The 121,896-nt window shown below is 44.4% G+C and overlaps 1 protein-coding gene and 1 pseudogene across 2 annotated transcripts; both read right to left on the bottom strand.

The window, feature by feature from the left end:
• Positions 1-9,645: 9,645 nt before the first annotated feature.
• Positions 9,646-81,871, bottom strand: ACSL1 (acyl-CoA synthetase long chain family member 1). Of its 2 annotated transcripts, none has more exons than XM_004281733.4 (21): positions 81,711-81,871; positions 61,071-61,297; positions 41,286-41,400; positions 40,508-40,572; positions 37,858-37,959; positions 35,206-35,305; positions 34,817-34,995; positions 31,629-31,661; positions 31,420-31,471; positions 30,825-30,898; positions 29,358-29,435; positions 27,478-27,612; positions 25,644-25,778; positions 24,712-24,807; positions 23,760-23,832; positions 21,832-21,920; positions 20,770-20,886; positions 13,191-13,334; positions 12,011-12,112; positions 11,831-11,902; positions 9,646-11,454 (listed from the first exon to the last, which is right to left on the bottom strand). In XM_004281733.4, exons 2-21 carry the CDS (start codon positions 61,263-61,265, stop codon positions 11,314-11,316), a joined length of 2,097 nt encoding a protein of 698 aa, XP_004281781.2. In that variant the 5' UTR covers positions 61,266-61,297; positions 81,711-81,871; the 3' UTR covers positions 9,646-11,313. The 2 variants fall into 2 exon arrangements, with proteins under 2 accessions (XP_004281781.2, XP_049560242.1); XM_049704285.1 differs by lacking the exon at positions 81,711-81,871 and adding an exon at positions 75,414-75,437.
• A 33,822-nt stretch (positions 81,872-115,693) lies between these two features.
• LOC117197424 (voltage-dependent anion-selective channel protein 3-like) lies at positions 115,694-117,128 on the bottom strand (annotated as a pseudogene).
• Positions 117,129-121,896: the final 4,768 nt, after the last annotated feature.

Raw genomic sequence — 121,896 nt, 5'->3', positions numbered from 1 at the left:
TCCCTGATGGCGCAGTGGTTGAGAGTCTGCCTGCCGATGCAGGGGACACGGGTTCGTGCCCTGGTCCGGGAAGATCCCACATGCCACGGAGCGGCTGGGCCCGTGAGCCATGTCTACTGGGCCTGCGCGTCTGGAGCCTGTGCTCCGCAACGGGAGAGGCCACAACAGTGAGAGGCCCGCGTACCGCAAAAAAAAAAAAAAAAAGAGATAAAGAATCTGGAGGTTCCTAGACAGATAGAAGGGCTTATCATTTCTTTCTGTGCCTCTTTGCTTTTTTTTCTAGCAAGCTCCTTCTGTTACATGTTCTGTTCAGCGCTGTGTCCACTAGGGGGCAGAGGAAGAATGGGCTGGAGATTGGAAAACGTAACCAGAGACCAGAGCTATTACCCATGTTCAGACATTGTCAATAATGTTTACCGTCAGTTCAAAGTGGGTTCAAGATTAATAGGACTAGACATCTTAACTGCCTTTGCTCAACTCATTTTCCCCTTCATGTGCAGAATCCTCTTCCATAATTTATCAAATCCATTCCTGTAAGTTTCCCTTAAGGCAAAGAGTGTAATTTTCTATCGTGGGAAAGAAAATCATTTATTTCTTCAATTTTCCGACTTTCTTTTGTAACTTCTTACAGCACCTGCGAATTACTGGGTACACAGTTATAACCCACTAAACTTGGCAGTTCTCATTGGGAAGAAACTAAAGTCGTTATCTGTTTCAAACAGACCAACGGCTTGACATCTACAACTACAACACTGCAAAACAAACTTGAAACATCCCAGGAGGGCGAGCCGGGGCGGGGGGGGGGCGGCCAGGAGGAAAGAAACCTTCCCTTGGATGCCCCCCTTTAAGAAAAAGGGGAAATAAAAAATCAGGAAGGAAGTACTATTCGGTGTCCTTTAAGTTGGAGGGCAGAAAGATTTTTCCATCGGAGCAAACTGCAATGACATTAGCTCCCTCCCCAGGTCATGTACTTTCCAACACTGCCCTGGCTCTGATACCCGGCTACTAAACTTGTTTGCTCTGTAACTAATGTTCTACTTTTTCCAGACCTAATTGGCACTTCTCCTACCCAAGTTGAGATCACATGGCTAAGTAGGTCGGATCACTACATCCTGACGATGCTGTGTCTCATGTTTCAGATTCCGTTCCCAGCTCCCTGCAGGACTCAGAGGGTCTGGTGCAGGAACCCTGGCAGGAACATTCTAGCAAAATCCAGGATTTCACTAGCCAAAAAAACCCAACTTCCAATCTGTGAAGGGAATAACTTTATAACTTGTACAAGGATCAAAGGAGCACATAAGCGGAGAAAGAGAAAAGAAAATGGAAGAACACCTCAAAGAAAAAGATTTTCTTAAGGAAAAAAGGGACATAAAATTTCTACAGTAGAAACTTGTCTCCATGATTCACTTTCAAGCTCTGGTCAAAAAAGAACTTTCTGGAAAAAGTTTTCATCCTTGTGATGACCTTGCTCACTCGGACATGACTTTCGGGTGGCCTGAGGACACACACAGTTGTGAGGCTGACCTTGTTCAGAACGTTCCCAGCAAGCAGGGTCCTTTCCTCAGGGATCCTTTCTGCTCAGCGAGCAGGTAGGAGGGGGCAGTGGAAGAGCCAGGGACACTTCAGACAAGCTCAGGTCAGACAGGCTTCCCTCTAACCCCAGGTGACACAAAAATCTTCTTCCTAGAGCCTTCTGTAGAAGGAAACGGCTCCCCCCGCCCTCTGGCTGCCACCCTGTACCTCATGATCTAGCTCACTCACCCCGTTGACCTTGTGCCCTGGCATGAAAAGATCGTTATCACCCTACCCCTCCACCTCACACCACTGCCAGCCACAAACATGCTCGACAACTTGTTTCCTGGGCTTGGAGAATCAGAGAAGTCTTCCTAGAGGAAGTGACACCTATAATCTCACTGAAATAAAGGACAGGAGCCAGCCACGGAGGGGAGTAAGAGAGTGCTCGAGGCAGGGTACATGTGCAAAGGCCCAGGGGCGAGTGAGAGCATCATGCATTCTGGGAGCTAGAATGAGCCCCATATGGTTGAACGAGTCGGGGAGGTGGCCAGAGATGAGGCAGGGGCCCTCCAGTTCCTTGCCCCTCAAAGTGCAATGCACAGGCCAGCAGCGCTGGCTTCAGCTGGGAGCTTATTAGAAATGCAGAAGTTCAGGCCTGATTCCAGATTTACTCTCCCCCAGGGGATCTGATGCGCAATCACATTTGCCAAGCCTTCTTCTAAGTATATTCAGCAGTTCAGGCTTGAGAGCAATAGGCAACATCGACATGATTAAGCAGGTGAATCACATGATTAAGGCACATGACTTAGAGAAATCATTCTTGCTGCAAAGTGGAGGGAAAGTGGGTGAGTTAGTAGAGACCAAAATCGAAGGCAAGGAGGCGGAGTAAGAGGCCGGCGCGGTTGTCCTGGCAGGAGAGGCGGCCGCCCTGCTTGGGTGGGAGGACTAAGGGATGCAGGGAACTGGGTGGATCTGATGCACAGCTGGGGACGCAGCAGCAGGGGCAGTGGCCAAGCTGCCTGGGGCTGCCCTGGAGTTTCTCCCAAACGCAGGGCCTGGTGACAGCTCCGCCCAGGCAGGGCCGGGCAGCCGGCAGGAGCCCATGGGGTAGGGGCAGCAGTGTCGTGGGTGCGGGGAAGCAATAGACTCGAAAACAAGAGTCCCTCTGTGTCCGAGCACGTGGCCCGATGCAGCACGTGAGCCAACTGGTTCCGCACCCGTGCCAGGAGTGTCGCAGCCGAGCAGGGACTCCAGCGCCCCTGGGCAGCACTGCTGTCGCGCCCGTGATTCACCGTCCAGCTCAGCAAGCCCCGTGGAAAGCAGGAAGCCTGCTTAGGGTTCTTGGGGGAAAATCCAGCAGCCTTCGTATTTAGCAAGGACGATTTGTGTTAGAGAAATGTGACAGCCCAAACGGTCCCCTCCCTAAAAATCTCAGCAAAAGAAAGTGGCTAAGAACTTACATGCAAAATACATTTGTGGAAAAAAACCCTGCTTCCAGGCAAGAGCAGAATCTCTCTGTACCTGAAGAATGGTGCCAAGAAGCAGAATTCACCCAGCAAGACTGCCACCATTTGAGCAAATCAACAGCAAAGGAGTTAAAAGTCAAAAGGAAAATTCTAGATTTCTTTTTATGCCAAATGTATGGATAATAAGGAAGGTGGGTCAGTCTTCCAATTCCTCTTGCTGGGTGAAGGGGTGAGATCAAGATGAACACAGGTCTGAGCACCCACTGTGGGATACAGGAGTGAAAGGCGGCTGGGCAAGGGGGTGGGTGGAGGCGGGCTCGCTCTGCTCAGAGAGGACACAGAGCTCATCCTCAGTGCTGTGAGCCACAGGAGAGTCCCCTTCAGTCACACGCACAGCCGTGGCCACCGTCCAAAATAACCGCGGAGGGGGTGGAGGCTGGAGGACGGGAGGGATGCTCGGGGCCTGACTGACTAACAGATCCATCCCTCACCTGTCACGGTGCTGCCAGAGCCTTCTGCCCTCTGTCCACCTGCTCTGCCCAGCAGTTGGGGACAGACAGGCAGCTTCTCTTCTGCTGCCATGAAAAGCAACAATCACTGGGAATATGGATGAAACACAAAAAGGAAGGTCCGGAGTCCCTGGCATTCACCCTGCCCCTCCTCATAGCCGGACTCAAAGTGCACTGGAGACTGTAACTGCACCCGAGGCGCTAATTAAGAAAACTCATCCAACATGACGACTGGGCCCCTGAGACGCTCAGGGCAGTGGGCATCATGCCATGCAGGGGGAGGGTCAGGAGGGAGGTGGCCCAGACACAGAGGCCCTGGAGTCAGAAAATCCAGTTCAGCCACTTGCTAGGACAAGTCAGCCGATCTCTCCAAGCCTCAGTTTTCTCACGCATAACAAGGAGATGATACTTCAATGAAAAAAGAAGAAGAGGAAATATTCAGATAGGAGCTCCCTAATTGTTCTGCGTCAATCACCTTGGATCTACCTGTATCTACCCCCGCATTCCCTAGCCCCCTTCCTGTTGCAAGGCAAGAATCATCCTATTGAAATATCCCACCGATCTCTGCACTTGACTGTGGCCTCTAACCCCTCCCGCTCTCCGGACAGCCTTGTTCTCCCCTAGTTTCTGCATCATCATTTTCTGTGATGATAGGTCATCATCATCACATCACATCATAATGCTCTGTATCTCTCATCTTCAAAACCACCACCACCAGCAAAGAAGAGCCAACCTCTCCACCTCCCCTTCTTCTCCAGTTACCATCCATCCACTCATCTGACTTCCTTCACGGCAAAACTTCAAGACAGAGCTGTCCATCCTTCTTCCTGGCTCCTAGGAGTTCAGGCCTCAGCCCACTCCAGCAGGCTGCTGGCTTCCCCACTCCGCTGGACACTCATTGCCAAGGTGGACGCCATTCCCTGCTACAGCAGCACACCACATAACTGGCCCGCCCCTCCCTCCCTTTCTGAAACACTTCTCCCTCTGGGCTTCAGGGATGCCACGTGCTTGGTTCCTACCTTCCTCATGGCAGGTGACTCTCAACCCCCGTTGCTGGCTCCTTCATCAACGCCCCACTGTGGAGGTCCCCAGGGCTCCGTGTGGGGCCGCCTCGATTTCCTATCCAGGTTTCCCGGTCCCCAGGTTGCCTGATTAAAGCCCCTCAGCCTGAAATACCTTTCCTGTGCTGCGGACTTTGCAATCTGTTGTCTCCTGACTCGTCTTCTGAGGCAGTGGCCCCCAACCTTTTTGGCACCAGGGACCGGTGTCCTGGAAGCCGATTTTTCCGTGGACGGGGGAGGGGAGGGGGATGGTTCAGGCTGTAACACGAGCGATGGGGCGTGGCAGATGGAGCTCCGCCCTCCCCCCCACCCGCCGCTCACCTCCTGCTGTGCGGCCCCGCCCCTAACAGGCTGCGGACTGGTGCCGGGGCTTGGGGACCCCTATTCCGAGGTGCAGACTCGTATCTATCTTTATGAGGTTGTCCAGCAGGAACCTCAGATGGAAATTGCCCAAACCCAACCTCTTGATTCCCTTCCCAAAACCAACGCCCCGGGGTCTTCCCGTCTCGGTAGGTAGGGCTCCACCATCCATCCAACGGTGCTCACCCCCGAACCCTCCCTTTTCCTGATTCCCCACGTGACGGGTACCACCTCCAGCTGCTTTCGACTGTCTTCTATCTCCACTGCCACCAACCTGGTTCAGGCTGCCTTACACTAAGCCTGTCCTGACTGGGTTTCCGTGCTTCTCCTCTGATCCCTCTGCAGCCACCAGGAGGGGTTCATTCAGGGAGCGAACTCCTTGTCTCAAAACCCTTCACTGGTTTCCTCCCGAGAAAAATCCAGGTTCCATTCTGGGCTGCAAGGCCTGGTAACCCGCCCTCCTTCTTCTCTAACTGCTTTCGGTTCCACTCTTCCCTGTGCTTACGATGCCGCAGCCGCACTGGCTTCCTTTCAGGGCCTGGACTAGAGTGAGCTTTTTCTCACCTCAGGGCCTTTGCACTCACTGCTTCTGCTATTTGAAACCTCTTTCTCCAAAGCTTTGCAAGGCTGGTTCCTCCTCATTCTTCAGGTTATCACCTCAAGTGTCACCTCCTCAAAGAGACCTTCTCTGACCCCAACACTTAAAATAGGCCCTTGTGGCCCCTCGCCAAGACTCTACGCGTTGTTTTCAAGGCACCCATTTCAATCTGAAGTTGTTCATTTGCTTTCCTGTTTACTGTCCATCTCTCTCGGCTAGAGTCAGCTGCCCCAGGGCAAGGATCTTGTCTGCTGTGCTCATTGCTGCGTCCCCATAGCACAGAACTGTGTCTGCACTTAGCTGATGTTAGACACAGAACTCTGGGTGGATCACCCGCCTCACAGGGGTTTTGTGAGCATTAAATGAGAACGTAAGTCAGAGTCCAGAATGCTAACTATCACACCATGTAACCCCTCTGAGAATTTAAGAGCGCAGCATAGCTCACCACCCACAGCGAGCCCACAGCCCCTTAGAGCTGTTACTACCTCCGTAGCTGGTGATTCCTAGGATGTCCAAGGAACCTCATGAACATGCCACAGGTCTGTGACCCAGCTCTACACTTACTTTCCTCCTGAAATAGAGCGGCAGGTTCTACCTAACTTTTGGTCCTTGATGGATTTGGGGTTTCCAACATCACAGAGAGCAACCATATTTAATTTTTGATGACCCATGAACCAGTATAAAACTGGGAAGTGGTACTAGCCTCTGCTATGACAAAGAACAACCATTAGGTAGGAATCAAAACCGTTTGGACCAAAGCTTAGAGGCATAACTGCTGGCACCAAGAAACAATCCAATGACACGTTTTGTCAGGAGGTTACTGGCACAGGCAGACAAGAAACCTCCACGGTGTGAAGTTGAAAGCTCAGTGTCCAGAGGCAGACTGCCCAGCTCCAACTCTGTTCAGTGAAGGACCCTGACCCAAGTCGTGTGCTTCAGTTTCCTCACTGTATGATGGGGACACCAGGGGCATTTGGCTCAGAGGGTTGCAAACATGAAAAGGTCACCTGTGTAAGATGCTCAGAAGAGTGCCTGGTACGTGGCAACACTCAACACATTTTAGTTCTTCTTCGTTTTCTTCTTACTCCAAGTAATCTAAAAAGCAGAAGTGAGGCAAAAATACTTTAACTACCAAATGCCAAATATACTTAAAAACAAACTGTTTTTCTGAGTCTAGACACAGAGTGAGGGTGTGTCAGAGCTGGACCTGCGGGGAGGGCAAGGTGAACTCTCAGGGCAGCAGGGTCACTGCTGCCGGATTGAGACAGAGACCCCTGGGCTTGAGGTGTGGTTTTGATTTGGGGGATGGAGTGCCACTGTATACAGTGCACCATGAAAGTTAAGAATTGGAAACAGTGTTTAGGGGTTAATATCCAGAATATATAAAGAACTACTACTGCTCGATAGCAAAAACCAATTTTTAAAATGGGCAAAGGACACATCTCCAAGGAAGATACACAAGTGACCAATAAGCACACGAAAGGATGCTCGATCTCATCAGCATTAGGGAAATGCAGATCTAAACCACATGGGATACCACTTCACACCCATTAGGATGGGCGTTATCAAAAAAAAAAAGAAAACAGAAAGTAAAGTGAGGATGTGGGGCAACAAAGATCCAATGCAGCCAAAAATAATTAATTAATTAAAAAAAAATGACTTCATCTTCCAATGCAGGGGGTGCGGGTTCGATCCCTGGTTGGGGAGCTAAGATCCCACATGCCTTGTGGCCAAAACCAAAACATAAAAACAGAAGCACTATTGTAACAAATTCAATAAAGACTTTAAAAATGGTCCACATCAAAAAAAAAATCTAAAAAAAACAAAACAGGGTCTTCCCTGGTGACGCAGTGGTTAAGAATCCACCTGCCAATGCAGGGGACACAGGTTCAAGCCCTGGTCTGGGAAGATCCCACATGCCGTGGAGCAACTAAGCCCATGCGCCACAACTACTGAGCCTGCGCTCTAGAGCCCGCGAACCACAACTACTGAAGCCCACACGCCTAGAGCCCGTGCACTGCAACAAGAGAAGCCACCGCAATGAGAAGCCCGCGCACTGCAACAAAGAGTAGCACCTGCTCGCCGCAACTAGAGAAAGACCACGCGCACCAACAAAGACCCAACGCAGCCAAAAATAAAAAGATAAACCAATTTATTTAAAAAACCCAAAAAACAAAACAAATGAATAAACAAAATGTGGTGTAATTTTTTTTTTTTCGGTACGCGGGCCTCTCACTGTTGTGGCCTCTCCCGTTGAAGAGCACAGGCTCCGGACATACGGGCCCAGCCGCTCCGCGGCATGTGGGATCTTCCCGTACCAGGGCACGAACCCGTGTCCCCTGCATCGGCAGGCGGACTCTCAACCACTGCGCCACCAGGGAAGCCCAATGTGGTGTAATTGTACAAATATTATTCAGCTATAAAAAGTGAGAGACAACTCGATGGACCTCGAGGGCATTATGCTAAGTGAAATAAGCCAGACACAGAAGGACAAACACTATATGATTCACACATATGCGGCACCTAAAGTAGTCAAATTCAGAGACAGCAGAATGGCGGTGGCCAGGGGCTGGGGCGAGGAGGGAATGGGAGTTATTACTTAAATGGGCAGAGTTTCAGTTTTGCAACATGAAAAGTTCTGGAGATGGATGGCGGTGACGGTTGCACAACAGTGTGAATGCACTTAATGCCGCTGAACTGTATGCTTAATAATGATGAAGATGATAAATCTTATGTGTATTTTACCAGAATTATTTTTAAAAAGAAAACAATACAGTGTTTCTATCAACCTCATTACAGAAGCTTGGTTCAAAATTTCAAATATTTGTTCAAATGAGAGTAATTTAACAAACACCCACCAGTTGCTAAGTCCTGTGCTGGGAGCCCAGGGAGGAGACAGAAAGGTCACAGTTCCCGTGAGGGAATGAGAGCAAGAGGGCGCAGGGCAGAAAAAGACACGAGGAACTTGATAACCTAACTAAAGAGGCAGACTGGATGAGGAGGCATTTTTTTTTTTTAAGTTTTTTTGATGTGGACCATTTTTTTTTTGAAGTCTTTATTGAATTTGTTACAATATTGCTTCCGTTTTTTTTTAAAATTTATTTATTTTTGGCTGTGTTGGGTCTTCGTTGCTGCACGCAGGCTTTCTCTAGTTGCGGCGAGTGGGGGCTACTCTTTGTTGCGGTGTGCGGGCTTCTCACTGAGGTGGCTTCTCTTGTTGTGGAGCACGGGCTCTAGAGTGCAGGCTCAGTAGTTGTGGCAAGCGGGCTTCAGTAGTTATGGCTCAGGGGCTCTAGAGCACAGGCTCAGTAGTTGTGGCACACAGGCTTAGTTGCTCCGCGGCATGTGGGATCTTCCCGGACCAGGGCTCGAACCCCTGTCCCCTGCGTTGGCAGGCAGATTCTTAACCACTGCGCCACCAGAGAAGCCCTGCTTCTGTTTTATGTTTTGGTTTTTTGGCCCTGAGGCATGTAGGATCTCAGCTCCCTGACCGGGGCTTGAACCCAAACCCCCTGCACTGGAAGGTGGACCACCAGGGAAGTCCCGTGTATGAGGAATCTTACCAGAGAGGGGTGCACAGGGCTTGAGCTTTAGAGGAAGAAAGCAGACATCAGCACCCCAAACCCAAGACTGCAGGGAAAGAGGACTGAAAACAGGCTACAGAAAAACTTAGGGGGTGATTAACCAAGACCTCTGGAAAAGAAAATCTTTAAAATGACAGCGTAGGGTAGTGATAGAAGAAAAGAAACAGTTGGCTGCTGTCAATGGGGCACCTTCTCCGACAGTTCCACAGGGAGAGAATGACTCCAGCGAGGCCGAATGAAATCCACCCCAGGACCACCAACTGCAGCGATGCCTCCTGCACTGTCGCTTTCCCCCTGAGAATTTGCACTTTCAAGAATATCCATGTTATTCACACCAAGACTTTCTTCTCTGCAACATAGCAGGGCCGTTGCTGGGAGCTGGCCAGGGCCCTGGCGTCAGCAACTGGAAGTGTCGGGATGACTGCGTCCTAGGAAGCAGACCTGGGAGGGAGGAAAGAACTGGGAGGCTGAGGTCATTCTTGCTCTTCGCTTGTGCACATCAGAGGCCACGCCGAACACGACACCTGATGCAAAAAGGGAGGCTTCACTCACTTGAAATGCAGAAATATTTATTTTGGTTTCCTTCATTGTTTTTGGAAATTCTGTTTTGGTTTATAAAACATAGAAATAGCCAACACTTAAAGCAAACATTCAAAACCCCATTGTGACAAATTATTGACTTCTTGTGCAATTAAGAATGCACATATGAAGCTAGGCTACCAAATAGCGTTATTACAACAACTCTTTAGGGCAAACCCTGTTGTGCTTGTATAATACAGGTAGTCACATATCCACAAACAACTGCTTTCAACATATAAATGACAGCTAAATTCAGTCACATGTGGCAAAGACTTGCAGTAAAGTGAAATGCTGTTAATTACCCAAATTAACTTAAAAAAAAAAATCCCTTGAGAAGTTAATCCCAGGAAATGAGTTTTCCAGATTCCTATGTCTTAGAATTTTGGCTTGTCAAATACATTTCATAGAAATCAGGTAGCATTATGATAGAAGAGCATTTATTAATTACCATCCATTTCAATAAGTACCCAAGTGTATCTACTCCCTTAATTTTTTTTTTTTTTGCGGTACGCGGGCCTCTCACTGCTGTGGCTTCTCCCGTTGCAGAGCACAGGTTCTGGACGCACAGGCTCAGGGGCCATGGCTCACGGGCCCAGCCGCTCCGCGGCATGTGGGATCCTCCCGGACCGGGATACGAACCCGTGTCCCCTGCATCGGCAGGCGGACTCTCAACCACTGCGCCACCAGGGAAGCCCCCTTAATATTTTTAAAGACATGCCTTGCCTGAGAGTTTATTCTGGGGAAAAAAAGCCACTTAATCACAACATACTCTTCTGATATGAAAACCACATTAAAAACCATCACAGACAGAGCGACGGGTTCAGTGAAGATAAAGTGGACAGTTCTTCAGGCGTCACAGTTGAACATGGCTGATCCAGGTCATTGTTTCCTTGTTGAAATGCTTGTCTTCACTGCAGAGTCTAAGGCAGATTTTTTTAATAACCCCTGGGAAGGGATGGAGGGAGGGAATCGGGTCTCGAGAAGAGGGTCGGCGAATATTCTGCTCTGTGGACGCCAGAATCCACCCGCTCTGGTGAGCGGCCATCCATCCATACCTGCGTTGTTCTGAGTTAGGTCCATCCTCTGCTCCAACAGGAGTGACAGGGGTTAATCAGAAGGGTCACATGAGATGGGGAGGGGACGGTGGCAGGGATTTAAAAAAACCCTCTGGTCCACTTGCAACCTCCTGCAGCTGGGACAGTTCTTGTTTATAAGGGACGGTTCCCTCCAGTGCACGGTACTCTTCAGAGCAGCAGACACCTGCAGAATTTGCAGCAAGTAGCAGACATCTCAGAAATAGCAAAGTCCTAACCACTTGGTTAGCAAAAAAGGGAGACAAGTTTTCACCCTCTTTTTAAACTGAGGAAGTCGTAAATAACTTAGCACATTTATAGTTTCCCCTTTACAATTTTTTTAAGGCTCATTTTGGAAATTATGTATCACCGTGAACATGGTCTGCAATGCGACGTGACCATAAGGCAGTGTTCCATTCCCTCTAAGCTTCCTGTGATGAGAATCTGAACGCACGAGGCAGACAAAGACGCTCCTTCCCTACTTGCTGTTGTCAAAACTACCCACTGAGGCCACGGGCGGGAGAAGACCGCGGAGGCATGCGGCCTCTTCCCAACTTCCTTCCTCGCATTAGATTTTGATGGTGGAATAAAGTTCATCGATCTGTGACCTGAAATACTTCCGAAGCTCTGGCCTTTTAGCCTTCATCGTTGGGGTCAGAAGGCCGTTGTCGACAGAGAATAATTCAGGGTGGAGACTAATACCTTTGACCTGCAAAGAAACCAGGCAGTCAAAGGAGGAAAGGGGCACGGAGGCCACCTGAGTCTAAAAAGCACTTAAGCTTCCCAAGGGATAAAGACCCTTCTGGGCGACTCAAGCCAGCCTCTCAGGCCAGGTCCCGCTGCACTGTCTCTACAAAGGGCAGTGGCCTGTTGTCAGTACAGAATCAGGACTGTAGCCTGACCTCCAGGAAGAGAATTCATACCCTTGGTTACAAAAATCCCCTCCCCTACCAAACCACTCCACTATCCCTTCCGCACAGATGTCTTTAAGTCACCTCATCCTCTTCTATAATATATTCACAAAAAGCATCCTCCAGTCAAAACCCCGTTTTGCAGGAATTCATACACTTGGATGCAAGTCTTACCTGTTCAAATGGTTTTAGGCCAGCATCCTTCCCAAGTCTCACCATGTCTTCCAGAACAGCTTTTTGGACACCCTAATAAGGCAAGAAAAGTAAGATCCTTACTCCCGTGGCGGGAGTCCCTGAACTTTGCACTTAATGCAAAGGGCGGGTCAGAAGTAGGCTGCACACTTCAGAACCTACCTTGCTTCTGCACAGCTCTTCAAAGGAGCCTTCAAAGCCTCGCTTCCGGGCCCAGGGACCTAGCATCTCAATGTCTGGTACCACAATTGCTATGAGAAATGCCTTTAACAGAGACAAGTAAGTTATTAACGGGCTTGATCCAGATGCTCTAAAATTGTGGTTCTTTATTATCTGCAGCCTGAGCCCCTGGGAGAATCTGATGGGAGTTACAGATCCTCTTTTCAGAGCATGTTACCAGCCCCAGAGTCTGTGGGGCCCAGGTTAACTCCTGCCTCTGAAATATAGACAGCGTTGGGGATTTTGCAATAAATGTTTTAAAACAACCATTGGAAATCAAAACCTAATAAAACCCTAATTTTTACTTACTCATATATATTTTAAAAAATAAAACAGGGTCAAATAAGCAAACAAGGGGATAGATATCAGATAACTGCTTTATAAAAAGAGAAAATGTATGCAGATTCATTTAGAAAAAACTCTAATACTTCATTCTTTACAATTTAGAGACAACGAAACTGAATAAAAATTAGAGGCATGGGTATGATTCCAGGTCGAAGAAAAATAGGTTCACTTTCTTGTAAGAAAATATTCTTCTAAAATTATTTGAAAATTTCAAGATTTGTAGAAATATTAACCCTCAGGAAACCAGACACCCTTCTCTTCCTTCCCACCATCTGTCCAAAATTTTAGCAAATGATGTCTCATTGCAATACTGATGTTGGTTTTCGACTTTAAGATATGTTGGCTCACAACCACCATTTGCTCAAAAATGACGTAGGAGACATATTATAACAAGTTGGGTTTAATATGTTTGAAAATTCTAAACTTTCCTATAACCTGTGTATCAATATTTCCCCTCATAATTAAACTAGAAGCTTATTTTACCCACTCCCTTGGTATCCTCATCCAACTTCCCTTGGTAATATGAAATTAAAGAGAAAAAAACTTTTCTGGATAAGAATTGCCAAGAATAAGAGGTACAAATTTCCAGTTACAAAATAGATGAGAAAAGAAAGAAACGCCAAGCAGTAAAAACCAGTAACGTGTTGATAACATTCCAGCACATCAGACATGAAAGTCAACTCACACCCATCGCAAACTTCCCATCACACTGAAAGGCCCTGGACTTCTAGGCCCGGGCCACGCCGGCCACAGAATTCACGGCTGGGGCAGTGCGTACCTGCAAGCTCTCTCCGTGGACAAACACCTGAGCGACAGGTTCACTTCGCTGGTAGATGTTTTCAATCTTCTCCGGAGCTATGTACTCTCCTTGTGCCAGTTTAAAGATGTGCTTTTTCCTGTCGATGATCTTCAAGGTGCCATTCTGTTTGGAGGGCGGGGAGCGGCCTGTGAGCAGGTCTGGCAGCTGCATTCCTCCCAGCAGCAGGCATTTCCTATACACTATCATTTAATCCTAATAACCTCTGGCAGGGGTCAGCTGTTAACCCATTTTGCAGAGAGGCAAACTGAGGCTTAGAGAGATTATGTAACCTCCCCCAGGCCACTGAGCAGAGTAGAGAGACAGAGAAGGGACTTGGGAGCCCCCCTCACTCCCAGCCAACCAGAGCACCCCACTTGCTCCCTTCAGCTCAGCAAGTTTCACTTTGTCTCATATCTGAATCGGCCGCTCGATGGGGTAAAGGTCCTCGAGAGCTGAGACGCGCTCATCCTCCCACAGGGCTCTGCGCAGAGCAGGGGCTGCAGAGGCAGCAGCTCACTTCCCTCTGTCCCTGTTCCAGGGCGGGGGCAGGAGGGGGCTGTCAGCTGCCCCCATGATGACTGTGGGGATGCGAGAATCTCCAGACCATACTCGCCAAATGCCAGTAGCTCCCACCTCCCCATCTCCCGTAAACAAAACCCCATCCCCACCCGAGGCCACTCTCTCGCTTCGGAGGGTCATCCACTGGAAAGTTCTCTCAGCCCACATCAGTTTTCCTCCGTTTCCAAAGGGAGCCGACTGAGGTCCAGGGAGATTATGAGATGTGCTCCTTAGAGCCACAGTCAGAATTAGAACGGATACTTCATCCCTCCTGAGTCTGGAAAGAGGGACTTAATTTATTTCTAAATAGCCTGGGTGGACTTGCCTGCTGGTCCAGTGGGTAAGATTCCAAGCTCCCAATGTAGGGGGTCTGGGTTCAATCCCTGGTGGGGGAACTAAATCCTGTATGCATGCCACAACTGAGAGTCCACATGCTGCAACTAAAGATCCCACATGCTGCAACTAAGACCCAGCGTAGCCAAAATAAATCAATAATAAATAAGTAAATAAATATTAAGAAAAAGAAAAAAAAGAACCACGGTGAAGTACCATAATGTCTATGAAAAAAATAAATAGCTTGGGTACTCTGAAATTAATTGGGGGGGTATTCTTCAAAACAATAAAAATTTCAGAGTATAAAGCACCATAAAAGAGGGCAGACAGCAGAAGCAAGAAGAACTACAATCCTGCAACTGGTGGAACAAAAACCACATTCACAAAAAGATAGACAAGATGAAAAGGCAGAGGGCTATGTATCAGATGAAGGAACAAGATAAAACCCCAGAAAAACAACTAAATGAAGTGGAGACAGGCAACCTTCCAGAAAATGAATTCAGAATAATGATAGTGAAGATGATCCAGGACCTTGGAAAAAGAACGGAGGCAAAGATTGAGAAGATGCAAGAAATGTTTAACAAAGACCTAGAAGAATTAAAGAACAAACACCTAGAAGTATTAAAGAACAAACAAAGATGAACAATACAATAACTGAAATGAAAAATACACTAGAAGGAATCAACAGCAGAATAACTGAGGCAGAAGATAAGTGACCTGGAAGACAGAATGGTGGAATTCACTGCTGCGGAACAGAATAAAGAAAAGAGAATGAAAAGAAATGAAGACAGCCTAAGAGACCTCTGGGACAACATTAAATGCAACAACATTTGCATTACAGGGGTCCCAGAAGGAGAAGAGAGAGAGAAAGGACCAGAGAAAATATTTGCAGAGATTATAGTCGAAAACTTCCCTAACATGGGAAAGGAAATAGCCACCCAAGTCCAGGAAGGGCAGCGAGTCCCATACGGGATAAACCCAAGGAGAAACACGCCGAGACACATAGTAATCAAATTGGCAAAAATTAAAGACAAAGAAAAATTTTTGAAAGCAGCAAGGGAAAAACAACAAATAACATACAAGGGAACTCCCATAAAGTTAACAGATGTTTTCTCAGCAGAAATTCTATAACCCAGAAGGGAGTGGCATGATATACTTAAAGTGATGAAAGGGAAGAACCTAAAACCAAGATTACTCTACCTGGCAAGGATCTCATTGTGATTTGATGGAGAAATCAAAAGCTTTACAGACAAGCAAAAGGTAAGAGAATTCAGCACCACCAAACCAGCTCTACAACAAAGGCTAAAGAAACTTCTCTAAGTGGGAAACACAAGAGAAGAAAAGGACCAACAAAAACAAACCCAAAACAATTAAGAAAATGGTCATAGGAACATACATATCGATAATTACCTTAAACGTGAATGGATTAAATGCTCCAACCAAAAGACTCAGGCTCGCTGAATGGATACAAAAACAAGACCAGTATATATGTTGTGTACAAGAGACCCACTTCAGACCTCGGGACACATACAGACTGAAAGTGAGGGGATGGAAAAAGATATTCCATGCAAATGGAAATCAAAAGAAAGCTGGAGGGCTTCCCTGGTGGCGAATTGGTTGAGAGTCGGCCTGCTGATGCAGGGGACACGGGTTCGTGCCCCGGTCTGGGAAGATCCCAAATGCCGCGGAGCGGCTAGGCCCGTGAGTCATGGCCACTGAGCCTGCGCGTCCGGAGCCTGTGCTCTGCAATGGCAGAGGCCACAACAGTGAGAGGCCCGCGTACAACAACAACAACAAAAAAGAAAGCTGGAATAGCAATACTCATATCGGATAAAATAGACTTTAAAATAAAGAATGTTACAAGAGACAAGGAAGGACACTACATAATGATCAAGGGATCAATCCAAGAAGAAGATATAACAATTATAAATATATATGCACCCAACATAGGTGTACCTCAATACATAAGGCAACTGCTAACAGCTGAAAAAGAGGAAATCGACAGTAACACAATAATAGTGGGGGACTTTAACACCTTACTTACACCAATGGACAGATCATTCAAAATGAAAATTAATAAGGAAACAAAAGCTTTAAATGACACAGTAGACCAGATAGATTTAATTGATATTTATAGGACATTCCATCCAAAAACAGCAGATTACACTTTCTTCTCAAGTGCGTACGGAACATTCTCCAGGATAGATCACATCTTGGGTCACAAATCAAGCCTCAGTAAATTTAAGAAAACTGAAATCATATTAAGCACCTTTTCAGACCACAATGCTATGAGATTAGAAATGAATTACAGGGAAAAAAACGTAAAATACACAAACATATGGAGGCTAAACACTCTGTTACTAAATAACAAAGAGATCACTGAAGAAATCAAAGAGGAAATCAAAAAATACCTAGACACAAATGACAATGAAAACACGACCATCCAAAACCTGTGGGATGCAGCAAAAGCAGTTCTAAGAGGGAAGTTTACAGCTATACTAGCCTACCTCAAGAAACAAGAAAAATCTCAAATAAACAATCTAACCTTACACCTAAAGGAACCAGAGAAAGAAGAACAAACAAAACCCAAAGTTAGCAGAAGGAAAGAAATCATAAAGATCAGAGCAGAAATAAATGAAATAGAAACAAAGAAATCAATAGCAAAGATCAATAAAACTAAAAACTGGTTCTTTGAGAAGATAAACAGAATTGATAAACCATTAGCCAGACTCATCAGGAAAAAGAGGGAGAGGACTCAAATAAATAAAATTAGAAATGAAAAAGGAGAAGTTACAACAGACACCACAGAAATACAAAGCATCCTAAGAGACTACTACAAGCAACGCTATGCCAATAAAATAGACAACCTGGAAGAAAATGGACAAATTCTTAGAAAGGTATAAGCTTCTAAGACTGAACCAGGAAGAAAAAGAAAATATGAACAGACCAATCACAAGTAATGAAATTGAAACTGTGATTAAAAGTTTTCCAAACAAATGTCCAGGACGAGATGGCTTCACAGGTGAATTCTACCAAACATTTAGAGAAGAGCTAACATCCATCCTTCTCAAACTCTTCCAAAAAATTGCAGAGGAAGGAACACTCCCAAACTCATTCTATGGGGCCACCATCACCCTGATACCAAAACCAGACAAAGATACTACAAAAAAAGAAAATTACAGACCAATATCACTGATGAATATAGATGCAAAAATCGTCAACAAAATACTAGCAAACAGAATCCAACAACACATTAAAAGGATCATACACCATGATCAAGTGGGATTTATCCCAGGGATGTAAGGATTCTTCAATATACGCAAATCAATCAATGTGATAAACCATATGAACAAGATGAAGAAGAAAAACCATATGATCATCTCAATCAACACAGAAAAAGCTTTTGACAAAATTCAACACCCATTTATGATAAAAACTCTCCAGGAAGTGGGCATAGAGGGAACCTACCTCAACATAATAAAGGCCATATATGACAAACCCACAGCAACATCATTCTCAATGGTGAAAAACTGAAATAATTTCCTCTAAGATCAGGAACAAGGCAAGGATGTCCACTCTCACCACTACTATTCAACATGGTTTTGGAAGTCCCAGCCACGGCAATCAGAGAAGAAAAAGAAATAAAAGGAATACAAATTGGAAAAGGAGAAGTAAAACTGTGACTGTTTGCAGATGACATGATACTATACATAGAGAATCCTAAAGATGCCACCAGAAAACTACTAGAGCTAATCAATGAGTTTGGTAAAGCTGCAGGATACAAAATTAATGCACAGAAATCTCTTGCATTCCTATACACTAATGATGAAAAATCTGAAAGAGAAATTAAGGAAACACTCCCATTTACCACTGCAACAAAGAGAATAAAATACCTAGGAATAAACCTACTTAGGGAGATAAAAGACCTGTATGCAGAAAACTATAAGACACTGATGAAAGAAATTAAAAATGGTACCAACAGATGGAGAGATATACCATGTTCTGGGACTGGAAGAATCAATACTGTGAAAATGACTATACTACCCAAAGCAATCTACAGATTCAATGCAATCCCTGTCAAATTACCAATGGCATTTTTTACGGAACTAAAACAAAAATCTTAAAATTTGTATGGAAACACAAAAGACCCTGAATAGCCAAAGCAGTCTTGAGGGAAAAAAACGGAGCTGGAGGAATCAGACTCCCTGACTTCAGACTACACTACAAAGCTACAGTAATCACGACAATATGGTACTGGCACAAAAACAGAAACACAGATCAATGGAACAAGATAGAAAGCCCAGAGGTAAACCCATGCACCTATGGTCAACTAATCTATGACAAAGGAGGCATGGATATACAATGGAGAAAAGACAGTCTCTTCAATAAGTGGTGCCAGGAAAACTGGACAGCTACCTGTAAAAGAATGAAATTAGAACACTCCCTAACACCATACACAAAAATAAACTCAAAATGGATTAGAGACCTAAATGTAAGATTGGACACTATAAAACTCTTAGAGGAAAACATAGGAAGAACACTCTTTGACATAAATCACAGCAAGATCTTTTTTGATCCACCTCCTAGAGTAATGGAAATAAAAACAAAAATAAACAAATGGGACCTAATTAAACTTAAAAGCTTTTGCACAGCAAAGGAAACCATAAACAAGACGAAAAGACAACCCTCAGAATGGGAGAAAATATTTGCAAATGAATCAACGGACAAAGGATTAATCTCCAAAATATATAAATAGCTCATGCAGCTCAATGTTAAAAAAACAAACAACCCAATCCAAAAATGGGCAGAAGACCTAAATAGACATTTCTCCAAAGAAGACATACAGATGGCCAAGAAGCACATGAAAAGCTGCTCAACATCACTAATTATTAGAGAAATGCAAATCAAAACTACAATGAGGTATCACCTCACACCAGTTAGAATGGGCATCATCAGAAAATCTACAAACAACAAATGCTGGAGAGGGTGTGGAGAAAAGGGAACCTTCCTGCACTGTTGGTGGGAATGTAAACTGACACAGCCACTATGGAGAACAGTATGGAGCTTCCTTAAAAAAGTAAAAATAGAATTACCATATGATCCAGCAATCCCACTACTGGGCATATACCCTGAGAAAACCATAATTCAAAAAGGCACATGCACCCCAATGTTCATTGCAGCACTATTTACAATAGCCAGGTCATGGAATCAACCTAAATGCCCATCGACAGATGAATGGATAAAGATGTGGCACATATATACAATGGAATATTACTCAGCCATAGAAAGGAACGAAATTGGGTCATTTGTTGAGATGTGGATGGACCTAGAGACTGTCATACAGAGTGAAGTAAGTCAGAAAGAGAAAAACAAATATCGTATATTAATGCATATTATGTGGAACCTAGAAAAATGGTACAGATGAACCGGTTTGCAGGGCAGAAATTGAGACACAGATGTAGAGAATAAACATAGGGACACCAAGGGGGGAAAGTGATGGTGGGGGGATGGTGGTGTGATGCACTGGGAGATTGGGATTGACATGTATACACTGATGTGTATAAAATTGATGACTAATAAGAACCTGCTCTATAAAAAAATAAAATTAAAAATTAAAAAAAAAAAAGTTCTAAAACTAATGTTCCCTAAACCAATGGTCATCATGTTTTTCTCCTTTTTTCAAACTGTCCAAGAACAGCAGAAATAAAGGGGAATTTCTATGTAATCATTCCTCATAGGTGATAAATAAGTAAATAAATAAATAAAGCACCTGTAAGACTAGAACAATACACAATAATAAAAATTACACTAGCCATTTGAGTGCTTGCAATTAAGCACAGTAACAACTTTAAAAAGCAGTGGTGTCACTAACAAACGCAGTAAGGTAGATAGCTAGTGGGAAGCAGCCGCATGGCACAGGGATATTGGCTCGGTGCTTTGTGACCGCCTGGAGGGGTGGGATAGGGAGGGTGGGAGGGAGGGAGACGCAAGAGGGAAGACATATGGGAATATATGTTTATGTATGACTGATTCACTTTGTTATAAAGCAGAAACTAACACACCACTGTAAAGCAATTATACCCCAATAAAGACGTTAAAAAAAAGCAGTGGTGTCACCACCACAAGCAAAAGTGGTGGAACCTACAGGCCAGCTTTTGCACAAGCATCTCATTCCCAAGACGGACTCTGTATTTCTCTATAGTAAACGGTTCTGAGGCTAAGTTCAAAGGGATGGCCTGGTCCTCTAAGTACTTATCCTGTTTTTACTGAGATGACAATGCTAAGAAACATGTGTGTTCACAAATTTTCGCCTGTCGTACATGCCTGGCAGCCTATGCAGTGCCCCCAGACCTTAACTAAGGCCTCAACATCAAGGCACAGCAGTGAAATGTGAAAAGCCAGACACAGTGTCTCTGGATTTCAAGCCGGAAGCAGCAACCGGAAAGGATGTCAAGCATCAAAACAAAACATATTTGCTGCCGTTAAAGTGAAAATGCTACACGAGGATGCCAAGTATAAGCGTTTCCTGCAGAAGACGGAAGGGTCTACGCTCCACCACTCGGTAAGGAGAAAGGGGAGGGAAAGTTAGGGTGTCACTGAGACGTGGGGTTTTTTCTTCCCTACGGTGGAACAAAAGTGTCTGTGAACAGGGGAGGGGACCACTTACTGGTAACCACTTTCCAATGTCCCCTGTGTGCAACCAGCCGTCTTTATCCAGAGCTTCTGCTGTGTTTGTTGGGTCCTTTAAGTAGCCTTGAAATACATTAGCCCCTTTCACACACACCTGAGGGGAAAAGATCGGGAGGGAAGCGTGGGAGTTGGAAGAAGGTACAAACATCCAGTTATAAGATAAATAAGGACCAGGGGTGTCATGTACAGCATGGCGACTACAGTTAGCACAGCCATATGGAAGATTTTAAAGTTGTTAAGACAGCAGATCTTAAAGAGTTCTCATCACAAGGGAAAAAAACACATTTCTTCTTTTTTTTGTATCTATATGAGAGGATGGATGTTTACTAAACTTGCTGCGGTGATCATCTCACAATATATGCGAGTCAAATCATGATGCTGTACACCTTAAACTCACACGATGCTAGATGTCAATTATATCTCAACAAAACTGGAGGGGGAAAAAGATAATCTGTTAAGAGCACTGACTGGGGCTTCTCCAGAGAAAACTCGTGTGTGTGTGTGCGTGTGTGTGTGTGTGTGTGTGTGTGTGTGTGTGTGTGTCTCCCAGAGCTACCAGAGCCCCGCTGGCATCGTGGCAGCACCTCCAATCCCCCACTTCCCTTCCACTTCCTTGGCTGTAGTCAAGTTCCAGGGTTCACGCTCACCCTAGGCTCTGGATCAGAGCTTCTGGAAAATCCCAAAGGGGGTGAAATCCCAAAGCAATTTGGCCTTCCTTCCTCTAGCCAGTAGCTCACTAACAGGCATGGAGGGCAATTAGCAGACAGGAAGCTGTGGCCCAGGACTTCAGGCCCTGGAGCCTCTGTACCCTCCTGGGCCCTCGGCCCCATCGTGGCTGGCGGCAGAAGGCAGGCATTAGAGCCCCCCACCTCCCTACCCGCCCTGCGAGTTAGGCATAAATGTACCGTCAAAAAGAAGCCTGTGTGACTCAGGGTCACCAGCAACACCAAGCTCAGTGGCTTTACGTGCTGTGGTGCTGAGAGGTGGCTGGTTACTGGAGGAGCCCGCAGTGAGGGGGTGACTGCGGGATTTCACTCACCTCGCCCTCGCCCTTGGCAGCCATGTAATTCATTTCTTCCACATCGACAAGCTTTATAATGTTGCAAGGCATTGGGGCACCAACATGGCCTGTATATCAAATAAAAGATGATCACTCCTACCGTGACTACCGATATCCTTAGGACAGATCACTTTTATCACAAACAAGCCCACTCACGATGAGAACAGAGGGTATAAACCTCTGGTTTCGGCAATCACAGCCTGTCTCCCCCTGGTAAATTACAGAGTTTATTCCTAGAAAAGAGACAAAAACAGTCCAATGTCTCCTAGGGAGCTTTCCCAAGTCTGATGCTCCAAATTATTTTTCAAAGTATAAATGACCTGGCTGCTCATTTTCAGGGTTTCTTTGAACACCTGGAAGCAGGTTTCCTGAAACTTTCACCTGGTTCCCATGATCTGAGGGCCCTGCTCTCCCTCATACAGAGGTCACATCTCCGTTCTCTATAAGAACAGACCTTGACGGGTCAGATGGTTCTGACTAATACGGCCTTATTCCCTTGATTATAAACGAACACGTTTTACATGTAAGTTTATGAAGACAGGACAGGGATTCTTTTCACAGCTCACTTAACTCTCTTGCCAGACAGTGCTAGGACTGGGTTCTTTTCCCAAAACAAAAGTAACAGATATTAGATTAAGTTTTAAGAGTATCACAAGTCATTCTTCCTATGTTTTGATAATTTTAGCTTAAAGAAATCACTATTCAAATTCTCTAGCCGGTAAGGCACCAGGAGTTAAAAATTAAACAAACAGGGACTTCCCCTGGTGGCGCAGTGGTTAAGAATCCACCTGCCAATGCAGAGGACACGGGTTCGATCCCTGGTCCGGGAAGATTCCACATGCCACGGAGCAACTAAGCCCGTGTGCCACAACTACTGAGCCTGCGCTCTAGAGCATGTGAGCCACAACTACTGAGCCCATGTGCCACCACTACTGAAGCTCATGTGCCTAGAGCCCGTGCTCCACAACAAGAGAAGCCACCGCAACGAGAAGCCCACGCACAGCAACGAAGAGTAGTCCCTGCTCGCCACAACTAGAGAAAGCCCACACGCAGCAACGAAGACCCAACACAGCCAAAAATAAATAAATAAATAAATTTATTAAAAAAAAATATTAAACAAACACCATGAAAAAGGTTCACAGACTGTTAGTGCCAATCGCAGCGGAATTATGCTACTAGAAAGTGCTTGATACTAGGATCTATGTCATTAGATGCTCATCTGTGTAAAACAGCAAACAAATCACAGAGTTTATTTATCACAGCGTAGAATACACTGCCGGTGTGGGACAGGGGAAAGCACAGGAGTTTTGTGGTCAGACCTGGGTTGGAATCCTGGCTCCAAAACATAAAGCTGTGTAAATTCTTATACATTACTGACATGCTTTTTAGCCAACAATCAATCATGTCCTCGCAGAGGTAACAGGGCTTCTCTCACAGGGGCGCTGGGATGAAGCGCATATAATATGCATCATAAACTCCTGAGGCAGAACCTCAGGCAGGACAGTTTGTCCTCCCCTGTTTTTTCCTTTTGGGACAAAGGACTTGTGTTTATTTCTGTCTGGAGTCTCTGGAAATTTAATTAAAATTTACCAGCAAATAATTAGGCCCCAATCAATTCCTGGAAAGCTCGGTTGGGCCAAACATTCTGAACCTGGTATAAAGAACACCATCTCTAGATGTGACCTTCAGGATCTACGTAAGTCTCTGCTGCCACCCACCCAGGTTGACAGTCAGAGCCTCAAAGTCACATCCCACTCTGCCACAGGGCCCCCTGGTTTCCAAGATTGTTGACCCCAAGGCCTAATCATCAGAGACACAGCACTTGTTTAAGTTGGTTTTATTAACCCAATTCCAGTCATTCCAATGCCAAAAGTAAGATCCCGATAAGGAAAGTCCTGCCATCATACCTGCGGTCCAGTCCCCAGGCACAGTCAGGCAGCACCCGGCAGTGCACTCGGTCTGTCCATAGCCTTCGTAGAACTGGGTCACCAAGAGGTGGGACAGGAAGAGAGGGGGACAGTCACACCTCTGCTGGAAGTGCTCAGTAACTAAGTTCCTCTAGCTCGTTTGGTAACCTCAGCCCATACACTACAACACGCTTTATTACAGCACCCAACGTATTCACCCATGTAGGAGACAATGCCGTTCACAGGTCACGCCGTGCACCACCTGCCCAGGGACTCACTCGCTCCGTCGGCTCGGCTACTTACCACCCAGTCTCTGCTGGCTCCCCCTCCCCCTTCGAAAGGGTCTCTGCATGCTTTGCAGGTCGCCTTATCACTTACTGCCAATGCCCATGCCCTCACACCTGATCTAAAGGCATCTTCTGTGCCTCACCCTAGAGAAAATCACCCAGTGGTAGACACACATGCATATTCTGCCTGGGGTAAAAGATATATACAGGCACACTTCATTTTATTCGCTTTGCAGATACTGCATTTCTTACAAATTGAAGGTTTGTGGCAACGCTGCTTTGTCAGATGACGGTTAGCAATAAAGTATTTTTAAATTAAGATATACACATTGCTTTTTAGACATAATACTACTGCACACTTAACAGACTACAGACTAGTGTAAACATTACTTTTATCTGCACCAGGAACCCAAAAAGTTCACGTGACTGGCTTTACTACGATATTGGCTTTGTTGCAACATTGGCTTTACTGCAGTGGTCTGGAACTGAACCTGCTGTATCTCCGAGGTGTGCCTATACCCCTTTCTCCAAGCAACCTAGGAATAACATGATCTTCCAAACAACAATACGGCACACGGAGGAGAAGAAGAGTGCCTTTTGGAAAGCAGACTCCTGGGCAGGACTCGGTCCGAGACCAGGGGTGGGTGCGGAGGGAGGCGCCTCACCTGGCAGCCCAGCGCGGCTCTCAGGAAGGTCAGCACGGTGGCGGACACGGGCGCTGCTCCTGTGATCATCAGCCGTACTTTTCCTCCCAGGCTCGACTTGCAAGGCAGGGAGAGGGGAGAGGGTGAGGGGCAAGTGACTGGAAGGTGGCGGGCTTCTCAAAGATTCCTTCTTGGAACCCCGATACTCTAACCCACCAGCTCCTTGTCTGCAGGCTGCACAGAACTCACTGCGCCCGACGACGCACAGGCACCCCAAGGGGGACACCTGACTGGAGTTTGGTTCCACCCGAAACCACTCCATTCACTCTCAACAGGTGTGGAAAATAAAGCAACACCTCTATACCTGCAGGTGTTTTAAGGAATTAGAACAAGAGTGTCATGGGTTTATAGCAACCACCACCTTCTGGGGGACATAATATTATTCCGTATTCTTTATCACTCATGCCTAAAAAAATACCTCAAGAGTTCCAGAACAGTAAAACAAAATGGAGAATCAGAAAGGCTATGCTACCTGATTCCTTTTCTGCCCTGGATAGCTAAACACTGTTCAGATTTATCTTGGACACTGAGGTTTTGCTAATGGCTTTGTCCTTAGTTTTTAGAAATGTGCCAGAAATTCTCCCTCTCACCTTCTCTTTTAAAAACAGTCCTCACACAATATAGGGGTAGGGGATTAAGAGGTACAAACTATTAGGTATAAAATAAGCTACAAGGATATATTGCACAACATGGGGAATATCGCCAATATTTTATAATAACTATAAATGGAGTATAATCTTTAGAAATTGTGAATTACTATATTGTACACCTGTAACTTATATAATATTGTACATCAACTATACTTCAATTGAAAAAAAAAAAGAGCCCTCACAGAAAGTTTGAAAGGCAAAGGCGTTTACATGACAAATAACCGTTGTGAGTCAATGTGCTACCTGTATTTTGTGGAAGATCAACTTATCCCACAGGCTGTTGTTTCTGATGATGCCACTGCGAAGCTCAGCTTCTTTCCTCCTGGAGGCAAAGTCCAACAGCCATCGCTTCAGCGTGGTGTTTGCCTGAGCAAAAATCTAATAAGTCAAGAAGCAAGAAGGTTTCACAATAAGTAGGATGGCGAGATACTAAGAAGTCAGATAATAACAAGTGTCGGTGAAAATGTAGAGAAATTGGAACCCTCATACACTGCCTGTGGGAATGTAAAATGGTGCAGCTGCTTTAGAAAACAGACCGGCAGTTCCTCAGTTAAACACAGAGTTACTGTACGACTAGCAATTCCGCTCCTAGGCACACACCTGAGAGAATGAAAACACATGTCCACACAGCCTCTTGCCCGTGAATGGTCACAGCAGCATTATTCATAATAGCCAAAAAGCAGAAACAACCCAAATGCCCATCAATGGATGGATGGATAAATAAAACGTGTTGTATCCATGCAGTGGAATATTATTTGGCCATTAAAAGGAATGAGGTATGGATGCATGCTATGACATGGATGGACCTTGAAAGCATACTAAGCAAAAGAAGCCAGCAACAAAAGAATATTGCATGATTCCATTCGCATGAAAATCCAGAATAGGGGAATCTATAGATTCAGAAAGTAGATGAGTTTTTTGGGTGGTGGAGGGAGGTAGCAGGGTGGAGGATGATACCACATCCTTTTTGAGGTGATAAAAATGTTCTAAAATGGACTGTAATGATGGTTGCAGAACTCTGTGAATGTACTAAAAACCTTTGAATTGTACACTTAATGGGTGAATTGCATGTAATGTGAATTATATCTCAATAAAGCTGTTTTACAGTTTTTTAAAAAAGAACTGTTAAGAAAATGAGAAGGTTGGCACTTCCCTGGTGGCACAGTGGTTAAGAATCTGCCTGACAATGCAGGGGACACAGGTTCGATCCCTGGTCCAGAAGATTCCACATGCCGCAGAGCAACTAAGCCCATGCGCCACAACTACTGAGTCTGCGCTCTAGAGCTCGCGTGCCACAACTACTGAACCCATGTGCCACAACTACTGAGCCTGCACGCCACAGCTACTGAAGCCTGCGTGCCTAGAGCCCATGCTCCACAACAAGAGAAGCCACTGCAATGAGAAGCCCGCGCACCACAGCAAAGAGTAGCCCCCGCTCATCGCAACTACAGAAAGCCCGTGGGCAGCAACGAAGATCCAACGCAGCCAAAAATAAATAAATTTAAAAAAAAAATGAGAAGGTTCTCATAGATGATGAAAGCCATGTCTCAAAATAAAGAGTATTAGAATTGCCCAGTCCAAATTCATTCTGGAGACTGCTCACACCACACGGGTCCTGCCCCAGCTGTGGGGTCCGTGCTCTAAAGGCTCACCATCTCCTCTCGGTCCCTGGCTTGGTTTAGCACGTCTCTCAGGGTGGCTAAGTAAGTAATATTTCTCATGCAGTGGGGCTTTACAATTTATAAAGCCTTTTCATATGATGTAATTAGCATCTTTATGAGATGGAGGAGGTAACAGTCCACTGTAAAGATGAGAAAACAGAGGCTCAAAGAGTTTATCATGAAAATAAAACAAGCTCCACCTCACACCTGTATTGTGCCTTCCAGTTGACAAGGTGTGTCCACAGGCACTTTCTCTTATAACCGTCACTCACAGCTCTGGGAGGTAAAAGCATTCAGCTTTATTAGCAGAGGGGTAAACTGCAGTCCCTCGAGAGAGTAAGGGCAGCGGCCATGGTCACACATGGTCTTGGACTCAAGGTCTGGAGCTCTGCCCCTTCTCTTCGCTTGGCACTTACTCGGTCAAACATCCGGTTCAGCAGTCTGGGGACCACAGGGAAGACGGTGGGTTGAAGGGTCTTGAGATCATCCATAAGCAGCCTGATGTCTCCTTGGAAAAATCCTATTTTAGCTCCGTGACTCAGCATCAAAAACTAGAGAGGTAAATGGAAACATCCAACATGTCATCATTGCAGCAGGCATCACACAACACACACAGACACACAAGGTTCCAGTGTTAGCATTTCAGACCAGCTTCCAGAAATCATAAAGTTCCTAAATGTAGGGAGCTTTTAAAACAACGTGCTTGCGTCCTTGTACAACACGGGCATGTGGCATCGCTCTCGATTATCCTGAAGATAAAAGGACTAGTAAGAAACCAGGGAACGTGGTTTTCAGTGATTATCAGAGAGCTTCTGCTATTTTAGCTTCAATAATAAATATCTGCTGAATGAATGACATTGTATGCGATAATCCAAGTATTTTTAGCCTTCTAGAAACTTTAGGTCTAACTTATTCTCATCAGAAAAACTTAGCTACTTGCCTTAGCTTTTTAAAGTCTCATCTCTTCTATCTGAATCTAACTAAAAAATTCTGAGTAGTCAGAATACGCTGCGGCTGAGGCACTAGGCCATCTGTACCGCAGCAGTTTGCATTCAGCTGTAACCTAGTGCCTGAATTTTTTCCTGTCTGATGCAAGCTGCACTGGCAAGCCACAGGCACTTGACAAAGAGTCTGCCTGTTTTAAATTTTAAAAAGAAAGAGAGATTCAAGAGATGATGCAACGGAAGTACAAACGGTCTCAGGCTTGAAAGCAGAAACAACTAGAAAGGTTCATTGTTTAAAAATTAAAGCTCGGAGGTTTCTGTTCAGTGTGGCCTGCCTCCTGGGCACACTTTGAAAACTAGTTCCACTGTCAACAGGTCTGCAATCACTCTGTAAACTCACAAGGTCTCCTGAGGCGTGCAGGAGACACAAGTATCTGATGGAAGATCCTTGATCCTTTGGGGGAAGTGAATCCTACAGGGCAGCAGCTAGTCAAAGGGCCGGGATTTTATCAGCTGCCCCGCTCTCTCTAACACCTGCCCAGTACCTGCAACACAGCTGGTGCCCCGTGAACATTCATTAAATGAGTGAGCAGTGCTCACTGCTTCTCCTATAAGCATACAATCCAAAACTGTCCAAGAAGGAAAAAAGATGGTTCTTGGTCAGTTTTTAAATTAGTCACACACTCGTGTATGAGGAGCTCAGGCAGAGGTCAGCTAAAGGTCATCCCGCTTTGCCAAAGGCACTTGGAATATTGCTGAAAAAATGAATCTGGAATCAACTTGTGCCTTATGAACAAGCACGGTCAAAAATAGAGACTTCCCTGGCGGTCCAGTGGTTAGGACTCCGTACCTTCCACTGCAGATAGCACGGGTTCGATCGCTGGTCGGGGTACTAAGATCCCAGAAGCTGTATGGCGTGGCCAAAAAAAAAAAAAAAATAGAGACTTCTTACAGAACTGAAGCCTCACCAGCCTTTGTGGGATGGTATTCATAAAAATTCTACATTCACAGCTCATCTTTCTGAATTCACGTCCATATTCGTGTCCTTCAAAAGTCTGAGCTTCCAATTTTAAAATGAGTATTAAAGTTCAAGTATCTGGACCCAGAAAAAAAATTATACTCTTAAATAATTAGCTCAATTTCTAAAATGGGCCTGAGCAAAGAACTCTCTACGTAGAGGACAGTCTGCACACTCAAACTTATCTGCGTGAACCACTCATGCATGTGTGCAATGGTAAAAACGAAATGTCTGTGTCACTAGCATTCAAGACAAGTGCTTTCTGTAAAACACAACAACTTAGCAGAACACAACCAAACACATATGCACAAACAAAATAAAACTCAGTGCCTACCTCTACAACTTTCTCAAACATGTGGGCGAGAGGCAAGAAAGAGATCAAAGTATCATCTGAGGAAGCAACGAATGCACCCTGGAAAGCAAAGACACCAGACAGGCAGAAAAGCATTAGCATTTCCAGGAATTTTCCATTTTGTTATTATAAATTACAAATTATTAATCTTAATATTAACATTAACTGTAAACATTTACTTCAATGATTCATGAATTTTAAGTTTTCTTTGAAGGTCAATAAGGAAATTAAAATTTCACTTGGTAAGGTACTAAATGTTGAACTCTGTTTAGAAAGTATATACGGAAAGGATTAAGAAAGTGTAAGTATAAGTGAAAGTGAGATTGAGCTTCTGCAGTCGCCAAAGGTGCCCATTCCCCGAAACCATTAAGCACAGGCTCCTACCACAAAAAGCAGACCGTATGGAGCCCTCCCAGAGACATGTAATTTGCAAAAGCAAATTATGTAAAAGTGTGCAAAGGATATGAGGGAAAGGCATTCATTATATTATTCAATAAGTACTTTTTTAAACGGCAAGTTTGAAATAGACCTTTGGCGTTACAGACTGAATTGTGACCATCCCCCTCAAAGTCATATGTTAAAGCCCTAGCCCCCAAAGTGACTGTATTTGGAGACAGGGAAGGTCATTAAGGTTAAATGAGGTCATGAGGGTGGGGCCCTGATCCAATAAGGCTGGTGTCCTTGTAAGAACAGGAAGAAACACCAGAAACCTCTCTCTTGTTCTCCGTATGCAAACAGAGGAGAGGTCGGGGGAGGGGTGGTGAGGGGCCTGCGGTCTACAAGCCAAGAAGGGAGCCTTCACCAGAACCAAACCTGCTGGCACCTCGATCATGGACTTCTACCCTCCAAAACTGTGAGAAAATACATGTCTGTTGTTTAAGCCATCCAGTCTGCGTTATTTTGTTGCGGCAGCCCAGGCAGACTAAGATACTTACAAAGCAAACTTTAAGATTATAGGAAGTAACTAAAGTTTGAGGCTTTAATCCTTCTTATAAAGTGGAAGCCAAATCCAATCAAGCATAATAAATAATAAAAACGATAATAATCCAAAAAGCCTTCAGCAGCATTTAACATTTCTTTGTCAACTTAAAGAAATTAATTCTTTTCCATACTAAAATAGGAGATAAAAACAAGAGAGTCAGTTCTTCTCTGTCCTTTCCTGGAAACATTTATAGAGCAGTATCCAAATAAAGTTTTACCATATAAAAGATGGAATAAATTCTGTCAATTCATCCTAACGGTCACAGCAGGAGTTGGGGATTAGGTCCACAGTGAAAACTATTTGGGAGAAGGTGAATGTACGAAAGCTCAGACCTTATCTGTATTTCAGACAGTGTTTCAAATACAGCCCATGCCTAACATGATAGTAGGGCTTTTACCACCTTCATTCTTGAGGCCTGATGCCAACCAATGGATATGAAGAAAGATGACAATATCCCCAAAGTTTACCTCTGTCATTTTAATAAATGCTGAACAATCGCTCACTACATTTCGATGGGTGATCAGTGCTCCTTTGGGGTTGCCTGTGAACACATATGAACAGAACAAAGTTAGAGGACAGAAACTCCATCCAAGAATGATGGACATGACAGAAGCCCAGAAACCCCCTATCATTAGAGCCTCTGATGCCTGTAGTGTGAGGTACATCCATGAAAGCCAAAAGTTAGTCACATTAAATTCCTGAGCCATCTGCAATCCTTTAAAATGAAACTTATTATCTTAAACCATCTTTACTAATATGGGCAAGTTTTAGAGGGTGTGTGTAGCAGTAAGAGAAGAAAATCCAGCAATTTTATTTCTGGAAACCATGGATACACTTTGTCCCAGGAAGATGGGTGATCCTACCTACTGTGACCTTTCATAAATGTTTGAGGACGTGCTCAGATTCTGGGAATGTCTTATAGAGCTACCGTAAGACAGGCTTGAACACTTCTGTCTCTTCTAGTTCTAGTCCATCTATAGCTCGAATAACTCATCCACAAGAAGAGGCAGGGAATATACACTTCCAGATACCACTCAGAAACAGTTCCTTTTCAAAACTGACCTGTAGTGCCACTTGTGAAGCAAATTATTGCAACATCTTCAGGTGCTGGAGGCTGCAGCATATTAAAAAAAAAAAAGCCAGTATAAATCAGAATAGAATAGAAAACTTTAAGTCATAAGATAATCACTCAAGATTTCTACTAGACTCTGAGCTGATTAGACACGGAAGCTACACAGAGGCTGGGGCAGGGTCGCACATGGTGCACTCACCTTGGGCTTCCGTCTGTTGGCTCTTCCCAGGTCCTTAAAGAGAAGAGAAAAAAAAAACTTAAATGGAAACATTTTCTAAATGTAAAGAACAAAAGTCATATCAAGTCAGTTCAAGCTGACTTTTCTGTGGGATTCGCTCCCAGCTGACTCAAAGACAGCACAGATTTCAAATTAAATAAACTACAGCAATTTTCATTAACCTGAACCCAAATACTTACCCATCGTTCTAAGAAGCCATTTTCTGGTTGTTTTCTCTCTTATATAAAACTATATCGATGGTATTAGGACTGGCCTTTGAAACAGGATTTATTCAGAAGACAGGAATCCAAGTCTTTTACACGTTCTTCTGGTTTCCACTCCCCTATCATAACCTTTAACAAAGCCCGGCTCTGCACCGTAATCAGAGAACCACAGCTGCTCTGTATCTTTCCAAATCCAGAGCTCAGCACAGATATGTGATCACCCCATTCTGCAGAACTGACATCTTCAATCTGGAGAGAGAAAATCAGTCTCTGCCAGACTTAACTGGTGGCCATTCTGGAGAGGCTCAACTATCTGTACTCCCCACATGGATCAGAGGAAGGATTGGGGCATCTCCGATTATAAAACAGGCCACGACAGAAGCTCTAAGACCACTCGTGAATGGCTATGAAGGTTAAGAACGACAGATTCATTTCTGAGGTACAGCATTTCCCAAAGGCGGACTCCCAGTTACTACCAAGGGCTAATTCTGATGGTGTTACTTCATGAAGGTGTCTCCATGACTACTTTAATATCTATTAATTTTTTTTTAATGAACTATTAATATTCTTTTCCTATGAAAATCGAACAGCTTGAGTGAGCATGTGGAATGAGCATGCCTAGAAATAAATGGAAATTAGATGGGTGGGCTCAGGGCTCAGTGAGTTTCTACCCAGCATACAGTTTTAAACAGTTTTTAATCCTAATCACACTTTAAATTATATATATAACAGACCACTAATTAAAAATAGGAACATTGACATCCAAATAGAAGTCAACTAAGAGTTAAAGTAACGATAATTCCACCAATCTTTTTTCTAAAATAATCTTTATCAGATCCAAATTTCCACTCATCTTTTTAAAATTCTTACATTAACTTCTTAAGATCTCTAATTCTTCAAAAATTGATGTTAAGTAAAATAAAGCAAGTTATATGCAATTAGACTTTTAATTTATTAGAAAAAAATTATCCAAATTGGTCCATTATTTGCCAAGAGAGTTTCATAGCCTGAAGCCTGACTTATGTCATTATTTAGGAAAAAATACAGCTATTATAAAAATTAAAGTTGTCATCTTTAGGTTCCAAATGCCGAAATAAAAAAGAACCATAAACAGAAGGAAAACTGAATTCTACTTAATGAAGTATTTGGGGGTGATAAAGTTTATACCCTACTGAAAATGAATAAAAAAAGACAAATCAGTGAAGTGAATAAAGAGATAGAATGATTAATCTGTGATAAAGCAGATATATTAAAATACATGTCTGTTGTTTAAGCCATCCAGTCTGCGTTATTTTGTTGCAGCAGCCCAGGCAGACTAAGATACTTACAAAGCAAACTTTAAGATTATAGGAAGTAACTAAAGTTTGAGGCTTTAATCCTTCTTATAAAGTGGAAGCCAAATCAAATCAAGCATAATAAATAATAAAAATATCCCACTCTTGGTGGGATATAGTGGTCTACTGCTCAATTCTTTCAACTTATTTGCATATTTGAAAATTTTCGTAACAAAATATTGGAAAAAATGCAAAAATACCAATGTTTCTATTTTTGATGCTATAAAAATAGACATTAATAAAAATTAGATCACATGATCAACCAAAAAGTTTTAAATTCATTGCTTAAAAATTTAATATTTTGCTTATAAAAATTTTAAAAACCCAATATGAATCATATTATACAGGTAAGTGTAAAACAATGTCTTTTATAAATATTTTAATATAAACTTTACATTATAATCTTTGGTCACTTACTTATCTAAATTTTAATCTTAAGATTACTTCTTTATCATACAGAGCAGTCAAAAAAGACAAAAAAAAGCTTGTGTATGTGTCTGTGTGTGGTGGGGGCAGCAGGAAGAGGAAAAATGGGGGAAAAGACATAATTATGAAATGGGGTTACAAGTAAAAAATACAAAAATAGGGAAATGCTAGGTGAAAATCTAGTTAAAAACCCAATTTAACAATTCAGCACATCCATTAGCTCTTATGGACTCCTGTTGTATGCTATCGTGTGTGTGTGTGTGTGTGTGTGTGTGTGTGTGTGTGTGTGTGTGTGTGTGTGTGTGTGTGTGTGTGTGTGAGTGAGAGGCAGAAGCTCTGACAGAACAAATGACATGTTCTCTGTGACAACTAAGTTCCCCAGGAAAGGTTTTATAGATCCTTCCTCGTAGCTCAAATTCTTGATAGAAGGAGAACTGTAAATAAAATTCAAAACCCTATTTTTATAACAGTTCCAGGAAAATATTTATAACATTTTCAGAAAGAGAATGACTTATTCTACTGAATCTATTACTTCCCATGATGTGCACATAATAACAAGGGCCTCCTCTTGCCCAGTTTTGGATTGAAGTTTAATCCAAAAACTGGGGAGACTAGCTTTTTGTAGGATCCGATGTCGAACAATCAATTAAGGTATGGACCACACTCGTTTTCCTAGAATGGTTACCTTTAAAGTTGTGATTAATGTGAATCTTAAATATAATACAAGAATAAATCAAATCAAGCCTCTATGCTAGACATTCACCAGGACCCTATAAAAGCAACCTGGGGAAAGGAATAACGAGGCAGATTTCTATGTCTGGCTCCGTTTAAGAGATAAATCAGTAAGTAAAAGGTGTTAAAGCCTAAAGAGGACATACAAACTTAAATCTCGGCCTGAATCTGAATTCCCATTTCCAGCATTTATTGGCATGGCTTGTCAGTGCTCTAGAGTGAGTATGTGAGCACTGCAGCTCGCCTGATGAGAACACTTCCTGTAAAATTGATGGATTACCACTGGGCATGCGGGTAGAATCCTTCTTTCCAGTAATGAGACAGAGATCTCTGCTCTCCATCTTTTACAGGACCAGCCAGAGTTGGGACTTTGTGGCCGCACTGGACACCACATTTGAGCCAGAATGACCTCAGGGAAACCCTGCAGTGAGGTGGGCAGGGCAGGGTGACTCACCTCCATCGCCTTCAAGCTGATGAGCTCCACCCCGCACTTCTTGCCTCGGTCGGACAGATTACTGCCATAGGAGTCCATGAGAACGATAGTTTTAAGGGATGGTGTTAATTTATTTTCTACACCTTCTAATAAGAGGATGGCCTTCCCTGGCTTGTCCACAAAAACCAGAGAGAGTTCAGCTGGAAGTGAAGAGACACAGTGAGGAACCAGCTCTGGGATACTAAAAGCTTGACTGTAACATCTGACACTAGGTTAAGTACTACATTTTTGAATAGGAGGGTAGATGTACATTTAAATGGAAAAGTCCCTATCATATCATGTATCAGCAAATGTAGCCTCTGTATCTAACCAATAACTATGCCAAGTGCCCCTGAAGGCCGCAAACATACCTTTGTTGATGATGTAGGTGATTGCTTCTGTCCCGAGGGTGTCGTAGAGGGGAACGATCACCATCGAATAAGCAAAGCATCCCTGTTCAATGATCACCCACTAAAGAAAACATAAAGATCAGGGTGAGAAAATAAGATACTGTGGAACCACTCCAGGGAAAACAATACTCTATAGAGATTCAACATGGAAACACCAGATGTAGCAAAACTGACATCTGTGTATCTACTACTATGTGCCAGGCACCAAAGGGATTCCCAATGAGAGCAAAACACTTGCTCACTTCTTAAAAGGAAAGTACAATTTGCCTGAAAATTTGAGGCAAATATGTGAAAAGAGAATGAACAGCATGAGAGTGACGGGCTCAGAGGCAAGACAGCCTGCAGTGGGCCTCCTTGGTGGGGGAGGTAACCGAGCTTGCCCTTTGCAAGAGCAGCACGATTTGGACAGGTGGAGAGAAAGGTAAGGGGACTCTGGGAGCCAGGACTGTGAGATCAAAGCAGGGAGGGTAAAGGGAGACCCAAGAGGGAAGAGATATGGGAACATATGTATATGTATAACTGATTCACTTTGTTATAAAGCAGAAACTAACACACCATTGTAAAGCAACTATACTCCAATAAAGATGTTAAAAAAAAGCAGGGAGGGTGGTCCAGTGGGTAAGAATCTGCCTTCCAATGCAGCGGTCGCAGGTTCGATCTCTGGTCAGGGAACTAAGATCCCACATGCCACGGAGCAACTAAGCCCACGTGCCACAACTACTGAGCCCGTGTGCCACAACTAGAGAGAAGCCCGCGTGCCGCAATGAAAGATCCTGCATGCCACAAGGAAGATCCCACGTGCCGCAACTAAGACCCAACGGCAGCCAAATAAATATTTAAAAAAAAAAGGCAGCGAGTGGGGGCATCAGTGAGCCACCAGGCTGGCAGGGACGGCCCAGCAGGGCTGTGGGGACTGGCTAGGCTGGAGCGAGGGCTGGAGCCGGCCTGAGGCCACGGGGGAGCCTGGCTCTATGTCCCTGGCAAGGTGCAGCCTCTGGGGTTTCTCGGCCAAACAGCAACTGGGGCTCTAAGGGACAGCAATCTGGCCACAGTGTGCCGTAGGGCCTGGGACTAGGGGAAGAGGGACACACTGTCTACCGGGAAAACTGTCCTGGAAGGTTCCCTAGGAAAGTGAGGAAGGAAAGAAGTGACACAGTCACTGGTCATCTTCCTCTAAACACATCAGCCACACAGCAACTGACCCGCCTACAAGGCAGATGCAGCAGCGTCCCTCTTTCACTTATAATCCTCAGTGGTGGCCATCATCCGCAGAACACACGGCACGGATAAGGGCACAGCGGCCATGGGGAGCAAGCACAACCCACTCACATTCACTTGGCCTGGAGCTGTCTCTCTCTCTCATCCTGCCACTCCACCCTCCACCACAGTGAAATGCTTCATCCCCCATCACAGACATGCTGCTCCACGCAAGCCTGCCATTGTTCCTGACATTCCCTTGGCCTCCCCACCCTCGTAGGCATCAAGACTCCACCTTGGACTTTGCTGGTAGCGCAGTGGTTAAGAATCCACCTGCCAACGCACGGGACACGGGTTCAAGCCCTGGTCCGGGAAGATCCCACATGCCACAGGGCAACTAAGCTCGCGCACCACAACTACTGGGCCTGCGCTCTAGAGCCTGCGCGCCACAACTACTGAGCCCACGTGCTGCAACTACTGAAGCCCACACGCCTAGAGCCTGTGCTCCCCAACAAGAGAAGCCACGGCAATGAGAAGCTCGTGCACTGCACGAAGAGTAGCCCCAGCTCGCCGCAACTAGAGAAAGCCTGTGCCCAGCAACGAAGACCCAAGGCAGCCAAAAATAATAAATAAATAAATTTATTAAAAACAACCCGCTGAGAAACCACTCTAATTTATAAAATAGTAGCACAGGGATTGAACCAACATGTCTTTTGGACCCAAGTAGGTCTAAGAATCAATTCAATTTCTTCAAGCCCAGTGCTTGAATGTTTCTGCACCAGCTATGCCACTATTTGTTTACTCACACTACAGGCAATAGCTCCAGAGGGCTTCTCATTTAAATGTAATTTAATACAGTGGTTTACAGAAGCACCAGGCATGGGCCTGGATGGCTAAACAACAGTCTGCTTGCCCAAATTAAGGCCAGCTCCCAGTGAGGCCCCTTCCCCATGGCCCCTGGGATTTTAAACTTTATAATCTGGGCAGAGAGAGCCCAGACCTTTTAGAGAGAAAGGATGAGAGTTTGCTACTGACAAAAATGTATCCAAGTTTCTCTGTCATTTATTAATGCCATTTTTCTAATCACAGAGGAAGCCCTTAAAGTGGGAAGACTTCTTTGTTAGTTATTTGTTCTAAGACTTTCTTCACTCGTTTTTGTTTGGGGACCTGATTTTAAAAAAACAAAAACCATGATTTTCTTTAAAAGTGATTTTTTTTTTTCCTACCTAAAGGCTAAGAAGGGCCTGGTTTGGGTTTTCATACATGTAACTCTCTAAGGCATAACACAAAGTCATGTTCTTAGAGGTAATCAGACCAAAGAATCTGGTCTGAAGCAGAGACAGGTGTGAACCCTAACTGGTTCTTCCATCTGAGACCTCTCCAAACCATGTACGGTCAGTGCCTAATGGTTAATACCTCAGGTCTGTTCTGAGAAAAGATGCCGATGAACTGATCTGGGGCCGCCTTGAAGCCCTTGTGGAGCAGCGCCGAGCCCACACACTCTGACATTTCTGCAACCTAAAACGGGGGAGAAAAAATGAGGAAGAGCATCAGGCCCAACTCAAGGAACACAGCTTCCTGTGATGGCCAAGCCTAATACCTTAGCCAAGAAGCAGCACTGCCTGCGGGGAAGAACAGGGGCAAACAGGTATTCCTTTAGTTACACATTTTTGTAAAGTTCAAGGTTTGAATCACCAGAACTCACTGTAAGAAAACTGATCATACAGTTCCTTCTGCAAAGCAAATGAACTTCACCCCAACAGCTGCAGGTCACAGATGATACATGTCAGAGTTTCTATACTTTAGTTTCGTTTCTATACTTTTATACTTCAGTTTTATAAAATTATAAAAGCAATCCAGGGACACAGAACTTTGTGTCTGTGTTTATAAAGAGCAACCAAGCAGCCAAAACTTGTCCTTTGATATAAACACACAAACAACAAGTTTGGGGGAGATCTTTAAAAAAAAAATAAGAACAAGCTCTTATCATTACGCTCCACAATTGTATTCTTGAGAATTTATTCTTTGGAAATAACCCAATCCTAACCAGAGGTTTGAAAAAACTTTAGGTACAAAGATATGTATTTCAAAATTATCTAAAGTCACAAAAGTCTAGGGGAAAAAAGACCAATGGCTGGATGGTTAAGTAAATGATGGTAAATCTCTAAGAAAATGTTCTACAGCTAGTAAATACTACAGTTATGAAAACCATATCAAACAGAGTATTTGTAACAATTTTAAGTAAGATAAATGAATACAAAAACGCATACTATTAATTACAACTATGTAAAAATAGGTAGATTCATAAAAATTAGGCAGGGCTATATCCCTGCCCCCATCCCTCATCCTCTCCTCATTCTTACCCCAAATGAACTAAAAAATTTTTTTTTGAATCTTAATTTGGAATTCTTTTCTTTATTCTCAGTTGGTATATTCTCAAGAGCACTTTAAATCCACACTCACGCCCGCAGAAAACAGAACCACACCTATTCCTGCCCCAGAAGCCTGTGGGTTCTGGCACACAGTGCCCCCCCGTATGCAGCAATGGTGGTGAAAGCAACACTGGCCAGGCAACAGCAAGAATGACATTAACATGCTTATTACTTCCATACCCCATGCACTGTTTCACAACTCCTGCTTGTGTGTAAGGGCTGGGAACCCGCGAGTACCTAGATGGTTTTCAGAGCTTATTGGGATTCTATGCATGTATTTGTATCTCTAGAACGAGGGACCAGACCTTTCTTCAAAAAACCTTACAGGGGTTCCTAGCCCCAAAAGCTAAGAATCACTGGGCTAGGGGGAAAAAGTGATTTAAATATACAAATTCAGGGCTTCCCTGGTGGCGCAGTGGTTGAGAGTCTGCCTGCCGATGCAGGGGACACGGGTTCATGCCCCGGTCTGGGAAGATCCCACATGCCGCGGAGCGGCTGGGCCCGTGAGCCATGGCCGCTGAGCCTGCGTGTCCAGAGCCTGTGCTCCGCAATGGGAGAGGCCACAACAGTGAGAGGCCCAAGTACCGCAAAAAAAAAAAAAAAAAGTAAAAATATACAAATTCAAAGTTAGCTTAAGTCTATTTTTTTACTCTTCACCAGCCTCTGTCTGAAATGTACAAATGTACTTCTGAAACCCCAGTGATTTCCAATCTGCCTTCAAACATCCCACCTGCAATGGACCTGTTTTCTCTCCTCCAGCCAATATATCAGAAGCAATAGAGGAACAGATCACTGTAGGTAACTGTAGTGTAAACCCCAAGGCTGGGCTTTCTCTTGTTTTGTAATGCAAGTGCCTGCCTTAAGCTTTGATCGCTGACCATCCACTTCCAAGCCAAGGCTGACGCATCACCAGCCATAGGCTAGATAAGGAGCCAGGCCCCCTCCCCGCATGAGGCTCCTTTGCTTTACAGATCTCCGTTGATGTTGATAACTGACAGTCTGAGCCACTTGTTTTCTCTCTTCCTGTGCTTTAAGTTCCTGCTCTTCTGTTTCAAATTCATTAATAAGAGTGAGCCCTCGAAAACCTAGGCCCCCATCTTTGACCCCAATAAAGCAGAACCCCAGGTGCTCTACGCTCTCTCTCCCCCTACCCGAGGCCTCGCTTGTGTGGCCCAGGTGTGTTGCGTCATTTCCATGTCCTGTAGTAAGAAAGCTTTATTTTTTCCAAGTTTCCTTATGGTTATTGCTGAAAGGCGTCTTGCAATCATAATATGAACCACGAGGGCCGGTCCAGCCACAATACTGGTTATTGACAGGCTGAGACCTGAACAAAACAGTAACATGACAAGAAGATGATGTAACCCAGAAGCACGTGAAGATTCTGTGAGGCCTGAAGACCATCGTGCAATGTGAAATTTCCAACACACATGAACTGTTTTTACACCACTTGTGAAAATGAGGGATCTGAAAACTACTATTTGGCTCTGGTAGGGCAGAATAAACACTGAGAAATCCCTCTGCCCACCGGACCTACAGCTCATTACTCCTTCCTGCCCAATGTTCAACGGCTCCAAGAACTGCCATGTTCCAGCACTATGGCTCGCGTGAGGCGGCCACACAGCCAGAAAACTCACCTGTTTGTATGAAAGCCATTCATAGGGTTGGTCTGGTTTTCTAGAACCTAAACATGGGCCATTATCTGAAAGGAGAAAAAAATTAAAAAAAAAAAGGATGGACTTAACATGCATAAATATTCCTAGATTCTCGTTTTAACACACATAAATATTCCTGGATTCTCGTTTGTATCTTTCATTCCACAAAGTATCAGGTAGATTCTACTGTGGTCCTCAGATGTGAAACAATGAATTCAGATTGGAAATGTTTTCTCCCTGGGTTTTGGTCTGAGTCTTTGTTTGTTTCTTTATTTCTATTTTGTTTCTTACATGGGGCAGGAGGGAGAGGGGCTGCAAGGCCGGGCAGCTTCTGGGTACCCGGGGTCTTCCGTGCCATCCTCAGGGATGAAAGGCAGTCCCATGAGCTGACACCCCACAAGTGTCTCTGACGGAACCCCGCTTCCTTGGATGTCAGTGTTTATTTCTCAAAATACGGGTCTCCTGGTCAAGCAAGTTTGAGAAATGTTGGATCAGGCGCAATTAAACAGATCTCTTTACTGCAAGAAACGCCAGAGCCTATTCTGAGCTAAAAGACGTGTGACCACGGAAGCCCCTTGGCCGCGGGGCACACCCAGCGGGACCCGTGTGCAGTGAGACTCACTCTGCGGAAGTTATGGGAGGAGACAGGGAGCTGGGAGCCAGACTGAGTTGGGAGCAAATATGGCTTTCTGACGAAAGACCCCTCTTTCTGAAGGAGAAACATGAAGCATTAGTCACACGGATTTAGTCAAATGCTCACTTGAGATCTGTACGCCCCTCTGGAAACCTTCATATAGCGTTCTGACGTCATCATAGAAATACACCAAGGGCTCGTCACTGTCCAGGAGCACGGATCTCCGGGCACCATCGCTGCCCTGGGGAAAAGACAGACAGACAGAAAGCACGTCAGCAGGAAGCATCAAAAATAAAAGTCTACCGTGTGCACCTTCAATCCTCTCCAGGGCCTGGGAGCAGCTGCTCGGTGAGCATTTGCTGGATGAACTCCAGGGCGGGACGTGCTGGCGTCTGATATAAATCATCCACCTGGAGACAAGTGCAGGCTTCAGAGAAGCAAGGCTGGGACCATGTCCATCCAGGACCCCTGGGAAAAGGAAGCAACTGAGGGAAAAAGAAAAGAGGCTCACAGACCTCTAAGCACTGGTCCTGCCAGACAAGGCTGAGGAGTCTGAGGACTGGACACCAACCCCCTAAATGCACTGTGCTGATTCTCAAACTGTGCCCAGCAGCACAGAAGACCGATTTTTGTCAGGTCTTGAGGAAAGAACACACTGTTCAGTTTTACTTCCATCATGTTAGCTATATTCTTTTGGAGATCATGTGTACTGCTTTTTCTCTTTGCCAACTTCAGTTTCTCAGGTAGCATCTACTAGTTACCATCATCAGCTATAAAATGTAGGATGTGCATGGACACACTGACCTGCAGCACTTGTAAGGAGGCAGAGTTGCTACCGTTGTGCCCCCTCCTCTAAGTTGCCATCTGTTGGCTCAGAAAGTACACCCGTTATGGACAAGAACCCCTAACTGGCAAGTCATCTCAAGAGGCAGGAGTTCTCAACCAGTGAGCAGCTCAGCATGCTGGGGCCCCAGAGATACTGCAAGGGGTAGAGATGTATTTTTGTTTAAAATTTCTTGGGGGAGATTAGATTATGATACAAGGACTTCTGGTACCACAGGAAAGCACGGTTCAAAAGTGGGAGACATTGTTTCTAGCATGGGGTTTGAAGGAAGAAACTAGGAAAGGCTTCAGGAAGGGGCAAAAGGCGAGGTCTCAAAGAGGAAACAGTCTGAACAGGCAGAGCTGATGGGGAAACAGGATGCACTCCAGGGGACAGACCAATGTGGAGACCCTTTATAAGGCAAAGAGACAGCCAGACAGGTGCTGGTGGATTCTTTTCCTTGTTGTTGTTGTTTTTTAAAAAATAGGATTCTTCACTCCTCCTCCCATTAGCTCTTTCCTTCCCCTATTAAGTTATCGTTTATAGGGGATTTCCCTGGTGGTCCAGTGGTTAAGAATCTGCCTTCCAGTGCAGGGCACATGGGTTCGATCCCTGCTCGGGGAACTAAGATCCCACACGCTGTGGGGCAACTAAGCCCGTGAGCTTGGGAGCCTGCGCTCCGCAACTAGAGAGAAGCCCGCGTGCTGCAACTAAGACCCAACACAGCCAAATAAATAAATAAATATTTTTTTAAAAGTTATCATTTAGGGCTTCCCTGGTGGTGCGGTGGTTGAGAGTCCGCCTGCCGATGCAGGGGACAAGGGTTCATGCCCTGGTCCGGGAGGATCCCACATGCCGCGGAGCGGCTGGGCAGGTGAGCTATGGCTGCTGAGCCTGCGCGTCCGGAGCCTGTGCTCCGCAGCGGGAGAGGCCACAACAGTGAGAGGACCGCATACCGCAAAAAAAAAAAAAAAAAAAAGTTATCATTTATATACTTATTAAAATGTTTAATAGTATAGAAGTATGTCGAGGAAAAAAATGACTAGCCCCTGTTATCAGTTTGGTGAGCTCCTTCTAGACATTTTTTTTTTGCTTATATGTTTATATACATTCTTTTAGTATCTACTATGTGCTACATATGTGTGTTTAACTCTTGCTCTACAACTGCTAATAGTCTTCTGGGGTAAACATCACCCAATCGTATTTTCTCATCGTCACACAGTCTTATCTTGGCAGAAACTTTCTAAGACCTGTAGCCATGATTCCAAAATACAATTATTAACTACAACATGCTACTTTATAAAAGCAAAGAAGTTATTCTTCGTGCACATAAAGATGGAAAAATCTCTTCCCTTGAGAATCCTGCATTATTATTGCTTAATCTTGGAGTCTGTTTTCTTTTCTGTAAAATGGGGATATCACGTGCCCATGTCCAGGGTTAGTTTTAGTTAAACAAGAACTTTCCTGTAAAACACTAATGTGTAGAATGTTACTCAGACACCTGATAACGTGTCCTAACTACAAGGCCAGTCCTTCTTAGCCTATATCATTTCACCAACAAATATTCAGATTAAAATTCAGAAGCAATTCATGGCTTTATAGTAAACATCAGAAGCCTCTTCAACCCAGGAAGCTACCCCAAAGACCCAGGGCATCGAGGCTAAGACAGAAAGAGAGAGACAGGAGACTGAAAGACACAAAATGGGAAGGAGAGAAAACGCTGAGAAAAGTAAAAGGTGCGCCTGCTAAAGGGGAGCCAGCCGCCATTAAATAGCTGTCTCCTGGCCACCCGCCGACCTGCGACCTGCTCTGCGTGTCACCACATGGCCTGAAGGCCCAGGCAGCCCGGCGGCCCGCGGAGAGGCCCTCATGACCTCAGCCTAGCGTGGTGCCACCTACACCTCTCCTCAGGACGGTCGCTCATCCGTGGCACTACTCAGTTGTCTCTCTGCAAAAGCAATAATGCCTTCCCAGTGCGTTCTGCTGAGCGGTGCCCACGGCTGCCAACAGAGCTGGTGGGAACCAGGCAAATAAGATACAGGGTTTGTTCTGAAGGCAGCTAAACCTTATCCCTACATGACCAGAGGGACTCCAGGAGTACTGGCTGAGCAGAGGAGCGTGGAGGGAGCTGGAACGAATAGAGAGGAGAAGCCTAGAATCTACAGAGCACAGGCTCACCCCAGAGCTGAGGTCCTCAGAGGATGGTCAAGGTAACACCTGGCCCTTGTAGGGAAAGCATTTAGTGAGCCCTCTGCCAGATCTACCAAGTCGGAAACTCTGGGGGTGTGATCCAGCAGCCGCGTTTCAGCTGGCCCTTCCGGGGACTCTGGTGCGCCAGCCTGGAGGCATTAAGGGCCCCAGCAGGGGGGTGGTGAATATACGGGTAATGCTTTAAAATCTACAAGGAGGGTGAGCAGTGTACGGAACAGGATGGACAGAGACCAGCTGACGTGGGCCTGGACTAGGGCAGGGACGTGAGACTGGAGGCGCTAAGCACGAATGAATGGGACTGGTAGGTAACTGGATGCAGGAAAACAGGAAGGGAGAGTCGGAGGCCTGAGACAACAGCAGTTCCGATTTATCCAAAATAGGAAACTAGGGATTGGGGGTAGGTTTGAAAAAAGAGATGAAGTTTAGCTCTGGATATATGGAGACCCTATCTCTTCAAGACAACAGGTCAACTCCCCAGTTCCAACTTTGAGAATCACTGCTCTGGAGTATCGTTTTATAACAAACTTTTGCCTAAGTAATTCTTTGGTTACGCTACCGTTTTGGTGGTCCATGATCTTCAGGACTTTGAGAGGCACGCTGGTAAAACAGCCAAATCAAAGTTAAAGAAGCTAATCACATCCCAAATAAGGCCATCACCTTGGCAAAGGAACCCGAGGACAAGACATTTATTATTACTCTAATTAGCAAAGTAGCAAAAGTTTGACGATAAAGCAGTAAATGAATTCTATGCCAGAACTGTACAATTTAAGGTATAGGTGAAACACTGGGTGACAGGTCACATTGTCACTTAACTGTAAGGCGTACTCTGTAATTTCAGGAGAGGAGCTGAGTGAAATGAGGGTAGGGAAGACCGAGCAACAAGGTCTGTGTTTTGTTGCTCCATGATGATCACAGTATGCCCATAAGGCCTCATCATTTTTTTTTTTTAATGGTTAAGATGGTAAACATTATGTGCATTTTATCACAATTAGAAGTAATATTTTTTAAAATTTTTAAATTAATTAATATATTTACTTTTGGCTGTGCTGGGTCTTTGTTTCTGTGTGAGGGCTTTCTCTAGTTGCGGCAAGTGGGGGCCACTCTTTTTCAGGGTACGTGGGCCTCTCACTATCGTGGCCTCTCTTGTTGCGGAGCACAGGCTCCAGACGCGCAGGCTCAGTAGTTGTGGCTCACGGGCCTAGTTGTTCCACGGCATGTGGGATCTTCCCAGACCAGGGCTCGAACCCATGTCCCCTGCATTGGCAGGCAGATTCTCAACCAATGCGCCACCAGGGAAGCCCAGGACTCATCATTTTTGATGTGCATACGAGTTACCGTTCATCTTGAACGAAAGTGCTACCCAAAAACCCTGGGTGTTAGCAACCTTAGTTACACCTGCAAGGTGAGGGCTTACATGCTGAGTGCAACAGAAGCTCAAGTGTCCATATGTGCTACAGAATTGAGCCATTTCAAAGGCAGGGCATTTAACTATCGGGTTATCCAAGTATATGCAGCTATTGCTAGGAACACCTACTTAAATGAAGAAATATTTTAAATATGGCCTCTCTGGACTTCTGACATAACCTACAGATGGGGGGTGAAGGTGCGGGTTTCAGTTGTACTCAAAAAACAGGGAGAGCTATGAAGACAACCCCAGTGGAATGTGCAGGAAATTGGCCAATAAGATTGAGTCAGGGAGGATCAAGGGTTTTTTCTTTCCTCTTTAATGTAGTTTATACAGTTTTCCCAGTTTTAAAAAAAGAAAAGATTGTGAGTCAGTGGGTAGTGACCATCCTACCGTCAAATCACGGTCACGAGGATATTTGGCAATGGCTACACAAGCAAAGGTTCCTCTAGAGGTCAGTCTCCCCACGTGGGCTGAGTTAGGAAATAAAAGTTCAAGTTCCCCTCAGGGGCAGTAAGGACAGGAAGACAGTGAACATCTGTGAATCGATGGTTCCCAGCACTAGAGCTCTTGCCAATATTTGAGAAAAAGGAACATTTGATGGTGAGACTCATTTTGCATCACTCCCATATTTAAATGCAAAAGCAGGGACTTCCCTGGTGGCACAGTGGTTAAGAATCTGCCTGCCAATGCAGGGGACAAGGGTTCGAGCCCTGGTCCGGGAAGATCCCACATGCCGAGGAACTACTGAGCCTGTGCTTTAGAACCCATGAGCCACAACTACTGAAGCCTGCGCGCCTAGAGCCCGTGCTCCGCAACAAGAGAAGCCACCGCAATGAGAAGCCCACGCACTGCAACGAAGAGTAGCCCCTGCTCGCCGCAACTAGAGAAAGCCCGCACGCAGCAATGAAGACCCAATGCAGCCAAAAATAAATATAAATGAATGAATGAATGAATAAATGCAAAAGCAAATTATTACATCCTTGAGGATTTCTCAGGGATAGAAAGGCCTGAGCTTTACAAATTGTGGTCTCATTTATCTCCATCTAGAAAATGGCCCCAACAGTCAACCACCTATTATGTTACTACCATTTATTTCCTCTAAGGAGATGGATTGGGGGAGGGCAGGAAGTAGGAGGGAGGGAGGGAGGGAGGGAGGAGGGGAAGGAAGGGACAGCAGAGAGGGAGTGGGGAGAACCCAGTAACACCTAAAGAGGCTGCTGAAGACTGGGCTGGATTTTATCTAATCCACCTCTAGGGAGAAAAGCAGCAGGTGGAAACCACAATTTTGGGGGGTAAAAATGACTTTTTTTTGCTCTTTCCAATATCATCCATGTAAAATACACTCCTCCCAGCACGCAGATTTCACATGCATCTTACCTGTTCAGGCCACCATCACCTGCAGCCTTTTATAAACAGGCACACAGAGACTTTTCCATCCGGGGACCTAGAGGCTCTCTGGCCATCAGTTCTATCCAGCAACACAAGATCTTTGACAGAGCAAACTAGGGCCTTTATTCAAGACCAGCCAATAGGTGATGTTCCCAACCAGATGTTTTAGGATAACAAACAGGGTATTTTAAAAATACCTAGACTCCTCCATTATGTTGACATAAATGTAACCATGCAACCACGAACCCTCAGGTTTACTACTTGCGCTCACCATTTAACCAGCCAACTTCCTGAGATCCTTTACACACAGTGAGTGAAGAAGGGGCAGAAGCATCCGTTACAACCGGTGCTGGGTGTTCTCATCTGAGTGCGGGAGGTATGGAAGGAAGTATTCACTTCGAAGATGAGGAAATGGACAAACAGACAGTGGGGAGACCTTCCCGTCTCAGTCCCACGTCTAAAATGCGGCAGAGCGAGCTTCAGACCAGCCTGTAGGACATCCGGGTTCAAACTCGCCCACACACGGTTCATCTCCACCTTGCAGGAGACAAGCCCAGATTCTGGTGGCCACCTGGGGGGGTCTGGTTCTCTATCACTCTCCTCTAATCCTCAGGAGGCTTTCCTGTCCCCCCACCTCAGCTTCCTCTCCAGTTTTCAGCTTCCTGAGAGCCCCCTGTACCGACGGGAGGACCTGCCTAAGGGGTGGGGGAAGCCGACTCAGTACTTAGCAAACCAGTTCTGTGCCGCCAAACACAAGTCAATCTCGTCACCAGAGAAAACTAGCCAACTGCACGAGGGAAAAAGCTCCCTCCCACCTCCGTGGAACGGGAGAGAGTTCAGAGGCACAAAATCCAAATTCCCACAAACACCCACTGGTCCAGCAAAACAAGCCTGCCTGTAGCGTCTCTGAGTGCTGGCCACTGAGAACGTGCGAGGCACTAGCTCACAGGCGGAAGGAAACGCGTCTGTTCCTTACCCTTGCTCGGCCCTTTAGAGGCTGCTGTGAAGGCGGGGTTTTTTCCCAGAGGCTCAGAAGGCCTACATCTGCCATGTTTCATTCGACAGGAGTGGACCTTGCTTGGGGCGAGGCTAATTAATTAATTTACTTATTTAGTTATTTATTGGGCCGCGTTGGGTCTTCGTTGCCGCACGCGGGCTTTCTCTAGTTGCAGCGAGCGGGGGCTACTCTTCATTGTGGTGCATGGCCTTCTCATTGCGGTGGCTTCTCTTGTGGCAGGGCACGGGCTCTAGGCATGTGGGCTTCAGTAGTTGCAGCACATGGGCTCAGTAGTTGTGGCTCGTGGGCTCTAGAGCTCAGGCTCAGTAGCTGTCACGCACGGGCTTAGCTGCTCTGCAGCATGTGGCATCTTCCCGGACCAGGGCTTGAACCCGTGTCCCCTCCATCCCACTCTCTGTGCCCCAACTGCTAGGACAACTGGCTGAAAATGCCCTCTGAAGTTGTGATGTTTCTGGAAAACCTGTGTGAAAATTCTCTGAATTTCACAGCAGCAAGGTCGCCAGTGGTGGGGCTAGAAGGGCACATCTCTGCCCACCTCTTTACCTGACCACATGCATAATCATATCACAGGGGAGAACAGGCCGTGGGGAACAGTGACAGAAGCTTGCAATTACAAATGGTAAGTAAGTGAGCGTTAATGCCTAATCACAGATCTACACAAGGATCCCAGACAGATACGAAGCCAGAGCCTCATACCAAGGATTCTTCCAAAGTCTCACACGCTCTCCTAGTCGACTGTTCCCAGGCTTCCCAGAGATGAGAATGAGGTTCACGTTTACGTTCATATTTACACATGACTGCAGGAACAAGGCTGCCCCCTCCCTTCCTCCTAATGTGGACCTGGCTCAGACCAAGGCCTGAGGAGGCTAACGCCCCTCGCAGATGCCCTGCCAGTCTTCCGCACGCCCACAGGGCTGTGTCAGAGGAGTGAGTGATCCCGCCATCTGGCTGCACCTGCCCTTCCTGGACAGCCTTCCTCTTGCTCTGCCCCTGCAACTTCCCCTCGGGCTCATCCCGACGCTGCTGCCCCTCATCCTGCCCAATTCAACAGCTGCTTAAGCCCCTCCACTCAGGTCCAGAAGGGCATCGCCATCCTCGCTGTTTTTCTCCAGCTTTGCTGAGGTGTAATTGACAACACTGTAACATATCTACAGAGGACAATGTGACGTGATACACACACGCGTCATGAAAGGATCCCCCCATGGAGTGAATTAACACATCCATCACCTCACATATTTACCCTTTTAAATCTTTTTTGGACACTTAAGTTCTACTCTCTCAGCAAATTTCAATTATACGATACAACATTATCAACTACAGTCACCATGTCAGACATCAGACCCTCAGACCTTATTCCTCTGACAGCTGAAAGTCTGGACCCTTTACCAACCTCTCCCTGTTTCCTCCACCCACCCAGCCCCTGGCAACCACCATTCTACTCACTGTTTCTAGGAGTTCAACTCTTTTTTTGGGGGGGCACCATCATCACCCCTTTGCCTCCACAAGTCCATGGTAAGAACTTCATAAAAGCTTTCAAACAACGACCTGCTCTCTTCTCGTGTGGAAACTGCTTTGCCAGTTTGCAAGGAGGTCTTTACACCCACACCCTGTGTTGAGCGTGACTCTGCCAGCCACGGGGGAAATCCTACTCAGTGACAGACTCCATAGGCACCTGCACACATGGACTAAGAATGCCAGTCCGTGTCACAGTGGGCACGTGAGCTGGGAGGCCAGAGGTTTGTCCAGATGAGCAAAGGCATCAAGAAGGCCTCCCTGGAGGAGGGGACTTTTGAATTCGAAAGACTGAGCACGTCTTCCACAGGCTGGATGTGCTACCTTTAGTTTGCTTCTTTCAAGTTCTTCCTGATAAAGAACTGTGGTTCTAGTTTTATGGCATGAAGACAAGTCACTCATGTGACTCTTAGTTTGAGGATGGCCCTTGTCCTCTGCCAGGGCTGGAAGGAGTCCTTGGTGGTCCTTCCTGCTGGACTGTACACTCCAAAAGGGCAGCAGCCTCTTCCTGCCTGATCTGGGCACACCATGTATTTGCTGAATGAATGCCCATCTCATACCTACTCTGTGACTCAGGGAGGATCGAATCCAGAGTGTCACAGCCTCTATATTTGACTTTCAGCAGCAAGGGATTAAAATGCTAAGGCAAGTTCCTCACCGTATATATATCCCAACATATGAATGTTTAAATCTCAACCTTTCATGCAAAAGGGTCACCCAGCCAGCATGTGACCTGGATGTCATGAGGTTATCTGGGGTGGAAGTAAGTCATCCATCACGGAGACAGGATGAGTTATACCCAGAGAACTGGTTCTACATATTAAAAGGTATGAACCCACACTAAGCCAAGCCCTGGTAACAAGTCTAAACAGTGACTCTGTTAAAGACTGACTGGTCGAGTTACCAGAGGTACATTTTCAACTAAGTTGTGACAGTCTTCAAATGAAGCCTTTAAAACGCTAAGGGGCTTCCCTGGTGGCGCAGTGGTTGAGAGTCCGCCTGCCGATGCAAGGGACACAGGTTTGTGCCCCGGTCCGGGAAGATCCCACATGCCGCGGAGTGGCTGGGCCCATGAGCCATGGCCGCTGAGCCTGCGTGTCCGGAGCCTGTGCTCTGCAATGGGAGAGGCCACAACAGTGAGAGGCCCGCGTACCGCAAAAAAGAAAAAACAAAAAAACCAAAACGCTAAGGACTGGAAGGTATAAAAACGTTTTTACTCGCTACAATGTATTCCCTTCTCTAATTTTTAAGAACAAAACAAAACAGTTAACTTGAGTTTTCGTTTCAGTGCATTATAATGTTGTGGTAGGTCTCAAAAATCTTTCCAACGTAATTTGAGAAGATAGCCATCTCAATGCATGTAAGACATCTTTCATCAATTGGAGGAATTCACATACTCTTCCTGCCACCTCCTTCCCGCAATGGCAATGGTTCTCGTCTATACTTTGTAATGGTTTGTTGCCTAAACCCCTTAAACCCAGGCCCACGACCCCATGAGCACCGAGTTCTGCTCTAACCCCACCTATGCCCAACCCGGTCCAGGGAAGGCAGAAGCTCACCACAACTCGCGCGGGCTGCTGTCCAGGTTCTGACAGTGCTCTGCCCCTCCCCCGGCCCCCACCTCCACCTCATTCTTGACAGTTTCTGATCCTATCGATACATCCAACCTGTGTGGGGGACCCCAGACTCTGTTTCTTACCCTACCTGTACCTTCTCCTCCTTCCATTACTACCTTTGGACTCATCTGCCTGTAACTCCATTTTCAGAAGAGTCTGCCCCTGGGTTTAGAAACTCTAGCCACTGACTCGTCAAATTTACCTACCTACACGGATCCAAAGTTTCCTTATTATCCTGCTTTATCCTTTTCCCCCGACCAGAGTCCTAGTTATAGTACATAACTTTCAACTACCGTAATGAGGCAGCATAACAGAGTTCCAGAACTTCTACTAACCGTATGGTATAATTTCACCTCTGTGGGCTCAGTTATTTTCTCGTGTATAAAATGTGAGGGTTCAAAGAGAAGACCTTCACGGAAGAAGAAACCAACATTTACTGAACACTTCTCTTGAGCCGAGTGGATGCTGCTTGCATCTGTGCAGTCTCTGAACACTGCGGGAGGGAAGGTCCCATCACTTCCATTCTCCAGATGAGGAATCTGAAGGTCAGGCTGGGTGAGCTGCCCAAGGCCGCCTGGTTCAAGCAGAGCGGTCAGGTCCAGCCTTGGCCACAGCTGCCCCTGTCCCTCTAGTCCCTTCCGGCTCCAAAATGCTCTCTTACACCCCGTAACTGCAACTACCACGGCCTGGGCCCTGACCAATCCCAAGGGGTTTCTGGTCACTCCAGCAAAGATCACCTTCATGAGTGGGACATGAGATCTCAATTCCAGAGAACAGGTTGAGACCAGCTAAAACTGGAAAACTTGCACATCACTTGTGAATGTGATTTAAAAAACAAAAACCAAAAAAACCCAGATATACACACAAAAACTTGCTTTCATCCCCTGCTCAAAGTTACGGAGCTACAGTAGAGAAACGCTGTGGAAGACAGAATTCTTCCCGGACACGCACTGTTGCAGGTTGGGAGCTGTACCTGCAGACAGAGGGCAACGGCTCTCTAAATAGGGTCTTGATCAAACCAGGCTCAAAAATTTATGAGAGACTTTTGGGATTCTGTTGCCAACTCCAGTTTCGCTGCCCTATGCTACAGCGTGTGTCTGTATCACCTTTCCTGCACAGGTCTACAGCACGGGTGCTAACATCCACTTTATTACCCTGATTTGTAAAAGGAAATTTTAGAAGCTTTAACTTATCCAGAACCTCTGTGCTGCTGCTTTATTTATTTATTTTCTTGCTTTTTTTTTTTTTTTTTTTTTTGGCCACACTGTGTCATGCAGGATCTTACTGCCGTGACCTGGGATGGAACCCACGCTCCCTGCAGTGGAATCGTGGAGTCCTAACCACTGGACTGCCAGGGAAGTCCCCACTGTGCTGCTGCTTTAAAAGAAAAGTGTGACTGGGAAGCAGCCCGTGTGGGTAGTGATGAGATGCAGCCAAACCCAAAGGGCAGATTCCTCTCATTCTCACAGCCATGAAGAGTTTACGGGAAGAGGAGGGTGAAAAAACTGCCTGTGCAAAATGGGAGGGGTGTGTGAAGGTGGGGATGGGCAAATGGTGCTTACTTGGCTTCAAAGTGGGAACAAAGCAACAATGCTTTATTCCGCCGATCAGCCCCTTCAACAGTGCCAGCCAGACAGGCTCCTGATTAACACTTAATGAATTAAGTTACTGTTTCTGCCATGCAAGTCCATATGACGATGCTAGCTAGACAAAAGTATCTATGTTACTAAGTATCATAATCCCAAATTCAATATTTTAAGTTCTTTTTTAGATATGCAAAGCAAATTTTGTGTCTCTTCCTAAGACCTACAAATTCTGAAAATCAGAGCTAAATCTATTCCTATAAGCAAGGAGAAAAATCAGGAAGCCATACCCCAGGTAATGGAATTAGAGATTTTAATTTTCTTTCTGCTTACCTGCAGTTTTAAATTGTTCTACAGAGAACATGTATGATTATTTTAATAAGGCTCAATGACTTTATGCTAAACTGGAACTTAAAAACCACATTGTAAGTGCCTCTCCAATTTCTCATACGATAAGAATTTGGCTTTTTAAATTTTTACAGTTACTGCTTAATTAAAAATATCTTAAATCTATACTGGCCAAGTACTCTTTTCAGAGTGATGGCAATGCTACGGTGAGACACCAGGTCCTCTGCCAGAAGAGAAGGGATGCCAAAAACTTCACACATATTAGAAAAAATTAACTTCTATTTACGTTTGGTATATGACTAGCTGTTGTGAAATACTAAGTTTACCTTCTAACTAGAAATAAAATACAAAGCCAGCTTTCCTCAGCAGTAGTTCATTCTATTTTTACATTTTGGCATGAATTACACTGACATATCATTTTATATATTTTAAGAGTTTCACATTAATGAATCCAAGAAATTGTCTGAAATGAAACAAAGAAGTGAAACCCTATAAATAACAAAAAGGTATTAATTAGGCCAGGGCTTCATTTGGAAGGACACACTCTCCTGCTCGTGACCATCAGTCCAGGTCAGAGGAGGGCAGGGAGGGGGTGGGGGGCGACCATTCACTGCTACATCTAAAAGTACATGAGGTGATTCTCTGTTTCCCAATGCTTTTCTTTTGCAAGTCATAAATCCTGAAAATGAATTCTGACCTGGGTAGGGGAAAGCAGGAAACTACAGAGAGTAGGTGAAGAGTCAAACCACCAGGGCTTCCCTGGTGGCGCAGTGGTTGGGAGTCTGCCTGCTGATGCAGGGGACACGGGTTCGTGCCCCAGTCCGGGAGGATCCCACATGCCGCGGAGCGGCTGGGCCCGTGAGCCATGGCCGCTGAGCCTGCGCATCCGGAGCCTGTGCTCCGCAACGGGAGAGGCCACAACAGTGAGAGGCCCGCGTACCGCAAAAAAAAAAAATTTTAAAAAAAAGAGTCAAAGCACCAGTGAACACCTGGCTGCTTCATCTTTTCTATTAACCTTAAAAAGAGATTCTCGAGGTAAGGAAGGTAGAGCAGGAGCGCTGAGACCCTACCTTTGGACTTCCCGATCACCTCCCCCCGCAGTAAGCCCGAATTACGGAACATCACTCTCTGCTTGGTTCTTAGAGCGATGAGAGCCTGACCTTTTGTTTGGCCAGGTTAAACACAACCATGGCACCCAACTCTACCTTACATATCTCTTTTTTTTTTTTCCTGATTTTTTTTTTTACATCTTTATTGGAGTATAATTGCTTTACAGTGGTGTGTTAGTTTCTGCTTTATAACAAAGTGAATCAGTTATACATACACATATGTCCCCATACCCCCTCCCTCTTGCGTCTCCCTCCCTCCCACCCTCCCTCTCCCCCCTTACACACCTCTTGAATGTCCTTGATTCTTCACACCCATCCCAAATTCTGTGGCCACATTAACCCTGCAGGCTCCCAGTCCGGCCTCATCCTATTAGAACTCTCCAAGTCCCAACTCCCTCACGTGAGAGGCACCGGAATCACAACTAACTGCTGAACAATCGTCAACAGGAAGACACCGGAACTCACCAAAAAAGACACCCCACATCCAAAGACAAAGGAGAAGCCCCAGGGAGACGGTAGAGGGGCACAATCACAATAAAATCCAATCCCATAACCGCTGGGTGGGTAACTCACAAACTGCAGAACACTTATACCACAGAAGTCCACCCACTGCAGTGAAGGCTCTGAGCCCCACGTCAGGCTTCCCCACCTGGGGATCCGGCAATGGGAGGAGGAATTCCCAGAGAATCAGACTTTGAAGGCTAGTGGGATTTGATTGCAGGACTTTGAAAGGACTGGGGGAAACAGAGACTCCGCTCTTGAAGGGCACACACAAAGTAGTGTGCGCATTGGGACCCAGGGGAAGAAGCAGTGACCCCAGGGGAAACTGAAACAGACCTACCTGCTAGTGTTGGAGGGTCTCCTGCAGAGGCGGGGTGGTGGTGGTGGTGGTGGTGGTGGTGGTGGTGGTGGCTGTGGCTCACCTCAGGGACAAGGACACTGCAGGCTCCAGTGCTGGGTTGCCTCAGGCCAACCAACTAACAGGGAGGGTTCTCAGCCCCACCCATCACTAGACAAGCAGATTAAAGTTTTACTGAGCTCTGTCCACCAGAGCAGCACCCACCTCTACCCACCACCAGTCCCACCAACCATGAAGCTTGCACAAGCCTCTTAGATAGCCTCATCCACCAGAGGGCAGACAGCAGAAGCAAGAAGAACTACAATCGGGCAGCCTGTGGAACAAAAACCACATTCATAGAAAGATAGACAAAATGAAAAGGCAGAGGACTATGTACCAGATGAAGGAACAAGATAAAACCCCAGAAAACCAACTAAATGAAGTGGAGAGAGGCAATCTTCCAGAAAAAGAATTCAGAATAATGATAGTGAGATGATCCAGGACCTCAGAAAAAGAATGGAGGCAAAGATCGAGAAGATGCAAGAAATGTTTCACAAAGATGTAGAAGAATTAAAGAGCAAACAAACAGAGGCGAACGATACAATAACTAAAATGAAAAGTACACTAGAAGGAATCAATACCAGAATAACTGAGGCAGAAGAACGGATAAGTGACCTGGAAGACAGAATGGTGGAATTCACTGCTGAGGAACAGAATAAAGAAAAAAGAATGAAAAGAAATGAAGACAGCCTAAGAGACCTCTGGACATTAAACGCAACAACATTCGCATTATAGGGGTCCCAGAAGGAGAAGAAAAAGAGAAAGAACCTGAGAAAATATCTGCAGAGATTACGGTCAAAAAATTCCCTAACATGGGAAAGGAAATAGCCACCCAAGTCCAGGAAGCGCAGAGGGTCCCAGGCAGGATAAAACCAAGGAGAAACATGCCGAGACACATAGTAATCAAACTGACAAAAATTAAAGACAAAGAAAATTATTAAAAGCAACAAGGGAAAAATGACAAATAACATACAAGGGAACTCCCATAAGGTTAACAGCTGCTTTCTCAGCAGAAACTCCACAAGCCAGAAGGGAGTGGCATGATATATTTAAAGTGATGAAAGGGAAGAACCTATAACCAAGATTACCCAGCAAGGGTCTCATTCAGATTTGACGGAGAAATCAAAAGCTTTCCAGACAAGCAAAAGCTAAGAGAATTCAGCACCACCAAACCAGCTCTACAACAAATGCTAAAGGAACTTCTCTAAGTGGGAAACACAAGAGAAGAAAAGGACCTGCAAAAACAAACCCAAAACATTCAGAAAATGGTAATTCAGAACACACATATCGATAATTACCTTAAATGTCAATGGATTAAATGCTCCAACCAAAAGACACAGGCTCGTTGAATGGACACAAAAACAAGACCCGTATATATGCTGTCTACAGAGATGCTCTTCAGACCTAGGGACACATACAGACTGAAAGTGAGGGGATGCAAAGAGACATTCCATGCAAATGGAAATCAAAAGAAAGCTGAAGTAGCAATACTCATATCAGATAGAATAGACTCTAAAGGATGTTACAAGAGACAAGGAAGGACACTACATAATGATTAAGGGATCAATCCAAGAAGAAGATATAATAACAATTATAAATATATATGCACCCAACATAGGAGCACCTCAATACATAAGGCAAATGCTAACAGCTATAAAAGAGGAAATTGACAGTAACACAACAACAGTGGGGGATTTTAAAACCTCACTTACACCAATGGACAGATCACCCATACAGAAAATTAATAAGGAAACAAAAGCTTTAAATGACACTACAGACCAGATAGATTTAATTGATATTTATGCAACATTCCATCTGAAAACAGCAGATTACACTTTCTTCCCAAGTGTACACAGAACACTCTCCAGGATAGATCACATCTTGGGTCACAAATCAAGCCTCGGTAAATTTAAGAAAACTGAAATCATATCAAGCATTTTTTCCGACTGCAACACTGAGATTAGAAGTAAATTACAGGGAGAAAAACATAAAAAGCACGAACACATGGAGGCTAAACAATACATTACTAAATAACCAAGAGATCACTGAAGAAATCAAAGAGGAAATCAAAAACTACCTAGAGACAATGAAAACACGACCATCCAAAACCTATGGGATGCAGCAAAAGCAGTTCTAAGAGGGAAGTTTATAGCAATACAATCCTACCTCAAGAAACAAGAAAAACCTCAAATAAACAATCTAACCTTACATCTAAAGGAACCAGAGAAAGAAGAACAAACAAAACCCAAAGTTAGTAGATGGAAAGAAATCATAAAGATCAGAGCAGAAATAAATGAAATAGAAACAAAGAAATCAATAGCAAAGATCAATAAAACTAAAAACTGGTTCTTTGAGAAGATAAACAGAATTGATAAACCATTAGCCAGACTCATCAAGAAAAAGAGGGAGAGGACTCAAATTAATAAAATTGGAAATGAAAAAGGAGAAGTTGCAACAGACACTGCAGAAATTACAAAGCATCCTACTACAAGCAACTCTATGCCAATAAAATGGACAACCTGGAAGAAATGGACAAATTCTTAGAAAAGCACAACCTTCCGAGACTGAACCAGGAAGAAATAGAAAATAAAAACAGACCAATCACAAGTAATGAAATTGAAACTGTGATTAAAAATTGTCCAACAAACAAAAGCCCAGGAGCAGATGGCCTCACAGGTGAATTCTATCAAACATTTAAAGAAGAGTTAACACCTATCCTTCTCAAACTCTTCCAAAAAATTGCAGAGGAAGGAACACTCCCAAACTCATTCTATGAGGCCACCATCACCCTGACACCAAAATCAGAGAAAGATACTACAAAAAAAGAAAATTACAGACCAATATCACTAATGAATATAGATGCAAAAACCTACAACAAAATACAAGCAAACAGAATCCAACAACATGTTAAAAAGATCATACACCATGATCAAGTGAGATTTATCCCAGGGATGCAAGGATTCTTCAATATACACAAATCAATCAATGTGATATTAACAAATTGAAGAATTAAAACCATATGATCATCTCAATAGATGCAGAAAAGGCTTTTGACAAAACTCAACACCCATTTATGATAAAAAGTCTCCAGAAAGTGGGCATAGAGGGAACCTACCTCAACATAATAAAGGCCATAGATGACAAACCCACAGCAAACATCATTCTCAATGGTGAAAACCTGAAAGCATTTCCTCTGAGATCAGGAACAAGACAAGGATGTCCACTCTCACAACTATTATTCAATATAGTTTTGTAAGTCCTAGCCACAGCAATCAGAGAAGAAAAAGAAATAAAAGGTATACAAATTGGAAAAGAAGAAGTAAAACTGTCACTGTTTGCAGATGACATGATACTATACATAGAGAATCCTAAAGATGCCACCAGAAAACTACTAGAGCTAATCAATGAATTTGGTAAAGTTGCAGGATACAAAATTAATGCACAGAAACTTCTTGCATTCCTATACACTAACAACAAAAGATCAGAAAGAGAAATTAAGGAAACAATCCCATTCACCACTGCAACAAAAAGAATAAAATACCTAGGAATAAATCTAAGGTTTACCTAAGGAGGTAAAAGTCCTGTACTCAGAAAACTATAAGACACTGATGAAAGAAATTAAAGATGACTCAAACAGATGGAGAGATATACCATGTTCTTAGACTGGAAGAATCAATATTGTGAAAATGACTATACAAAGCATTTGCAATGCTTTGCAAATTTAGCAATGCTTTAGCAAATTTAGCAATGCTTTAGCAATTTAGCAATTTACCAATGCTATGCAAATGCTTTGCATAAAGCAATCTACAGATTCAATGCAGTCCCTATCAAATTAACAATGGCACTTTTTACAGAACTAGAACAAAAAATCTTAAAACGTGTAAGGAGGCAAAAAGACCCTGAATAGCCAAAGCAATCTTGAGGGAAAAAAACAGAGCTAGAGGAATCAGACTCCCTGACTTCAGACTACACTACAAAGCTACAGTAATCAAGACAATATGGTAATGGCATAAAAACAGAAATACAGATCAATGGAGCAGGATAGAAAACCCAGAGATAAACCCAAGCACCTATGGTCAAACTAATCTACGACAAAGGAGCCAAGGATATACAATGAAGAAAAGACAGTCTCTTCAATAAGTGGTGCTGGGAAAACTGGACAGCTACATGTAAAAGAATGAAATTAGAACACTCCCTAACACCATACACAAAAATAAATTCAAAATGGATTCAAGACCTAAATGTAAGACCGGACAGTATAAAACTCTTAGATGTAAACAGGAAGAACACTCTTTGACATAAATCACAGCAAGATCTTTTTTGATCCACCTCCTAGAGTAATGGAAGTAAAAACAAATATAAACAAATAGGACCTAATGAAATTTAAAAGCTTTTGCACAGCAAAGGAAACTATAAACAAGTCGAAAAGACAACCCTCAGAATGGGAGAAATATCTGCAAATGAATCAACGGACGACGGATTAATCTCCAAAATATACAAGCAGCTCATTCAGCTCAATATCAAAAAAACAAACAACCCAATCCAAAAATGGGCAGAACACCTAAATAGGCATTTCTCCAAAGAAGACATGCAGATGGCCAAGAGGCACATGAAAAGCTGCTCAACATCACTAATTATTAGAGAAATGCAAATCAAAACTACAATGAGGTATCACCTCATGCTGGTTAGAATGGGCATCATCAGAAAATCTACAAACAAATGCTGGAGAGGGTGTGGAGAAAAGGGAACCCTCTTGCACTGTTGGTGGGAATGTAAATTGATATAGCCACTGGAGGTTCCTTATAAAACTAAAAATAGAATTACCATATGACCCAGCAATCCCACTACTGGGCATATACCCAGAGGAAACCATAATTCAAAAAGACACATGCACCCTAATGTTCACTGCAGCACTATTTACAATAGCCAGGTCATGGAAGCAACCTAAATGCCCATCGACAGATGAATGGATAAAGAAGATGTGATACATATATACAATGGAATATTACTCAGCTATAAAAAGGAATGAAATTGGGTCACTTGTAGAGATGTGGATGGATCTAGAGACTGTCATATAGAGTGAAGTAAGTCAGAAAGAGAAAAACAAGTATCATATATTAATGCATATATGTGGAATCTAGAAAAATAGTACAGATGGACCTGTTTGCAAGGCAGAAACAGAGACACAGATGTAGAGAACAAACGTATGGATACCAAGGAGGGAAAGCGGCGGGGGTGGGGTGGTGGTGGTGGGATGAATTGGGAGACTGGGATTGACATGTATACACTAATATGTATAAAATAGATAACTAATAAGCTGCTGTATAAAAAAATAAAATAAAATTCAAGAATTAAAAAAAAGCTTAAAAAAACAAAAAACAGATGTACCATACTAATGTTAGATGTTAATAATAGCAGAAATAGATGTGGGATTTAGGAAATTCTGTAATTTTTCTGTAAATCTAAAACTGTTCTAAAATCTCAACTAAAAAAAAATTTGATATAAAGAAGCAATTAATGAGTATGCAGCCAAAACAAAAAAAGAAACAAATACCTGAGTCCTTTTTAACCCCTGTGCAATGTGTTCCAGGTATCAGACAACCACAGGTGAAATCCTTCTTTCTCTAACAATTGACTACCGTCTTCTCCGCTGAGGGCAGGGACCCTGTGCCTGTCCTTTCCCCTCTCAGGATCCTCCGGGCACAGCTCAGAGCCCAGCGCAGGGCAGAAGCCCCATGAGATTACGGGACGAGCCTCTGCTCCGTGTGATGTGGCCAGACACCCAAGCAGCATCACTGCCTGTGTCCCTCTGCCCTATTTTTTTGCCCTCCTCTTCTCATCACTGCTGAAATTCTGTTTGGGGAGCACATTTCAGTTTACAAAGTGCCCCACCAATATCTGCTTGTGATTAGGATCTTGCCCGACGCCGCCTTCGATGGGGCTTGGAACCTGTGGAGAGAGAGGCAGAGGCCCGGGGGCGGCCAGGCTCCACTTACCGCCACCTGCACCGACTGCATGGCCAGGTCGCACGGTGGCTTCAGGGCCCGCGGCCGTGTGGCATACCAGAAGGTGGTGAGCGCCGCGAACGCACCGAAGCCCATGAGCGTGTTGGTTGGAAGGGTGCGCACGTACTGCCGGAAGTCAACCATCTCTGGCATCCGAAAGAACTGGGACAGCTCGTGGGCTTGCATCGTCCTGGGTTGGTAGCACCCTACACCGATATCTGCTGGAGAGAAAAACGTCACGTTCATTCCAGGGTGGCGCGATGCTGCTCCAGACTCCCCGGGGCCGATCATCAGCTCGACGCTAGCTGACCAATCGGGGGCATTAAAGCCACAGGCTGATGGTCCAGGTCTTTTCCTGGCTGTCAAATCTCATTTTTCTAAAAACATTTTAGGAATTTGTTTTACTTCTATCATCTTGTGTAGTTTTCGTTGACCATATTAAAAAGATTTAGTCACTCAGAATTCCTGCCACATAATGTTCCAAGGGGCATAAGTTACTATTTTCTTGCCTTATATTCTCTCTCTTGTTCTCTTCCACCTAATCAAACAGACTCAACTCTCATTATCACAGCTGATGGGGAGAAGAACAGAGAGCAGAAAGTAGCCCGAACCACCCGAAGGCCATCAGTTTCCATTTCTTCTGACAAAGCTCAGCACAAGCTCCCCAGCTGGTGAAAGAGACCAAGCCGGGTTTTGAGTGGGCCCCTCACCTTCCCCACAAAAGCAGCCGTATAAGCGCAGGGGAAACTGGCGTTGGCTATTCTAACAAAACAGTGTCACTTATATTCCTCAAGCTATTATAGCTAAAATAAATAATAAAAGGGTGTGCATAAATATCTAGAGATATTTATCTAGCAAATATCTAGAGAGATTATAGCATAGTATTTGAGAGAAAGTACAAAATAGTATTTAAGATCCTAGATTCTACAGCCAAATCCCACCCCCCCAGCTCATCAGCTGTATGACTAGGGACAAATCACTTGCCCTTTCTGTGCCTCAGTTTCCTCAACCATAAAAACAGCACCTATCTCATAGGGCTTTTATAAGGACTAAATGGTTCACATAAAGAGCTTAGAATGGTGTGAGGCACCACAATGTGTTCAATCCACGTTGGGCAATATTATTATTTCCTCTATCGACATTCTGTGATTAGTCCTGCATGGAGAACAGTAAGAGACAGAGGTAACAAAAGATGACACAACTACGAGGAGTTTACATACAAAATTAAGAAGCCAAAACACACAGAAGAAAATCAGATGAACAGCCCCATATATATATTAAAGCCTCAAATTGAATATTATAAACAATTTATATATATATATATCAATGTAAAAATTAATGTGCAGTACAGAGAACAAATAAGAATAATTCTAATTAGAAAATTATTGATGAATAACTGCTCTAAAGTATGTTTGGCAGTACAGGGAAGGAAATCCTAGGAAACGATCTGAAAGACTTTTCTCAGAAACTGCCTGGCAATGCGACGTGTTAACCTTTATCATTAATTCAGACGGTATTTTTGAGCTCCTTATTTTATGTTTTTTAAATAGCTAGGTCCCAAGACTGAAAATCGTTTTTTTTTTTTTGCCAAATATAGAAATCCTCTTCAAATTTAAATCTTCATCACCGTATATATCTTTTTACAGAGCTGCAGAATATCAGGGGCTTTCACTGGCCGTCAGTTCTCTAGGAGGCAATGTAATGCAATCTTGTGCTACAACAGCCCTGTGTAGGCATACATACACACACACAGACACACAGACAATTTTGAGCTTTAACATGACAACAGAGAAGGAGCAGGTAAGTGCATTTCTGCAGGTCATAACTGTGCAGAGAAAGCACCAGCACTTATAAAACCACTGACCATCTATGCCACCAACAGCTGGCTGCTGGGTGACACACCACTGCAGAAACAGACTAGGCCGCGGGGTAGGGGCGGAGTAGGGGGTGGACGTGCTCACCCGGTGCTTAGCCAGCCTGCCAAGGTCTCTCAGGGCATCCGTCACATGCGCAGTCCTGTGCTGCTGCCCACTGGGCTAAAGGTAACTAGCAGACAAAATCCGTACTTGACTTCCCAAGAGAACAGACAGTGGAGGATAGGCCAATGAGAAGCTGGGCGCAGTCACCCCACTGGGCAGGGACAGGACCAGTGAGTGTCAATGCCGGTGCCAGTTCCGAAGACAGACACTGTTTTCTTTCTGCTCAGCATCCCAAGAAGGAGAGACAATGGGCACATTTTTTTTAAAACCACTGAAATGAACGATCAGATGTTGGGTGGTCATGTCAAACGGACATAAGACAGATCAAGAAAGTAACTGATTATTGGTACAATGACAGCAGGTTTCTTCTAGAGGAATTCATAACTCGAACTGAACTACCCCAGCCATTCAACAAATCTGGGCATCTTGTGTGGGCTAGGAGCTGGGAAGAAAGTGCCAGATGAGCTGGTCTGGGCTCTCAACGGGCTAACCAGCTAGTGGGGGAGATAAACAAGCAGTATCTGTCTGCAAGGTGGAGTAAGTGTTAGCACCGTTAAGATCCAGTGATCAGGGAAGACCCCTCTGAGGAGGGGATGTTTACACCAAGACCTCGAGGATAAGCAGACAAATCAAGTCCAGGTCTTACTGGCCCCGAGTGATCAGATTTCACAAACAGTATTGCAACCCCACGGTTGCGCAGAAACCTTATGCATACAGTGTGCACACCTGCCTTTCCCTCCAATCATCTGGCTGTCTGCATCACCCCACAGCACTTCGAGTCTAGATGGGAGGTACCCACCCTATTTATTACACACAAGCCTGCCCTTCCCTCCTCTCTCCCCAAAGTCCCTGAAGTCATTTCCATGAAACCTAGATCGTGCGAATTTACAGGAGTTGTTCAACAGACTCACATCCCTGTGTGAGAATATTAAATCATCCCCCCAGAAACAAACACAGTCCTAAACAAGTGATTAATTTTTTATATTCTATTATATTCAGCACCAGCAATGGGCAAGCTGCAAGTAGACGGCGTTGTACTAAGGAAGAAACGTCTACTTCTAGAAATAGGTCTAGGAAAGAAAACTTAAAACAGAACCCAGAAAATTGCTGATTCGGTAGCATTATACTAAGAAAGAAATAAGTCTATTTCTAGAAATAAGGAAAGAAAACTTAAAACAAAACAAAACCCAGAAAATTGCTGATTCGGTAGCATTGTACTAAGAAAGAAATGTCTACTTCTAGAAGTAAGTCTAGGAAAGAAAACTTAAAAAAAAAAAAAACAAAACCCAGAAAATTGCTGATTCGGTAGCATTGTACTAAGAAAGGAATAAGTCTATTTCTAGAAATAAGTTTAGGAAAGAAAACTTAAAACAAAACAAAACAAAACAGAAAAGTGCTGATTCAGTAGCACCCATGCAAGAACATTTTATTAGGTACTAATCCGTAACACTAAGGATTTCAATCCAGCTAAATTCTTATCTTTCGTGGGTGATGATGACAAGCTATCGCAGTTTAATTCATGCCTTTTAGCTGGCAGCCAGGTAGCGAGCTGCCAGTCCACTTTGCTGAACAAATGGGCTAATGCTGTCCATGGGAGAACTACAGTCCACACAGGGAAGAACGCAGGCAATGCCTCACGCAGATCCACGTAAGGGAGAACTCTTCGATGTGAACGGGGAGCGTTATAAATCTTTTCCCTGCTATTGAACTGCTCTTAAGGAAACGGCACTTGGGCTATTTAGAAATGGAGGCAGACCTACATTCAAAGAAAATTAGCCACAATAAATAGCCTTTCAATGCTCCAGCTGAACACAAACACCACGTCTTAAGACAGTCCCAGCAGGTCTCTAAGAAGTATCAAGACTCACGTACTTGCCAACAAGCGGTTAAAACCCAGATTTTATGCTTGTTCCAACGGTGCTCTAGTTGGAATCTTTTTCCTAATTCTTAAATTTCCACATCACCATCTCAGGCAGTTTTTTATAGCCCAGGCATATAATCATGGTGCTGTTTGCTAAGAACATGATTCAGTCGGCTTTTAAGCCGGCTTAAGCAGCCAGTATTTGTTGCACACACAAGGCTACTGGCAGCCAGCTCCTCCTCCCCTATAGCTACTCTCACACCGACAGAAAGTGAGCTCGCTCAGTTGAGTCTTTTGAAATTCCTATAAAGCTGGAGTCTAAAACCACAGGATGACGGGGAGTGTACCAATGGTGGGGGAAACCTGGCACAAGCTCACTGCAAAGAACCAGAGCAGAGGACGCCTTTAAATAGACCTGGGTAGAAATAGATGTACGAGCAGGGGAGTAGAAACTGGACTGCATGACTGTCAGAAAACAGAAATCCTGGCACCCATCTGCCCGAACTTTGGGAAGAGGAGCTAAATGATACAATTAGCATCAATGTGGTGTTTTGGAAAGGCTTTCACATCGTGTGTCTCACTTAAACATCAAAATATAAAATCTGATGAGGAAACAGAGGCTGGACACTTAACAAGGCTTCCGGAAGGTATCTCCCAAGACCGGGACACCAACCCAACTAAACTCATGCTTTTTCCTCTACAGGAACAATTCTTACCCTGTGCTGGGCCGCTGACTCGCTCCACTGAGAACATGCACGTACGTGTTTGCACCTGGGGCTCACAAGCCCCCCGCAGCCCACACCCCAGGTTAGGAACCATGAGAGCAGGCAGCCTCTACAGGTCCCTCCAGCACTCACACGCCACAGTATTAGGAGAGCTCGCCATCTGAAATCCATCTCACTCTCCATGTCCTACAGAACCGCTAGCATTCACCCCTTTACCTTGGCCTGGGAGCATGTGGGTTCAAGGCCCACTGTACACAAAGGGTCACCTCTTACCATTCCGTTTGCACCAGGAAAAAAGTGGCTCAGGGCCAGAGGTGACTCACAAGGGCATCATTCTCTATGGACACACACACACACACACACACACACACGCACACACAGCTCCTGCGATTCTGCAAACAGATACTTACATTAGCATTTTATTTTCTTCGTGTCATTTATAAATCCCCCAAATGGGTGAGCTGGATGTTTCTCTCCTTCTAAAGTTCCTCGAGCTTTCATCCAGCTAAATAATAGCGGTCTGATGGACTATTTCACCAGGAATGCAGCCCTCAAACAAACCCACACAAATAGTACCCTTGCCCCGGCAGCAGCAAATGAAGAAGTCCTGACGTCTCGCCTTCAAGTAGCAAAAAGCCAAGCTGGCGAGATGCTGCCATTCTTTATCCACCTCCTCCCCTGCACAACAGGCTATTTACAGAGGCCTGAAAGTGCCCTCTGTGTCCGGCACTAGCTGGGCACAGCTCAGCCTCGAGAGCAACAAGAGAGCAGCAGCCAGACCGTGTGCTGTTCTTTCAACGGGGCCTCTCCAGACCCGCTGGATTCTTGCTCCTTAACCCTGGCTGGCGAAGTACCTAAAGCTAGATTTGCTTGAACCATCCCCTCTGGAACCGAAAGAGCAGTCAGGCTCCCTGCAGAGAGTGGGAGCTACAGAAGCTCCACAGAGGTGCCCAGGTCTGCTGTTCCAACCCCATCCCACGGGGGAATTCCTGACGGCGGTCGCTGCCCCTGGACCATCTCCTCATCCTGAGCACAAGAAGGACAAGGACCACTTGGGTCACTCAGGGATCCCAGGCACAAGGAGCAAGTAGTTCCACAGGGAATTATCCCCATCCGCCGCCTTGGGGCTTTCCTCCCCAAGGAAGCATAGTAAACCTTAAAGCCGCCTAATTTTCATTAAAGTGATTCTGTGTGTGGATCCCCAGTTCCATTTCCAAGAAGATTTTAAAAGGACAAAGGGAGCGGAGATGCTTTGTTTTTAGAAAACTGTTCTATTGAAATAGTCGAGGCAAGCTGAGTAATTCTACACTCAAGCACTCCCTGCCCATCTCCTTAAAGCTGTCCCAGAGCGGGACACAAAGCTTTCACAGGCAAGTATAGGGCTAGACTGACTTTCTACCAGTAAGATTAGGGCCAGGCCTCACCCGTTCACACTGGCCACCGGCCACCACTATCACATACATCCCAAAATAAAGAGATTCTAAATATAACGTGCCCAACTGGAACAGATCAACTTTTAGGGATCAGATGAAACTGGTCAAATGCCTGCTTATTACAGTGTCTGTATTCACCAAGCTATACATATATTTAAGTCACACAACAATATACATTACTTTAGAAATATTTACTGGTTTTCTATTCACATTTCATTAATATTTTATTCAAAGTCTTTGAACATGCTTCTTCCAACAGCGTCTTCAGAATCTCCAAAGCCACATTTTGAGGATTAACAGTTTTCTGTGGCCTATCTTCACATTTTTCTCTTCCATTTAAGCTGGTTAAGTGGAAGCATTTTTTGAACTCCCATCTGCAGCTACCACTGCAAAAATTCTCCCAGGTCACAGGACCACATCTGTATAATGTTAGGACAATTAAAAAAAAAAAATCTGTCCTATGGGTCCATATTCATATAACTAAACCACATACTTCACTGCTTTTTAAACTGATGTTTAAAAGGTTTTTATAATAATATCCAACGCTTGCCTTTGTAAAGTCCAACCCCCAGAAGTAATTACCCAGCCAGCATTCAATTTCTTTGCCTTAGACTTTTACAAGAACCCAAGATTTGGATTGGCAGGTGTGGCTTCAAGACAGGGTGCCCAGGCTTCCCTGGTGGCGCAGTGGTTGAGAATCCGCCTGCCAATGCAGGGAACACGGGTTCGAGCCCTGGTCCGGGAAGATCCCACATGCCACGGAGCAACTATGCCCGTGCGCCACAACTACTGAGCCTGCGCTCTAGAGCCCGAAAGCCACAACTACTGAAGCCTGCGTGCCTAGAGCCCGTGCTCCACAACAAGAGAAGCCACCGCAATGAGAAGCCCACGCACCACAACGAACAGCAGCCCCCTCTCGCCGCAACTAGAGAAAGCCCGTGTGCAGCAACGAAGACCCAACGCAAATAAAAATAAATAAATAAAATAAATAAATGAAAAAAAAGACTGGGTGCCCCTCTACTGATGTTGTTCAAAATAAAGTGCCCGAGAGAGCACTCCGTAGCGTGAAAGGCTTGGTAAGACTTTAACGTGAGGACTGAAAGAGGGTTTGGGAAAACCTCACCTTCTATTGGACACGTACATGATTTAATATCCACTTGGGGGTACAAACTTCGAAAACTTGCAGACGCCATTCATGAGGCTTGGAAGTAAACTGCATAACAACAATACAGACAGAAAATAGAGAATAACAAGGTGCCAGTAGGTGCAAAAGAAACTGTGGACACCATCACACCGTCTCGGGGGAGCTGTGTGTGGACGCAGGAGGTGAGTGTGGCCTAAGAAAATGAGCGTAACTTCAGGCTCCGGGGATGAGAAGCAGCTCCCCACCTCAGCTCAAGGATCTGGAGCAAGTTAATCTGGAACGCATGACAGGGCAAGCTGCATGGGAGATGGGAAGGAAGATGTTTGGGGAAATCAGCGTGAGGTTACGATGTCTGTGAGGCCACTGTGAGTGAAGCACGTAGCACGTGTCAGGCCGGTGCGAAGCAGTCACCCATGAGAGCACGTGTAGTAACAGTCCTCACTGCACGGAGTTGTTACTGTCAATGCAAAGACCAGGAAACCGTGCGGGGAAGGTCAAGTCCCTCCCCAGCGCCACACAAGAACAGGACTAGAGGCTGGGCTGAGGGCAAGGCCACTGGACCTTAAGAGGCAAGTGCTGGCACCCAGGCACACGGTGATTCAAATCTACACAAAGGTGGGACACAATGCAGAGGATGACAAAAAGCGAGGACACATGGGGCTTTAAAAAGCTGGGATGTGACCCCCAATGTCCACCCACAGGTGAAGAGATAAACAGAATGCGGTGCATGCACACGATGGAATATTCTTCAGCCTTTACAAAAGACGGCAATTCTGATACACGCCATGATGTGGGTGAACCTTGAAAACGTTATGCCAAGTGAGAGAAGCCAGACACAAAAGGACGCATACCATACGATTCTGCTTATACCAGGGGCCTAAAATAGGTGAATCATGGAGACAGAAAAAGACACACGGGGGTGGGGGGTTTACTGCTTCACAGTACAGTTTCTGCTTCGGAAGATGAGAAATTCTGGACTAGAGTGTGGTGATGGTCATACAACGCTGGAAATGTACGTAACGCCACGGAATGGCACACTTAACGCCACAGAATTGCACACTTAACGCCACGGAATTGCACACTTAGCGCCACGGAATTGCACACTTAGCAATGGTTAAAATGGTAAATTTTATATTACTCATATTTTACCAGAATTTAAAAAAATTTAATCACTGAAAAAAAAATATGTACCAGGATTCAGTAACTAAGTGGATATAAATGGAAAAAAGAGAAGGAATTGGAAGGTGAGTTTTGGAGTCTGGAGAATGGTGGTGGAGCCATGAAGTGCGGAGGTGGCCGTGAGGCATATCTAGGCCCTCGTCCTGGCGCAAGTGGAAGGGCGATCCCCCCTCTCCCCCTGTCCTCCGGGCTCCCCTGCCAACCCAGCCTCAGGGCCGCCACGGAGGCAGGTGTCACAGCGCACGCCACCTCCATTCCTCCTAGGCACCCCTGCCCTTGCTGCACCGTACAAGCCCCCCAAAGCCCAGAAGAAGGTCCCTGTGCCTCCAAACCCACTCCGCAGTCCCCCTCACCTACAGCTCTCCTCCCTGGTCCTGCTTTAAGATGTCCAGGGCTTCCCTGGTGGCGCAGTGGCTGAGAGTCCGCCTGCCAGTGCAGGGGATGTGGGTTCGAGCCCTGGTCCAGGAAGATCTCACATGCCACGGAGCAGCTGGGCCCGTGCACCACAACTACTGAGCCTGCGCTCTAGAGCCTGCGAGCCAGAACTACTGAGCCTGCGAGCCACAACCACTGGGGCCCGCGCGCCTAGAGCCCGTGCTCTGCAGCAGGAGAGGCCACCACAATGAGAGGCCTGCGCACTGCAGCGGAGAGTGTCCCCTGCTCGCCGCAGCTAGAGGGACCCTGCGCACAGCAGCGAAGACCCAACGCAGCCAGAAAAAAAAAAAAAGATGTCCAAATCCTACCCAAATAGGCCAGAGGCTGCTTTCCCGAATAAATTCTTACAGGACCCACTCAGTCAGAAGCCGGGAGTCCTTCCTCTGAATTCCAGGAATGCTTTAGTTGTAGCCCTCGTGTGGTCCTTAGCGTCTCCTGTTTTGCGCTTATGGCGAGTGTATGCTTCCCTTGGGGAGAGGCTACCCCTCCTCATGGACCAGAGCCCTGGCCCAACCGTCTCAAGATGCCCTCAGTGCTTAACATGGTGCCCTGCCCAGAACAGGTGCTTCCTAAACATCTCCTGAGTCATGAACGACCCTCTGTGATTCTGCCCAGTTCTCTACTGCAAGCCTCTGGAAGATGTGTACACAGAGCTGTGATTCTCCAAAGAGAAAGCGGGTATTCAGGCCACTTCCAAACTTCAGCATCTTCCCTTGGCACCCTCGCTGCTGCTATGAGGCAGTGAGCTGGGAGGAAGCAGCACCTTCCAGGGGACCTGAAGGGGAAAGAAACAAACCAGCAGACAGGATGGTAAGCCACTGACTGAGAGGCTACCTCAGAATGTCCATTTTCCCATCTTCCCATTGCCTATTTCTCAAACTCTTTCACTTATGTATGATGTCACCCCCAAGGTCATCTAAGGGCAAGGGTCCTCACTTCTCCTTTGTAGAAATCCATTCAGACATGTGATTGCAGGTTAGTTTACAACAAATCAAGGCTGCCCATGAGGAAGACAAGACAGCAAACCCCTTTCTTAAATAGAACAGCCAATGCCAGCGGAAGGGCTGAGTCCAGAGCCTGACCCCAGGGCTGGCCACCAACTTCTGTAAGTGAGTTTTATCTCTGAAAGGAAAGCAAATCCTCCCAACCACAGAAACTGCCCAGGGGCTGGAACACAATGGCGGGCTGGCGTGAGGAGCCCTTAGAAAGGCCCAGGGCGTGGATGGGTGGGTGGCCATCTGGGATGCAAGGAATGCTCGAAGCAGGACCTGTCCAGCATTCCCCAGAGAGAAAAAAAACCACCAAGCACAGCTCTCCTCCCTTCTCTCTTCAACACAGATACAGAGACCTGTCAGGCACATCCACTTGGGAAAATGATAATTATAGTCAGGCCCTGCTGGTGAAGATATGCAGGTCACCTAAAAGCCTCTCTGTCAGGGTGAAATTTTAGTGGCATGGATTTAAGAGGAAATGTTTCCATTCAAAAAAAACATTCCGAAGAGAAGCAAGATGTTTCCACTGGTCTTCAAACAGCGATTCACTACTGTTAAGTGGTATCTAGATACGAGTCACGACGGGGCAGGGCCGTTTCCCAGGAAGAGCCAGAGAAGGGAACGGCCCTGGACAGAGCAGACCCACAGTCCGCCGGCTCTGCTTCAGCGGCTGGAGACCGGGCGGCTGTTTGTTAGGCTGGGCCCAGGCTTCTGCGAGAACCAAGACAGAAGAGGCTCCTGCAGGCGAGGCTTCCCGCTCATCAGTGGGTCTGACAGGCATGTTGTTTCAGCTGATCTGGGCACACGGAGGGTCCTGATTACGTCTGGGGGCCTGCATGTCACAGAGAATGACACCGTGGTATGGGGCAGTCAGGCAACACAAGGAGAGCCTGTTATGATAATAGCTGGAGAAGAAATAAAATTCCTGTGGCCACTAAACAATCCAGAAGAAAAGATTCTCTACCTTCCTGGCATGTAATGAACCACAAAGTAAACCCCGAAGCAGAAGGCTCCCTGAGAGGAGGGGACAACAATCGAACAGGAAACAGGACCCACGTCTTTCACAATGACCAGGGCTGGACCCAGCTGGCAGGGGCCCTCCTCTAAGGGCCTCAGGACCAGGAGGAGGTCCATTTGTTTGAGCAGCTGCACACAGAGAAGGCACCGAAGTCCTGGGGTCCCTTCAGATGCTCTGTCCAAAGCTAGCAACTTCCGGTAGTGGCTATGGGAGGGGGCAGAACAGAATCATGAAAGAACGCTAGACCCACAGGCACGGAGCTCTCTGTCCAGGTACTGGCTGTGCCCCGTGAGCTGCAAAACCTGAGCCAGCCCCCTGCTGCCTGCGCAGGCCCCCGGGGGACAAGGAAAGGAGGGGGAACAGAGGGAAGCTCCGCCCCTTCTGTCTCCAACACCACAGAGCATCTCCAAGGTGATGCTCAAGGAGGCAAAAGCTGGCCAGGCAGTCCTGGCACTTGGGACTAAATAACAGGATCCCACCCACCCAGAAACTCCGGGTGATGGAAGGACATAAAAAGAAAACAGCCCATTGTTAAAAAAAACCATCAGGGCTTCCCTGGTGGCGCAGTGGTTGAGAGTCCGCCTGCCGATGCAGTGGACACGGATTCGTGCCCCGGTCCGGGAAGATCCCACATGCCGCGGAGCGGCTGGGCCCGTGAGCCATGGCCGCTGAGCCTGCGCGTCCGGAGCCTGTGCTCCGCAACGGAAGAGGCCACAACAGTGAGAGGCCCGCGTACCGCAAAAAAAAAAAAAGAAAAGAAAAAAAGCCCCCATCAATTCTATGGGTATTTGTTTTATGGTTTTATTACTCTTTGTACTTTGCTGTATTTTTTTTTTTTTTTTAGTTTCTCAAGATAAACAAGCTATAACTAGGTCAGGTCAGTTCATTTCCTCCTGTATTTATGTATTTCCCACCTGCTCCAGAAAGGGCCCTGGCTGGTAACCTGTCCTTCCAGCAAAGTGACAGATGGGGTGAAAGCCCCTCCCAGAAAATATATATCTAAGCTCTCACCGTCTGCCCTAACCTGTAAGAGTTAACACACCTGCAGGAGTTAACGCACCTGCAGGAGTTAATGCACCTGCAGGAGTTAACCAAACTATGCAGGGCCCTGGGCTCCAGGAGCCAGAGGGGAGAAAGCACTGTGTATGGGCTGGAGCACAGAGGGAGGGCGGTCCAGCGAGCCGAGAGCCAGACAGGAACAGGCAGAGGCAGCTGGGGGTGGGGAAACGTCAAGGCCCGGCCTGTGCTGGCAGCACTCGGGGTGGCGGGTAGGTTAAGGACAACAGTGACATAGACCAGAGGCCCCGACACGCCTCTCTCCCAGGAGAGCAGCCTGGCGGCAGTCTGAGCAAAGCTGGTGCAGGAGCCAGAGGGAAGCAGGACCAGCCCTTGCAGCTCCCAGAGGTTGCAAATGTCAGTGACCTGGATAAGCAGGCTGAGGGGACACAAGGTTGGGTAGAGATACTTACACCTCTGAAAACAGACCAAGGTTCCAAAGGGACAGATAAACCAGAGAAATGGCTAACAAAGCAGGGGTGAGTGGAACACAGAATAAAAGGCAGATTTCTACCCAGAGAGAGAGCAAGGCCAGCTACTCCCAAACTTGGAAGAAATCCACTTTTGAGCGTTGACAGATCTCAGCTCTGGGGACACCGTCAGTGGTGCGGCAGGAAAGCGACAGGAGAAACAGAGAAAAGGTTCAAGCAGGATTTGGCTCACTGTGTGAGAAGGGATGAGGGAGGCCTCGGTGAGCGAGGGTTACACCCAGAGTTCAGGTAACTATAAGAAGTGATTAGCCCTGGGGAAGCTAAAGACAAAACGAATCTAACCAGTTACAGAGGATTATAGAATAATGACCCAGTGTTTAAAAGAAGGAAGGGAAAAAAAAGAGATTGTCCCATCTGGCCGTACCTCCTCGGAACAGGTGACGCTAGTTGGGGGTCTTTATTTTCCCTTTATGTTTTGTTTAAATTTTTATTATGAAAATTTCCAAATCTATTCAAAAGTATACAGGGTAGTATAAGAAGCCACCATGTACCCATAATAACCCCAGCTTCAGTTTCAATAATGATCAACATCTTGTCAGCATTGTTTCATTCTTAAAAAACAATTTAAAAGGAAATCCCAAACTTCTTATCATTCAAGTGACACTTCTGAGGCCCGTTTTAGCTCTACGATCCTTTTAGCTCTACGATCCTACAGCTTTGAGAACTTAGTTAAGAGGAGTAAAACGGGCACAGATGCTGTAACCTGCTACTGACCAAAGGTTTAAACAAAGACAGCCAACTCAAATATTGACTTGAAGTGGCCAACCCAGCATGATATTTAATTGTCCTGCAAGAAAAAGGTACATATGTACACACTGAGAATATTTAGGCAGCACCCACTCTACATCAAGCACTGCCTGACGCACAGGAGTGAATGAATAAAACAGAAAAAAATGAAATCCTTGTCCTAAAGATGCTTCTTTCTACATTGTCAAGTTTTGGCCAAAGGCAAAACATCTTCCAGATTTAACCTGGCTCTCCTAAAGTCAGAGGCTAATTTGACACGAATCACAACCCAGTGTCACAAAGCAGTGTCTATCCCCCCTTAACTAACAAATTCCTTTCTTTTAACAATGGCATTTGGAGGGGTCTTGCCCTACTGGTGGCAGAGAAGGAGTTAATTTTCTGGCTCTCTAAACTTCTGACAATGCATCAAAAATCATAAGTAAATGTATCCCTGATATGTAGATGCATTTATTTATAAACTGTATACATGTACAAATATTTTCTGAACATTATGAAACATACAATTATGAATTTAAAAAGAAAGCTAAAAAATAAATATCTACAGAAGTTCTAATACATCCACCTGCACCCTTATAGATGGTCTCCCCAACCTGGGGCACATGCACCCCATCTTGGAGACCAGCGCCCCACCTCCTCTTTGTCACCTGCCTGGCTAGAGTCTCTGTCAGTTCCCGACTACGGGCAGCGGTAAATACAACTGCTAACCGGAGCACCTGCAAAAGCCTGCGGCGCCCAGGACGCAGGGTAACAGTGCCGGCCCAAGCTGCACACGGACTTTCTATCCAGGGGGAGACAAAAATACTCCGCGTCGCCCTGTGATGGAAAGAAGCGTGCCGGGGAGGGCAGTACAGCACACGTCACAGGCACCCGGGCTAGTGCCGAGGCCAAGCGGACTGAGCGGGCTGCTCTGGAGGGAGGAGACTCTAGGCAAGGGCCCCGGCAGGCTAAGGGCCTGGCTCATCGGAGGTGGTCTGTCCCGGGACCTCAGCTAGAGTCCCTGCGTGCCCTGCAGAGAGGCCCTGGAGTCTGACGTGCTGCTCTCTGACTCATGCCAGGAGGGGAAACACAGCCCGGCACCGCCTCCGGCATCTAGCCTGCTTGGGCTGCTGGGCATACCCTCTGCATTGCGGGTCCCTCCCCGGTGAGCTGGTTGGTTGGATGGTGTGACAGCAAGGTCCCTGCCAGCTACTCAGTCTGGGGCGCCTCCGGAGATTTTCAACGCCTTGATCTCAGCTACAAGATCTAAGCCTTGCACAGGATCATAACATACAAACCTGGAACGATGAAATGTACATTCTTGTCAGTGACACCGTCTATGAGACATCTGTCCATCTGAATGTCTCCTGGTCTCAATCAATCATCAGATAACACTAAGCACTTACTAGCAGCGAGGCCCTGTGTTAAACGCTGCTGAAAACAGAAACAACAGTGACTAGGTCTCCTAAATGCACAGAGCTCAGTGCGTGGCTGGGGGACCTAGTGCGGAAGTGAGCTATGCGCGTACGAAGAGGCAAAGGAAGGGCGGTGGGGGGCGCTCAAAATGCGGGGTAACCAGTACAGCCTGGCACCAAGCAACTGGAAAAGAAGGAGGCCAACCACCAGAACAGGGTTCAGGAGAGCCTCCCCGGCCAGGCGCTAACTCTACAGTTTCTGAATTAGGGGTGAGGGCTCTTGGGGTAGCAGCTGTCTTCTAACCGGAATGGGAGTGTTTCATCATTTTAACCACAAGTTGCTGTCAGCTGAGGGTTTCAGTGAGTGATGTGGAGTCTGAGGACGGCGACGGTCCCTCTGGGGAAAGTGCCTCTGAAGAGTGGAGCGATGGGCAACGAGGGTGGGATGAAGAACGTCACTGCAGACGGGGGACGGTGGGCACACAGGCCCGGGAGGCTCGTCCGGGGCACGGGACGGTGAGTTGGGTGGAAGACAGAGTAATGGGTGCAGAGGCCTTGGTTCAACCCTGTGCCACCAGAGTCTCTTTCCAAAAGTCCCAGCTTGGGCTTCCCTGGTGGCGCAGTGGTTGGGAGTCTGCCTGCCGATGCAGGGGACACGGGTTCGTGCCCCGGTCCGGGAGGATCCCACATGCCGCGGAGCGGCTGGGCCCATGAGCCATGGCCGCTGAGCCTGCGCGTCCGGAGCCTGTGCTCCGCCAACGGGAGAGGCCACAGCAGTGAGAGGCCCGCGTACCGCAAAAAAAACAAAACAAAACAAACAAAAAAAAGTCCCAGCTCGTGGTGGCTTGGGAGACTCATGGGAAACAGCAGGTTGGAACCAGACCCCAGAAGCCCCCGAGAGCCAAGCTACGTGAAGACTTGGGGCCTTCCAGAGGGGCCCTGGAAGGCTTCCGGGCGGAGGAGGGATTCGATCCGAACTCTGTGTTAGGAAGAGTCATCATCCTCCCCTTCTTTTTTTAACTAAGGACTTTTGCTGTCTAAACTGGAGGTGACAGACTCTGGATCAGGGCAGTGACATGGACAATGAAAGGAAGAAATGTGTGTGTGCTGGGCAGCACGGTACAGAATAAGCAGGACCTGCTGACTGGCAGGATCTTGGGGCACAAGTCAAGGATGACCCCGAGGTCCAGCCGTTCCTCGAACAGGCATAGGGCCCAGGGACAAACGCCATGTGTGTCACGGCCCGAGGGGAACACAGTGTGTGTAACCTTGGTAAGTCACCTCCTCTCCTGCACCAGGTACTGCATCGGGCGATGAGTGAGTTAGGCTCAGGGACCCAGGGAACCTGGGGTGCGCTGGAGTGTCTCAGAGGTGAGGAAGCAGCCGCGTCTCGAGTCTCTGTGATCTGGGATTCCCACCCCTCCCTCCTTAAACCATGGCAGCCCTGCTTTTATTTATTTCATATATTGGGGTTCTGCCTAAAATTGTCCTGGGGAAAGGAGGCCATAACCACTGGACTATACCTCTGTGCCTTCAAACCCTGCAAATCCACAATTCTGTTCTCTTGTCTATTAAAAGTTTCCAGCGTGATCTAGAACAAGACTAACTTCCAGGGCAGGCAAAGCCTGTTACTCTTTAATTTTCTAGAACGTCACAGCTGTGTAACAAGTGATCTCATCACTCGCCGAATGGAGCTGAATCAAAATCTGTTGTCGTTTCAGCCCGCTGGTAGTAAAGACAGCGTGTGAATGAGATAGGGGATGACCAAGGAGCAATGATACGGAAGAAGAACCAGCTCTGTCCTCAGTCTTGCTGGATAACCTAGAACTTTCCAGGCCCCCCCGGACTAAGAACCCTTCAAGTTCAAGAAGCAGAGCCAAGCCATTAGGCGCTCCGGCCCTGAAGCCAAACTGCCGAGGTTCAAACCCTGGTTTGGGAGACTTAATCCCTGCACCTGCTCCTTTACCTTCCGTAAAATATGGATAAAAGTAGGACCTACCTTACAGGGTAGGTGGGAGGATTAATGTGTTAACAGATCTGAAGCACCAAGAACAGTGCCTGGCTCTATGAGCTGTCATCACCCCCCATCCTGTCCACTCAGCTGACACTGCCTTGCTCTGCAGTTGACAGCTGAGCCTGGAGGGAGAAACGAGCTCCTGCAGGAACTTTCTCTTTACTCTGGTTAACAAAAGAATAAATGGTACTCAGGGCATTTTGGCCTTACGTATATGGATATTTTTCCCACAACAAACCTGTGGGGAAAGTGCCAACTTCTACAGCGGCCAAATAAGTGTGCAAATGGACAGATAATACATTTATCAGAAGTCCCTCTAGAATGAGGAAATGGTGCAAAAGGCAGCCCACATTTCCTCCTGTGATGCCCTAACTTCTTTTCACTTACCTTTCCAAAGCATGAAATCCTTTTGACTAGAACACATGAACCCAAAAGTCCATTAAAACTATACACTAATAAAAATAATTTCCAAATCATTGTCAATTTCAACAATTTTAAAGCAGAGCTTGCCCAAACTTAAAAAAAAGATATACTGAAATACATAAGAAGCTTGGTGAACTGCTCTGAAATAGACAGCTGTTCCTAAATATCCAACGATAGGGGAAAGGTGAATAAATTATGGCGCATCCCGTAAACCATAGAAGGCAGTCACCTTCAAAACTCATTTTTTCAATAGTATGTAACATGAAAAAAATTGTTCACGATATAACTTAGGTGATTAAAATTGATCAAAAGTTTTATCTTCTATTAAAAATATACACTTAAGCTTAAAAAAATCTGGAAAAATACCAAAAGGAAATACATGAAAATGTTACTAATATTCAATCTCTTGAAGAGAGGTTTTTGTTTTTGGGGGTTTTTTTTGGCCATACCATGCAGCTTGCAGGATCTCAGTTCCCCCACCACGGACTGAACCCGGGCCACAGCAGTGAAAGCCCAGAATCCTAACCAGTAGGCCACCAGGGAACTCCCAGATTTATTTTTTATAGTTCACAAATTTTCTATAACAAGCATAGATTCCTATTACAACATTAAATGTATATATTATAAAAATGATGTCTTATTGTATACTGTATTTATATAAACATATAATTTTATTTATACATACAGATTTTCTGAGGCAAATAGTTTTGACTTAGATATTAGACAGCTTTCAAATTTTATTTAGAACTTGAAAACTACATGGAGGCACCAGGCCTGAAATCTTAGATTCTAGAGACAAGACGCTGGCCTCCAGCCACATGTATTCTTCTGCAGCAGGGAAACAGAGTCCTCACCCCCAGCTAAGTTTTTGGCCAAAGAAAGTGCCACCCCTCCAAGCCGGCCAAATTTCAGAGAAGGCTCTGTCATATTTCTCCTTCCCTCTTGATTCCACAAAAGTTATGACTAATAACTGTGTTGCCTCCAACACAGTTAAGAAATCCTAAATGTTAGGATGTGAGAAAGCAGAAAAATGAACCGAACTCAAATTATGTGACCCTTTTCTCTTGTCACTGTGGTGACAAATTGTCACAAATTATGTATCACCTCGAGCTTACACAAACTAGGATTTCTTAAGAGCTGGCATTCAGCATTTTAGATGAGGAAAGGGTGAGGAAATGGCATGGAGTTGTGGACACAAGCACTGGTAAGTTTGCCTCTACCTTCTAGTTCATCACGTACAGCTATGACTTCGGGGCTTGTGCTTGTTTAAAAGCTCTCCAAAGCTCCTTTAAGTACTAGAACGTTGAAACTCAAACTCAACCCCTGGCACCTTCTCTGTTCCCTGAGACTTGGCCTCCAGGCAGGAGTGTCAAAGCAAAGTGACTCTAATGTGTTTGTCTGCACATCAAGTTGGACCGATAACCTTCAATAAAAACTCTGGCATCTTTGATCTCCCTCCTGACTGGCCACGGCCTGTCAGACAGCAGAGCTTGAAGAGGACTTAGGATAACTACAGCTCTGAGCTGCCTTAAAGGATGTTCTTTTGTATTTTCTAAGACAGGGAGTCTAACACATTGCATCATCCAAACAATACTGTTCACAAAACGTGATTAATTCTGTCAACACTGACAGAATTTGGTTATAACAGATAGTAAATGCAAAAGAATAATGGACATAGGTGGCAAATTTGCACAATAAATTCAGCAACCGACCTTAAAAAATTATCTATTCCCCCAAGGTTACTGAGTATCACATCTAGAAATTACTACTATTCCTACAGTCTCCCTCTTTCCAGAAAAGTGAAACTTGAAGGGAGAGAGGAGAAATCCCCAGCTGTAATGACAAAACATGATCTTTCCCCAGGCCCTCCTCCAAACTTCCACAAGACAGCTACATCAAAAACCAAAGATGTAACCAGCCCTGGATATCAAGCAGGACACTGTGGCATGCGGTACACTGTCAGCTATTCCAAAGCTCAACCAGAAGCAGAGACAGTTATGAACACTTGACCTTTGTGATATAAACAGACACCTGTCTCTACCTGCCTTTGTCACAAGTATCTATCTCTTAAATGCCCCAAATTTAAAAGCCCAGAGATTCTTTTTAGTCAGGCTGCTCACAACGATAATAAAAATACTGCCAAACTATGCATAACAGAGACGGGAAGGAAATAGGTCAACATGCTTATAATTGTGACAGAAGGGCGATTTAATAAAAGCCTTTTCATTCTACAGCAAATGCAGAAAACAGAAATCTGTAACACATGGTCTATGATGCGTCTATCTTATTTTAAGTGGGGGAGGGAGGTATGAAGTGTGCTACTCTTCAGGGTTTGCTTTTTCTAGTCACAGAATTTTAGCTGTGAAAGACTTTGGTCTAATGCAGTCTTTTCCAAATGAGGAGTCAAGTTTCATACTAGGAAGGGATTCTCCCAGTTGAGTCAGAATAAGAAAAAAAGTCTCCCAGGACTGGCTCTACCCTGATGGCAAGCGAAGGTGAAAGTCCCACCTTCTCAAGCCCACCCAACCAGACTGTCAACTCAGACTTTAAGTTTTAAGCCAATCTAACCTGCCACCTCCATCTGAAAACTGCATCAAACCAGAGGTTTTGACTGGCTTTTTGTTTGTTAAGTGTTAAGCAAATAATTGTTTACATTGAGATAATCACAGGTGAAATCTGTGTCAGAAACTGAAATTTAACCAGTTTCTCTTATGCTAAGCAAAGGTCAAAAATAAAAGTAAGAATATTAACAGTTAGGGCACTCTGTATATTCCTGCATCAACGAGAAGCTTAAAAGTCTGAACTTCAAAGGCAAGGGCACTTTTATAACGGTCTTAGTTAAGCTCCATAACCTTGAAAGTGAGTGGGGTGGGGAAGGAGTCTGGTCTCTCGGTTCTCGTGCACGTGTTCATTCAAGTCACCGTCTAGGCTACACGGTAATAGATAACATGATTTTTGCTTCCTAATTTCAAAACATGCCAGGCTCTTTGTTCATTCAAGTCACCGTCTAGGCTACAAGGTAATAGATAACATGATTTTTGCTTCCTAATTTCAAAACATGCCAGGCTCTTTAAATGACTCCATCACGGCCATGTGCAGCGGATATGGGCACTCCTCTGCAAGCACCGCGAGAATTTCCACATGGTGGCAACAGACTTTTGATGCTGCCTTTGACCCTCCCGCGGGCGCTGCGCGCAGGGGCCACCGTCACGCCGAGGCTGGGAGACCGCCTGCTCCGATGCTTCCACGCGCGGTCCGAGAGCGCCTGAAACCCCGCCACGGGGGCAGGAAGGAGGCCGCGGCCCAGAGAGCACCGTCACGGCCCCGCCGCATCATCGCCTGGTATCTGCAGCTCCGGGTCCGGCTTCCCGCCGGGCCGGTCCCCGCCGCCACACAAACAAGGACCCGGTCCGGCGGCGCGCGTCACACGCACCACGCCGTGCACCAGCCCCAAACCCGCGCCGCCCGAGGGGAGCTGCGGGCCGGCATCCCCGGCTCCGGCACGGGAAGCGGCGGCGGCTAGGGCGGCCCGGAAGCCTCCGCTGCGGCGGGAACCCGAGGAGCTGCGGGGCAGAGGCCGGAAAAGCGGAACGTCCCTGCGAGCCGAGGCCCTGTTCGCGTGCCTCCGCTGCGGCCGCAACCTCCTGGGCTCGGGCCGGCAGGGCAGCCTCAGCCCCGCGTCCCGCCGAGACGCCGGCGCCGCAGCGGGCACGGATGCGGCTCCCCGCGGCAGGAGCACTCACCTCCTCCACAGGCTCGGCTGTGCACCGCCGGCTGTCACCGCAGCCCACTGCTGACCCCGAGCCGACTTCGGATCCTATTTAAGGGGGCCGCCGCCACTGCGTGGCTGGCTACGCCCCACGCCCCGCCGCCTTTGAGCCAGGCTGCGGCGGGTGCTCGTGCCGCGCCCGCCCCGCCCTCAGGCCCCGCCCCGCCCCGCCCGCCGCGTGCTCGCCTTCCCGTCTGGTCGCGCGCATGCCGGGAGGGCACGGAGTGTCCCGGGGCACACGTATCTCTAGTCGTCCGAACTGCCGTGGATTTCGTAATGAGTCCGAGGAAGGGCAAGGGGTAAATTGTGGTGGCTCAGCCCGGAAGGCTGCGGTGCTGCGGCGGCCGGGAAACGCCGTTTTGCGTTTTCCACCCGCAACCGCGTGCCCCGCTGACTCCTTGGCGGGAGGGGGCTTTTGCAGGGAGGGGCCCTGGGGGCCCGAGGACTTTCCTTTCCTATTTTCGTTGGCAGCGACGTGCGTAACCCCTTTTAACCTGATTTCACTACAGCCCCCACATAGAGTTTCGCCACACTCCCTGGCTGGGAAGGCTCTCGTCTGGATTTCTGCAGAGCCCTGGACATGAAGCAACCCGGACAGATGAGCCCAGGTATAGGTGGAGCAGAGCGCATGCTCGACATCGCTCAAGGGCGGTGTTCACCTGACAATTCTTGTGGCCTGTCCACTGCTCAGTCCTGGCTGTGCTATTTTGAGGACTTCTGTCTGCGAGCATGCGATGCCGATTTGGGGCTTTCAGAAGCCAACGCAATTTTTTTCAGGCTCGGAGCCCAAATGTTATTTTTCCTCTTAGCACCTGTGGCCTGCCAGTATCCTTAACCTCTAATACCGGTGGTCCCAGTTACAGTGGCGCTTGTGCCCCGCAGTGCGTGGAGGGCACTTATCTAGTACTGCTTGGAATTGGAGGCAGGAGAAGAATTATTGTTGTAATAAACACCTCTAATAATGACAGATAACTTTTACTGAAACATTTCACACACATTATTTTATTGAATCTTCATCATAACCCTATGAGGTGGGTGCAGTCATTATTCCCTTTTCAGATTCAGAAACTGAGGCCCAGAGAGGTTGAATGCTAGTGAGGGCAAAAGTCACTGGGAACTCAGGCAGTCGGCCTCCAGAGCACGTCCATAATAGTCAGGCCGTGCAAGTGTACTTGTACTTAACATTCTGGTGAACTTGTGCTCACGGAGACCTCAAAGCGGACTGCAGCTGACTCCACGATAATCTCCTAAGGACTTCCCCCTGGGCTTCTCTCACTGCTCCAGAAGCTGATGGTGAGGCAGCCCACACCCCGGTGGCCTCTATAACAGCTCACTTCTCCTAGGCTCCCTTCTCATCTAGATCTGCTAGATCTTGACTCTCCACTTAAAAGAAAAAAATGGACTCCACTTTCGTTTGTATGGGTTTCCACTTGCTAATCCTGGATTTAGATCTCTGCCTGTGTCTCCTTCTCCGCACCCATAATTTCATCATTTCAGCCCCTCCTTTGCCCCCTGACTTCTCCTGCCGGTCCTTCAGCCCCGGTGCCTCCTCAGATGCTTCCCAAGGTCTGTGGTGCATTAGTTTGCTGGGGCAACCATAACCAAGTGCCACAAACTGGGTGTCTTAAGCAACAGAAAAGTATCGTCTTACAGTTCTGGAGGCTAGATGTTCAAAATCAAGGTGAGAGCAGAGTTGGTTCCCTCTGAAGGCTGTGTGGGGAGACTCTGTTCCAGGCCTCTCTCTAGAGCCGTCCTCTCCCTATGTCTCTTTGTGTGGCTCTCCCTCCATATGTGCCTGTGTCCAGATTTCTCCATATAAGGACACCAGTCCAACTGGATTAGGGTCCACAATAATGACCCCACTTTAACATGATTACCTCTGTAAAGACTCTATCTCCAGATAAGGTCACATTCTGAGGTCCTAGGCGTTAATACTTCAACGTATAAATGGGGGGGGCCCTCAATTCCACCCATAACATGTCACAGTTGTCATTGGCTGCCTCCTCTTATCCCTTCCCTCTCCAGGGACACTTTTCTCCTAATGAGCATGCCTGTCCCTGGGTTCTAGCCCTTAATTCAGGCTCTAGACCGGGACCGGCACACAACCGGGGATTGCATCTCGATTCCTAGCCCGCTGGCAGAAGCTACTCTGTGACGCTGGGAAGCAACTTCACTCCCCAGAAGTCCAGGTTTCCCCTCAGGAATTAAGGGGGCTAGAAGAAATAATTTCTCAGGTCCTTTTCGGCACTAACACTTCTTTTTAACATCTTGATTGGAGTATAATTGCTTTACAATGTTGTATTAGTTTCTGCTGTATAACAAAGTGAATCAGCTATACATATACATATATCCCCATATCCCCTCCCTCTTGCATCTCCCTCCCACCCTCCCTATCCCACTCTTCTAGGTGGTCACAAAGACTTTTTAAAAAGCCTTTGCTCTGTAATCATTTCAAAAACTTTCACAGTTTATGGGGTTGTCCTGTGACCATCAGATATAGACATGATGGGTGGCAGTATTGCACAGAAGTTGAGAACACAGGCTTTGGGATTGGGCCAACCTGCATAAAGCCCCATTCCATCCTCTGTAAAACGAGATTAAGAGTACGGACCTTAGAAGGGTGTCACAAGGACTGCCATCCTCTGGCCTCAGTCTTCTCATTAAATGAAAGTTCCAGACTCCACAGCTGGGGGTTCCATTTTGTGACTCGTGTAGAAGTAGGAATCCAGTCTCAAACCTCTTTTCTACTTTATTTCTTCCAAAAGACTCTCTACCTGAGCGACCAAGAGCCAACTGGATGTTTCAGTGCAACGAATTTCCTAACAGAAGCTTGAGTCTTCTCAGTTGTTCTCACCCCCATTACATTTTGACTTGATTAGAATTTTGTGGCTAATTCCAGCTAGATCTAAATCTACATCAATCTTCTAGAGAAGCTAAAGTGAGTCAAAGTCATCCTTTGGAGACAAGCTGAGGGGCAGGTTGACAATGGCCTTGTCTCCAAAGCCCTCACTTGCAGTTGCCCCCTGTGAAGTTGTGATGATTATTAATCGTCTACATCTGTTGCTTTTGAGCATGGTCCTCTGAACTAAGCCACATCAGTTAATAATGGCTGGATTGTAAAGCAACTATATTCCAATAAAAAATTTTTTTAAATGTATGAACAATTAAAAAAAAATGGCTGGGACTTCCCTGGTGGTCCAGTGGGTAAGACTATGCGCTCCCAATGCAGGGGGCCCAGGATTGATCCCTGGTCGGGGAACTACATCTCGCATGCATGCCACAACTAAGAGTTTGTATGCCGCAACTAAAAAATCCCGCATGCCGCAATGAAGATCCTGCGTGATGCAACTAAGACCCGGCACAGCTAAAATAAATAAAGTAAGTAATAATGGCCAATGTGCTTTTACTTCCAGACCTTGGGAGGTGGATGGTTAAAGAAAGGGTTGGCATCAGTAGACATCTACGTTAGACATATATAGACATGAAACTGTAAGTGTCTGGAGAGCAGGCACTGTATCCTATTTTCATAAACCACCACCACCCCACACCCCTATGCAAGTCCTAGCATGCTATTTACACACAGTACGTACTCAGTTGTTGAACTGGACATACTTTTCTAACTATTCACACATGATCAAACAAGCATGGATCCAGGTTTTGTGGCACTGGAAGTTTATGTAATTTAGGGGGCCTCATTAAGAAAATTACAAAGTTGAATACAAAAGAGAAAGTTTCAATAGATTGAAACAAGAAATAAAAATAAATTTCAAATTTTAAAACTTTATAACACCATACACTTCACAAAAACTAGGAGAAATCTAAACATTTTATCAATTTTTTCCGACTTCTATAATAAGTTTTTACCCCTACCATTTTGGCTGCATACTCATTAATTGCTTCTTTATATGAGATTTTTTAAAAGTATATTTATTTATTTAAAATAATCTCTATTTTTAAAAATACTTATTTATTTATGTCTGCGTTGGGTCTTCGTTGCTGCACGCGGGCTTTTTCTAGTTGTGGTGAGCGGGGGCTACTCTTCATTGCGGTGCGCGGGCTTCTCATTGCGGTGGCTTCTCTTGTTGCAGAGCACAGGCTCTAGGCACACAGACTTCAGTAGTTGTGGCACATGGGCTCAGTAGTTGTGGCTCGCGGACTCTAGAGAACAGGCTCAATAGTTGTGGCGCATGGGCTTAGTTGCTCCGTGGCATGTGGGATCTTCCTGGACCAGGGCTCAAATCTGTGTCCCCTGCATTGGCAGGCAGATTCTTAACCACTGCGCCACCAGGGAAGTCCTAAAATTTATTTTTTAGAACAGTTTTAGATTTACAGAAAAATTGCAGAATTTCCATAAACCCCACACCCAATTTCTGCTATTATTAATATCTAACATTAGTATGGTATATTTGCTTTTAGTTTTTGCTTTCTTTTCTTTAATTTTTTTATTCTTGAATTTTATTTTTTATGCAGCAGGTTCTTATTAGTTATCTATTTCATACATATTAGTGTATATATGTCCATCCCAATCTCCCAGTTCATCCCACCCCGCCCCCCGCTCTCCTCCTTGGTGTCCATACGTTTGTTCTCTACATCTGTGCCTCTGTTTCTGCCTTGCAAATCGGTTCATCTGTATCATTTTTCTAGATTCCACATATATGTGTTAATATACGATATTTGTTTTTCTCCTTCTGACTTACTTTACTCTGTATGACAGTCTCTAGGTCCATACACTTCTCTACAAATGACCCAGTTTTGTTCTTTTTATGGCTGAGTAATATTCCATTGTATATATGTACCACATCTTCTTTATCCATTCGTCTGTCGATGGGCATTTAGGTTGCTGCCATGACCTGGCTATTGTGAATACTGCTGCAATGAACATTGGGGTGCATGTGTCTCTTTTTTTTTAATTTAATTTATTTTTTTATACAGCAGGTTCTTATTACTTATCTCTCTTTTCTTTTTTACTGTTTTTATCTTCATTTTTTTAAAAAAATATTTATTTATTTATTTATTGAATTTTAGAATTTTATTTATCTTTTTATACAGCAGGTTCTCATTAGTTATCCATTTTATACATATTAGAGTATATATGTCAATTCCAATCTCCCAATTCATCACACACTCACACACCCCGCCAGTTTCCCCCCTTGGTGTCCATATATTTGTTCTCTACATGTGTCTCTGTTTCTGCCCTGCGAACTGGTTCATCTGTACCATTTTTCTAGATTCCACATATATGTGTTAATATACGATATTTGTTATTCTCTTTCTGACTTACTTCACTCTGTATGACAGTCTCTAGATCCATCCACGTCTCGACAAATGACCGAATTTCGTTCCTTTTTACGGCTGAGTAATATTCCATTGTATATATGCACCACATCTTCTTTATCCATTCGTCTGTCGATGGGCATTTAGGTTGCTTCCATGACCTGGCTATTGTAAATAGTGCTGCAATGACCACTGGGGTGCATGTGTCTTTTTGAATTATCGTTTTCTCTGGGTATATGCCCAGTAGTGGGATTGCTGGGTCATATGGTAATTCTATTTTTAGTTTTATAAGGAACCTCCATGCTGTTCTCCATAGTGGCTGTATCAATTTACATTCCCACCAACAGTGCAGGAAGATTCCCTTTTCTCCACACCCTCTCCAGCATTTGTTGTTTGTAGATTTTCTGATGATGCCCATTCTAACTGGCATGAGGTGATACCTAATTGTAGTTTTGATTTGCATTTCTCTAATAATTAGTGATATTCAGCAGCTTTTCATGTGCCTCTTGGCCATCTGTATGTCTTTGGAGAAATGTCTATTTAGGTCTTCTGCCCATTTTTTGATTGGGATTTTTGTTTTTTTAATATTGAGCTGTATGAGCTGTTTACATATTTTGGAGATTAATCCTTTGTTGATTCATTTACAAATATTTTCACCCATTCTAAGGGTTGTCTTTTTGACTTATTTATAGTTTCCTTTGCTTTGCAAAAGCTTTTAGGTATCATTAGGTCCCATTTGTTTATTTTTGTTTTTACTTCCATTACTCTAGGAGATGGGTCAAAAAAGATCTTGCTGTGATTTATGTCAAAGAGTGTTCTTCCTGTTTTCCTCTAAGAGTTTTATACTGTCCGGTCTTACATTTAGGTCTTGAATCCATTTTGAGTTTATTTTTGTGTATGGTGTTAGGGAGTGTTCTAATTTCATTCTTTTACAGGTAGCTGTCCAGTTTTCCTGGCACCACTTATTGAAGAGACTGTCTTTTCTCCATTGTATACCCTTAGCTCCTTTGTCATAGATTAGTTGACCATAGGTGCGTATATTGAAGAACCCTTGCATCCCTTGGATAAATCCCACTTGATCAAGGTGTATGATCCTTTTAATGTGTTGTTGGATTCTGTTTGCTAGTATTTTGTTGAGGATTTTTGCATCTATATTCATCAGTGACATTGGACTGTAATTTTCTTTTTTTGTAGTATCTTTGTCTGGTTTTGGTATCAGGGTGATGGTGGCCTCATAGAATGAGTTTGGGAGTATTCCTTCCTCCTCAATTTTTTGGAAGAGTTTGAGAAGGATGGGTGTCAGCTCTTCTCTAAATGTTTGACAGAATACACCTGTGAAGCCATCTGGTCCTGGATTTTTGTTTGTTGGAAGATTTTTAATCACAGTTTCAATTTCATCACTTGTGAGTGGTCTGTTCATATTTTCTATTTCTTCCTACTTCAGTCTTGGAAGATTTTACCTTTCTAAGAATTTGTCCATTTCTTCCAGGCTGTCAGTTTTATTGGCATAGTGTTGCTTGTAGTAGTCTCTTATGATGCTTTGTATTTCTGTGGTGTCCGTTGTAACTTCTCCTTTTTCATTTCTAAATTTATTGACTTGAGTGATCTATCCTGGAGAATGTTCCATGTGCACTTGGGAAGAAAGTGTAATCTGCTGTTTGAGGATGGAATGTTGCATAAATATCAATTAAATCTATCTGGTCTATTGTGTCATTTAAAGCTTTTGTTTCCTTATTAATTTTCTGTATGGATGATCTGTCCATTGGTGTAAGCGAGGTGTTAAAATCCCCCACAATTATTGTGATACTGTCGATTTCCTCTTTTATAGCTGTTAGCATTTGCCTTATGTGTTGAGGTGCTCCTATGTTGGGTGCATATATATTTACAATTGTTATATCTTCTTCTTGGATTGATCCCTTGATCATTATGTAGTGTCCTTCCTTGTCTCTTGTAACACCCTTTATTTTAAAGTCTATTCTATCTGATACGAGTATTGCTACTCCAGCTTTCTTTTGACTTCCATTTGCATGGAATATCTTTTTGCATCCCCCACTTTCAGTCTGTATGTGTCCCTAGGTGTGAAGTGGGTCTCTTGTAGACAGCATATATATGGGTCTTATTGTTGTACCCATTCAGTGAGCCTGTGTCTTTTGGTTGAAGCATTTAATCCATTGACATTTAAGGTAATTATTGATATGTGTGTTCTGAATTACCATTTTCTGAATTGTTCTGGGTTTGTTTTTGTAGGTCCTTTTCTTCTCTTGTGTTTCCCACTTAGAGAAGTTCCTTTAGCATTTGTTGTAGAGCTAGTTTGGTGGTGCTGAATTCTCTTAGCTTTTGCTTGTTTGGAAAGCTTTTGATTTCTCCGTCAAATCTGAATGAGACCCTTGCTGGGTAATCTTGGTTATAGGTTCTTCCCTTTCATCACTTTAAATATATCGTGCCACTCCCTTCTGGCTTGTAGAGTTTCTGCTGAGAAAGCAGGTGTTAACCTTATGGGAGTTCCCTTGTATGTTATTTGTCATTTTTCCCTTGTTGCTTTTAATAATTTTTCTTTGTCTTTAATTTTTGTCAGTTTGATTACTATGTGTCTTGGCGTGTTCCTCCTTGGGTTTATCCTGCCTGGGACCCTCTGCACTTCCTGGACTTGGGTGGCTATTTCCTTTCCCATGTTAGGGAATTTTTTGACCATAATCTCTTCAAATATTTTCTCGGGTTCTTTCTCTTTTTCTTCTCCTTCTGGGACCCCTATAATGCGAATGTTAGTGCATTTAATGTTGTCCCAGAGGTCTCTTAGGCTGCCTTCATTTCTTTTCATTCTCTTTTATTTATTCTATTCCTTGGCAGTGATTTCCACCATTCTGTCTTCCAGGTCACTTATCTGTTCTTCTGCCTCAGTTATTCTGCTATTGATTCCTTCTAGTGTAGTTTTCATTTCAGTTATTGTATTGTTCATCTCTGTTTGTTTGTTCTTTAATTCTTCTAGGTCTTTGTTAAACATTTCTTGCATCTTCTCGATCTTTGCCTCCATTCTTTTTCTGAGGTCCTGGATCATCTTCACTATCATTATTCTGAATTCTGTTTCTGGAAGGTTCCCTATCTCCACTTCATTTAGTTGTTTTTCTGGGATTTTATCTTGTTCCTTCATTTGGTACATCGTCCTCTGCCTTTTCATTTTGTCTATGTTTCTGTGAATGTGGTTTTTGTTCCACAGGCTGCCCGATTGTAGTTCTTCTTGCTTCTGCTGTCTGCCCTCTGGTGGATTAGGCTATCTAAGAGGCTTGTGTAAGTTTCCTGATGGGAGGGACTGTTGGTAGGTAGAGCTCTGATGGGCAGAGCTTAGTAAAACTTTAATTCACTTGTCTAGTGATGGGTAGGGCTGAGTTCCCTCCCTGTTTGTTGTTTGGCCTGAGGTGACCCAGCACTGTAGCCTGCAGGCCCTTTTGTGGAGCTAATGGCAGACTCTGGGAAGGCTCACGCCAAGGAGTACTTCCCAGAACTTCTGCTGCCAGTGTCCTTGTCCTCATGGTAAGCCACAGCTGGCCCCTGCCTCTCTGGGAGACCCTCCAACACTAGCAGGTAGGTCTGGTTAAGTCTCCCCTGGGGTCACTGCTCCTTCCCCTTGGTCCCGATCCACACACTACTTTGTGTGTGCCCTTCAAGAGTAGAGTCCCTGTTTCCCCAAGTCCTGTCGAAGTCCTGCAATCAAATCCCACTAGCCTTCCATGTCTGATTCTCTGGGAATTCCTCCTCCTGTTGCCAGGCCCCCAGGTTGGGATGCCTGACGTGGGGCTCAGAACCTTCACTCCACTGGGTGGACTTCTGTGGTATAAGTGTTCTCCAGTTTGTGAGTGACCCACCCAGCAGTTATGGAATTTGATTTTATTGTGATTGTGCCCCTCCTACCCTCTCATTGGGGCGTCTCCTTTGTCTTTGGATGTGGGGTATCTTTTTTGGTGAGTTCCAGTGTCTTCCTGTTGATGATTGTTCAGCAGTTTGTTGTGATTCTGGTGCTCTCGCAAGAGGGAGTGAGCACATGTCCTTCTGCTCTGCCATCTTGTTTTAATGAATTAAAACAAGATGTTTGTTTTAATGAATTTTTTTTTGGCCATGCCAGGTCTTAGTTGTAGCACGTAGGATCTTTGTTGCGGGGTGCAGGATCTTTAGTTGTGGCGCATGGGATCTTTTATTTGCAGCATGTGAGATCTAGCTCCCCAACCAAGGATCAAACCTGGGCCCCCTGCATTGGGATCGTGGAGTCTTAACCACTGGACCACCAGGGAAGTCCCCAGTATGGTACATTTGTTAACATTAATGAGCCACCATTGATACTTTTTTATAACTAAAGTTTATACTTCATTCAGATTCCCTTATTTTTTACCTAATGTCCTTTTCCTGTTCCTGACCAGACACTATACTACATTTTGTGGTTGTATCTCCTTAGACTCCTCTTGGCTGTGACAGTTTCTCAGACGATCCTTGTTTTTGACCTTGACAGTTTTGAGAAATATTGGTTATTTTATTTTGTAAAATGTCCTTCTATTGGGATTTGTCCGGGGTTTTTCTCACAATAAGTATGGATTTTGGGGAAGGAAGACCACATATGATATTTTTATTATATAATTTTCTACAGAGAGAATAGAAGCAAAGTTATTCTTTTCCTTCAGCATGGTTGATGGAATTTTTTTTTAATGATAGCTTTGATTAGCTGTTGATGAGAACCAGATCCAGTGCTTTCCATTTTAAAGAAACGCTGATCAGAAGAATTTTCAGTAGTATAGCTTCTGGCTATGTACCTTTCACCCTGTGTTTCTCTTTCATTGCCCAAATACTTCCAGATGCCTTAGGACAGGTTGATAAGGAAATATGAGCACTGGCCCTGAGATTTTCTGCCAGGATACTGCGTGAGTTGGCAGAGAGAATAGTCCTGAAGGCTTTCTTACACTTTGAGGTTATGAATATGCGTGCAAGTGACTGAACATCCCATATATATCTCCCCAAACCCACAGTAATATATGCCCAACTCCAGTTCCCCTTAGCTGGGTGCCAAAAACGACCTGACCACTTCAGCACTGCCAAGGGAGGGGTGGTGACAGAGGGGACTTGGAGTAGAGAATGGCAACAGTGTTAACTGATTGCAGTTAAATTATCTTACTTTTGCAAATTTTGCAGAAACATTGAACTATGTGAACATGTTGCTAGAGCCCTTTCCAGGTCTTACAAGGGGCTCCTGTAAGGAAGGGACCTGAAAATTAAGCTACGTTAGCTTCACAGTTGGCAGGACTTTTTGCAGAGCTACCGTGCTACTGGTCAGATTTGCTAGTGCAGCTCTCTTGTGCTTCCAGCAATAGGGAGGGAGGATATTTCTCCAAACTGACACTGTTCTGGAGCTACTGATGATTATCACATGGTCTTTAGTTGCCCTAATGAAGCCATAGTCCTCCCGTCTCCCACATCCCTTTTATTTTTTAAATGCACTTGGACCACCGACTCTGTTAACTTTATGAGGGAGAGCTAGACCACAGCTGCGCAGGCAGTGACTTCTCTGGGTTTGCCCCTCTTCCTCCTGGGTGAGGGTCCACCAGCTCTCCTAGAGGCGCTCTCCAGGCCCTCTCCTGGCTTTTCAGGGCTGCTCCAACACAGAGCTGTTGGATGAGGACAGGACTTCCAGACTCTATCCTGCACTCCCACAACACTAGACTTTCTGTTTCTTGAGGTGGGATGAAGATTGTTTTTTAGTCCATCAAATAGAAATTGTAAGAACCCCAATCTTCCAATTCAACTGGCTTCTCATTGTCAACCAATGAAATTCAAACTCTTTATCAGAACTTGTGAGACGCCCTTCATAAGATGCTGGTTGCTTTTCTCACCAGCCAGCTCTCTGGCCACTCCCCTCTCCAGCTGCGTGGAACTACTTGCAGGTTAAGAGCTAAAGTTTTGGAGTCAGACCATTTGAATTCAAATTCCACAATTTGCCGGTTGCAGACCTAGGGCAAAAACCCCTCTGGACCCTAGCTTTCTCATCTGCCAAATGAGTATAGTACTGTATTTTGTCCAATCTAAATCAAAATCAATTGTAAGATGCACCATTACTTTATGTACCCCTGAAAAAGAAAAAAAAAATGTTGCGCGTTATAACTGCAAGACATCATCTGTTGGGTGATGCATCCTATATTGATTAGCTTTTATAGCAAATCACCTTAAAACTAAGTGGCTTAAAACAATGATCGTTTATTAGCTTATGATTCTGTGGGCTGGCACTTGGGCCAGGTTCAGCTAGTCAGTTCCTCTGTTAGTCTCTCTTGGGCTCTCTCTTGCAGCTGGTCAGCTGGTGGATAAACTGGGGCCAGATGGTCCAGGGATGGCCTCGCTCACATGTTTGATGGTTGTCAGGCTATTTGCTGGGGTCCTTTAGTTTTCTTCCACACGGCCACTTCAGTTAGCTAGTTCAAGCATGTTCAATCGGTGGTCTCAAGGCTGTAACTCAGCAAAGGGGACAAGCCCCAATGTACAATTGCTTTTCAAACCGCTGCTTGCATCATGTTTGCTGCTCTTCCATTGGCCAAAGCAAGCCACATGACCACGTCAAGAATCCATGTGGGAAGGAACTACCCAAGGACATGGATACAAGGAGGGGAACCGTGGTGGCCATTTTGCAAACTATGTACCTCACATCCTGATTCTAGAGATGTAAAAATTAAAAAATAAAATCTGGAAAATTATGCAGCTAAGAATACACAAAATATAGTAATAGTGATGGACTAGACTTGTTATGGTGATAACTAGACTTATTATGGTGATCATTTTGCAATATATACATATCAAATAATTATCTTGTACATCTGAAACCAATATAATGTTATATGTCAATTATGTCTCAATTTAAGAACATAAGGGAGAGAAGAAATATATTTGCTAAAGGGAACATAGAGTTTAAGAATATTTATTTTGTCTGTAGCTTTAACTTATAAAGGTGGGAGAAATTAGAGCATGTGTAAACCTACAAGCTTTGAGTCAGAAGCCAGCAAAATGGAAGAGATTGAAAATAAAATGGGAACAGGGATTATTGGTGGAGTCCGACCTCAATGTTGGAAGAGATGGGAGGGAAATGTTTTTGAAAACAGGTAAAGCTGCTAGCAGAGGAAAAGACCTTTTTCTGGGACTGGAGGGAAAGAAGTACAAGAGGATACAGATAAAGTTGGAAGATATTAGAGTTGAAGGAGAAAGGAATCCCACCCTTTACTCTTATGACTAAAGTAAGTCAAATATTCTCCATTCTAAACAGTAGATACTTACAAAGCCTTCCCCCTCAGCCCCCATTTCCTTCAGAGATTACAATCCTGCAGTCCTTTTGTTTTCACAGAAGAAATAATGCTCTTGCAGGAAAAATAATGCTTCTGTGGGTTTTTGCCAAGGAAATAGTTCCTTGATCAACCTGAAAGCATGTAGGACTGCCCAGTTCAACGGAAGACAATGGTACACACAGCTTCCCCTAAGGAGTGTCTGCTCTGGAGCATTCCTGGCAGGTCCACCATTTGAGCCCTCCAGCTGTACATAAACTTCACTGAGTCTGCACAGTTTATAGAATTAAAGCTCCCAATTCATAGCCACTACTGCTCTGACAAACCACAAATTCCTGGAATGTCACTTTAAACAGTTTAGGGTGACGAGATGAAATATATCACCAAGAGAGCTCCTTTCAAGGTATTTAAGTATGAATCACAGTCCTGTCTTCCACACATGGTACTCTCTTTTCGCTCAATAATCACTCAGCCAACCTAATAGAGGAATACTTAAGCCAATATTTTTGAAAATGTGTTTTCTGCTTATTAGAAGAAAACTATAATTTCTGAAGGAAAGAAAATCCTATATCTGATTCCTGAATAAACACTGGGAGAGATATGGATAGATAGGTAGATGATGCTGATAGATAAATAGATACAGATGGATGGATGGATGGGTGGATAGATGTGTCTGGAGTATGGTAGGCTCTTTTGGGGCTGTGTGTCACCTTCTATCCAAGAAAGGACCATTACGTTAAAAAAGGGGTGTCTCTCATGACATATGTCACAGAGTGCTTGGCACCAAGTGAACACTCTATAATTACTAGTATTTTTGCTTCTCTTTGGAAAGCCTTTGTATCTATTCCTCTTTCTACCTACAACCCCTTAAATTCTTATTTATCCTCCAAAACCTAACTGAGGCACCACTTTCTCCAGGACACGTGCACACACACACGTTTCTTGTTCCCAGAGCTGTGCTACCCTGCACTTCAGACGCAGGGCCTTTGTTGTGGCCTGGCTTTGAGCTCCTTGACAGCGCATACGCGGCGTCTAGACATCTTCCAGCCCCGTGCCAATGCAGTGCCTGGCACTTGATACGCGTTTATTTAATTGAGCTGACAGGTCACCTCCGGTAGAACTGCTTCTCATTCCCTTGGGTATAATCCTTCCTTCCTCTGGAGGTGCTCCCACAGCTCTTTATAATGTTTCTGGTATAGGACTTGTCACATTCAATTGTGATCACTTGTTTGTGCAACATGCACACATATAGACTGTGCCTTGTTCACCTTTATATGACACAGAGCTCATAGCACCAAGTCTGGTGGTAGCAGTGAATTATCTACAGACACCTGTTAAATGAATAATAACAGCGTTTCAAATCTCCATTCCTCTTATACTCAGGAAGGCAGATGGCAGGAACTGGCCTGGGTTAGGTAAGCCTGGAGTAGGCCTGGGGAGACCAAGTTTCCAGTTCTGGCCTTTTTCACCAATTAACTGTGTGATTTGGCTTCCAACCTGGGCTTTACCTGTCTGGGCCTCGTTGGTGTCATCTTAAAATGCTTTGAACAGGTAACATAATTCTAATGTGGTCCATTCTACCTTTAAAGTTCTAGGACTTAGTTTAAAGGTACATTGGAGGATGCACATAAAAGGCCTTAGGGGACTTCCCTGGTGGTCCAGTGGTTAAGACTCCGCGCTCCCAATGCAGGGGGCACGGGCTTGATCCCTGGTCCTGGGAACTAAGATCCCACGTGCTGAGCAGTGCAGCCAAAAAATAAAGTTAAAAAAAAAATCCTTCTGTTTTAGGAAAAAGGTACTTAAACTACTTATTTATTTATTCAACAGATATTTATTAAGTGTTTTCTATGTGTCAGGCACTGCTCAAGGTAGGCTTCAGGGAAATAGCAGTGAACAAGAAAAGTCCTCACCACCGTATGAGAGCTTACATTCTAACAGGGAGGGGGCCAACAGTAAAGAAACAACTCTAACAATGTAAGGTGGCGATACATGCTATTAAGAAAATTAAAACGATAGAAAAATAAAAGTTGGGATTGAGAGTGACAGAAGGAGAGAGGCACTCCCTACATAGGCTGGGAGGGAAGGCTTCTAGAGGAAGTGAAAGAGCTTTTTGAGCAGAGGTTTAAACGAAGGAAGGGATTGAGTCCCATGAAAACAGGTGGGGAGAATTTTCCAAGAAGAGTGATCAAATAAAGGGCGAGTGCAAAGGTCTCAGGTTGGCGTGTTTAAGGAAGAGCAGGAAGGTCAGAGAGGACAGAACGGAATAAGGGATGTTTCAGGAAATGGGACAAGCAAGTGCAAAAGCTCTGAGTCAAGTTTAAGAAGGACAAGGCTGGGCTTCCCTGGTGGTACAGTGATAAGAATCCGCCTGCCAATCACAGGGGACACGGGTTTGAGCCCTGGTCAGGGAAGATCCCACATGCCACGGAGCAACTAAGTCCATGCGCCACAACTACAGAGCCTGTGCTCTAGAGCCCACGAGCCACAACTACTGAGCCTGTGAGCCACAACTACTGAGCCTGTGTTCTAGAGCCCACGAGCCACAACTACTGAGCCCATGTGCCACAACTACCTAGAGCCTGTGCTCTGCGACAAGAGAAGCCACCGCACCGCAACGAAGAGTAGCTCCCACTCGATGCAACTAAAGAAAGCCCACATGCAGCAATGAAGGCCCAACACAACCAAAATAAATAAATAAATAAACAAATAAATAAATAAATGTATTAAAATAAAAATGTTTAAAAGAAGAGAGGGCAAGGCTATCAACAGAGTATAAGAGTGAGCCAGGAAAACAGACAGGGATGACTTCAGAGAAGTGGCCAAAGGTCAACCTTCGTCCACAAGTTTTTTATTATTCCCTTATATCAGGGTGGCAGGCACTGTGCTAAGCTCTGGGAACACAGCCCTGAACTGGCCCTGCCCTCAAGGAGCTTAAGTCCCTTCAATGGACTCCCAAGTATGTCAAACACGTTTTCAGTCATCAACCTTATTTTCCATCACTTCCTATCTTGCCAACTTCAGTCGAACTCTTCTAGTCCATCAAGCTTTTGCTTAAGATGTGTGCTTTGCCCAGGTTTGCCCTCATTACCATCTCACACATGTAAAGCTTCCTTAGTCTTTATGGCACAGCTCAAATGCCAGTTCCTTCAGGAAATTTCTAATACCCTAGGCTTGAAGAAATCGCTGCCGTTCCATCCATCCATCTATCACATTCATTGATTGTTTTTCTTTCTAACAGGTAGCAGGCCTGTCCTGGGCACTGCTGATGCAGCAGTGGGCAAAAAACAATCTTACTTTTGACAACATCAGAATGTAACGGCAAAGTTCAACAAGAAATCAATCATTGAAATACAGGGAAATATTACCATCAGTCGTTTTTTTAATCAGGCACTTGCTGTATGCTCAATGCCATATTAAACACGAGAAGTAACAAAAAGTAAAATAGGAAATCCTGACTTTAAGCATGTCTCCTGCTTTACGAATAGAATTTTTAAACAATTTTTCAGTGTAGAGAATAGATATTAAATATCTGCTTATTAAAGATTTAATATAAAGTCCAAACAATAGAAATTCAATTGGATAATTGAGTATGATGATGAAAATATCTATATATGACTTTCACTGATAATGGAGTAGATCTCTCAAATAATAAATTTCTATAGAAGTCAATCAATTAATCAAAAAATATTGCAAAACACTCTACCAACTAGACACTGTGGGAGAATCCCCCTCAGGGTGTTTATATTTATATTTAACTGTGGGGATAAGACCTACACATACGAAAAGATAACTGCATTTAAGAAATGAGACAGTGAAGGATCGGAAGCAAATCAGTAAATAATATAAATTCAGAGAAGTATTGCGGGGGGAGGCTTTGAATCAGTCCTTTCATGATGAGCAAAATTCACAGGATGAAAATGAGCAAAGGTGGAACTTCAATTTGGGGAAATAATGACTGCAAAGGCCTGTCTAAGAAATGGTGAGGTATTGCAAATCACACAGAAGAGTGCAGAGTCCATTCAGACTCGGGGAGTTAGCACTAGACTGTTTCACTCATCATCATCCCCAGCACCTAGCATATGGCCTGACATAAATATTTGTGGGATGAATGGATTTTTTAAAATGAATGAATAGGCCATAGGGGGCTACGTAGATTCATATTCAGGAAAATGACTTAGAAAAAATGGTGCTTCTGGAAGATTAACCTGGTAGAAATGAACATGATGAGTAGGACTGAGTAGGGAGGAAAGTGAAGAGCGGCCCACCCCCTGGGAAACGTGTAGTCACGGGGAAGAACGTGATGCTCCAGGTAGTGCCCACAGGTCTAAGAAACATCTGAAGCACTGCACAAGAGTTGGCGATGGATATGAGGGATCGGGGGCCTAGGAGGATGGCCGTGGTTTGTACGGGAAGAGGATGTTTAAGGAGGATCGTCCCAGGACAAGGTGAAATTTAGGGGCTGGGGGAGGGAGGCCATGGAGATGTAGAGCCTTAGTCTAATCGCAGAGATGAGCAGGGAAGATGCCTGCTCTCCTGTCATGGAAGGGAACAGGCTGAGGTCCCTGGGAAAGCTTCCTGCTCAGCATGTCCCTCTTCCCTTAAGCTAATTTTCCTTGCAATTCTGCAGCAGTACAAGCTCATTAAATAACCCAGTCAGCAAAATGTGCCTGTGATTTAGTCCCATGAATGTTTGATTTCTTTTATCTGTGAGCATTCATTTTATCTGTGATCCAGCAGTTGAAAGCTATTTGTATGTTTTGTATGTTCTAAGTGGAGGGGCGAGGGCTCTGCTTTGCTTGCTTCTGAGCTAGGGAGCATCGTTGGTGACGTGCCCAAAAGCACCGGGATGGAGAGTGATGCTGCTATGGCTACTGTACCCACCACCGGGGGAAGGCCGGGGTCAAACAGTTAATAAACAGATAGGCAAAGCCTCGACCCGCCTGCCTCTGGATCCTACATCTGCAGAGAGCTTTATAAATAGAGTTAATTTCTGTCTGGACCAGCCTAACTGAATACTTGCTTGAAGGCAAGCGTATATTTAGATGACTGCCCCAGCTGTTTCCATCCCGCAGTTTGTGTGCCTGATTGAAGCACGTTTGTTAAATACAGATAAAAATGTTCTTATGGTCAAGTTTATTGGGCATCCATTTCTTTGTCTTTGTCAGAAGGATAATAATGGTTCACAGAGTTTCTGGGGGCAGTGGCAGCAACATGTGGGCCAATTAGGAACAGTAGTGCCAGTGAAAGACCAAGGCAGCTTGTACCAAAGTGGTAGCAGTGGTGGAGAAAGTGGATATATCTGGAATATATTTTACAGTAGAACCAACAAGACTTGTTTCTTGATTGGATGGGGTTGGGTGGTGTTATTCATGGGGGAAATAGAGTACTTAAAATGATTAGGTTTTTGCCCTGAAAAACTGGTGGATCGTGGTTCCATTTATTGAGATTAGAAGGACTTTGGCAGAAACAAGTTTGAGAGAAAAAAATAAATAATTCTGCTTTGGAGATGTTAAGTTTGAGAGGTCTACTACCCATCTAAGCAGAGTTTCTGAGCAGGCTGTCAGATGTACACTCAGGGGAGCTCCGGCAATGGAGATTCAGATCTGGGAGATAGAGTTTGCAAATCTCCAACCTCCTTCTCAGGTGTTAGGCTAAGGTAAGGAGGGGGAAGAAATCCTTCTCGGCTTCAGAGAAATGAGGAACTGATGTCTATTTGTCAATTTATATTTTCATTTGTTCCTCAGATATTTATTGAGTGCTTTTCAGTGCTAGATGGTGTGTTGAATTCTGTGGTTACAATGGTAATAAGATGAGTAAAAATAGATACAATCACTGCCCTCATCGACCTTGACACCTAGGTCATAGTTGCAACACTATGCAACACAATCTGAGCTTCGTATGTAAATTTAAATTTTCTAGTAGCCACATTAAAAAGCTAAAAAGAATTAGATGAAATTAATTTTAATAATATATGTTATTTAACCCAATATGTCCCCAAATAATATCATTACAACATGTAATCAATATCAAAATTATTAATGAGATATTTTACTTTTTTTAAATTAGGTGTTCAAAATCCATTGTGTATTTTACACGTACAGCACATCTCAGCTCAGATTAACCACGTTTCAAGCACTGAGCAGCCATACGTGGCTATTGGACAGCTCAGACCTAGAGTGTGCTGTATAACTTTGCTCCTTGATATGCAAACCCCTCCCTCTGCCCACTGATTATCTCAGGACATCGGGGACCATCTGGGGCTCCAGGTTGCTGTACAATAGCGAGGTGGAACCTCTGAGGATCACGGCCCCAGAGCAAAACCATCAGTTCATGCTGCCTGAAGGGCCAGCAATGGCAACCTGATGACACAGGTGTTATCATTCCACAGATCAGTATCCAGCTGTCCCCAGCCACACCTAGATTAATTAGTGACCCACTGGAGGATAACTGCTGTGTGCTTTTAAAATGGCAGCATTGCCACCATGGTAAATATGTTTACTGGCAAGGTTAAAAAAAAAAGTTGGCTTTCTGTAAATCAAGCTGTCTCAATCCCGCATTCTCTGTGGACAACCTCCCTTGTCATGTGTCCCTGACACGTGCTGGTGACTCCACTTGGTGGTATTTCTCCTCTGATACCCAGCACCTGGCCATGGTAGGGCTCACTGTGTGCTCAGCAAGTGAACACGGGAATGGTATGCTTGTTCCATGACTCAGGGGAGGAAAGTGTGTAGGATTATGTTTCTGAACTTGGTTCCTTCTTCAAATGACAGATATAGACAAAGACTAATGCCTTCTCTGACATCTTCCTCCCAGGAAGAATCAACACGGGTATTTCTTTCTTTAACAAGTATGCGTCATAGCTGGTTGCCTCTTCCCCATCACGTGCAGTTCAAAGGTCAGTAAAAAGAGGTCTTGAGGACAGCAGCTTCTGAAACCTAAGAGAGGTGCAGAAGCTCCAACAGTGAGATGGGGCTTCATTGGGAGCAAGCTGCTTAGGAAAAGTACTTCTTCCCGACCACTTCAAGAAGGCCGCCCGTGCAGACATGCCTGTGGCAGTTTCCCTGCTTAACTTTTTCCCTGAAGATTCCATGTCTAAAGACAGATTCAGCCCAGCGTGGGCATGCATGTTGAAAATTGCCCAGCCTTTCTACCTTTTGCCTTTTTGGTTCATCTGCTATTTCACGAGAGTCTGAACACTAGGTCCTCCCCTGGCTTCCTGAGCCTAGAGATGTGCCTTGCGGGGGCGTTGGCAATGAAGGAATGAGACAGGCTGTGATAACCCGGGGCCTTCGAAAAGCAGCAGACAAGGACTGATCAGGGAGCTGCAGGAAGGCGAGCCTGCGCGCGGACTTGAGGGAAGGAGAGGAAGGAAGCTGGGATGGACTCTTCCTCGCAGTCGTGGTAAAGTTGGGCAGAGCCAGAGGGAGCCTGAGACAAAGTCCCCAGCCAGCCAGAAGAGCTCCATGTCCCCCAGGAAGGGGCCGTTCCTAGCGCCCCTGCCACCTTCAGTCATCGGTGGGGAGCTGCCTGTGGGGAACGAGACCTTGGCCAAGGCAGAGATGGATTTCAGAGCGGCAGCTGGTGCCCTGGACCAGCGATGCCCCTGGTAGCTGGAGGTCTGGAAGGTGCGCCCCCATGGCCGCTTTCAGGCCCGTGTCCAGTTTCTCTCATGAACAAGCTGTGTGGGCCCTGCATGGTTCATACACAGAGCAAGTGCCACATGACATGGGGGGCTGTGCCCTGGAATTGACACTGAGGTCCTAGGTCAAGCTCCTGATCATCACTTATTAGCTCTGTGACCTTAGAAGAGTCACCGAGCCTCTCAGAGCCTTGGTTTCTTGATTTGAAACCAATACCTGTCTCACGGTGTTGTGGAAAATGAAATGAGCTCACGTGGGAGAGAGTGCTTTGTACAGTGTTGATACAAATGCTGAATGCCCGAGTTGAACAAAATCAACAAAGCACAATTATTAAAGACCAACAACAGAAAGTCTGGAATCTTGCTCTAAGGAAGGTCTGTGGCAATGAGAGGGACTTTCCCCATCTTTGTGGTTACATTTGTGGAACACAGCACGCTAGCCCAGTATGCAAGTTCCACAGGGTCTCTATCACTTAGTGGATGTCAGTTGCTAGACTATGTTCCAGGCAGATATTTATGAAAATTTTAAAATGCACAAAGATTGGGGAAGATGAAGAGTGTTTTCAGAAAGGCCTAAAATTTTATAGAAGATGGCTATTCTGCAGTTCCTGAATAATTTATGGTGGAGGATGATTCGTGGTGAGTCAGTGGTAGCTGCCTACTGCTTCCCTGCTTTCCTCTTCTGCCTTCTAAGGTGAGGAAGATGCTGGGAACAAAAAGCTGTTTGAGTTACAGGTCATCTGGCAGTTTTTATTCCAGGGCAATATTGAGATTTGAAAGGCTGGGGCCCTGCCTCTTAGAGACCCCAGAGTGACAGCACAGGAGTAAGCAGTGACTCAGAGGCCTCTTCCAGAGACTCAGATTCCAGGGCAGACTTGCTCACTGGGCAAAAGATTCTAGAAGATGGTGAGAGTGAAACTGGAAGAACAAAGCTGGAAAGACCCTGTGAGTTTATTTTTAAATAGTTGAAGGACTCAGAACCACATAGATTTTATTCCGGAAAAAAGGCATTGAAGAAGCTAATCTGTTAGAATCCAGGCTTCTAATGTTAGCTCTGAGTAAATGAAATTAGGCATTGGACTGGTAGCAACCGGGTAGCCAAGGGTGGAGACTGAACTGCACGAGGTGATGCACACCATCAACAATTTACTCAACTATGAGGAAACAGGTCAACCCACCTGAGGACACCCCCGGACGGAAGACTCCCCAACCAGGCTACTTGCTTCCCTGCTGAGCTCCGTGAAGTGTTTTGTTTCATTTAGCCACCACCCACAGATTAAAGGCAATGATTTCTCCTTCAAAGACAGCCCTGGAGTTACAGCTTTCCCACCTTCTCTTTCTTTCTGGCCACACTACCTCTTCCGGTCCATGGCAGCCCGCAGCCACAGCCAGTTCAAAGGGCACAGGACACAACGTGAGCGCGTAAACCAGACACCGATGGAGGGGGTCTGACCAAACCAGGGTTTCTGCAAGTGTGGTCCATGGACCACCCGTATCAGAGTCCCCTGCATATCTCACCAAGGAGGAGATTTCAGCAGCCCCACCCAGACCTACTTATTCAGAATGTCTGGGAGTGGAATCCAGAATCTGCATTCTCTCCCCACCAACACACACTAGTTTTCCCCAAGCCATTCTTTTGCACACAAGAGTGTGAGACGCAATTAGATGATCACTAAGCTCTCAGATCAAAAACCTTCATGATCCGGATTTGAGAAAATTTATCTTATTTTTCAGTTATTTACAGTTTTAAAGTTTTAAGCTCTTTTTTCCCTGTATATACTCTCTGGACTTTCTCTTTTATCAGTCAGGGATCTATTTTTTAAGTCTCAACAAAGTATTCATAATGTATATAGTATATTACATGCACGACCCTATGTTTTCATGGGAGACGGGAATACTGACAAAAATATATGAGGCGCCCTGCCCTGAAGGTGCATACAGGCCACAGGAGGAGCTAAGACTACATGGAACCAACTTTGCTGCAAGGCGGAGGGTCACCAAATCACAGGATAGATAACTCAAGAGGCCCCCTTCTGACTGGTCGGTACTTGGCCTTGCCAGTAGTGAAATATGCTGAACATCAATCGTGGCAATAAGTACTATATGACTAGTGGAAACAAAGTTCTTCAAGGTTGAGAGGAGGAAGATATCACAACCAACCGAGGCAGTGAGGGGAGGTTCATAGGACACGTGGCAACTGAGTGAGCCCATCAAGGATAGGTAAGATTTCAATGGGAAGGGGACATTCCAGTAGAGGAAATGGTATGAGAAAGGCATAGGGGTAGGGAATTGTGAGGTGTGGTCAGGGAATGCAGAGAAGTTCAGTCTGGAGTGAGTGGAGAGGGGTTTCATTGGAAAGATGGTTGGTTCCCGTCAAGTCAAACCACTCCAAAACCTAAAGGCTTAAAACAACAACAGCCATTTATTTTGCTCATGAATCTATAGCTTGCCTTTGTTCTACTCAACATCAGCTTAATTGGGGCTGGGGGATCCACTTTCATGAGGACCCCGTCCCACGGCTGGAGGGTTGGCTGTCTCTTCTTCTTTATGTGGGCTCCTCTATAGTTTGGGCTTCCCCACAGCTGCTGGGTTGCAAGAGTAAGCATTCCCAGAGAGCCAGGTGGAAGACGTGTCGCCTTTATGACCTAGTTCAGGGAGTCAGAGTATCACTTTGGCTGTGAGCAGGAGCCCAGATGCAAAGAGAGGGAACAGGGACTCTGCCTCCCAATGCGAGGAGCATCAAAGTTCTTTGTAAGAAGAGAAGGTGGGAAGGGAGAAGTGATAGCCAATTTTAGAAAATATATGTGAGAACCATCTCTAATGATGCATTAAATGTAATATAAAGCACTTTTAAAAAACACAGATAATTTTATTATATATATCATGGCAACCTTTCAAATAGGCAAAGCTAATATTATTCTTATTTTGCAGATGAGGAAACAAAACTGAGAGAGACAAGAGTAGAAAGGTGGATTTGCCGTGAATTTAATGAAGCTTTAGTTTCAGAGCCCCTCACTAGCACTGACACCTTCTTCCAAGGCCCTAAGAGGATCCCAGAATTGTGTTCACAGGGTCATATGTTTTGTAAATTTTGAGGTAAGATATCTTAACTGCAACTGGTTAAATCCATTGTACTTTTCCACTTTGACCTCCTCTCCATCACATTACTCCTTGTGTCAGGTGTCACTGGAATGATGATGAGCATTTTGGAGATCCTGTTAAGGGGAAAGTGAATTATGGATACATTTAGTTTTGGTGGAGTGGGATTTATAGATGTGGATTTCAGTAACTTCAACATATAGTTGTTATTACTGGGCTTCCCAAAGCAGAAATGACTTCCAGAAACACTCCTATGGCTTACTGACACTCATCCAGGAATGTGATACTAAAGTCCGAGGCCAGAGCTCGTACTGTGATCTGACTGTGTCCTATGGTATCTGGAATTAGAATGAAAACATATGCACGGTGGAGGAGAAACAAAGTGTGAAACTTATATAACCGGAAGCTAGTCTGTGGAGAACTCTTCCAATCAGAAAATAATTGTTGTACCTGCCCAAAGTCAGAATACAATGCAAGGAAAGCAGGTAAACATTATGATACAAATATTAAGAGAGAAACTCTCTGAAAGGAAGAACTGGAACTCAGAGCTGCTGGCAACCAAGAAAGTTAACGATGCCTGCAGCGGGTTTGCAGGAAGTGGAAGAAAAATGAGGCTATCTGGCTGTTACCATGAAAGATGAACTTGTAGAGAATAGGAATGGGGTCACAATCATTATCAACTCATCAACAAAAAGCACCAATAAAGTACCATTTCGCACATTACACTGTGCAGGGATACTGGAGTGTAGAGGATGGCCTTTCATTACACATGCTGGATTAGACATGGTTTCTGACCTGTATGATGGAAGGTAACATAAAATGAAGCTAACTCAGGCTAGCTCATTGGGTAAAACCAACAACAGAAGGAAAATAAGACACTACTTACGCGATGCAATAACTGTATCTACGTTGTTCATTGGCACACAATATTTGTTAACTTGAAATGGAATGCAGGTAGCATGTTTTGGAGGAAGAAAAATGGGAAATAATCATTGAAGTCCTATGCTTAAACAGGGCAGGAATCAGAGAAATCCAACTGCAGAGAGTTTGTGGAGGAAATAGGATTCTAAGAATCACAAAGTTGGCTGGGCAGGGAGGTTATTCCCAGTGCATGCTCCAAATAACTGTTGGGTACATTTCATGATGCAATTACAGTGTAACAGGTAAAGGAACTTTGAGCATGCTTGAGATGAGTGATCTGAATAACAATTGCTATCGTTTTTTAGATACCTGTGTCTAAGCAGAAGAAAATAAATTAGGTAAAATAATCTTCATTCCTGATGATGCCTTTGAAAGAGAAACAATCTTAGTTGTGCTTGTTAAAGATCATAGGGTCCACAACATCATCAGAAATGGTGGGTTTGGGGTCCAATGGATGAAGTTGATGAGTGCAGTAGCAACAGTGAGATCTAAAGGAGAAGATGAGAGTTAATAGAGGGCAGACTAGGACGGTTTTAGTAGCCATGGGAAAAGGCGGCATGTCCGTGAAGAGATGACCGTGGCAAGGGGTGGAGATGAATGGAAGCTCACTCTGAGGATTATTGGTGGTGTTGGCCTCTCCAGGAACAAGAAATAACCTCCTCTGTTTGTCTTGCTACTACCTCTAGCTACAGCCTCGTTCTCTCTGTATATTTATGTCTCACATTAATGGGCAGTGCCTGCTAACTGGGTTCCTCCCCATCTGGGTTCCATGCTGTCATGGTAGAAGTCTTTTCCTAATCCCCTCAGTCTTTTCTCCCCACAGGAGCCCTGGGCACAGTAGGGCTCTCTCCTTTTGGAAACTCTCTTCCCTGATTTGTGACTTCCGTGACCTACATTAGTGTCTTATCTCTCTCTCTCTCTCTGCCCCCTCCTTTCATCTTTCAGTGACTCCTTTCCCACATCATGCTCCTCAACTGTGGGCACCCCCAGGTGTCAATCCTAGTCCTCTGGTCTGCTCTCTTTATACTGGACTCTTGTTCATTTTCACTTTTCAAATAAATACATTTATAATAATCTCCAAATCTGCATTTCCACAGACCACCTTTTTGTCAAAGCTTGTAGTACATACTCCTTTATGTATTATTATCATTTCAAGCTCAAAACATCCAAAACGTACCTCCTCAGCTATCTCCCAAAACTAACTCCCCCCCTCACTTCCTAATTTCTGGCCATGTTATCACACTTCACACCCAAATTCTTCTAAATTTGTGTCTTTGGGCTTTTGTGTTCCTTTGTCCCTTACATCAGTCACCAAGTCCTGTGGACTCATCTTTGCCATGTTGGCAAATTCATACCTGTCTCTCCTTATCCCAAGAAGCCCAAGCCATCTCGTTACATCTCTCCAGGGAGTAGAATGTTTGTTGTTTTTCTCTAAATTATCTTCCTTAAACACTGCTTCGGTAGCAGTGGTAGTAGTATCATAGTAGTATCATAACTAAACACTTACTGTATGTCAAGTACTTTAGTAGAAGCTTTAAATACATTACCACATTTAAGCCTTTCAACTCTATGAATTGATACTACCGTTAAACACATTTTACATTTACTGAATCTCAGCAAGTTTAACCATGTTTCCCAGAGTCTACAGCTAACATGAATATGGCCTTGAACTTCTGTCTTGTCATGCTACATATGTGCTAAAAAATCTACAACAGTCTCCTGTTGCTTTTCAGGTCAAATCCAGCATCCAGTGTCTCCATAATCTAGCCTCACCAATCTGTCTAGTTTACTGCCTTCTGCTCTCCAGAGTGGCACCTTTCTTAACGGCCCCACCTTCCTATGTAATGGGTGGAGCACAGACATTGGATCATGAATCTGACATCTACCGCTTCCCTACATCTGAGTTCTCTTATTTGTGAAATACCTACCTCATAATCCCAGGATGGCTGTGAGGACTCGATACAATGAATGTAAAGGGCCTGGCATGGTACAAGGAACATAATAGGTGCATAATAAACAGGACCCACTGTGGCTGTTACTATTATTCCTGCCTCTGTGCCTATGTTCATGATATCCCCCACGTAGGAAATGCTTGTCCTTCATATTGCTCTAGCCTAACAGTTCCTGAAGGCCAAATCCCACTTTTATTTTTTAATCATTTTTATTTTTTATTATTTATTTATTTTTAAAATTGAGTATAGTTGACTTATGATATTATAGCAGATATTATATTAGACAGTAGATATTAGGTTAGATTTGATATTTTTATAGATTCAAATGTTATTATAAAATATTGACTATATTCTCTGTGCTGTACATTACATCCCTGTGGATTATTTATTTTATAACTGGTAGTTTGTATGTCTTAATCCCCAATCCCATCTTTATTAAAGTTTTCCTTTACTCCAGCACACATTGGTCTCTCCCGTCTACAATTCTGAATGCACTTTTTATATAACTAGACAACTAGTATCATATACTGTCTTATTCTTGAATGGTTTTGCATAAATCAGCCTCACAAGTTACTTGTGAACTTGTTTGTGTTTCTTCTGTTCTCATCTCAAAGCTCTTGGCAAAGTGTACCAAAGTGATTTGTTAATTGATTGATGGGGAAATTTAAACATTAGGAGAAATGTGAGAGGAAAAAGGAGCAAATTGGATATTCTCTTGTTTGATTTGATTTAGCAATCAATGATGGTGTTTAGATTATCCTGTAAGAAGCCTGAACCAGTAGGGGAGATACAGAAAAAGAGTTGATATCAACTGTAGTATAGGGACAGAGAAATGGTAGATCTCTGTATTATTCATCTCTTACTTTTAAATTCTTTCTCCTAAAGAAGAGATAAACCCAGGAGGAAATGCTGTGAGACACATCTTCAGGCAGTGAAAGAGACAGAATGGTGTGAAGATGCACTGAGCTGGAAATACTGAAGAGAGGGTCCAAGACATTCACGTTTGTAAACCACACAGAAAAAACCAGGAAGCACATTTAAACAGAAAAACCCAGGCAATATTAAAGAAGTGAGATTGTGACTGATGAAAGAGTAAGAGGAAAAGCCTTAAATGAACTCAAGGACCCAGTAAATTCGTGGAAAGACAGATTCATTGCTTAACCAGCCACTAAGGAAGGAAATCAGATAACCGTATTATTTTGAAAGAAACCAGATTATGTTTATTGAGTGAACCGGAAGAAGTGAAAAAGGCTAGATACAGGTGCTTTGTTTTGGTTTCTGAGATCGAGTCATGCCAGGGAGCCCATCTGCTATATTCATAAGATGCCAAAATTGGGAGAGATCTTGACAAGCTGATGAACTCTGACTGGTGGGACGGCCACCATGGACGAGCAGCCAAGGAGAATTGAAAGGAGAGCATGTATTCATGGCTTTGAAGCCCTGTATTATTCTGCAGAGGGGATGTAGGTTATATTATATGACGTGAAGGCAGAGTAAGTAGCCAGCTTGCTGTAAATCACCTGCAGAGCAGCCTTGTTGGCCTCAGGCCAAGGCAAGTAGGCAAGGCTACTTACTCCAAAGACTCTGCAGTCACTAGTTGTTCGACTTAAAGGATAAGAGGGATGTGTTCACCAGGTGTGCAAACTGCTATATCAGACAATCCCAGAACTCTAATGTCCAATCAGGTGTTAGGCAGGTGGCCTTCCACATAGTAATTCAGGGAAGCAGCTCCTTCAGTGAAGTTCTGCTGTCTTCAACCCAAGATCATCCTGGAATCATCCATCAGCGAATGGGGGAAGCGGGAAGAGAACTTCCTTAGTCCCTAAGTGGCAGGATCACTTCCTCTACATTCCATTGATGAGAACAAGTTGTAAGGCCCTACCTAGATGCACTGGTGACTGGGAAATTAATTTGACTGTTTTCCTAGGATTATGGAATAGGAGGGGTGAGTTAATCCCTATGGAGGAAATTATTGGGTTGGATTTTTAAAAATCCAAATAATGATTCAAATTTTTCTACCAATCAACATGCCTATAAGCATGGAATGATTTAATTTTTCATTTCAAACAGATGTTTTGGGTTGTGAAGACCCAAAAAGCCTATGGGTCTCATGTGCTTTTTGGTAAAAGAATGTGAGTAAATGGAGATTGCAAAAGTTTATTTGTTGAATCAATGAGTTACTAAATTAATGAAGCTTCTATAGGGATATAGTGGGAGCTAATTCTTCCCCACCAAGAAACATAGAAATAAAAAAAAAAGTCTAAGAAACAGAAATGAGAATTATGAAAATTAATCATTCAGCCAAGAATTACAGCATTTATTAAGAGACAAAAGTACACAGTTTTGAAATAGCTGAGCTCTAGGAACTTCAATGTTTCAGTTTTGCATCAGGGTGCTATTTCGTTCCCAAGGTTATTTGAGGTCTCCAAATCTCTTTCAGATTGAAGGAAATTATCATGCTTTTCATGCAAATACCTTAATGTAGCAAGTTGAGGGTATTTTATAGAAGTGTCAAAGGTAGATTTGAAAATTTAAAAAAATGACCAGTATGATAGAGGTTATACAGACAGAAAAGATCATTCTCAAACAATAGCATGAGAGATATGAGTTGGGAATAAAGACTAGAGTTCTTTGTCTATGGCAGAGAAAATGTGCAGAATCTCCCCCTGGAAGACAGACAGACTTACTTAAAGTCATTAGACCAATAACCGTGTTTTCTCTCTTAGAGGTCTCGGGTAACAGAAAAGATGTTTCAGCTCTAAATACAGAGTTTTATAGCAGAAAGATGTCACCTAATTTAATGTCCACTATAAAACTAAAAGGAAGTAAAGTCTTGAAGCAGTAAAATAACTTGCCCAATGTCACAGTTGGAGTGAACAGTCTAATTCTACTCCATAAAGAGGTATTAGCAATCCTATGGTTGTGTTGAAATTGAGGTTACTTGGATGCAAAATATCATGGGTCCTTTGACAAAATGGGTGGTAGGAGGGAGGAACAGAGGGATGGGAGGCCCGTTTCTGAAGCAGTAGGTAAAGAAAGTGTCTATAAGCAGGTGGGCAAGGCCTGGGACTGGGGGACACAGGCAGCCTTCTAGTGCTCGGGAGCCGAGAGGATGAAGCACGGTTCCCAGACATCTGTTTATGGCAGGAAGTGACACTATGGGTCAGTTCAAATCCCAGAGACGGGGCCAGGCTGGGTGCCAAGTCCACTGACAGTTGAACCGGGATTCAGAATAAGGCTGGCCTCCCCATGGCCTACAGACTAGCTAGGGCAACAGACCAGACTTAAGGAAGCAGTGCTTAGCTAGAGATGGGCGCAGGGAGAGAGAGGGCTGGGGACTAGGTGAGCCCCCTGGATGCTTCTGGAAGCTGCCAGGTCTCACACAAGGTCCCTCCAAGAGTCACCTAAGCCCAGCAATTGTGGCCAGGCCACAGGACCCAGTCTGGGCTGGTGGCTTATCCTCAAGCCCCCTAGGTATGTGAGGAGGGGTGGAGACACTCATGGTTTGCATCTGTGGCGTCCAGGACTGACTCCAGGGCTGCGGGGGATGGAAGGATGTAACTGCGGGTTGATTAGGAAGGCAAGGCCCCCAGAGCAGGGTCCATTACGTGGAAATGTGGTGGATCAAGTGGACATGAAGAACAGACCCAGCAGCTCTGCTGTCTCCAAAAGGTCCTAGGTTGGTCCTCTGAAGACCGGGAACTTCAGCTCAGCTTTGCCACTCATTGGTTGTGTGCCCCAGGCAAACGGTTTGTATCTCTAGGTTGTGGCTTCTTCCTTTTAAGGGAGGAACCATACAGCTGACGAGGAGGGTCACCGAATCTCAGAGAGCTTGTGCCGATGGCGGGGATGCTGGAGCATCAAGGGGTCTGAGGCACACAGAAGTGCTCCCAGAGCTGGAAGGCGCTGGACAAGTGGCAGCTGTCACCCTTCTCAGTCACCTCTCCCCTGGGGCCAAAACCCATTCTTCTGGATTTTCCCTCACTGGTCAGTGATCCATTTTCTCCTCATAGGATCAAGTCTAGAGTTGGACAAAGTCCATGAAGGAAGGACTGCCTACCTAAATAATGTTATTCCTTATACCCATTCAGGCAACATCACTACCAGCGAACAGTCATTGAATCCTTCTTCAGTTGCCAGATTCCACACTAGGTGCCTTGCATTCCTGACCCCTCCCCCAACAACCCTATCACATAGTTTGTCAATTAGCCCCAATTTATAGATGAAGTCACTGAGACACACAGAAGTTACAAACCAGTGGTGGAATCAGAACTTGAACTCAGGCAGCCTGTGCTTTATAACCACCAAACCACACCGTCTTTCCTAGGCAAGGCTGCTAGATCACGAACAAGCAGGAACAGAGTAGAGAAGGAATTTTCAGTGGTAAGAACTGGTAACTGGAGATTTGGGGAAAGAGAAATGAAAAGAATTGAAATGGAGAAGAGAAAAACATTAGTTTTTTGTGGGGAAAATACAGGGAATAAAATTTGTCTTAAGAATAAGATGAAAATGAAGCCGTGAAAGCCAGTTTTATTCATGCATCATAGACTTATAAATTAGACATTCACTGAATAGCTAGAATTAAACATGATGATATCAGCTTTTAGGGGACTCACAGTCTAAAAACCAGATGTTCATACACCTCCAAAATCTAGTTCAACAACAGGAGAGGTTTCTAGTAGAGTGTGGAAAGGGCTGTCTAAAATAGATCCCTAGGCCAAAAGTTACAGAAGAATTGCAAGAGCTGGCAGGGGAGGGAGGGGGAGGTTCTTGTGAAGAAAGTCAAATAATTCCACTCATTCAGGTCAAGCTTCCTCCCCTCATCCCAGCCGTATCAGACAAGAAAGAACAAACTTAGGGTCACTTATTTGGGGGCAGAGACAGGATGTAGAAATGAGGCCACTGGGGACTCCTTACATTGCAAAGCCTTGAAATTATCTCAGTTTTGCTCTGATTCCTCGGTGGAGACGTGTTGAACCCCTGAGTCTACTGACCTCTGCCTGATATTTGCAGATCGGCTTTGTGAGTCTCTAGAAGACAGTTCATGGCCTTTTGTAAGTAGAGAGAGGGCCAACACAATGATTCAAAAGTTGTGGCAGGACTATTTTCAAAGAAATAAAATCCTGGCGTTAGAAAAGCGAAGCTCTTAATCTTTCGGATACGGATGTAAACCATCGGAATGGGATGCAGTGGGCAGGATTAACAGAGTAACTATAGTCCAGATGCTTCGGGAAGCTGGAAAACCCAAAACATAACAGGGAGAAAAGCAGGATGGCAGACTGAGCAGGAACCACAGGTCTCTCTGGTTCCGTAAATTCTGATTCCCCCCTCAGCCCCTCACCCATCATCAGGCCTGTTCTTCTCTCTACGGATGGGGTATGAGTTTACACCAAGGGAGAAAGTCCATCTCAACTGCTTCTCTTCTTTCACTTATGTTTTCTCCCCAAATATAAAAATAGCATACTCAAGAGAAGGATTTAGAAAATATAGAAAGAGATAAAAAAGAAAGAATTTCTTATAATCTCAATATTTGTTATCTCCTGCCCTAAGGGGCCACCTGTCTTGTTTACCAAGCTCTACCCCCAGATCCTAGAAGAGTAACTGGCACATAGTAGGCGTTTAATTCCACATCTTTTCTGTATGAATCAATCCCAATTTTAAAAATGAATCAATCGGTATCCAGAGATTACATCTTAATATCAGTTGCACATCATCCCATATTTCAAAGCATGCATTTTCTGTAAACTTGTGTATTTTTTTCCTGGGCATGTTTTTATTGTGGTAAAATACACCTAACATAAAGTTTATCATTTTAACGGTTTTAAAGTATACAATTCAGAATCCGCCTGCCAACGCAGGGGACATGGGTTCAATCCCTGGTCCCGGAAGATCTCACATGCCGCGGAGCAACTAAACCCGTGCGCCACAACTACTGAGCCTGTGCTATAGAGCCCGCGAGCCACAGCTACTGAGCCTGTGTGCCACAACTACTGAAGCCCGCGTGCCTAGAGCCTGTGCTCTGCAACAAGAGAAGCCCGTGCACCACGACGAAGAGTGGCCTCTGCTCGTCGCAACTAGAGAAAGCAAAGAAGACCCAACACAACCAAAAAAAAAAAAAAAAAATCACAGGACTAGTGTGGTCTGTTTGCTTAAAGAATTATTTTTGTGTGTGATTCACTGGTAACATTTCTTCTTCTTCAAGACAGAATTAAAGCTTTTTTCATTGTCAAAAAAAAAAGTATACAATTCAGTGGCATTAAATATATTCATAAGATTGTACAACCACCACCACCATCCATTTCAGAACTTCTCATCATCCCACACTGAAACTCTATATTCATTAAACAGTACTCCCCATTCATTCCTCCTCCAGCCCCTGATAACCGCTGCTCTACTTTCTGTCCCTACGAATTTACATATTCTAGGTACCCCTATAAACGGGATCATACACTATTAGTCCCTCTGTGCCTGACTTGTTTCACTTAGCGTAATATTTTCAATGTTCACCCATGTTGTAGCATGTAACAGAATTTCATTTCTTTTAAAGGCTGACTACTCTTCCATTGTGTGTGTGTGTGTTTCACATTTTATTTATCCATTCATTTCTTGATGGACATTTGGGTTTTTCCAGTACATATTTACAATTTTGCATCTCCTTTTTTCACTTTATGGTATCTCATGATCATTCTCCATTTTATTAAAATATTTCTTATTGTATATTACATATAATATGAATATATTTACATAGATAATAATTATAGTTATTATAATTATGTTATATATTTATCCATTTTATTATTTTCTTTTGGCAGGCACATTTTATCTGATTGAGAGACAGTGTCGCTATAATCGTTCTCCTAAGTTTGAACACTTACGTTATTTCAGTCTTTTGCCATGGTAAGCAAGGCTGCAACACCCTTGGACATAAGCCTTTGTCCAAGTGTGTTTGTGATATTATTGTTTTCTAAGGATAGATTCTTAGAAGGTGAATTACTGTGACAATTATGTTATCTAAACTTCTCTTGATGTTTTCTTTCCAATTTGCTTGGCAAATGGCTTTCCAGAAAACAGTATGGTGGTTCCTCAAAAAATTAAAAATAGAACTACCATACAATCCAGCAATTCCACCTTTGGGTATTTATCTGAAGAAAACAAAAACAAAAATTTGAAAAGATATCTGCACCCCCATTTTCACTGCAACATTATTTGTAATAGACAGACATGGAAACAACCTAAGTGCCCATCAATGAATGAATGGACAAAGAAGATGTGATACACACACACACACACACACACACACACACACACACACAGGAATATTACTCAGCCATAAAAAAAGAATGGAATCTTGCCATTTGCAACAACATGGATGGACCTTGAAATACTGCATGATTTCACTTATATGTGGAATCTAAAACAAAACAAACAAATAAAAAAGCCAAGCTCATAGATACAGAGATCAGATTGGTGGTTGCCAGAGAGGGGATGTGAGGGGTGGGCAAAATGGGTGAAGGAAGCCAAAAGGTACAAACTTCCAGTTATAAAATAAATAAGCCACAGGGATGTCATGTACAGCATGCTGACTATAGCAAATAATACTGTATTGTGTATTTGAAAGTTGCTAAGAGAGTAGATCTTAAATCATTTTCATCACAAGAAAAGATAATTTCGTAACTGTGATGACAAATGGTAACTAGACTTATCATAGTGATCATTTCACAATGTATATAAATGTCAAAGCATTATGTTGTACCTGAAACTAATACTATAACATTATTTGTCAATTATACCTCAATAATTAAAAATAAAAATAAATAAATAAAAATTTTAATTTTTTGCTTGTTGTTGGGATAGAAGGATACAATTGATTTTTGTATATTGGTATATCCAGCAACCTTGCTAACTAATTAAATTTAATAATTTAGCTGTAGATCTTTTTGGATAGTCTATGTACACCACCAAATTGCCTGTGAATAGGGGCAGTTTTCGTCCTTGTGTTCATATTCTTACACTTGTTTTCTTTATCTTTCTTATTAGTTGGCTCAGATATTCTTGTCTCATTCTCAGTTCCAGAGGGAAAGTTTTTAACATTTAATCATAATGTTTGTGTACGTTTTTTTTATAGGTGCATTTTATCAGATTCAAGCAGTTTTATTTACATTTGCTAAAAGTTCTAATCATGAATATATATTGAATTTTGGCAAGTTCTTTTTTGGCACTTATCTATAAGGTAATATGATATTTTCCCCTAATTCTGTTAATATGACAAAATTTTTCAGGTGTTAAACCATTCTTTTTTTGTTTCAAATGTGATGGTTTTATTTTATTTTCTTCTGATGCAAAACCAAAGATTCCACTACAGCACAGAGACCAATATAATAAAAGGTCATGAGGAAGTGAGGGACAGGCAGGACGTGATGTACAAACTGGAGGATCATGTCATTTCTTTATAACATGACACTACATCATCACTGAGGAACACACTCAAAATAACACTTCGGAACTAAAAGGTGGCACAAACGTGACAACCTCCAGGAATGCCTTCAAGCACCTCCCTTAGGATGGACTTACGATCTCTAGACCTCAGTATGGGCAAGATTACAATTTTTGGAAGAATAAAAGTTTGCACTTTTCAAATTTCACAGAAGACCTTGACTAAGGTCAAGACATAGTGGGTTCATTTCTCTTAATTCCCAGGGACAAAGCTGGTGCATTACTCAAAACCACGTTAAGCTTCTTGGTTCAAATCCCGACCCAACCTTGTGATTTCCCGCATTGAAGTTCCTTCCATCAATCAAAGCAGATAGGGTCAGTCTGACTCCTGGGCAAAGTGTTCGGGTATGGCCCTGTCCAATCAGGCTGGCATGACTTACTTTAGCAGATAGAGAAGTTCTATAAGTCACTTTGTATTTAGCGGTGATGTCAGAAACGGGTATCCTTAACTGCCAGCCACCCAAGCGAGGTTCGGTGACATTTCAATCTGCTCCTTAACCTTCTGCTGGATAGAACCTCCAAATTCAGGGCCATGGTTCACAGAAGTGAGGAGCTGGAAGTCTGCAGCCTTGTAGCCCAGGGCAAAATTATTCCGTGACAGTTTGGACTTGGCTGTGTCAAAGCTCATCAAAGCTCATCTGATAGTCAGCAAGCCAGCCCTCAAAGACTGACAGAGCCCACTCACAGATGGCTGGTTCAGAAAAATCGATCAGTTAGTTCATTACTAGGTACAGTTGAGTGATATTCTATTGTGTTAAAATTCCACAATTTGTTTATACCTTCACCGTTTGGTGGACATTGGAATTGTTGCGTCACGTGTAAGTGTATGTTTAACTTTTTAAGAAACTACCAAATTATTTTCCAGAGTGGTTTTGCCATGTATTTTCATTTTTATATATTTAAAACCCCATAAGACTTCACTATTATGGTTTCAATCCTCAATATTCGTTTATATTTCCCTTTATGTTTATCTTCTATTTTTCTTTTCACTCTTTTTTGCATCTCTGAGCTACTAGCTGGAATCATTTTCTTTCTGGCTGAAGAACATCTTTTAGTATTTTCATTAGTGTTGGTCTGCTGATGATGAATTTTTTTCATTTTTGTTTGTCTGAAAATGTATTTGTTTCACCTACATTTTTGAAGGATATTTTTGCTGTCAGTCTGGTTGCTCCTTTGAAGCTCATTTTTCTTCTTCTGTTACCTACATTTAACACCTTTTTGCCCTTCATCTCCAGCAGTTGTACTGTGGTGTGCTTAGGTGTGATATGTTTTATAGTGACCTTCTTGGTTTTATTGTGCTTCTTGAATCTGTAGTTTGATATCATCCATCCATTTTGGAAAATTCTCAGTTGTTATCTTGGCAAATATTGCTTCTGTTTAATTCTCTCTTTCTTCTTCTTCTGGACCAATTCCTCATACAGTTTTCACTATAGCTCCTATGTTTCTTAGCCTCTTTTCTGCGTTTATTATCCTTTTGTTCCTCTGTGCGTTTATTTTGGATGTTTATTACTGATTTTCCAGTTCACTGTTCTCTCTCCAGCTGCTAAACACATTATAAAATTTTTCTGTTATAGAAGTTTCATTTTAAAAATCATTTCCAGTTTTCTACATAAATTCTCAATTTCACCTTTTATCTCTGTAAACATATTAAGTACAGTTATTTTAAGGTTTGTGTCGGATTATTTGTATACTTGTAAGTCTGTTTTTATTATTGTTTGCCCCCCTTGGTTAGCTATCACATTAACTTGTCTCCTCATTTTCCTGATTTTTTTTTTAATGAGTAGCAGATACTGTATATGAAAAATTGGGAGATAAATTGGAGTCTAAGATGATGGTATCTTTAAATAGAGCACTTACGTTTTTCTTCTTGTTAGTAGCTGAGATTATCTGAAGCTTGCTTTAGTCCCTTTGAAGGTCAGTTCATTTAGAGTTCACACTTAGTCCTAGAGTGTAGCCTTGTAGCTTATCCAAAGCTTAGAGGGGTTCCTGGGATCCTCTTCTTCGGTAGTTTGTGAATTCCAGGTTTTTCTCCTAACTTCATGAATTTGTCAGTACCTCTGTTGAGCTGCTCAGCTTCTCATCTGCCTCTTCCGGAAGCTCCAGAGACCTGAATGCAATGACCATCTCTTTGTGTTTCCTTCTTTTTTAAGATTGTGGATCCTTGATTCTTCCTGACTTCACAATTCCTTGATGACTTCAAACGTTAAAAAAATAATTGTTCAGATATTCTAGTTCTCAGCAGGAGGATTAATCCAAATTATTTACACTACCACATCCAGAACTGGAATTCCTAAGAACAAAGATGTTTAGGTATAAATGAAAAGAATCAGAGTGAAGGAGAAGGCAGACTACAAAATAAAATATTAGAAATCATATGTACATGAACATAAATATGAACAACATAAAATGAACATAAGTGAAACATAACTATAGACTCTTAATATTCCTCAATATTTCTTTTATCTTTGATTTTCCATATACATATGAATATTCATATATATGGATATATATTCTCCCCTATGAATATTCATCTCCTTATTTTGGTACATTTGCCTGAGAAGTGTGAGGAAATTTGTTACATAAACCCAACCTGTCAAGTTATTTGTAAGAATATATAAGAAATTTAGAGGGGGAAAAAGAAATGGTATACACTGCAGTTACTTAGTAATAAAACAATATAATAAGGAACGAATAGTAAATTAATTATTAGGGACAGAAAGTTGCCATTCAAAAATTAATTACAGTCATTCCTCAGTGTTCACAGGGGATTGTTTCCAGGATCCACACCCCTGCCCCGCTCTCCCATACCAAAATTCCCTAATGCTCATGTCCTTTATATAAAATGGTAGTACTAGCATATAACTCATGCACATCCTCCCATTTACTTTAAATCATCTCTAGATTACTTATAATACCTAATACAATGTAAATGCTATGTAAATAGTTGCCAGTGTGTGGCAAATTCCAGTTCTGTCTTTTGGAGCTTTCTGGCATTTAAAAAATGTATATATTTTCAATCTGCAGTTAATTGAATGCGCAATTGTGGAACTCACGGTTACAGAGGGCCAAATGTAGTTGATAAAAATATGTGAGAATAGTAAAGACTTAAAATATAATAATTAGGATGACTACGGTTCCTGGGAGGGAGTGAAAAAAACTAAGAGCAGATCAGTACTACCAAAATAAAAGCACAGCAGCATTAACAAAAAGAAATCTTAAAGAAACATTATCACCAACAAAAATAATAGAAAATCAAGTGGTGCTAGAATAAGATTTAAGGAAATAAAAGTTCTTAAACAGAAAACTCCCTTAAATATAAATTCTTATTGCAAATCAGTCTTACATAAGTTAATCTATTATTTCCCACCTCAATAGTTACAATGCATATTATATATTTCAAGATTTTTTGTTATTTTAGGACTTTATAATCAGCTTTTTAGGATCACTACTTTGAACAGAGTCTTTATTGGACAGATGGAAATATGAAATGTGTATGGGAATAGGATGAATCTACACAGACCCAATTTATCCTGGACTATGTTTTTGGAAAAAATTCCTGATATAATTTTTGTTTCCTTGTATTGGCTTCTTTTTCATAAAAACCTGCTTACAAAAAGGTTCCAGTGATGTGATTAATCAATGATTTGAAGTAAAAGTACAACTTTCAGAGTTGTAGCAATTCAGTACAACAGTACAAAATCAAAAGATACACTTATAAATGCAGGAGAAGAAAGGAAATAGAATTAGTGAGGATGGAGAGTTAGAAGCAGTTAAACGAGTATTTTAGCTTGAAGCCATTCGTTGGTTATTATGACAAGGAAGTCTACTGAATGAGGTTGAAAGCAAAACCAGCCGACCAAGGCTAGGACTTAAGAGCATGATAATTCGTTTACTTGAGAATGAAAGAGCACACCATGTACAGCACTGCAGGCACTCAAGCTTGGTACATTCTAGAAGTCAACATGGAGAAGAAGATGCTAGATAGACACAAGAACATTGAGCTCTTTTAGTCCTGCTTTTATAATTGGAGAACAACTTGAAAATATGGAGAGCATATTACAGAAAATACATAGTACTGTAGAACATAAACCTGGTATATGAAAACTGAAAACCGGGTCAAGAAACACAGTGTTCATACAAGCCACTAAAGTATGAGGCCAAAATATAAGTGAAAATACATAGATTTCACTCTGAAAACAGGATATATTTTTCTTAATTTCACTTTCTGACTCAGGGGGTCTCCCTTATGGGTTTCTTTTCCCGAATTATATGAAATGGTTTGATGGACTCATCCACTGATTTGATCCAGAAATCCTCCTCCTGTTTTGAGTAATCCTAAATTGTCTTAAAGAATGGTATGAAATCCCTAAACAAATGAATTACCAGTTGTAATTTGCTTTAATTAAAAAACTAAATATGTACCAGAAGGGATTTATGGACACCATGTGGGATGTTGTAAAACCAAAAAATCCAAGAGTGCATCCTTTCTAAAAAGTTTGGAATCCTTGCACTACTTAAAGTATATATGTGCCACATCTCCTTTATCCATTCATCTGTCGATGGACACTTAGGTTGTTTCCATCTCCGGGCTATTGTAAATAGTGCTGCAGTGAACATTGTGGTACATGACTCTTCTTGAATTATGGTTTTCTCAGGGTATATGCCCGGTAGTGGGATTGCTGGGTCTTATGGTAGCTCTATTTTTAGTTTGTTTGTTTGTTTGTTTTTGCGGTACGCGGGCCTCTCACTGTTGTGGCCTCTCCCGTTGCGGAGCACAGGCTCCAGACGCGCAGGCTCAGCGGCCATGGCTCACGGGCCCAGCCGCTCCGCGGCATGTGGGATCTTCCCGGACCGGGGCACGAACCCACGTCCCCTGCATCGGCAGGTGGACTCTCAACCACTGTGCCACCAGGGAAGCCCTATTTTTAGTTTTTTAAGGAACCTCCATACTGTTTTCCATAGTGGTTGTATCAATTTACATTCCCACGAAAAAGAAATGAAATTGAGTTATTTGTAGTGAGGTGGATGGATCTAGAGTCTGTCATACAGAGTGAAGATAAGTCAGAAAGAAAAACAAATACCGTATGCTAACACATATATATGGAAACTAAAAAAAAAAATTGGTACTGATGAACCTAGTTGCAGGGCAGGAATAAAGAGGTAAACCTAGAAAATGGACTTGAGGACATGGGGTGGGAGGGTGAAACTGGGGCGAAATGAGAGTAGAATCGACATATATACACTACCAAATGTAAAATAGTTGGCTGGTGGGAAGCAGCTGCATAGCACAGGGAGATCCGCTCCATGCTTTGCGATGACCTAGAGGGGTGGGATAGGGAGGATGAGAGAGAGGCTCAAGAGGGAGGGGATATGGGGACACGTGTACGCGTATGGCTGATTCGCCTTGTTGTGCAACAGAAACTAACAGTATCGTGAAGCAATTATACTCCAATAAAGATCTATTAAAAAAATCTCCCCCAC

The sequence above is a fragment of the Orcinus orca genome, chromosome 21 (genome assembly GCF_937001465.1).
Source record: "Orcinus orca chromosome 21, mOrcOrc1.1, whole genome shotgun sequence".
Taxonomy (NCBI): domain Eukaryota; kingdom Metazoa; phylum Chordata; class Mammalia; order Artiodactyla; family Delphinidae; genus Orcinus; species Orcinus orca.
Note: the sequence above shows the minus strand (reverse complement) of the source record. Positions and strands in the feature narration are given on the sequence as shown.

What these genes read in the sequence shown, in the direction of transcription:
- ACSL1 (XM_004281733.4), bottom strand. Translation starts at nt 61,265, where the DNA reads ATGCAAGCCCACGAGCTGTCCCAGTTCTTTCGGATGCCAGAGATGGTT. An exon ending in CACCTACATCATCAACAAAG is followed by an intron (nt 34,996 to 35,205) that starts GTATGTTTGCGG and finishes CTTCACTTCCAG; the next exon opens with CTGAACTCTCTCTGGTTTTT. An exon ending in GAGCCGCGCTGGGCTGCCAG is followed by an intron (nt 23,833 to 24,711) that starts GTGAGGCGCCTC and finishes TTGGTGACCCAG; the next exon opens with TTCTACGAAGGCTATGGACA.